Source organism: Musa acuminata, chromosome BXJ1-1, assembly GCF_036884655.1.
Source record: "Musa acuminata AAA Group cultivar baxijiao chromosome BXJ1-1, Cavendish_Baxijiao_AAA, whole genome shotgun sequence".
NCBI classification, from domain to species: Eukaryota; Viridiplantae; Streptophyta; class Magnoliopsida; order Zingiberales; family Musaceae; genus Musa; species Musa acuminata.
The window spans coordinates 40,240,001-40,352,044 of NC_088327.1; the positions used below are offsets into that span (position 1 = coordinate 40,240,001).

Below are 112,044 nucleotides of genomic sequence, written 5' to 3' on the forward strand. Positions count from 1 at the left end.
AAATCTATGGTACTAACACTCACAATCCTTTTTATCTTCGACGAACGATTTTGAATATAAACTCACTAATAAATAAATAAATATAATATAATATAATGTTGAAGAACTTGGGATGTTACTGGTCCTTTCCTGTGTCACCTTGAGGACCAGAAGAAGAAGAAGAAGATGGATCTGAATCATAATGCATGTTTTCTTTGGCTGCGTATCCGAGTTGTCATCACATGTATCATGCACGAGCATTCGATGGATCCGAAGCTTGTCCATCGATGGAAGCTGATGCTGCAAATTAATTCATTTGTCCCATTCAATAATGTTGCGACCCTTATGGAGGAAGCATTAAGCTCCAATAATTGCACTCACTATAATTCTCCACAGGTCAATTCTAATCATAAGTGTCAGGACAATTATATAAAATTAATAAATCTGAAATTAAATCACTGATAGATTATATTAATCCATAGAGGATTTTGGATAATAATAGTAATACATCAGTGATCCTTATGAAATCAATGAGGTATCCTTTAGCTCTTGAGCCGTAAAATAATATATAAAATCAGCCTTAATGAAAAAATAATTATTGGTTAACTATCAGAATATTTAATTGAATCAAAACCAAACTAAATCGAATGACATGGTAGAATTAAGAGGTGAAATTTTGAGGTTTAACTCTTGTAGAGTTATATTTTGAGGTTTTACACATGATTATTCTTCAGACAATTTTGTCTGTCTAGGAAAGTTAAAGTTTGAATCAGTCGTTTCAGCTCATATAATGTCAAAGGAAGGAGCTATTGCCAACTTGAAGCTCATGGGCAAATGCGGAGCAGCAGCCTTGCCAAAGACAAGCAGGAGGACCCACCCTTTTGAGAGTACAATTATTGAGGCAGCATCATGCATGGCAAAGCTCCAAGCCTCCCACCAACGATGAGGGCTTGAGATGAAGGCGAGAGATGGACACCATATGATTGCACCTGCGAAACAGTATGTCACGGTGGCTGCACATTGCTTGTTATCTAAAATGGAAGGGAGAGTTCCCAGCCAACAATGGGGGAGGGTCGATATGAATCCCTGTGTCTTTGGAGACACAGACTGATTCAAACCCAACACCTGAAACTTCGACCAATTGGAATGATTTAAACTCAGCGCCATCCAGTCCGTATATTTGATTATTGTCTTTTCGTCTTGAATCTGCGAATGGACGAGCAAGATCTATTAATTGACAATCATCCGATTTAGGAGAGTGTAATCAAACTACTGTTCTCAATTTTAATTGAATTATTGATTATCCACATTAATATATAAAATTATATATATAGTGTTTGGTCGATGAGCTTGAGGTAGCATAAGCTTCTTGGCTAATGGTTTAGGTCAAACGAAGTTGATAAACTAGTTAACCCATTAGACCCGAGTCATAACATTTGGTATTAGAGCTACCTTAGTATAGAAAATGACTATCCGTAGATGAAGTCAGAGACTCATCACATCGAGAAAGCCACTGTTGAGTTATGTCTCACGTGTCATAGTAGTTTAGGCCAAACAAAGTTAATAGGCCAAGCCAATTAGTCCATCAAACTTAGAGTTATGAGAATTGACGCATTGATAGAAAGTTTGTTGCATCCGAGAATAAAAGACAAAAGGCAGTAGGCATAGGAATAATAAGATTTAGTATGGATCTAAAGGTTGGACTCTTCATATTATTATTTTGGATAAAAAAATCACTTGAGGAGTGATTAGTTAACTAAGAGAAGGTGGAAAGGTAATTTTGACTGAATCTTTCGAACTACTTTTTTGAGTGTTTATGCTATGCGTGATGATTTTGTAATAGGTTTTATATTTTCAAGAAAAAAAGAGGTAAATTAAATAATTAAAGCAGATCAAACAAAAGCTTTAATTTGTGGGCCTACAAGTTCCATGTTCTCAGAAGAGTGTCCTTCAGTGGTTAGACGTCTGATGGAGCATGAATGAGAAGAAAGAGCATTCATTACTACACAAAAAGTCTGACTCCAATATCCAAAATGGCACTGAAATCTTATTGACAACATTAGAATGCATAAGCTATTCCATTGACATCATTCTAAACAACCAAATAGGTGAAGAAGAAGAAGAAGAAGAAGAAGGAACACAACACCCGTTGGCACATAAAAATCACATATTATCTTATTCCACTATCCAAACCTCAGAGAATCATCTTCACAACATCAGTGCGCACTTGATACGATCAGAGAGCAGACATCAGTTCTTCCTCGCCCATCAGAATCTCCATGAGCATGTCATTCCAGGTATCAACTATCCCAGGCAAGCACCAGTGAAGGCAGTCGTTCTGTGGATTCTTGCTGATGTCCGGGTGGAATCTCCTGTAGGGTCCTGGATGCCCATCTGGCCTCAGAGCAGAGAGATGGTAAGTGTCAAGCAGTCTCAGCCTCAGCCCACTCCTCACCCCTTCCTGGAACCCCTCCTCCTCCACATCCCTCATCACAACACCCACTGGGTCAGCAGTGTACTCACTCTCCTTGAAAGGCTTCGTTCTGTTGCAGATCCCCCCACTGTACCACATCCCGTGCTCGAAGTGGGAGGGAGTCCAGGTCCTGAGAACCACCAGGGGCTTGTGGTCTGAGCTGCTCACGAAGTCGAACACAGATCGGAGTGTTCTCCGATAAGAGTAGTCCATGCCGAGTTCCCTCAGGTTATTCCCGGCGCAGTAGTGGCAGCCGACGACTGTGTTGTTCTCCCAGAATATGGTTTCTTTGAGGAACCACTGTCCACCAGAAAGCATCACGTAGTCGTACTTGTGGTATTGGCTCGTCCAGGTATTGTCGAGGACGTCCAGATAAAGCTGGATGTGGTATTTGGAGATGGCTTGCGTAGATTTGATCAGGAAAGGAGCCCAAATCAGCCCCACTGTGACGTTGTGAGATGGCAGGTGCCATGTTTGAGTCTGAAATGTTTCGTCATGGGAGACCAGCACAGCTTCTTCCACCTGAGAAGGGAGCAGAGAATTTGAAGTCTCGAAAGCTAAAACTAAGGAGTAGCTACAGTAGGAGTACCTCGGAGAGAAGGCAAAGCAATGACTCCATCTGGTTGCGGAAGATCGAATCACCCACAAATCCCAAGGATTTGTTTCTCATACGATTCAAGAACTTGATTGCGTCGATTCGAGGCAACTCACAGCCATGTGGCTTCCACCTCCAGTGAAGATAGCCGGTATCAGGCCGGCCGTTCGTCAAGCAGTCTTGGAAAGGAGACATGAAGCTGCAGGTTGAGTTGCTGTAAGCTGGATCTCGAAAGTCAGGGATCCACTCTCCGGAAGAAAGATCACATTGTCCTGCATGCATCACCGTTTCAAGAATTGCATTCGACGACCTCGACGGACTTGATCTAACAAAAAAGCATTACTTCGCGAAATATGGTAGGTACCTGTCGAAGCGTTCATGGCCAGAATCTCAGCATTCTCGGAGGAGGAGGAGGAGGTGTCAGCTGTAGCTGAGTACAAGAACCGTTGGTAGGACAAAGCCATGATGAGCGAAGACCCCAAGAGAATAACCAGGAACTTGCACACACCATCACGGAAGCCAATGCATGGCTCTGCTTCAGGCTCGACTTCCTTCCCCATGGCTGGCTGTAGCGTTGTGTTCCAAGTACAGAGGAAGAGAGCAGGGATACGTAACTGAGGACTGGTTGGCTGGTATATATCAAAAGGGAGAGGGTGTTAGAAAATAAATAGATAAACAAGTTGTAGAAGAAGTTGATTGTTATTAACATATCCTCCTTCCTTTTATAGGAGAATTTTCCTCAAAGGATTTCCCTCAACAGAGTAGAGAGATTTCCTCAAACAGTTAGGGAAATCTCATCTACTTATCACCCGCAAGATGGTGCTCCGATCAAGGAGGCCAATCTTGGACTAATGTAATGCAAAAAGTTTACGAGCTAGAAGCTTCGTAAATGAGTCGGCCAATTGATCAGCCGTATGAACATGAGAAACACGAAGTTGACGGCGAACAACTTGATCGCGTACAAAGTGGAAATCGATAGCAATATGTTTCATGCGGGAATGGAATACCGGATTAGCGCACAGATAAGTAGCTCCAATGTTATCACAATATATTGTAGGGGTGGAATCGATGTTGAGTTCCTGGAGTAGATTCGTGATCCAATTGAGTTCTGCAGTGGTAGCGGCAATGGCACGGTATTCAGCTTCAGTTGTAGACCGAGCGATTGTCTTTTGCTTCTTAGAACTCCAGCTGATTGGATGAGCACCAAGGAAGATAATATACCCTGATGTGGATGTTCTATCATCAAGGTTACCTGCCCAATCAGCATCGGCAAAGGCATGAAGACAAAGTGGAGAGTGTTTATGAAAAAAGAGTCCATGATTTAGGGTCCCTTTAAGATATCGTAGAAGTCTCTTGACCGCAGACCAGTGTAGAGTAGATGGTTGATGCATAAACTGTGATAATTTGTTGACAGCAAATGAGATGTCTGGACGCGTGAGAGCCAAGTATTGTAAAGAGCCAACAACTTGGCGGTATTGAGTGGGTTCTGTAGCAGGACTTCCATCCGATAATTTGAGAGAACCACTAGTAGAGATGGGGGTTGTAACTGCATTTGCATCCTGCATGTTTGTCTTTAATAACAAATCTTGAATGTACTTACGTTGTGATAAAAGGAGACCGGAAGATGTGAAGGTAGCTTCGACGCCCAGAAAGTAGCTCAAGGGTCCGAGATCCTTAAGCGAGAATCGAGCTGCCAGCTGTTTGATGAACGCTTGGATGCTGATGGGATTGTTGCCTGTGACAATAATATCATCCACATATACCAGAATATACATTGTGTTTCCATGATAATGTCGTAGAAACAACGAAGTGTCAGATTTGGAGTTCAGAAAGCCGACAGAAGTCAAAAATGAGCTAAGTTCAGTGTACCAAGCTCTCGGAGCCTAACGAAGTCCATAAATGGCTTACCGAAGTTTGCAAACATGTTGTGGATACTGAGGATGAGTAAAACCGGGGGGTTGTTTCATAAAAACATCTTCGGATAGAGATCCCTATAGAAAGGCATTATTAACATCCAATTGTCGTAATTGCCAGCCTTTAGTGGTAGCCAGACTCAAGATGAGCTGGATTGTAGTGGGTTTAACAACAGGACTAAACGTCTCAGTGAAATCAACCCCAGGTCGTTGATGAAACCCTTTGGCAACCAGGCGTGCCTTATATCGGGCAACAGAGTCATCTGGGTTCCGCTTAATTCTAAAGACCCACTTACACCCGATGATGTTTTGTGAAGGATGGAAAGGAATGAGATCCCACGTTGAATTATGGAGGAGGGCATTATATTCCTCACTCATGGCAGTACGCCAATATGGAGATTTTTGGGCTTGAGTGAAGGTGGTGGGTTCAACGTTGGGGGATGAGGAATTTATGATATCTTGTAGGTTAAGTACCTGACGAGGTTTAAAAATACCATGCTTAGAGCGAGTGGTCATAGGATGATTAGAGACGATAGGATTGGGAGGTGATGTTGGGTGAGGATCTGTGGCATAAGTCGGGTCAAGTGGAGACACGGCAGGGGCACTTGGGCAAGAAGGAGGTAAAGAGGATGGTTGTGTTTCGGAACATATTGCCCCATCAATTGGGGAAGAGTGGAGTGGAGTAGGAACGGGCAAGTGTTGAACTGGAGTGATATAGTGCGGATCAGGAGGGGAGGAAGTAGACGAAGTCATGGGAGGCTCGTCCGATTGGACCGAAGGTATACCCTAGTGAGATAGTGAAGTGGTCTGTATGGCAGGATATGGAAGGGTTTGGAAAGGAAAGTTAGACTCAACAAAGACAACGTGACGTGATATGAAGATTTTGTGAGTGTGGAGATTATAGCAGCGGAAATCATTATGTTCAAGTGAGTAACCAATAAAGACACAAGGAGTAGATCGGGATGTTAACTTATGAGAGGCATAGGGACGTAACCAAGGATAACATAAACAACCGAACACTCGGAGTTTACGAAGGTTAGGGGGTTTGTGAAATAGTGTGTCAAAGGGGGACCGGTATTATAGAACTGGTGTAGGCATTCGATTAATTAGGTAGACAGCAATTTGAAAGGCTGCTGTCCAAAAAGTTGAAGGCATGGAAGCCTGATGTAGAAGTGTGAGTCCAGTTTCTACTATATGCCGATGTTTGCGTTCGGCAGAACCAACTAGTTGAGGAGTATGTGGGGGAGACTTGAGGTGTTGAATGCCACAAGCTGAGAGATGGGATGCCAGGGCTTGATATTCACCACCACCATCAGAGTAGACTGTTTTAATGGTAGACTGAAAATAGTTTTCGACCAACTTCTGGAAAGTGAAAAAAATGCGAGAAACGTCAAATTTATGGGAAAGAGGATATATCAATGTGTACTTAGAGAAGTGATCTACGAAAATAACATAAAATCGGAACTTATCAAAAGATAAGAGTGGAGCAGGACCCCAAACATCAGTATATATAATTTCAAAAGGTTTAGAAGAGGAAATAGAAGATGAGCCATCAATGTAACCTAGCAAGTCGTATCCAAATAAAAGATTAGAAAATTGAGCTCGCCAAGACGCATAGTTGCCACCCTTTGATAACTTAAAGGGTATCAGCGTGGCAGCATTGATGGAGATGAGCCCTGCAGTTTTTTTTTTTTAGAAGAGGTGGAGAATGAGGGAGGGGGCTGCTGCTATAGATTGCTGCAGCAGATTGGGCAATCTGCAACAGTGCCCAAAGTTGTCGGCAGCTGCTGTGGATTGCTGCTTGCTGCAGCAGATTGTAGAGGCTGCAGTTCGCCGAAAGATGCCGCGAAAACTGCAGCGATACTCAAGACTGTGGTTCGCTGCTGTGGATTGTAGAGGCTGCAGTTCGCCGGAAGATGGCTGCGAAAACTGCAGCGATACTCAAGACTGCGGTTCGCCGGGAAATGGCCGCGAAAATCTGCAGTGTTACTCAAGGAAACTGCAGTGAGAGAAATCTGCAGCAATTAGATGTAGACTGTGGTTCGCTGCTGTGGATTGCTGCTTGCTGCAGCGGATTGTAGAAGCTGCAGTTCGCCGGAAGATGGCTGCGAGAACTGCAACGGTACTCAAGACTGCGGTTCGTCGGGAAATGGCCGCGAAAATCTACAGTGTTACTCAAGGAAACTGCAGTGAGAGAAATCTGCAGCAATTAGATGTATAGAGAAAAGCGGCAGCGAAGGCTGCTGTGGTAGAGGAAGGAAGATGCAGCGGTTGCGGTTGCTGCTGGCTGGGAAGCGGCCGCGACAGCGAAGGAGGAAGACGCGGCAGCCGTCGTTAAGCAAGGAAGACTGAGCGAGGAAGACACCATTGTTCGCCGTTCGTAGCTATTGAGGAGGAGGACACTGCCGTTAAGGAGGCGCCGTTGTGTAGAGGGAAGCGGCAGCGAAAGCTGCTGCGGTAGAGGAAGATGCAGCAGTTGCGACTGCTGCTGGCCGGGAAGCGAAGAAGACACCGCTGTTCGCCGTTCACCGTTATTGAGGAGGCAGTGAGAGAATGTTTTCCTCCTTGCGTGACGATGACGGAGAGTGTCTGCTGTAGGCAGCAAATAGGAGAGGGAGCAAGGCCGGCGAAGAAAAGCAAGACCGGCGATGAAGAAAGAAAAGAAGTGGATGAGCATATCCAAGACGATGCTCGTTAGCACTGGCTCTGAATCCCTGTCTTGTGCTTCTTCTTGAGGCAGCGTGTTACCGTGGCCGCTTGGCTAACACACGGCGATACTGTTGTTGCCAAGGAGGAACTGCTCTGATACCATGTTAGAAACTAAATAGATAAACAAAAGTTGATTGTTATTAACATATCCTCCTTCCTTTTATACAGGTTAGAAGGGAGAATTTTCCTCAACATGTTAGAGGATTTCCCTCAACAGAGTAGAGAGATTTCCTCAAACAGTTAGGGAAATCTCAAGAAACAGGGGAGAATGCATGCGCAAAGCGTGAGCAATTTGCGTTCTATTTCTTACAGTTCGCCCAGGCGAGGCTATTACTTTCATGGCTGTAATGCTTTGTTCCGAGTGCAGAGGAAGGGAAGAATGCGTTAACAAAGGATTGGTTGGTTGGCATATAAAAATCTGCATGCGCAAAGCGTGAGGGCAAAATGTCTAAGAAACGGAGCCTGCCGCTGGAGGTGGTGAGATGACTGAAGTTACACATGCCACGGTTAAGCTGATGTTGGTGAGACGAACTTTAGCTTCATATGTAGTTAGTTCCCTTTGATTGAATGAGAAATAACTTTGGGAGATTAACATTGTCGAGAGGAACTTTAGCTTCATATGTACTTGCCTTTGAGTGAAAGAAATAACTTTGGGCGATAAGCATTGTCGAGAATCTCACTTTGATCATCATCCGTTAAGATTTCCCATGATATTCCCAACTGACGAAATATCGTTGCTCTGTTAAGGAAAATCCTCCGAATTATTGAAGAAGCTTTATTGAAGAAACATTGTTGAAGAGAGTAGAGAGAGTTCCTGTCAAGGATACCAATCTTGGATCGATGCTCTTGTCAAGGATACCAATCTTGGATCGATGCAAAGCAAACAGTTTACGAGCGAGAGGTTTTTGGGTAGGGCAAGAGCATATCGCTACTGCTACTGTTGCGACTGCGACAACGACGGCAACGGCGACAGCTGCAGCAAAGGAGAAAGCTATAGTAGAGGAAGAAGCCGCAACAGAGGAGGAAACTGCAGTGATGCTACAGTAGAGGAGGAAGTTGCATCGATGCTACAGTAGAGGAGAAAACTACAGTAGAGGAGATAGCTACAGCAGAGGATGTAGCTACAGTAGAGGAGGAAGCTGCAGTAGAGGTGCAGCAAAGGAGAAAGCTGCAGCAAAGGAGGAAGCTGTAGTAGAGGTGCAGTAGAGGAGAAAGCTACAGCGATGCTATAGTAGAGGAGAAAGCTGCAGCAGAGGTGCAACAAAGGAGAAAGCTATAGTAGAGGAGAAAGCTGCAACATAGATGCAGCAGAGGAGGTAGCTACAGTAGAGGAGAAAGCTACAATAGAGGAGAAAGTTGTGTTACAGTAGAGGAGAAAGCTCCAGTAGAGGAGGTAGCTACAATAGAGGAGAAAGCTACAATAGAGGAGAAAGCTGTGCTATAGTAGAGGAGAAAGCTACAGTAGAGGAGAAAGCTATAATAGAGGAGAAAGTTGCAACAGAGGTGCAACAAAGGAGGTAGTTGCAGTAGAGGAGAAAGCTACAGTAGAGGAGAAAGCTACAATAGAGGAGAAAGCTATGCTACAGTAGAGGAGGTAGCTACAATAGAGAAGAAAGCTACAATAGAAGAGAAAGCTGTGCTACAGTAGAGGTGCAGTAAAGGAGGTAGTTGTAGTAGAGGAGAGAAGCAGTGAAGGCGTCACGTGCCATACAGCGGATGGCCATATTAAACATAGATAGAGGGGAGTCCGATGAGAAAGCAAATCCGGCGGGAAAGAGTTCCCTCAAACTTCGCTCGTCTCACCCCCTGCTTGAAGAAGCTTGAATGCATTAACATGTTTCTCTAAAGGATTTTCCTCAACAGAATAGAGGATTTCCCTCAACAGAATAAAGAGATTTCCTCGTATAATTAGGAAAATCTTATCTGCTATCACTTACATGTCTAAATAGAGAGCACCATATTAAACATAGATAATATTCTTCGTTTCATTCTTAACAATAGTCTCTCTTTCGTTTCACCTTGAGCTCACAGTAACTTATCAGAAAATTCCAGTATCCCCTAATTTCTTCATAGATGATATCTATCGACATTGTCATAGATATATATATATATATCTCCAAACCTGTCTATCTTATCTCATCTCAGGTAATCTTCTCTGGGACAAATGACTTCTTACATGGATACGGCTCCCCACAAGTTCCCATGGTCAGTTAGCAAGGCTGGACTTTGTTTTGCATGCATAATGATGAGGTCAGGTACAATTATATTGGTAGTACAAGTTCCAGATAGAACAGTGATTAGAACATTGTGATAGGAAATACCATCAATTTCTGCAACTTGACATAAACATGGATACCCAACACAATATATATAGGAGCACCTTTGTTGTTTATTTGAATAGATCTGATGTTGCCCATTTTGCACCTTTGCTTCCGGAGAAGATGTTACAGTATTCGTCCCATTTCTTATGTTCTTAGTTATGGAATCTATAAATCGATATTTTCTTATTGCAGACCATAAGGAGATTGACAGGTACATGAAAAAGAGTAGCATCAAGGAAGATTTTTTTTTTGGAGAAAATCTTAAAAGTGATTTATAGAAGAATCTTAGATGTGAGAAGAGAATATTTTTCATTGCGTAAACTAAGCAGTAGATCCTCTTTATGTAGAACAGTTTTATCTGTAGCTACTCAGAAAAATGATAATCCAAATGGTTATGTGTAATCATAACCAATAAATCCAATTGAAATATCTAAATTACATTTAACAGAAGTAAATAAAAATTAGAAAGCAAAGGAATAAATAAATAAAATAAAAGATAAGTGCTTTTTTTTTTGTGGTTTCCATATTTTAAAGTAAATATCTAATAATCCCCACAATGCTCAAAAATTTTAATAAATTTATCAAAATTGTTCATATTGTGCAATAGGTAAAGTGTTTTAGATACTTCTACTTCTTCACACTTCCAAGTCTCGAAGAATATTGTCACACATATTATTGATATCTACGTTATGCTGTAACACATTAATTATTTATGAGAATTTCTAGAGACCGTTCAATTCTTTTGCCATGCTTTTATATGGACATTCTCTTATAAGAGAGCTCTTCTCACGAATTTAAATAGTCATATCTCATGGATCGTATTACTTCGAATCATCTATTCTTTTATCCTTCTACATATGAGTACTATTTATCACAAAGATGAGTTTATGGTGAAACTCCTTCTTACATTATTGTACTAATATGTCATCTGTGTTTCGTAACTAATCAATCAATTTGTTATTATTATATTGAATCTCACTCTTATCGCAAAGGTGGAGTTCCTACGATTGCAAAGTCCATAAAGGCCCTCTAGAATAAGAATAATAGTCATTTTGGTTTATGCCTTTACTAAAAGACAATTGATAATGAATAATCTTAATGCATATACTGATAAATATATATATCATGAACATTATCTTAATACGTATACTGATTAAAAAAAAACAAATATCATCGTTTTCATGTATTTACTCGATATTTCTGAGATTATAAAAGGCACACAGTATACTAATTATACATTTTAAGTTGCTTCCACGATAAGAAGCTTAAAGGTATAAATAAATGTCCAATGCACTGGGATTACATTTTCTGCTCTTTTCTTTGTCTTTACATTCATATTAAAATGTCTTTGCAAAGGAAGAGACAGTAATCATGCTGGAATTGACTACAAATAATGGAATGCACTCCCAATTTTATACTACTAATATATATATATATATATATATATATATATATATATATATATATATATATATATATATATATATATATATATATATATATATATATATATATATATATATATATATATATATATATATATATATATATATACACACATATATACATATATACCCCATAAGGTCAAAAATTGTGCTTAATATAGACATCATTTAAATGAATGCACCTTGGTTTTTGCTTCCTATTATGAAGCTTTTAATTGTCATTTGTTCTTAAAAGACTATCATAGAAATTAAGTTTTGAGTATCTGACTTAATGAAAACACCAACATAAGATCACCTACGTGAAGTTTGGGAGATATAACAATCAACAAATAATGTAAAACAATGAGATATACCCAATAAAGTTGTTAGTCCTTTAGATATCTCTAGCGTATTGTTACAAACGGTCGTCGCGCACCCGTAACAACTCCGTTCAACAAACCGTTCGTCGCTCACACCTGCATGTACAGCTACTTGACAGTATGTTTTCTCTTGGTTTTCGGTCACTTTACTTGTAAAAATGTAAGTTTGAACAAGCTGCAGTGTTATAAAGCGACCGCTCACCGAACCGAGCAAAACAACCCCAAAACAGCTCCATTTTCATGTGCCGCGGGATGTTTGCGGTAATCTACCTCCGCTCACCAAAACGTCAGCCATCTCAGCCCCTTTGAACCCTCGAGTGGCACAGGGCTGGATGGGGCTTCGGTTATATACCGGGCATTGAACTCTCTTTCGCAAGTTCGCACGTGGCCTTTACGGGAACTTGTTTTCGCGCCCGGGACTAGGTGAGCGGCTGTTTGTGGGCTTGTAGCTGTTCGTTCATCCTTCTTAAGCCTTGTTTTCTCCCTCTCCCTCTTTTCTCCTATGCACGCAAGGTGCTTGCTGAATTGCTTGTAAAGCTTCTCCTTTTCACGAGACTTCGGGACTTGTCCATTGCTCGTTCTTTCGAACTAACCAATTTTCTCTTTTACAGGTCCTTCGGGACCTGCGAGAGGTTACAAGTGGGCTGATCCTTGCGGAGCAATATCGCAAGGGCGAAGCGTGACTTAGGCAAAACAAGCTAAGTTCGCGTCTTTGCCGCAAGGGTGACTCGCGACTTAGGCAACGCAAGCTAAGTTCGTGTCTTTGGCTGCAAGGGTGCCTCACGCCTTAGGCAATTCCAGCTAAGGCCATGACATTATGGTATCAGAGCGGGCAAGCACTTCGAGCGAGCAGCGAACGAACTTTGCAACTTCGCCATAGCAAAGCATCATGGCGAATCAAGCAAGACGGGGCAAGCCAGACCCTTGCCCCAAGCAGCCGCAGGTGGGCTGCATGTGCACACTCGCTCTCATGCTGTTGGGGCCACTCAAGAGGATCGCGGCAGCAAACATGATGAGCGAGAAGTTGGCTACTCTCCACGAGCGGAGGAAGCGCAATCTAGAGCGCTAACTGGGAAAAAGAGTCACAAGGAGAGACTCACAACGGCGGAAACCCGCCTGGATGTTCTTGAAGCGAGCATGGAGGAACTCTACCATGGCCAACAAAGGCTTGTTGGGGTAGAGAGCTCGCAAGAGGAAGCGGAGTCCAGGATCGACAAGGTCGAGGCCCTAGTCGACCGACTGTCTGATGACACCAAAGACTCCGTGCAACACTTATAGGATGTTGTGGCAGAACTCACTGCAAAGGTGGCCATGCTCACAAGAACACTAAATGCAGGAGGAAGCAACACCCGTGTTGCACCACCACAAAATTTGAGGGCACCTGAGCCTCATGGATATGGAGGGGCCAGAGATGCCAAAGAGCTCGAGAACTTTTTGTTCGACATGGAACAATACTTCCGAGCTACGAGGCCCGATTCTAAAGATACCAAAGTTTCTATAGCAATAATGTATCTGAACGGAGATGCGAAACTTTGGTGGTGAACTCATTGGGAGGAGATCCAACAAGGTCGGTATCGAGTCGACACATGGGAGGACTTGAAGTGGGAGTTGAGAACTCAGTTCCTACCGGAGAACACAGAGTTCGTCGCAAGAAGGAAGTTGAGACAACTCCGCCAAAGTTCCACCATCTGAGACTATGTGAAACAATTTTCTGCACTAATGCTGGACATACAGGACATGTCTAAGAAGGACAAGTTGTTTAGCTTCCTCGATGGTTTGAAACCATGGGCTCAACAGGAGCTAAATCGAAGGAATGTTACCGATGTGGTCGGGGCAATTGCTACTACAGAAAGGCTCACCGACTTTGTTTCCTCTGAAGACCCAGCAAGAAGGAAACAATCTTCAGGCAATCGTCCTCCAAAACATTCTCGAGGGAAGGAGCTCAAGGGCGAACAAAAGAAGAAGAGCTCCCACAAAGGGCCGAACTCAAAAGGCAAGGCCTCAAAATCTGGAGGATGCTTCTTGTGCGGAGGACTGCACATGGTAAGGGAGTGCCCACAAAAATAGGCACTCAATGCTTTGACGGCTTCCATCCACCCCCCCGATCAGACAAGGGCAAAGCTGTTGCTCTTAGTTCGAGCAGTTCTTAATCCAACAGCGACGACGAGGAGTCGCAAGGACCCCGAATGGGAGCAATGCATTTGTTGAATGCTATGCGGGGTCAAGTAGGGGAGAACATGAAGACAAAGGTACAAAAAGCAGGAAGTAGTGAGCTGATGTATGTGGACATCAAGTTAAATGGCCAAACAACCCGTGCAATGGTGGACACGGGTGTTACCCACAACTTCATAGCCAATTGTGAAGCACAGCAACTTGGGTTGATCTTGGAGAAGAGCCCAAGCCGAATGAAGGCGGTAAACTCGGAGGCCAGGCGAATCTCCGAGTTGGCGAAGGGAGTTCCCATAAAAATCGGGACTTGGAGCGGAAACACCAACATGATGGCCGTGCCACTGGACGACTTCCAAGTGATTCTTGGAATGGAGTTTATGCACGCGGCGAAGTTGGTGCCGATGCCGTTCTTGAACTCCCTATGTATGATGGGAGGCGATGACCCCTGCGTGGTTCCCGTCTCTCAGAGAGGAACTAAGGAGCCCCAACATATTTCAGCATTACAACTGAAGAAAGAGGTGCGAAAAGGCGAATTGACATTCGTGGCTGCTATGAAGCTAGAGCCACTCAACGAGGAGGCCATTCAAGGACCTACTGTGATGGCGAACGTCCTAAAAGAGTTCAAAGATGTTATGCCACCCGAGTTGCCGAAGACTCTTCCACCACGCAGAGGCGTGGATTACAGCATCGAGCTGGAGCCAGGAGTGAAGCCTCCAGCGAGACCACCCTACCGCATGCCCCCTCCAGAGTTGGCAGAACTCAGGAAGCAGTTAGGTGAACTGCTAAGCGAGACCATCCGCAGCCCTAAAGCACCTTTCGGAGCTCTAATTCTCTTCCAGAAGAAACAAGATGGGAGCCTCCGATTATGCGTCGACTACGGAGCCCTCAACAAAGTAACAGTGAAGAACAAGTATCCCATCCTGCTCATTACGGACTTGTTTGACTAATTGGGCAAAGCTAAGTATTTCTCAAAACTCGACCTTCGGTCGGGGAATTGGCAGGTGCGTATTGCCGAAGGCGACGAAGCGAAGACTACTTGTGTGACCAGGTATGGAGCGTTTGAGTTCTTGGTGATGCCTTTTGGCTTAACCAACGCTCCGTCCACATTCTGCACTCTCATGAACCAGCTATTCAATGAGTATTTGGATAAGTTCGTGGTCGTTTACCTGGACGATATTGTCGTCTACAGTCAAACGCTCGAGGAGCACGTCAAGTACCTTCGGACGATTTTCAAGGTTCTCAGGGAGAACACTTTGTTCGTGAAAAAGGAGAAATGCTACTTTGCTCAAATTGAGATCTTATTCTTGGGGCATCGAATCGGTGATGGCTCCATTCGGATGGATAAGTCGAAGGTGCAAGCAGTTGCGGAATGGCGAACTCCAAAGAAGGTACCAGAGTTAAGATCCTTCCTTGGTTTCGTCAATTACTATCGATGCTTCATAGCGGGATATTCGAAGCGGGCAACCCCACTGACAGAGTTGCTGAAGAAGGAGCAGCCTTGGAAGTGGTTTGACAAATGTGAGATAGCATTCCAAGATATGAAGGCTGCTGTCCTGGAAGAACCGGTGCTTAAATTGCCGGACTATGGAGAGCCCTTTGAAGTCCATACAAACGCTTTGGACTTTGCTATCGGGGGAGTACTCATGCAGGAGGGTCATCCGGTGGCCTATGAGAGCCGCAAACTCAACGAGACCGAGCGGCGGTATCCAGTGCATGAGAAGGAGATGACAACAATGATCCACTGTCTACGAGTTTGGCGACACTACCTCCTCGGGTCGCGATTTATGTTGAGGACGGACAACATCGCCTTGAGCTATTTCCAAACTCATAAGAAGCTCTCCCCAAAGCAGGCGCGATGGTAGGACTTCCTGGCTGAATTTGATATGGAAATGGAGTACAAGCCCGGGAAAGCGAATGTCATGGCCGATGCGCTGAGTCAGAAAGTGGAATGCATGAATGTCGTACAACTAGAGGGCAGAGGCCAAGCAAGTCAGTTGCACTCCAATTTCCTTTCCTGAATCAGGGATGGACTGTATAGTGATCCCCAGGCAGTTATCCTGATGCAGCTCATTAAAGAAGGCAAGGCACGACGATTTTGGGTCCAAGAGGGACTTGTTTACACAAAAGGGAATAGAGTTTATATTCCCCGAGTGGACAATTTAAGGCATGAGCTCTTAAAAGAGTGTCACGATTCCCTTTGGGCTGGACACCCAAGCATTCACAGAACTTTGGCTCTCGTGGAGAGGGCCTTCTACTAGCTGAAGATGGGGACTGATGTGGAGGAATATGTTCGAACATGTCTTACTTGCCAATAAGACAAGGTGGAGCAGCGGAAGTCAGTGGGACTTTTGGAGCCATTGCTCGTACCAGAAAGGCCGTGGGAGAGTATTTCCTTGGATTTCATACCAAGCTTGCCACTTGTAAGGGGACTCGGATCGATACTCGTGGTGGTCGATCGGTTTTCAAAGTATGTAACTTTCATTGCTGCTCCCTTACACTGGTCAGCAGAGGAGGCGGCCAAGCTAATGATGAAGGATGTAGTGAAGTATTGGGGAGTCCCGCACAATATCATTAGCGATCGAGACGCTCGGTTCTTGGGACGATTCTGGACCGAGATATTCAAATTGTTGGGGTCAAAGTTATACTTCTCTACAAGCTTCCACCCCCAAACGGATGGCTAAACTGAAAGGATAAACTCGCTCTTGGAGCAATATCTCCGGCACTACGTGAGTGTCATTCAACGAGATTGGGTGAAATTGTTGGACATTGCCCAATTCTCCTACAACTTGCATCGGAGCTCTACATCCAACAAGAGCCCCTTCGAGATCATCACAGGACAACAACCGTCGACTCCGCACACCATGACAATTGGGTATACTGGGAGTAGTCCATCATCCTATCATTTCGCAAAGGAGTGGCATCGAAATGCAACTATTGCGCCGGCTTACTTGGAGAAGGCGGCAAAAAGAATGAAGAAGTGGGCAGACTTGGGAAGGTGACCGCAAGAGTTCAAAGTTGGCGACTTGGTGTTGGTAAAGCTCCAACCAGCATCGCTCCAATTCTTTAGGAACAAAGTCCACAAAGGATTGGTGCGCAAGTATGAAGGGCCCTTCCCAATTATCAGCAGGGTAGGCAACGTCTCTTACAAGTTGCAACTGCCGGCGTGGTTCAAAATTCACAACATTCTTCACGCCAGCAACCTAAAAGCCTACCACTCGGATCCGCAAAATGCTTCCCAAAGTGTTCCAACTCGGCTACCTCCCATCACAGCCTCCTACGAGAAGCGAGTGGAAACCATTCTGGCAGACCGCAAGAGAAAGCTACCCAACGGAGCTGAGCAGACAGAGTACTTGGTGAAGTGGTGAAAGCTTCCCCGAACTGAAGCCAGTTGGGAGCCTGAAGATGCCCTGCGATATGAAGAAGTCATCATCAACTACCAACAAGCGTCGACGAGGGCGCGACAGTTTAAGTGGGGGAGAATGTCACGAACGGTCGTCGCGCACCCGCAACAACTCCATTCAACGAACCGTTTGTCGCTCACACCTGCATGTACAGCTGCTTGACAGCATGTTTTCTCTTGGTTTTGGGTCATTTTGCTTGTAAAAATGTAAGTTCGAACAAGCTGCAGCGTTACAAAGCGACTGCTCACCGAACCGAGCAAAACAGCCCTAAAACAGCCCAAAACAGTTCTGTTTTCGTGTGCCGCGGGATGGTTGCAGTAATCTACCTCCGCTCACCAAAACGTCAGCCATCTCAGCCCCTTTGAACCCCCCGGGTGGCACAGGGCTGGATGGGGCTTCGGTTATATACCGGGCGTTGAACTCTCTTTCGCAAGTTCACATGTGGCCTTTACGGGAACTTGTTTTCGCGCCCGGGACCAGGTGAGCGGCTGTTTGTGGGCTTGCAGCTGTTCGTTCATCCTTCTAAAGCCTTGTTTTCTCCCTCTCCCTCTTTTCTCCTGTGCACGCAAGGTGCTTGCTGAATTGCTTGTAAAGCTTCCCCTTTTCGCGAGACTTCGGGACTTGTCTGTTGCTCGTTCTTTCGAACAAACCAACTTTCTCTTTTACAAGTCCTTCGGGACCTGCGAGAGGTTACAAGTGGGCTGATCCTTACGGAGCAATATCGCAAGGGCGAAACGCGACTTAGGCAATGCAAGCTAAGTTCGCGTCTTTGCCGCAAGGGTGACTCGCGACTTAGATAACGCAAGCTAAGTTCGCGTCTTTGGCCGCAAGGGTGCCTCACGCCTTAGGCAATTCCAGCTAAGGCCATGACAGTATGTCAGTCATAGCAGCATTAGAACCAACTCTGGGTGATATAATAGCGTCCGATAGAATAAGAAATGAATTTTTGAATTATCATAAGATCTCACCTTACCTGTGAGTGTTTTCTTAATCCTTTTATTTAGGGTCTCCAATATCTGAAACATCATCGTCCCATGCAAGCCATCAAAATGGGCAATGCATCTGCGATGTTCGTGCATCGAGTGCAACATTGTTTTTTCTTTCCACGTTCCGCAACAAATAAAAGTGATGATGGACACATGAGCCAGCTAACTAGTGAGGAACGAAGTACATATAGATAATTTGGAGCTAGCAATCTCAGCTTCCATGAATCTAATAGTGTATGCATGCTGCACGTACCATCCTTTTGGTAATGTAAAGGATGATTGTTGATTCATAGTTATCTAGATAGTTACAGAGTGATTTTAATAACTACCTTAATTATGATCTAGTAATTATAGGGTGATTTCAGTAACTACCACAATCATGATTTAGTAGTTATAGGGTGGTTACAACTAGGTCTTATAAATAGGACCATAGTTCATAAAGCAAGGAATATAGAGAGTGTGCACTTGAGAATATCTTGTAAGTGTTCTTGACAATCCTTCTGTTTTAAATACTACATTAGTTTTCTTGAATTGAAAGGATTCTTTTTACTCGTATCGTAGTATTCTATTTTTTCCTTGCTCCTCCATCCCCAACATTAGTGGTATCAGAGCCTAGTTTCAATCTGAACTGGGCATTATGGCTTTTAATGGCAATTCCATGTCTCAACCCCTTATTCCCATCTTCTTTGGAAAAAACTATGAATTTTGGAGTATCAAGATGAAGACTCTGTTCAAGTCTCAAGATCTTTGGGACTTAATAGAGAATGGTTATGTGGATCCGGATGACGAAATCAGGCTGAAAGAGAATAGAAAGGACTCAAAGGCATTGTTCTTCATTCAACAAGCTATACATGAGACAATCTTCTCAAGAATTGCAGCAGCGACAACCTCAAAGCAAGCTTGGTTGATACTTCAAAATGAATTTAAAGGCTCATCAAGAGTGATTATGGTAAAACTTTAAACCATCCGTCGTGAGTTTGAAATTTTGTTCATGAAAAACAATGAATCGGTGCAAGATTTTCTTTCTCGAGTGACTGAAATTGTTAGTCAAATGAAATCTTATGGTGAACATCTTTCTGATCATATAATTGTTGCAAAAGTTTTGAGAAGTTTAACTCCAAAATTTGATCATATTGTTGCCGCAATTGAGGAGTCAAAAGATTTATCTACATATTCATTTGATGAACTAAAGGATTCCTTGCAAGCACATGAAGCAAGGTTGAACAGGTCACTTGAAAAAAGTGAAGAAAAAGCATTTCAGGTTAAGGGGGAGTCTTCTACTTCAAAAGAAGATAAAAAATCAGCAGGAAGAGAACGAGGCAGAGGAGGATTTCGTGGTAGAGCAAATGGAAGGAAGAGGACACTTTGATGAGCATGATGAACAAGGGCAATCAAATTTTGATCAAAAAAATTACAAGAGTGGAATTCAATGTCATTATTGTAAAAAGTTTGGTCACAAGAAGGCAGATTGCTGGAAAAAAGAAAAGCAAACAAGCTATGTGGAGGAAAATGAAGAAAATAGTAAGTTGTTTATGACTCATTCACAAGTTCATGATATCTCAAATGATATTTGGTTTCTGGATAGTGGGTGTTCTAATCATATGTCAAGCATAAAATTAATATTTAGAGATATTGATGAAACTCACAAGTTAAAAGTTAGTTAGACTTAGAGATAGCAAGCAAATCCAAGTGGAAGGGAAAGGAACAATTGAGGTGAAGACAAATCAAGGGAAGGTAAAATACCTTGATAATATTTTCTTTGTTCCTACTTTATCACATAACTTGTTGAGTGTTGGACAATTGATAGATGATGGATATTCAGTAATATTTGATAATGGTTCATGCACTATTAAAAATAAAAAATCTGGTTTGATTATAGTAAATATTTGCATGACTCAAAACAAGATGTTTCCACTTGATGTGTCAAATATTGAAAGGCATGTGCTTGTCGCAACTCAAAAGAATGAGTCTAGTTTATAGCATTTAAGATATGGACACCTTAACATTAAGGGTTAAGGTTGTTAAGTCAAAAAGGAATGGTTTTCAGATTATCCAAGATTAATACACTTGATGTATGTGAAGGATGCATTTATGGCAAACAAAGTAAAAAATCATTTCCTATTGGAAAAACATGGAGAGTATCTAATTGTCTTGAATAAATTCATGCTGACTTATGTAGACCTATGAATACAAAATCATTTGGTGGAAGTCAATATTTTTTATTGTTTACGGATGATTATAATCGCATGAGTTGGGTATATTTTCTGAAACTGAAATCTGAAACATTTGATACTTTTTAAAAATTCAAGACACTTATAGAAAGGCAAAGTGGTAGACACATAAAGATACTTTGGACAGATAGAGGTGGTGAATTTTTATCTAATGAGTTTAATTCTTTTTTTGAAGAAAATGATATTCATAGAGAATTGATAGCACCATACACACCGGAGCAAAATGATATAGTTGAACGTAAAAATTAAACTGTCGTTGAAATGGCAAGAAGTTTGCTTAAAGGAAAACAAATTCCAAATCAGTTTTGGGCAAAAGCAGTTGCAACAGCAATTTATTTGTTGAATATTTCACCAACAAAAGCTGTTATGAATCGAACTCCTTTTGAGGCTTGGTATGGTATGAAACCAAGTGTTAGATATCTAAGAATTTTTTGTTGTATTGCTTATGCTTTGGTGAATTCACAAAATCATCACAAGCTTGATGAAAAATCTGAAAAATACATCTTAATTGGTTATTCCTTACAGTCGAAAGCATATCGATTATACAACCCTGTTAGTGGCAAAATTATTATTAACAGAAATGTTATGTTTGATAAAAGGGCAAGTTGGAATTGGGAGACCAATAAAGGTGAAACACAAATGCATATTCCAACAGAACTAGACACTCGGCAGAATCAAGTGACAGATCCTGCTCCAACAAGTTCATTGTCAACCTAACCCAATAGCACTTCAAATTCTGATTCCTCAAATGAAACCCCTCCAAGAAATTTCAGATCACTAACAGAAATTTATGACTCAACATTTGCTTTGTTTATTTCAGATCCAACAACTTTTAAGGAACCAGTTGAAAAAGAGGAATGGAGAAAAGCAATGAAGGAGGAAATCAAGTCAATCAAGTCAATTGAGAAGAATAAAACTTGGGAGCTAATGGATCTACCGAAAGAAAAGAAAGCTATTGGATTAAAATGGGTGTTCAAAACAAAGTTTAATGCAGATAGAAGTATCCAAAAGCATAAGACTCGGTTTGTAGCAAAAGGATATTAACAGCAACAAGGAGCTTTAGATGATAGAAAGAGTACTTCAGGTAATGTTTTTAGCCTCGGATCGGGAGTTATATCTTGGAGTTCTAAAAAGCAAGCAACAACTGCGTTGTCGACATCTGAAGCAGAATATGTAGCCGCAACATCAACAGCTTGTCAAGCAATATGGCTTAGAAGACTTCTTGAAGATCTTCATCAGAACAAAAAGAAGTAACGAAAATATTTTGTGACAAAAAAGCCACAATTGGAATGACGAAAAATCCAACATTTCATGGAAGAACAAAGCATATAGAGATATGCTATCATTTCATCCGAGATCTTGTAGCAAATGGAGCCATTATTGCAGAAAAAATGAATAAGTTGCGGATATCCTCACCAAATCGCTTCCAATTCAAAAGCATGTTTATTTCATGTCGCAAATCGGTGTATGCAACTATGAATCAAGGGAGAGCATTGAGATTTAATTCATAGTTATCTAGGTAGTTACAGAGTAGTTTCAATTACTACCTTAATCATGATCTAGTAGTTATAAGGTGATTTCAATAACTACCACAATCATGACCTAGTAGTTATAGGGTGGTTACAACTAGGTCCTATAAATAGGACCATAGTTCATGAAGCAAATAGAGAGTGTGTGCACTTGAGAATATCTTGTAAGTGTTCTTGACAATCCTCCTGTTTTAAATACTACATTAGTTTTCTTGAATCGAAAGGATTCTTTTTACTCGTATCATAGTATTCTGTTTTTTCCTTGCTCCTCCATCCCCAACAATGACAAGATGAAGAAAGTTCCAACGTATGTAGGTGACTCAACCGAATCATATAAATCAAGTTGATTAAAAGGGTTTGGAGTATAGCATACTTATAATTACTTTTCTTTTTCGAAACAGATAAATATCAAACAATAGAAAAGAAAAAGACATCAATCCCTTGTATAAAATATGGGCAAAGAATAAATGCATAGGATGTTGAGAATTTCAAATTTCATTAGAATCTCTCAAGATAGATGATCCACATATTACATTATGATTTCAATTATATTATTATCATTGTTATCATAATGATGTAAGCTAAATAAAATAACTTTATTAGTTATAAAGGAGAGATTACGTCAAAATATTTTAAATTACTTTCATAAATAATGAAAGCATTAAGGATAATACATTAAGTATTTCATGAATTACGATAAATTACGATCTCTTGTCTAGCCTATATGTAGGCCTATGGCTACCATCAAGATTTATACATCCTTGATAAGGCATAGACTAGAAAACACAAATTGTTCTTGAGTTATATGGCTACAAACTTGTTCTATGGCAGGAGCTAATTTTAATTTTTTATCATATATTTAATTTATAGATTATTTTTTCTAACATTAGTTATATCAAAGCCATGCTTTATCCATATTATTCAAATTATAAAGTCCAAATCTAAGAGATTATAAATTTTATTCTACTCGGTATGCTCTTGAAATTTTTTTCTTTTTATTTCATAATCGGTTTGCCATAATCATATTTTATAACCGTTATATCATATATTTATTGGTTTTGTCAATTTGAAATGACTATTGAATCTCGGATTTTGATGATGAAATTAATTGATAAATTATTGATATAATCCATATATTGAGATAAGTATTATATGTTTAACTTTGATAATGAATAAGACGTAAAGCAGATGTTGGGCCAGAGTCAAAGACTGAATGATATGACGAAGATTCGGATGATGTGTCAGAAGCTCATCGAGGGTTTGTCGAGAGCACGCCGAGAGTTCGTCGAGAGCTCACTGAAAAGTCATTGGGAGTTCACCAAGAATTTGTTAGGAGTTCGCCAAAAGCTTGTCGAGATTTCATCGGGAGCTCGCTAAGAGTTCGCCAAGAGTTCGTCGGGAGTTCGCTAAAAGCATGCTAAAAGTTCACCGAAAGTTCATTGAGAATTCACTAGAAGAACGATTGACATACCGGACAAAGATTGCTTAGTTAATGCCTTGATTATTATAGTTAGAACTTAGATTGAGTTAGGATTATAAGGTAATCTCACTAACTCAGTTAAGGATCAATTGGGCCCAAAATAGGGCTGAGTTGGGCCGGATGAAAGGCCCACTCGACCACTTGAAGCCTTGCCATGTGGTGGCCCCACCTAGGGTGGGTGATGGAACCACTTGAGGCTCAACCTCCTAGGTGGTTTGGGTGGTGGTACCGTCGATAGTTAATGCTACTAGGCGGTGGTATCACCCTGTCAGGTGGTGGTATCGCTAGAGCCCAATCTTCGAGGCTCTATCAAGCGGTAGTACCACTAGATTATGCAGTGGTACCACCCAGTGTTAGAGTGACAGGCGGTGGTACCACCCGGTACTGGTAGTGGTACCGCTAGTACCTCAAAAATCTGGGATGAGATACTTTTTGGCTCCAATTCTGAAACCTTTGGGGCCTATAAATACCCCACTCCTGCATGAAAGGGTAACAAAAAGAGCATAATAGTGTGAAAAAAATCTTTAAGAGTGATGTAAAAGTGCTAAGAGTCCTCCTCCTCTTTCTTTAATCATTAGAGAAGAGGTGTGAGGCTTGTAAGGGTTGTCTCCTAAACCCGTGAAAAGGAGAAAGCTTTATAAGAAGGTAGTTGGTCTTCGCCTATTGAAAGAAGACCATTAGTGGACGCCGATGAAGTCAATGGAGGAGGAATCAGAAGTGGACATAGGTCACAACGACTGAACCATTATAAATCCGGTGTATTCTTTCCTTACTACTTTCTTTCATTACTTAGCTACACTTTACACTTTATATTTACTCTAAGTCATTACTTCCATAAATTTCCGATACGGGCTTTGTCAAAATGATTTTATTGAACAAAATTTTTCCTCCCCCCTCTTAGTGTCATATTGATCTTAACAATTGGTATCAGAGCAAGGTTACTCTCGATTTATTTTAAAACCTAAGACATATGGCTTGTGCTAGCAATCATGAGGGTCATTCTATCACATGTCCTCTCATGTTCAATGAAACAGACTATACTTATTGGAAAACTAGAATGAGGATTTTTTTTTATTTATATGGATTTTGAGTTATGGAATATCGTTGAAAATGGATTTCAAAAGTCTTCTCTTCCAATGAACGATTGGAATGATTTAGAGAAGAAAACTTTCTCTTTAAACACCAAAGCTATGAATGCTTTATTTTATGCTTTGGATAAAAATGAATTTAATTGAGTTTCTATTTGTGAAATGGCTTATGACATTTGGCATACACTTGAAATCACACACAAAGGCACGAGTAAAGTAAAGGAGTCAAAAATCAATCTTTTAGTTCGTGGTTATGAATTATTTCGCATGAAACCAAACGAGATCATTGGAGACATGTACACCCGGTTTATGGATATCGTCAATGGTTTGAAAGCACTTGATAAAAGTTTTTTTAAATTTTAAACTTGTTAACAAAATATTAAGATCCTTTCTAAAGAGTTGGGATCCTAAAGTAACCGCAATTTAAGAAGCTAAGGACTCAAATAACTTTCCACTCCAAGAACTTATTGGGTCTTTGATGATCTATGAAATAACATGCAATGCACATGAAGAACTTAAGAATAACCTTCCAAAGAATAGGATGGATTTGACACTTAGAACTCAAGAAGACAACTTGAGAGAAAATTCAAGTGATGATGATGATGATGATGATGATTTGGCACCTCTAACAAGAAATTTTAAAAAATTCATAAAAAGGAACAAAACTAAATATGACATTAAATACAAAAATAAACCTAAAAATGACCAAATGATTTGCTATGAATGCAAGAAGCCGGGGCACTTCACAAGTGAATATCCCTAAGTGAATAAGAAGCAACCGAAGAAAAAGAAAGCGCTAAAAGCTACTTGAGACGATTCGAGCAAGATGATGAGCCAACCAACAAAGAAGTTGCTAACTACGCTTTAATAGCACTTGGTGATGAGGCAAGTAACTCAATCGAAGCCCACTTATGCTTTGATGAATTGTTCAATGCCTTTCATGATTTATTTGATTAATGTAAAATAGTTAATAAAAAGTATAAATTATTAAAAAAAGAAGCTTACTTCTCTGGTTAGTGAATTCAATAGATTAAATATTAAGCATGATAATAAAATATTGCCTCCTTATACAAAATGTGAAGAATTAGAGATGCTTAAAAAGAAAATTTTGCTATTACATGAAACCTTAAAAAATTTTGAAATAGGGAGCAAATCCTTAACCATGATCCTTACAAAAAGGGTTCATGTTCGTAGAAGAGATGGAATCGACTTTGTGAGTAACATTCACCAAAAGCCAACCATCTTTGTCAAAGGCCCAACTTTGCATGTTTCACCCCAAAACAAATGTAATTTTTACTGTAAATTTGGATATTTTGCTTATAAATGCCCATTTAAAAGCTATAGTCCACATAAGATCATTTGGATCCTTAAAAGAACCTTAAATAATTCAATGCAAAATGATAAGGCACCCAAAGTTAAATGGGTACCTAAAAGAAAACCCCCTTTTTTTGTAGATATGTTTACAATCATAAGCTAGAACCAAAAATGATATTTTGATAGTGGATGCTTCATAAAGCTCTCTAGCCAAAATAATAAAGAAAATATCATTAGAATTAGAACTATCGGTAACAAAATGATTTTAATTGAAGATGTTTTATATTCAATGAAATCATGCTTGATGATTTAATGATGTAATGATTAATTGAAGTCTTATGTTTTGGAATTATGTGTTACACATTTGATATTGATAAATCTTATTTTTCGGTTTTAAACGATGATGCATGTTTTTATTTGACATAAAAGATAAAGGCATGCTTGTATTAAATAAATCACAAACTCATAAAAAAAAAAAGGGGGACTGCATTATTCTAGAAATGTCTCTATCCCTAAAATCTTATCAAGTTTTCAATAAGAACTTAATGAATCTAACTATGTCACTTTGAATCTATTTTGATGATTTGATAATTTAAATTTAAATAAGATTTTATCCTAATCATGATCTAGCTTTCATAATATTTAAAACTTGAGAATTCTTATACATGAGTTCCTCTTTTATATTTTTTGAATTTCTTGACTTTTAAATTGAGTCTTCCTTTTTTAGATCGTTCACTTTTATTCCTTCTCTTTACAATTCACAAAAGAAGAGATCTGAATCATAGATAATTGGTATGTTTGATCTTTTATGAACTGATCATTTCTATAAGAATCCTTCCTCCTATTTATGAAAGTAGAACTTCGTTTGAGGAAATGAATATTTATGCAAATGAGTGCTTGTACCACATAATGATTGTGATCTTGCTTATCTCAAAAGAAAAGGAGGCAAGAGTACTTGCTTGCTGCATCTCAAAATAAAAGTAATAATGTTAAACAAAGAAAACAAACAGCGATAACTTGAGCAAAATAATGCACTAACGGTGGCACCGCTAGGCTGGCGGTAGCACCACCAGTATGCACTAGTTGTAGGTAGTAGCACGGGCTTAACTAATGATACCACCACCCGCAACCCTACCCTTTAAAAACTCAAGTTAGGGCCGACGATAGAACCACCCCCAACTCTCTCTACACCCCTCTAAACCTCTCCACACCCCCTCATTCCTTTTAGAAAACCCTTATCCTTTGCAAAATTAATGATCAATCTCAAACCACCCCTTTGATGATTACAAGAAGATTAAACTACAAAGGTAATTCCTAAACCCAATTGGTTCTCTCATTCTCCATTGATTACTTATTATTATTCTTTGTGATATATGTAGTCTCCATGACATCTAGAAGATCCTAAAGGGTCAAAGGAAAGAGGAGATTAGATGAAATATATGATATCATACTATTTGATTCCCCTCAACATGCCCTTAAATTCCCAACCTTTGAGTCTAGAAGTGTTCATAAAGAAAAATATGTAGATCTAAAAGAAATAAGTAATTTAGAACCAATTCAATGGTTTGCCAACTTAGATGTCCTTCTAATTCTTCAAATAAGTGAACTCATTTATCTTAGACTTACTTGTTTCTTTTATAAGAAATCTAGGCATTTGAAGAAGGATTGTATCAAATATCATGCTTGGCGTGCTAAAAAGGGTACGTTCCTTACCTTGGTTTATTCTGAAGTCAATTTAACTACAGTATCAAGAAACACTTGGTAGTTAGACTCTGATGCAACTACTAATATCAGTGTTTCAATGCAGGGTTATCTGAGCTACCGAAGGCCCAATAATGTTGAGAGATGCATTTATGTGGGGGACGAAAAATCAGTATATATGGAAGCTATAAGCACATATGATTATTATTGTGTATTAGATATTATTTAGATTTGAAAGATACTTTTGTTGTACTGTTATTTAGATAAAATTTAATTTTTTATTTCTTATTTGGACAAATCTAGTTATTCTTGTTCATTTGAAAATAATCAGTTTACTTTGTCTTTAAATTCAAATATGATTGGAACTGGTTCACTTATGGCTTATGACAATCTATATTTGTTTAATACTATAGCATCCTATCATGAATCCCTGAATGCAGAATTATGAGGTACTAAATGTAAAATTAAAAATTCGAGTGTATTCTACCACAAACGTTTGGGTCATATCTTTAGAAATATAGTTGAAAGACTTGTGTCAAAAGAGATTCTTGATCCCATTGGCTTAAAGTTTAGACGTTTGTGTTGAATGCATTAAAGGTAAATAAACTAAACCTAAGAGATCATGTACATATAGAGCTACGGACGTCTTAGAATTGATACATACGGATATTTGGGTCATTTCCTACACCTTCGTGAAATGGTCAATAATATTTTATATCATTCATAGACGATTACTCTAGATATGGATACCTATATCTAATATATAAAAAAATTTAATCTTTGGATATGTTCAAATAATTTAAAGCTGAAGTTGAAAATCAACTTAGCAAAAGGATAAAAAGCGTCGGATCTGACCTTGGAGGGGAATATTATGACAGAAATGATGACTCAAGTGAACAATGTCTAGGACCATTTGCTTTATACCTAGAGGAGTATGAAATTATCCCTTAGTATACAATGCCATGGTCACCTAGTATGAATGGTGTAGGCGAAAGACGAAACTGCACACTTAAAGACATGGTAAGAAGTGTGATTCCTTAATCTACTTTGCTAGAGTCACTCTGGGGAGAAGCAATAAAGACTACAGCTTACATTCTTAATAGAATACCAACTAAAGCAACTACAAAAATATCTTATGAGCTTTGGACTAGAAGAAAACCTAGTCTAAAACACTTTCGTGTATGGGATTGTCTAATTGAGGTAAGGCCTTATAGGCCTAATGAAAAGAAATTGAAACCCCGAACAATGAGTAGTTACTTTATTAGTTATTCTGAGCGATTTAAGGGGTATAAATTTTATGATCCCAAATCAAGAAATATTTTTAAGATGGGTATTGCTACATTCTTTGAGGATATTGAGTTTGGAGGGAGAAATAAGGTTAAAGACTTTACCTTTGAGGAAGAATTGGTTCAGTTTGATCCAATTCATACAGTTGCCACTAATGTGGCAAATTTAATACCTCAAAAAGATATAATCATTTTAACTCTCATACAATATGAGAAAATTATTCATGAGGAATAAACTAAATATCCTCAAGAACCCATGCCACTAGAGCCAGCACCTTTGCGATGATCCACTAGGGAAAATAGTGTCATTTCGGATGATTATATGGTATTTCTCCAAGAATATAAAGTAAATAGTGGTATAATGGAAGATGATCCAATCATCTTCCATCAAGTCATGGAGGATTCTAATTTGGATAAGTAGATTGAAGCAATGAATCAGGAGTATAAATTCATGCAAGACAATAAAGTTTAGGAACTTGTCCCGTTACTAGAAGGTGTGAAATCTATTGGTTGTAAATGGATTTTTAAACCAAAAGGTATTCTAATGGTAATGTGGAGATGTATAAAGCACGTCTTGTGGCAAAGGGCTATACTCAAAAGGAAGGGATTGACTTTAAAGAGACCTCTTATGTTTCAACAAATGACTCTTTTAGAACAATTATGGCTCTAGTCATACATTTTGATTTAGAGCTTCATCAGATAGATGTTAAAACAGTGTTTCTTAATAGAAACATTGAGGAAATAATTTATATGGTACAACCAAAATACTTTATGTCAGGAGACCCAAAGAAAATGGTTTGTAAATTGATAAAATATATTTATGGGCTAAAACAGGCATCCCGTCAATGGTATCACAAATTTCATCAAGTAATTATCTCATTAGGTTTTGAGGTGAATGTTGTTGATGATTACATATATCATAAATTCAGTGGAAGCAAATTCATTTTCTTGATATTGTATAGGATGATATTCTACTTACCACAAATGATATAGGCATATTATACGAAACCAAGAGATTTCTATCCAAAAATTTTGTGATGAAAGATCTTGGTGACGCCTCTTTTGTATTAGGAATCCAGATATACCGAGATAGATCTCATGGTATTTTAGGATTATCACAAAGGAGTTATATCGATAAGGTATTCAAAAGGTTTAACATGCAAGATTGCAAATCAAGAGACACCCCTATCGTAAAGGGAGATAAGTTCAGTCTCAATCACTGCCCTAAAGGAAATCTGGAAAGTCAAGAAATGTAGAAGACTCCCTATGCATCAACTGTAGGGAGTCTAATATATGCACAGGTTTGTATACATCCAGATATAGTGTACATTGTTAGAGTGTTAGGTAGATACTTAAGTAATCCTAGAATGGATCATTGGAATATAGCTAAAAGAGTCATGAGATATCTAAAGAGGATAAAAGATCATATGTTTACATATAGGAGATCAGATCATTTGAAAATCATTAGGTATTCTGACTTCGATTTTGATAGATGCCAAGACAGTAGGAAATCCACTTCGAACTACATTTATATGTTGGCTAGTAGGGCAATTTCTTGACGTAGTGCCAAGCAATCTCTTATTACTTCTTCCACCATGGCAACAAAATTTGTAGCATGTTTTGAGGCATCCAATCATGAAATTTAGCTAAGAAATTTTGTCACAGAGCTAAAAATAGTACAAGGGATTGAAAAACCACTAAAGATATACTGTGACAATAAATCAACTGTTTTATACTCCAACAATAATGGGAGCTCGACTAAGTCAAAGAACATTGACATCAAGTTCCTAGTTGTGAAAGAAAGGGTACAAAGTAAATAAATTTCTATAGAACATTTAGGAACAAACTTTATCCTCTCACAAAAGGTGTGTCACCCAAGGTCTTTCATGAGCATACTACTCATATGGATATATTAAAATTTGAGGAAACTTCAGTTTAATTGGAGTTTGTCATATGTTTGTTGTATGTTCTATATCAAATTCTATATTTGTATAGATATTTTCTGATCAGAAATAAAACTTCAGTTTATTATACTTTGTACGTTACGACAATTAAAGTTATTAATGATCTCATAAAAGTTTACTATACTTTGTACACTATTAAAGTTATTAATGATCTTATAAAGATAAAGTTGGACCAGTTAAAAATTGACATGTATAGATCACATTAATGTAATTTTTATGCTACATATTTCATAATTAATCTATGTCATTTGGTTATGTTAATATTAGTGATCATTGATGGGTTTAACTATGATTGATATAGCAAAGACCGCTTTGGTCCTATACTAATATGGCCAATGGACAAGATTGTTTTATATATCTTGTTTAATAATGACAACAGTTTTGAGCCCACAAAGTATAGCACATTTATAAGGATAGATATGTTGAGAGATTGTTAAAATTTTAAGGGTCACACATGTATAGTTAAATGTGTTAAGCTATTATTTTGATTAGTCAAAATTAAAATGATCTAATTAAAGTAAAGTTATTTGGCTAAGGGATATAATTATTATGAAAATTAATTGTGCGAATACCATCAGTTATATTCCTGACTTAATGACAAGATAAATTAGGAATATGAAACATCCTGACTTAATGATGAGATAAGTTGGGAATATAAAACTCCTAGAGCATTTCTATAAATAAGGTTATGGTCCCCGATTGTAATATCAATTTATCATATTTCTCTTCACCCATCAAAAGAGAAATAAAAGGTTCTTAGAGATACTCTGGGAAGGCTAATTCACCAAGATGAATTCATCGGGTACGCTTTTGTGTTAATATATTTCATAATTATTGTAGGATTTCATATATATTATTGTGGATCTAATAAGTTTTTATCGAAACGTTCTAAAATTCAGTTTTACTTCTATAAAATATTTTTGATCCATATTAAAGAACCAACATAAATATGATATCTGAAGTATAGAGTGGTTATATGCCCCTAGTTGTGTCATCTCAAAGTTTTTTCTATGGTCCTTATGCTCATGTTTCAGATGACAAAAAGAAATAAACTAATGATAATGTAGATATATATATATATATATATATATATATATATATATATATATAATTCAAACACATACAAGATTTATAATCCCATGACTGAAAAAATTATAATCATTGGATATGTTATTTTTGTTTAAAAAAATATTAAGTGAACCATGGATACAAATAAATTTATTCAAAGTGAAGTTGCAAATGAACAACCACCCAGGAATCAACTACATCAAGAGGATCTTCTTCCCTAGCTAAAGATTTTCCAAGTCCATCAATTTTAGAAGAATTTTCAATATCATCATCTACAGAAACTCCTATAAATAAAAAAAAAAATAGGAGACCAAGTTGGATGAAATTTTATATTACTAATTTTAATGATTTTGTATATCGATTTTGCATGTTCAGAAGAAGCTAAAAATAGGGTGCATTTTGTTTATATTATGGACTGACCTTTGGATCTCTCTCATTTTTTGTGTTGTGATCTCTAAAGCACAAGCTCTATCCATTTTCTGAATTAATATAGTATTTTTTATCTTTGATTAAAAAAGAATGAGACTTTGGAGTTGATTGATTTACCCCCTTGAACAAAATTCTATTACTATAAAGTAGATCTACATAACAAAAATGAGACAAAATGATGATACTATTGAAAATTATAAAGTCAAGTTAGTTGCAAAAGGTTAGACAATATTATGGCTCAAAATAATTAATTGGTAGACCAGTTAGATCTTAAATCAGTTTTTTTTATATTGAGTTACAAGAAAAAAAATTATGTTTCCCAACCTCTTGGATTTATACTAAATGGATTTGAAAATAAAGTCTATAAATTAAAAATGGCACCATATGATTTAAAGCAAACATATAGAACATGGTATAATCATATAGATGCATATTTTGAGATACATAAATTTAAAAAATATCCTTATGGACATAATTTATTTTCAAAATATGAAGAGGAGGAAGGAAGGATATTAATTATTTGATTATATATTGATGATATAATTTACACTTGTAATGATGCTGACATGATTCTAGAATTTCAATCCTTTATGAAAAAGGAATTTGACATGATTAACTTAGGTTTAATGAAATATTATCTTGTTTCTATAGTTTCTTATCTAAATAATGCAGGAGCAATATGTGCCTCCTAATCTATTTGATTCAAAAATATACTAAAATGATTACAAGACATACTAACCAAAATATTTTATGATAATTTTTTGACATTAAAATTATTCAAACATCCAACTAATTGTGAAAGAAACAAACACATCCATATGATATATCACTTTGAGACATCAAGTAAAAAAGGATATTTTTGCATCCTTAACATCCTCCCTTTTTTTTTTTTTTTTTTTTCGAACTCGAAGTTGCATATGTCTATTTTAAATGACTTCTCAGATTAATCGTAGCACTTACCATGACTTCAGGACAGAGAATTTAGATAAATATTAGAGTGGAAGCTCCTGATTTTTCAGTAATAATTGATGTAGATGTACAAAGTGTCTAATATATTGTAGGATAATTATATGATTTAAAGAACTATTTAGGGATTTATTCATTGCTATTTGATGCATCAAATTTAAAGAACAAAATTTGATGCATGATTATATTTTTCACTTATATTTGAATGATTGCCTTTCTTATTTTGATTCATCATAAAATGGATTGCTTGCATGATTATCAAAGTAATTATTTACATGATCACATTTCTTATATGTTGCATGATTGCTTTGGCAAAGACCATTAGTTGGTTGATCCTGTTACCACTACAGCATTAATAAGACCTAACACAAAGAAAGCATCACATAGAGCATGAGGGGGCATGAAAATGTTGATATCTTCAACATTGATCCTTAGATGAGGGGGCATGAAAATAATATCTGTGGAAGCTATTTCAAATATTTAGATGAGGGATGGCTCGGGAAAGATTTAATTCCCTAAAACATTCTGATACATAAAAGGAGATTAACCTGAGGTAGCTTAAACAACAACATCCAAATTCACATGCAACTTTCTTGATGAGGGCTCAGATTGCTAATTTTCAGACAGACACCAAGTGGAGCATGAGAAAGATAAGGTGATGAAGACCTTTATTTGTTTGAAGCCAATAATGACAACGCAGGACATTGATCTATTTTATTCCATTAATTAGATGACACTAGGCAATTCAACACAATGACTTTGTCCAAAATCCAAAAAAGAATTAATCTTAAAAGCATGAGTACAGAAGCTTTTCTATTGGCATCATTGTAATCCACCAATAAACCACAACACATGGGATCATGAGCTCTCCCCTGATCCAGCAAACTAGTTCATGGATGCCTTGGGCTCTTGGAAGAGGCACATTAGTTCATTTTTAGAAAGCAGATCTCAGTTCCGCCTCATTCATCAGAATCTCCATGAGCATCTCATTCCAGGTATCGATTGGCCCAGGCAAGCACCAATGAAGACAGTCATTCTGTAGTTTCTTACTGATATCGGGGTGGAATCTTCTGTAGGGTCCTGGATGACCATCAGGTCTCAGCAGTGAAAGATGATACGTATCGAGGAGTTTCACACGCAACCCATTGTTCGATCCTTCCTGGAAAGTCTCTAGCTCCACATTTCTCATTGTCGCATCCACTGGATCAGCAGTATATTCCCCTTCTTTGAAAGGTTCTGTTCTGTTGCAAATCCCCCCGGTGTTCCACTTCCCATGCTCAAAGTGGCTCGGAGTCCAGGTTTTCAAAACCACAAGTGGCTTGTGTTCTGAGGTGCTCATGAATTGGAAGACTAATCGAAGTGCTTTTTGGTAAGAGTAGTCCATTCCGAGTTCCCTTAGCTTCTTCCCCATGCAGTCGTGGCAGCCAATGATTGTGTTGTTCTCCCAAAATATGGTTTCTTTGAGGAACCATTGCCCACCAGACAACATTACATAGTCGTATTTGTGATATTGGCTTGTCCAAGCATAATCGAGCACATCAAGATAAAGCTGAATATTGTTCTTGGACCTTGCTTCAGTAGATTTGATTAGGAAAGGAGCCCAAATTAGTCCGAGTGTGATGTTGTGCGAAGGAAGGTACCATGTTTTGGATTGAAATTTTTCGTCATGATAGACCAAAATAGCTTCTTCGACCTGATGATCAGAAATCAGATTCATAAGAGATAGATTCCATGAAGTTGAACAAGATTATGCACAAAAGGCATTATTATGAAGAAAAAAAGATCCAAAGTGAAATTTTGATATTAGGTTCACAGGACTAAGACATCATTTTACATACAAATAATTAAGTTTTCATATTTCAGTAAAATCGGCATTTATTGCTTTATGAGATGGAGGCTTGTTTAAAGTACATGCATAAAGAAGCATATTGAATGATGTTTATGCCTTTTCTTTCATTAGAAATTGAAAGCAGTGATATTTGGCATTACTTGTTATAAACTAAGTATTACCATGAAAGGCCTCAAAAAAATTTAGCCACTATGCTATTTTATGATAAGATTGTTAGACACAAATGTTGAAAACAGTAATGTTTGGCACTAAGCAAGAAAAGCACCTTTGAGAGAAGACAAAGCAATGACTCCATCTGGTTGCGGAAGATCGAGTCACCGATAAATGCTAAAGATTTGCTTCTCATTTTATTCAAGAACTTGTTTGTATCCATCGGAGGTAATTCACAATCATATGGTTTCCATCTCCAATGAAGGTAGCCAGTATCAGGCCGACCATTCGTTAAGCAATTTTGAGGATTAGATATGAAACTGCAGCTTGAATTAGTGTATGGTGTATCAGAACTATCCTGGATCCATTTCCCAGAAAAAAGATCACATGCTTCTGCATCACCATTCATTTAATATAAGATTAGTTCATGTGTGCTATCAAAATACAAAACTATGGAAAGAGATAAAATAAGGGGGGATCCAATTCCCAGAAAAAAGATCACGTGCTTCTGCATCACCATCACCATTCATTTAATATAAAATTAGTTCAGAAGAGCTACCAAAACACAAAACTATGGAAAGGGACAAAAGAAGGGAACAGAACAATCAAGTTCAAATAGTGGATAAAGTTATTAGCGGCTGAGTGACTGAAACTAGTTAGAAAATTGATGTACTTTCTCTAAGTGACTGAAACTAATTGAATTCAAACCTTTGGATAAGGAAGCAATATTTCCTTTTATCAGAGAACATAGTTAAATTTAAATTTATCACTTTCGTTTGCAACCAAGCAAGATGCTCAAGAAGATACTAAGTTTTCCTAAAAAAAAAGGATATGCTTAAGTTTATGAATTCAAGACACAAAGAAGTGCTGCATTAAATACTAAAAAGGGCAACAATTTACTTAATCATTGAGAGTCTACAACCATATTAAGAAACCCAAGATGTGAAAAGGGTAGCAAGCAAACAGTATACCAAAATCTTGGAGTACAATCAGAAATACAGAAATAAATATGTATTCTGGGAATTACAAAGTTTGCAAAAAGCATAACCAGAAATAAAGACATAGGAAATAAGCAATTACGTAGCAAGAAATGAACAATCGGAAATAATCAGGGCACAAGAGTTGCACAATTAGGTTCCTATTGCTTTCATCAATTGCTTGGCAGGAGTAGAACGCCTAACCACAATCTAATCACTTCAAATAACTTTCTTTGCAATTGAACATAACGCATCGGTGAGAAGTAAAGGAATGGCTAAGAAACCACCATATCTTTCTTCGAGTTCCCAAAATTTCATTTCGAACTCACACCTTTCTTAGAAGGGGAGCTGTCAGAGGAGCCATAGGGGAAGAGGAGCTCATAGCAGAAAGCGAAGAGGAGGGACGACCCCAAGAGAACGAGGAGGAAGTTGTAAAGCCTCTTATTGGTGGGAACGCCTGGTTCTTCTTCTGACTCCGGCTCCTTCGCCTTGGCCATGGCGCTCTGGTCTGATGAGAGAGAGAGAGAGAGAGAGAGAGAGAGAGGAGGGACTTGTGGAGGAGGGTCGGTGGGCTGATGCCTAAAAAGGACGCGCGAGGGAAAGAAGCCAAAAGACTTCCTTTCACTTGTCAGCTCGTGTCTTTTTTTTTTCTTTTTTTCTTTTTTTTTTTTTTGTCATAAGTGAAGACTAAAATGACTGAAATACGAATTAATGATTTTATTTTGGGAAAATTCTAAAACAAATTTATGTAAGTTTAGGGTTTTTGCAGAGACCACAAAAATTCTAAAAAAAAATTTGTAGAATTTTTTTTTTCAGAAATGATCATTTTGCCCATATCGATCACTACCCTTCGTCTGCCTCTACCCCATCACCCATCGCTCACCCGTCGTGGTCGATCGTAACTCTCACCCATCGCTCCCCTTCCCTCCCTTAGCCTCTTGCGCCTTCGCACGTAGGCTGGCAGACAACATTAATCGCGTCTCCTTTCCCCTAATTGTTTGTCGTTCTACGCACGAGCTAGTAAGCAACGTCAATTGCCCCCCTAACCACCTACTCCTCTATGTGCAAGCTAGCAATATCGATCGCCCACCTCCCCTCCCCTCATTAGTTGCACCTCCTTGCATGGGCTAGCCTCACTAGCAAGCAATGCCGACCGACCCCTCCTTTAGGCGCCTACACGTCCGCACGTAGGATGGCAATGTTGATCACCCTCTCGCCTCCCCTAGTTGTCTGTGCCTCTGTACGAGGGTCGTGGCCAACCATAACGAAGGCCAACGAGCCGAGGAGCCAAGTGCGAGTGGAGACACGTTTAAGGCTAAGACAACAATAATTTTTAAAAAAAATTATGGGGTAAAATAATCTTTTTATACGGTCAGGATGCTCTACAAAAAGAAACCTAAGTTTTTTTTTTTCTAGAATTCATAATTTTAATTTTTTATCTATGTTATTATTTTATCATAAATTTTATTATTTTAAATATAAAATAAATAGTGCATCGGACTCGCTTACATAATATTAAAGATTTGAATTTTCACCCTAACAATTTTTGAAAGGTGTTAGAAAATTTAATCGGGAAAGAATTTGATTGTCGTTGTGAAAAATTGTGATCAAATTAGTTTTTAATCATGTTTTTATTTACCAAAAAATAAAAATAAAAAATCTTTTTTTCTAATATTTCCTCACATGGTTTGCAATTATTAATTTATTCATGTTCAAAAAATTTGAGTGCTGTACATTTCACTTATGACAGCTTACTAAAACATGTGGCCTATTATGTCTCTTTGGATTGACATCACTCCTCTTTCCTATTAATCTAATCACTCCTCAAACCATATGGATGCTTTCATTAATCCTGTTATCACTGCTGGTGCTCTATCAATCATCATAGCAAGCCGAAGACATGATCTACTTCTTAAGTAGAGTCCTCAGTGTCAGAGAGGTGTCGTACAAGGCATGAAAGAAAATAAACAAGATAGAGTTGGATGCTGCCGTGCTCTATCAATCATCAATAATGTTAATGACCGTGACATGGAATCTTAATGCCCAGTGGTTTCTGGCTCGCCTTTTGTTTTGGCACATCAATTTTACTGTTTGATGTCTTTCTTCTTGTTGTTATTGTATTATTTATTCTTTGAGTTGGACACCGTAAAGTGTTTTGTCCTATGCAAAGCTAAAGATGAGCAAGTTGATCTATCGATTGACACACTTATATCATCTCACAGTTTCTGGTGATCGACGCTTCTAATCTAATCTGCATTCCATATGATCTATTGATTGTATTTATTTATGGGACTCATCTGACAGGAACAGTTTCCACATGTTACATGCTGTTGTGGAAATGAATACTTTACATGCTGCATTCCAAAGCTGGGCTTCTGCCACAAATCTCATGTAAAGGATCAGCATGAACTCTGCCTAGTAGCCAAAGGAACATCAAATGTGAATGTTTATTGTTAGAAAAACTAGAAATAGTAAAACCTTAAAATTTCACCTCTAACACCTTCCATTAATCCCACGTGGATAATATTAAGATTGACTTATAAGGATCTAATAAATATATTATTATTAACTTCAGTTGATAGATCAATTAACCCATCAAGCTCGATTATGATATTAATTTTAACATATCATTTATGACATTAATTTTAACATGCCACCAAAAAAAAAAAAAAAAAAAAAAAAAAAAAAAAAAATCATGTAAAGGATCAGCATGTGAGTGCTTATTGTTAGAAACTATAAGTGTAAAACCTTAAAATTTCACCTCTTATTGATTTAGTCTCGTTTTGATTCAATTAAATATTCTGATAGTTAACAAGTTTTACTCAATATAACCATTTTTTTTCTCTATTAAGGCTGATTTTATATATTATTTTACGGCTAAAGAGCTAAAGGATACCTCATTAATTTCATAAGGATCACTGATGTATTTTTATATAATTTTCCTAACAGTTATGATTAGAATTGACCTGTGGAGAATTATAGTGAGTGCAATTATTGGAGCATAATGCTTCCTCCATAAGGGTCGCAACATTATTGAATGGGACAAATGAATTAATTTGCAGCATCAGCTTCCATCGATGGACAGGCTTCGGATCCATCGAATGCTTGTGCATGATACATGTGATGACAACTCGGATACGCAGCCAAAGAAAACATGCATTATGATTCAGATCCGTCTTCTTCTTCTTCTTCTTGTCCTCGCATCCCAAGTTCTTCAACATTATATTATATTATCTTATATTATATTTATTTATTAGTGAGTTTATATTCAAAATCGTTCGTCCAAGATAAAAAGAATTGTGAGTGTTAGTACCATAGATTTATATTATATCGAAGAGCACTAGGGGTGTGCCTAACACAAACTCCTCTAAAGCTTCGGTCTAAGGAAAAAGAAGACATGTAAGCATAGAGGGATCATTAAACCTCTTTTATGTCCATGTCTTAGAATAACTAAAGGATCCTTATAAAATGTTCAATTTGTCTTGATAAGGACTAATGCTATTTTAAATTTAATGATGATGTGTCAGTAGAGTGATTCTATAATAATGATGAGATAAGTCTCTTCAAACAGTATTTATCAGGCTAAAATAATAACTCTTAACTTTATATATGAATAAATATAAGTAGGTCATAACACGCAGTAGAATTAAACGAAATCACAATCAAATTAAACATCAAGATTTATGTGAAAGACCCCTCTAACGTAAAAGGCAAAAGCCATGAACAAACTAGAGAAAATCCACTGTAAGAATAATGAATATATAAATTTCAATTTCTTACCCAAAAATCTAAACGACAATCGCAAGAGAATAACTGAAATACAAAGATTACATTACTGTACATAATATCCAAAATTTCCTCAAATAATCATAGCAAGAGTTCACTATAAATCTGATCTAACCTAAGGTGATAACATTGCCTAGATGATTGAGAATAATCTTTGTGTTGTCCTTGTCTTCTTCCTTTTCCATTTTCTCTTATTTTTCTTATATTTACTTTTTTTTTTTCTAAGCCACGTTACTATAGGTTTTTAGCTTTATTCACAGCCACCGCTGTCCTCTTCGATCAGGGTTTAAGTTAAATGAGAAAAGAGGGTTATGACTAAGTGGACTGTGAGTTATTAAACTCGACTATGAGCTGAATTAATGGTCTGTTCTTATGACGACGAAGATGAATTTCTGGAATTAATTTATAGAACTAAATATATAGTTAGATAATAATTCCTTTTTCCTTGCATTATATGATTGTTTGTAAGAAATTCTTAGACGAATTCAAATTTTAGACTGAAACATGCAGAAGAATGTACAAACTCGGAATCCGGTCCTTTATAAAGCTAATTGGGCACAGCCCAAACTGGAAGACCCACTCTAAAGCCGGCGAAATGGATTCTATCCCATCCATCATCCTCATCTCCCACTAAAACATCTCAACTCTGATCTGGATTACTTGATCTTATAAAAGTATATAATATTATTAAATGTATCGATTATTTTTTTAATATAATATCGGAAATATATTTATAAGAAATTATCATAGCCATTTTCTTAGGCGCATGTGTTGTGTGGAGATCAGGTTGAGTCGGATCGAGTGGATGCGTCAAGATTTTAGATTGTAATTGTGATCCCTGTGCATGAGGAGCCGCCCACCAATTAATTTGGTGAGCACCGTTATGATTAATTTGTTAGTATAGATTAGTGTAAAGTATTAGTTTCGATCGACTTGAGATGGTCCAACACAATCACTATCTTACACAAGGGTCTCATATCGACTTGTACCGCTCCAATAGAGTATACACACTAGTTTAATCACATATCAAAAAAATAGATAAAATTTGAATTAACTTATAAAAACTTAATCTACCTATATCATTAACTTTCAAAGACAATTAATTCATCACCGTGATGGTTGACGTTGCACGCATCACAGCACACAAAAAACTATTGAAAAGTGCATAGAATATATATATATATATATATATATGTATATATATATATATATATATATATATGATAAATTCTTGAAAAAATCTCCTAATTTTGAATTTTTCTAGTAAAGCATTTTTCCGAAATAATAATTTTGCTCGTATCGGTCTCCACCACACCTTTGCCGATGACCACTCTACTTTTGGTAGTCCTACTCATCATGGTCTATCATGATCCTTGTTGATTGCTCCCCCTCTTCCTATAGTCGTCTATATCTACATGTGCGAGTTGACAGGCAACACTAGTCGCCCCGCTTCCCTCCCCTAGTCGCTACACCTCTATGTGCAAGCTGACAGGCTACACTCGTCACTCCCCTTGTCACCTGCACCTCAAACAGAACCAAATCGGAATAATGATTCGATTCAATTAAAATAAGATATTCCCAATCAAAATCATTTGGGATCTATCCAACTAAATCAGTTAATAATAATCAATTTAAAATATATATTTTTTAAATGATTCAATTTAACCAAAATTTTGATCCAATTGGACTAACATTCATAAAAAAAAATTATATCGCATATATTATTCTAAATATTCTCAAAAAAAACAAAAAGGAAGGAAAGAATCAATAATAAAACAACACAAAGACCAAACTCCTCCCAACAACAACTTTCAAGAAAGTTCTTCCATTATAACAGATTAGTCAATTACAATTTGCCGTCAGCATCATCAAGCTTCAAGAAGAATAAAAGCAATGGTGAACTCAGCTTATTGATCTGGATGCCCCAATCCACATAGATGTTTAGATATCTTAACAACACAATTAGAAAGATAAACTTATGAATTTAAAAAACTATTAGTTTTCAAACTTATTAACTGAACGAAAAGAAAAAGTATATTCTCAAACTAACATCATTTATAACCAGAGACGATAACATGCCTAGCGCGTAAGATTGCAAGTGACGATAACAGACCTTTAGCACGAGAGTCGTAAGCGAAGGAGGGTGACAAGCCATGGAGCGAAATGGGGGCGGACATGATTACAAGTGGCAAGAGGCCACCTACGTACTGATGAAAAGAATAGACGATAGAACAATTATTAAAGAAGCTTTATTAAAGAAGCTTTATTGAAGAAATAAAAATGCTTCAATACATTAATATATTTCCTTCTATCACATACGATGGTGCAAGGTTGAGATGATGACAAACCCTCGTGTGCGAAGGTTGCGTGCAACAGTACAAAACGAAGACGAAGATAATTCCCAAAAAAAAATAAAGATAATTTTAAAATTTATTAAAAATCAAAGAAAAATTTTGTTAGGATGCTGCTATATGAGAAATTATAAAACATAAAAAATATTTTTTTCGAAAATTAACCTCAAATTAATGCGTTCGGATGGGTCGATCGCGATTCTCATTAATTTTGGAGAATATTAAAGTAATCGAGTGGGTAGGACGACAAACATGTACTCCTCCCATTCCTACCCACAAAAGCCTTCGTCGAAGCCAGGGAGAGCCGCAGATCCCGTTCCAAGTGGCTTCTCGACAATGATGCCTACCTCTGCTTCTTTCCGCTTTCGGAAGTTTTAGGGTTCTCCCATCGGCCACTTGCTCCGCACTGATTCCTTCCTTTCCCTCGGTTCTCACGACCAACCACTTGCCCATCTCCTGCTACCCGGTCCTCTCCGTGGATTTCCGCCCTCGATCGACTCGTAGCCGGCGCGCCGCACCTCCTTTCTCTTTGGTTTGTTTGTTTTTACCTTTCCCTCTGTGATCCCCTTTTTCTCTTATTCTAATCGAGTTTCCTCGCGATTGGCTCCGTCAAGACCAATCTTTGCTTGCGTAATTGGTTATTAGGTGGAACTTTCGGTACTCAATCGTTTTTATCCCATTGGTTTCCGTTGGATCTTCTACAGAATGGTATTTTTTTCTCTTCTTATAGGGGAAAATTGGAATTTTTCGCTCCTGATTGAGCCCTAGAGTCGCCTTTTTGTGTCGATAGTCTCTACCGTACCTGATGGTTTGAAGGGATTTGCGATTTCTTTTCAATTCCGTTTTGATGGAGTTAGCACCGTTAGACTTACGATCTACCTGCATTACAAAAATTGATGCAGGGATTTCAGTGGAGCTCTGAGTTTTTGATACAGATGTGGATCTTTTGGCGGTAGTTATCAGATTGATCGGTTCACAAAATTTGCCTCGTCCCTGATGTTGAGGAACGCTTTCGCTAGTCATGGAAGGGCCAGCTGAAGTAAATGAGACATTTGAGAGCTCGGTCGATGCTCCTCATATTAAAAAAACAGAGAATGATCAACCACCGGAGCAGCCAAGCCCCAACAATGCCGCAGAAACACACGCGCCACTTGTCTCACAGGATGCAGAATGGGCCGAGCACTTCACCTGGCTGCAGACACCAGAGATGTTTCTTGAACGTATGGCTGGAGGGAGCTTAAATTGCGATCCACATGCACATTCTGGGCCTGAACCACATAGCTCAGACGCTCACTCTTTGAGCAACCAAGGAGAAATGGTGGAAGAGCTGACTCTGAATAACTATAAGAATCCTAATTTGTCTCTGGGCAGTAGCACAAGTAGTGGGGAGAAAACATCAGTCCGGATGGGCCTATGGCAGAATTTCACAAGACATGCAGGAAAATCGAGGGACACAGCAACCAGGAAGTCCTTGTCGATGGGTCATAATGATGATGTGGATAACAGGTTTCTGCCTCCGTCGGGCACACAGAGGCCTAGTCTAGCCACACAGTCAGAGCCAAAAGATTCTAGGTTCCCTGAGCATGTGTCTAAGATTGACAAGCATATCATCCCAAGTACTACTACAACAAAATCTCCTGCTGCAATCCGGACTAAGGTTCTCTCCGCATCTGGATTTCAACAATATTTGGTCAAGACTACATTGAAGGGTAAGGGAGTTGTATATAACCATCAAGAAAATCGTGATGAGCCTGGTGTTGTGATCTCTCGTCAAAATATTGAAAAGCCTAATGCCAATCTGAACGTGACTTTTAAATCTTCACATAGTCCTAGTTGTAAAGTGGATTCTATATCTTTCAAACATTTAGGAACTTCAAATCCCTATAGCGAAGGAATTACCTTGAGGGAATGGCTTAAACCTAAGCGCCACAAGATAAATAAGGCTGAGCGCATGCATATATTTGAGCAGATCCTGGATTTTGTTGACATCTGTCACTCCCAACTTCTTGTTTTGCAGTATTTACGGCCATCATACTTTATCAAGTATCCCTCCAATCAGGTTAAGTACATTGGGTCCTTTGTTCCTCAGAGCCAGATGGAGTTACCAGATTTAGTAATGCAAGATATTCACCATCTGGATCATCAGTCAAAAAGAAAGAGGTGTACAGACCAGGACAAGGAGACTCATGAAGTTACGGTTCTGAAGCTTCAGAAATTTCGTGATCATAATAGTGACAGTAATGAGCATCACACATATCCTTTTACGGGTGGTTCTGTAGGAGATGATCGAGGTGAAGAAAAGGAAGCTGATAGTTTTAGAGCAGGAACTACTGGCAGTGCTTTCAGGGCAGTGAAATTGGAGAAATGGCATAAAGGTCATAACGAGAATTGCAGTCCAGGTATATCTAGTTCTATCAGCCAGCAATCCATATCTGAGCTGGTGAAATTGGAGGAGAAGTGTTATACTAGCCCTGAGGAGATAAATGATTATATGTGCTCCTCCGCATCAAATATCTACAGTCTTGGGGTTTTTCTTTTTGAGGTGAGAGAAGACTATGTTAAAAAGTATTTAGTAATCATTTTTATCTAGTATGAGACTTTGCTACTGAATCAGGCTTTTTACCTATGTGGTGGCTCTTTGTTCCTTATATTATTATGTTGCTTCCACTGTGATCTGCAATTTACTACCTGAGATGTACATAGTTGTTTTCTATGCAACATATGATTACCACTCTTTGGTACCTTTGGTTTTCTTGTCTTCAAATATTTCTCTTGTTTGATTATCTGCTTCTTTTGACAAGTTTGCTTCATACGGCATAATGTTAGAGAAAAAGCCCTTAGCTTTTTTTTGCATTTTTTGGCCCACAGATTTCAAGTCTCAATCATTGGCATTCATAGAAGTATATTGAGCCACATACAGCAGTGATTTAAAAAGCGCTAGGCGCCAAAAGGTGCCAAGGTCCAAAAACGCCCGAGGCGCTAGGCGCTCGCCCGAGCGAAGCGAGGCGCTAAAATATAAAAATATATAATATAATTAATAAATATAATTAATTATATTTATAACTGATGGAGAAACGAGGAAGCAGCGGCGAGCGGCGACAGCGGGAAAGGGAAAGGGAGCGGAAGGCGCGAGCAGCGGAAGGCCTCGAGGGAGGCGCGAGCAGCGGGAAGGCTCGCGGGAGGGCTCGCGGGAGGCGCGTGCAGCGGGAGGGCTCGAGGGAGGCGCGAGCAGCGGGAAGGCTCGCGGGAGGGCTCGCGGGAGGCGCGAGCAGCGACAGCGGCAACGGGAGCAGCGGCAGCGAGCGACGAGATCGCGATCGGGATCGGGATCGAGAGCGGTGGCAGGTTAGTGTTGGGTTAGGGTTAGGGTTGGGGTTATATCGGTTTAGTCGGTTAGAGCGGCGACAGCGGGAAAGGGAAAGGGAGCGGAAGGCGCGAGCAGCGGAAGGCCTCGAGGGAGGCGCGAGCAGCGGGAAGGCTCGCGGGAGGGCTCGCGGGAGGCGCGTGCAGCGGGAGGGCTCGAGGGAGGCGCGAGCAGCGGGAAGGCTCGCGGGAGGGCTCGCGGGAGGCGCGAGCAGCGACAGCGGCGAGCAGCGGCAACGGGAGCAGCGGCAGCGAGCGACGAGATCGCGATCGGGATCGGGATCGAGAGCGGCGGCAGGTTAGTGTTGGGTTAGGGTTAGGGTTAGGGTTGGGGTTATATCGGTTTAGTTGGTTCGATTGAACCAACTAACAATCGAACTAGGACCGAACCAGACCTAAAATTCTGGTTCGGTCGCCTTGGTTTACCCAGGCGCTCGCCCGAAGCGCCTAGGCGGCGCCTGTTTGAAGCGCGCCGCCTGGGACATTAGCGAGGCGCTCGGGCCTCGCCTCGCCTCGCCCGAGCGCCTAGGCGAGCGCCCGAGCGCCTTTTGCAATCACTGACATACAGTAAGTGAGAAGCCAAAAGTTTTGAGATACATAAGAATATCAAAGTTTAGGAAGCTTTTCAAAAGAAAATTTTTAGAGGTACTTAATCCTGAGTTTATCATTCACAAAATTTCAATCTCAATAACAAAATTTTCTCTTTCTTTTTTCCTTGTGGTGGGGTGGTGGCAATCTAGAAAAAAAAAAAGAGCAAGAGGCTTCTCTCGAAGAATGTATGCCATTTCTCATAAAGAAGTTGTCACCTTTTCCAATGGGTCCCTTCCATCGTGGTAGTGTTTTAGCCGACCTGTCAAAAACTAATTTTGTTTCAGAAACCATGGGCCAGAAATCAACAGCCTCTTTAAAGAAAATGAGCTCTCTGATGCTGAATGTATTCTCAATAAGCTTTGGTCTGGTTCAGGTCAAGTTCAATCCTTCCAAAGACTTGAAAAAGATTTGTGATTCTGTAAATGATGATTTTGGTAAAATGATGATTGTTATTTGCATTCTTTGGTACCTAGTTTATTATTTTACCTATCAGTTATTTCCAAGTAGTTTGAAGCATGATACCTTAATGTCATCGAAGGAAGGCCATATACATGGGTGCTATTTGGAAGGCTGTGAAGTTTTTTCAGGCATGAGTACAATGATTTGATGAGATCGTTATTCATTTTCTTTAAAGCAACTTAAGTATATTCATGGAGGGTGAGCCTTTGCAACCTAGGAGACCAAAGTTCAAGTCATGAAAACAGCCTCTAAATCACATAGGAGATCATGGTTCGAGTCCTGAAAATAGCCCTCCCTATATTTAGAGGTAAGTCTGCATACATTAACCTTTCCGCACCCTGCATTGGAGAGAGCCTTGTGTTCTGGGTATGATCTTTTTTAACTTAAGTTTATGTGCATTGAATGGTTAGATACTTGCAATGTTAACCTTGAACAAACACAATTAAGCTTTTTGCCAAGGAATTAGAAAGACAAATCTACATTTGACTGCCTCCATCAAATATGAAAATTTGTCTGTGCTTCAAAAACGAAATGACTTTGGACATATTTTGACTCACAAAAGAAAAAGAAAAGAAAATGGGACTTGGTTTGGTGAGATTTGTCTGAAAGTCACCTGTGAGCCTGTATTGGTAGGAGCTTCTTGCATTGGGTTACCTTGGACTTAGAATGGTGAGATATCACCTGCATATCACAAAGACAGCTTTCAGCCGATATTTAGGATAATTGGAATATGATGTCTCTATTAAAAGTTAATGTATTTGGGAAGGAATGGGTTCACTATTGACTGCACAAAATTTGAACCATTCAATATATTAATCTCAAGACGTCCATCGTTGTCACTATCTTAGACTATTAACATGGTTTGATTTTGGACTTCTATTGATATCTATTTGAGTCAGAATTTGGTTGTGGTTGACACATCTGGGCAAGGTTTTGAATGTTGTAACATACCGGTATACCGATCAGCTGTCGGAATAGTACGTACCGAGCGTATCGACACATGATACACTAAGGTGTACCAATGTACCACTCATACCGATCCTCTATCGGACTAGTATGTATTGCCCATACCGATCCTTTATCGGACTAGTATGTACCGCCCGTACCGAGCGGTACGATACGGTATTACAAACCATGCATCTGGTATTAAAGGAGAGAATGTGATGTAGGAGTAAAGGAAGAACCCAGAGAGAGAGAGAGAGAGAGAGAGAGAGAGAGAGAGAGCGCTGGAGGAGATGAGAGATGAGGAGACAAGAAGGTTCGGATAGAAGGAAACAAGAAGAAATCTTCAAACTTTTTTCATCACTTGTTGCACATTAGAACCCTATGGTTAGTTGTTGCTTACTACCTATTATTGGTTGGTTAGTATTTTAGTGTCTAGGTTGTCCCTTGCAATAGGTCTTTAAATGGAGTGTGATAAAGAGAGGTGAAATGGAAAAATCTAGGCATGAAAAGAATTTTTTTGCTAAATAAGCTTTCTAAGATCCTAATTAGACTATCTTATTTAATAGTTAGATAAATTATTTTTACCCTTAATAATAACTCCATTCTTTTGGTTATTCACCAAATTCGGTTAGTCCATTGATTCTGATCTAACCAATCTACCTTAAAACAAATACGATGCCCCATCGTGAACCTGATTCCACCCTTGTAAACCTTGATCCATTGTGATGTCACCTCTCTTAGGCCATTTGCATCAAACAGTAGAGTGCATTAAGCTTTTTTACCATCAGTCATGAGCTCCATCACAAGGGGGTCAATGGGTTTTTATAAGTGGGAAACATATTGTCACGGACTTAGCTGGTTTTGCTTAGGTCGTGCGGCACCTTTGCGTGCCCGTTCGGAAAGGGTTAGCCTTCCCGAAACCTCTTACGATCCCTTGTGGATCTACAAGAAAGAAGACAGGTTAGGGAAAACGTTTAACTCGGAATCCCACAAATAGTCATTTCACTAAACACTTGAGAGGCAATGCAAATTATAAACATAGACTTTGTAAGTTCTGAATGGTCGGGCGACAAAAGATCCAAGGTGGTTCGTCGCGGCTAAAAGTTCCCACAAGTGCCCACATGACACTACTGCGAAACAAAACAGCGAACCAGCTAGCCTTAGACACTATCCCAGAGGTCCATCTAGTCATGTGCCACTTGGGTAGCTCTTGGGTATTGTGCTGGTTAACACTCTGCACCACTATGCGGAGATAGAAAACTCCCAAAATGGTTGTCTGGATGGTCTGTTTCTGGGCAGTTTTGCCTCTGCACGTGACTGCACATAACTTGCATTTACAAGCTTGAAACAGTCGCAGAAGCCAATCAAAATGAGGCTGCCAAGCCTTCTGCAAGCCCTTTACATGCTGTGCAAAGCATAAACAAAACTGAAAGACACGGACATGCACAAGCATTACATTGAACACCCTGTTTACTGTCATGTCTATGACAGTATGGTGTTTTAAACTTCATAAAATTTTAGAGTACAGCAATGAGGAAATTCTGCTGCAATTCTTTGCCATTAACCGAGCATGGTCTATCTGGTAGTTAGCATAACTGGTGTACATGTTGACAATCAAGCACAATGAGCCACTATGGGAGTTGTGAATACCATTTATTTGTTGAAGTACTACAGGGAACAAGTAGATCAGTGATCTGTAGACATACATATCTGTTGACGCTGATGATATCCATGTATGCAAATGTATGCATCTAAAAAAGTGATGCTATTATTTCAGGCTATATATGATTATTAAACAAGTGTTGCTTCTTTTATTTCAGCTATTATGCTGTTTTGAAACATGGGAAGTGCAATCTGCCGCAATGTTGGATTTACAGCATCGGATTCTTCCACGAACCTTTTTGTCAGAAAGTCCCAAGGAAGCTGGCTTCTGTCTTTGGTTGTTGCATCCTGACCCTTCTTCTCGGCCAATGTCAAGGTGAGGCCAGCCTTTGCTCTGTGGGAACATTTGAAGTCAACACTCACACACTTTGAGACATCTTGTTTCTGTTCTGTACTTTTTTATGAGATATCTTCTCCATTTTCTCTCATCTTATACTAACTCTGTCAATGTACATGCAAGTACACCTGCTGCATAAACAAAAGGGAAAATGCTTTTTTTTTCGCATAGGTTTGTGAGAAAGGTAGAAAATGCTTAACTGATTTTTTTCAGTAAAGGAAATCTCATATAGATTGTACAAAATGAAAAGAGGAAAAGAGACAGATATTCATATCATCAGGAAGGTCCTTCCTATTCCTGGCACTGAGATTTCCTGCCATTCAGACCCTCCTGCACTGATAATGAAAATTAAATCTCCATCACATTATTAGTTCAAAATGCTAAATTTGTTGTCCATTCACCTGATGAACAGTAGTTTGAGCAGTTTCTTCTTGAAGCCGGAGACTGATTGTTTCTGGTTGGCCTTGACCAAACTAACCCTCTTGTTCAAGATGGATATGTTTTGATTGAAACTTCAAATCTTAATCTAAATTTTGGATATCCTTTGCTGATAACATCTAACCATGGTATCTAAGTTGAGAAAGATGTGTTATTATGTCACATTGATACAAGGTCTCATATATTCTATACCTTATCATGAGTTCATGTGATCTAAGATAGTGCGGCTTTACCTGTTCAGGGATATTATTCAAAGTGACCTGTTAAGTGAACGTAGAAATTTTCCATCATTAGATAACTCATCGGCTTTGATTGAAGAGGAAGATGCAGAAGCAGATTTGTTATTACACTTTCTCTTATCTTTGAAAGAACAAAAAAAGATGCAGGCCTCAAAACTAGAAGCACAACTTAGTTATTTAAAGGCAGATATTGAGGAGGCTGAACGAAGGCTCATATCAAAAACACAGTTATTTTCTGATGACAGAGGTTTCCGATCAAAATTTATAGAATCATCCAGCACTTACTATAGTGAAAAATCTGTTGGTAATGCTGGAGCAATATCCACGCTATCCAAATCAAATAAGTATGAGGAGAGGTTAATGAGGAACATTGATCAGCTTGAAAGTGCATACTTTTCCAGGTGCTCGAGGATTGGAACACCTGAATTTATTGCTGCAATGCGTTCTGACTATGATGTTCTCAAGATCCGTGATAGATGCTCCCAGCTCCTGAATGATGCTGATGAAGCAACTGATCATCTAGGAACCTTTTTTGATGGTTTATGCAAGTTTGCTCAATACAGTAAATTTGAAGTTTGTGGAAGTCTGAAGAATTTAGACATCGTCAACTCTGCAAATGTCATTTGTTCTTTGAGTTTTGACCGTGATGAAGACTATTTTGCTGCAGCTGGAGTATCAAAAAAAATTAAGATTTTCGAGTTTGGTGCTCTTTTAAATGAGAGTGTTGATGTTCATTACCCACTGATTGAAATGACTAGTGGATCCAAGCTCAGCTGTGTATGTTGGAATGATTATATAAAGAATTATTTAGCTTCAACTGATTATGAAGGCATTGTTCAGGTCTGTTTCCTGATGAACTTGCAATTATTTACTGTTTTTGCTTATAAAGCTGTAGCAATTTCTATATTTCATTGTAATTATGATTGCAAGGTGTTGTCAGATCCTCGTATCCTACTGCATCATAATTACTATGGCTGCATTTGACTTAGCTAAATTGCTAGTTGGTGTTGCTTATGACCTCAAGTTAAAAAAGCTCACATCTATTGTAGTAATTCATTTGAGATCTTCCAAACTTTAAATGAAGGTTTTGAATACCGTACCATACCGATGTATCGAGCTTTGCTCAGTACGGTACTGCGTACCAAGTAATACACCTAAAATACATATCAAACCCTCCGAAATTACTTGAAAAATAGAAAAAAAAAAGTTAAGATAGGGTTTTTAAGTTAGAAATAAATATATATTTAGTATAGTTTTAGCAAAATTAAAAACCCTTGAGGAGGGCTCCAACGGTCAATTTGATCGTTGGAGCATTGTTACAGCTGGTAACGGTCGGTTTCGATCATTACCGCTCGGTACAGAACGATAACGATCGATTTCAACCATTACCGACCTGTACCGAGCGGTAATGGTCGAAACCGACTGTTACCGCTCTGTACAGCCCCGTATCATCCGATACAGGGCTATATCATTGATACCGCCCGTACCGGGTGGTACATTACAGTTTTAAAAACACTGCTTTGAAGTGCAAACTGCAAACTATTACATAAGTCATTTCTCGGTGTCAATTATATACAAGTAAAGTTACATATTACCAGATAACGTATGTCTTGTGATTTTTTTTATTTTATTTTTTAAGAACAATTCCAATTTCATGTGGTATTTTAAATTCTGTTCTTCATTGCCACCATCTTCTTCTGCTTTGATGATTAACCATGAAAACCATCCTGTTTAATTAGGTGTTGTTGCATATCATGCTAATTTGTGTAATAAAAAATAGAGGTCTATACTATTGTTTTAGGCCATGTGCTGCTCACTTGGAGCCTCAATATTTTTGGGCTAAATTTTGGTTTTGTTCAGAAATATAATGAAATTAATGAATTACTTACATATAGGAAGAAGCTTTGGAGGTGCATTATGTTTCTATCCTGTCGAGTGTTGTAATTGTGAAAATAATATGTTTTGTTTACTTTCTTTGGATGAATAATGCAGTTTAAAGGTATTTAAGCATATGGACTTCAAGTTCAATGTTCGCCGAATGTGTTTCTTTTTGCAGTGCTACTTGCTAGTCATCAGAAGGTTCACACTTGGAGATACATAGGTGTGGCAGTGGTTAGGTTGGTTCATATTGGTGGGATGATAAGAACAAATATGAATTACCTGAACCTAATCCTATCCATACAAGTTTTGAGTCAGGTTGTGTCAGGTTGATCTATTTGGTTCGAGTTAGCAAGTAGGCCATTATTTCTTTATATTCTGGGGAAAACATCCGGATCTGGTTCGATTGAATATTGCTATCATGAAATTTATGCTTGACCTGGACCATACCCTATGTGTTATTGGGTGGAGTTCTTGAAGACTGGACCCATAAATTAACCCATCAGCTTGTGCTGAGATTAAGGTTTGCTAAACCAACCGGTGGTCTGGTGTGTGTGTGTGTGTGTGTGTAGGTTAGGGTTTGGGATGCTTCGACTCCTTATGCCCGCCAGGAGGTTAGGGTTTGGGATGCCTCGACTCCTTACGCTCGCCAGGAGGTTGCACTGCCATTGTTTGCTGCTCGACGGCTCACTCTAGTATGCCTCCTCTACCTCCTCCCCCTCTTCTTCATTCTTCTTCTACCGCTTCCTTTTTCCTTTTCTTTATCTTCTTTTTCCTTTGCTTATTCTAATCATTTAATCGTTGGCTCATATCCTCTAGAAAGTTAATTTCACAAACAGGACTCTAGGAAGGTGGTCTAGGTCCCTTGGGCATTCTCAGAATAGCTTGAGGATTAATCAGTCATCATAAAACAAAATGACCATCTACAAATTCTTGCTTTCCTTGAATAGATAACAAATTTTTATATTGTCAGTAATTCCCCTATTTTCTGAATTTTCAAGTATTTGAGGTTCTTGGAGTGATTATTAATGATGATATTTCTCCATCCTGGGGTAGCCAGTGTTCAGAAGCACCTTCGGTGCTCAAGACTGAAGCCCTGCCTGACCTAGAAAATGGAAGTCATTCAAAGATGAATTTTACTTAGTCATGTAATATGCACTTTTAATTACTGCACCTTGGTCCATGAATCCACCCCAAAGGAAAATGGAGGTTGTCTATGCTCGGCGGAGGTCATGTCATCCATACCTAATGACCCTGTTAATAAGGTAACCACTAATAATTAGTTCTCATAACCAATACTCAAGGGTGGTGGAATTGAATATACATTAGCTCCAGATCTATTTCCTTCTACCCTCTAGAATTATTGAAAATTGTTTTTCCACCTTATAATATTTAAAACCTTTCAGTTTAATAGTCCATAAGCCCTCTCTGGGAATAAGAGCCACATCCTTTGCTCGATAATCTGAAATAATAAACACCCTCTTCCATTTCTGACACAAGGAATTCCTCCTGAGACTCCATACCTTACAAAGGACATCCATCAGTGAGACACATGCTGAAAGTAACAAAGATAACGAAGGCCCTTATGTTATTGGCTTCTCAAGGCCACAGGGATTGACATTGGTATGATCTACCATGTCTTCCCATAGTCTGAAATCATCTAGGATAAAACCTTGACTTTTGAAATTCCGATCATCTAAATACATGATGTGTGAGGCTATATGTCTTGCCTAACATGCAGAGTTGACAGCTTTCTGAGAAGGCAAGGAGTCCACAAAGAGGAGATGAGAGGAAGGAGAGGGTTGCCATCCTCTTTCAGGACACAGACACGGGAGAAAATATATAGGGAAGCCGAGCCACCAAAAGGGAGTGAAGACTTTGGTTAAGTTTTGCTCTTAGTAAAAGAATTTAAATAATGGTTCCATCGTTCCATCTTGGATTTTCTTTTCTTTTTCCATTTTGCTTACTGATTCTCTTATCCATGAATAATTACTACAGAAAAACGAATAGGTATCAATCAGGAAAATGACTAAGGTCTCATGCTTCCTCATTTCTGTTGGTAAAAGGTCTTCAAGGTTTAGGGTTCAAGGTTTCAAGTTCAGGAGGGTTCTGAGATTCAGATTTTGGAAATAGAGATTACAATTTAGAATTTAGGGCTTCAGGTTTCAGGGGCTTCTTGCTAAAATCTCTTTCCATTTCATTTCTTGTATCCTATAGTGATGTGATAAGCCATAATTTCAAAAGTCAATGCATTTTGAAATTTCTAGACATTAGTTTCCATGCTGATAAGCTATTATGTGGGCTTTAACCATGGACACAGCAAATATTATCAGTTTACTGATCTTTGATGTTAGGAAACTTAAACAACATTGAAGCTTAAGTTAATTTTGTTAGCTTTGTGAATCGATTAGTCTCGTTCTATTTTGTGTTAATCATCTTGCTCTCTGTCTTGAGCTTACTAGTGGTTCATGATCTGTTTATAATGGTTTTCTCTAAGTATGCAATGTTGGACATAATTTAGTATCAAAGAAAAAAATGGTTTATTAGTCAACAATGCAAAAATTCTAGTGGTTTGATTAAGCATCAATTCTATCAGGGCTGTTACGTATCATTTGTGCCCTTCCATGAAGTCTTTACTTGTTTAGCCAGAGTTCTGCTCCATGACTGTGCACTTAAATTGTACTTTACGAAACAGGTTTTACAATTTAGTGCTTTCATAATATTAAGGATCTTGTAGAGTGAGGATTTAACTGCCATAAGGTTCTGATAGCAAAAAAGAAGGAAAAGTGATGATTAATCAGTATATATTATTTCTTATGCTTCGACAAAGTCCCTTCTGCATCCCCTCATATTCTCTGGTCACCCCCCTTCTCATGTTTGTTCGAAACCCTAAAACTTTATGGAACTTAGACCCTCATGTTTTTTAGTTTAGTGCCTGGACCATTGGATTGGCGAGAGCCTTATGCACTGAGCAACCCTTTTTACTGAACCAGTCTGGTTTGGCATTTGAACTTTTAATCCATTCAGCCTATAACAATTCTAAGACCCTACATTTTATAATTTATGCACCAAAATTTGCTGAAACTCTATATGTTGTGTCTCAGTTTATACGTTCTTGTCCTTGTCAACACACAATTTTTGCAGATCAAAATTAAGCTATCATCATTTAGAAAACCTTAAAATGCTTTGTTTTTTGGCAGAAAAATTCTTTGTTTGTTACTAAGGTAGGTTATTGATGAATAAACTTGTCCTTGAAAATTCCAAGCTATTTGTATGTATGAAATTATTGATACTCACAGCATTTTTGGTCCTGTAGACAGACATGTACTCACTCTGTTTCTTGTTCTTTGTTTGTATCCTCTACTTCTATTATCATGGAATTTCCTTTCTGTCAAACTATACTTGCAATCCTTTCTAAGTTTTCTTCAAAGGCTATGTGATTTGATTGTGGCATTACATGCAGTTGTGGGATGCAAGCACCGGGCAAGGATTCACAAAGTTTGCTGAGCATAAAAGACGAGCATGGTCTGTCAATTTCTCGGTTTTGGATCCAACTATGTTGGCCAGTGGAAGTGATGACTGTACTGTGAAAATATGGAGTATCAATGAAGTAAGCTTTCTGAATAAATGTCTGAACCCAAGCATTAGGCATCTGAAAACTTAACTGAAAATATCAAGTATAGAAACAGATATCTGTAAGCACATAATATGTGATAATTACAAAAATGTGTTGTGTGTTTGTTTTACTCTAGCAGCGACTGATGTTATATTTGTATATGGCAGAAAGGTTCTATTGACACTATCAGGAATGTGGCCAATGTGTGTTGTGTCCAGCTTTCACACTCGTCTCATCTCTTGGCTTTTGGCTCTGCCGATTACAAAATTTACTGTTATGATCTAAGGAACACTAGAATTCCCTGGTGTACTCTGTCTGGACATGGAAAGGCCATCAGCTACGTGAAATTCTTAGACTCGGAAACAATTGTTTCGGCATCGACCGACAACACCCTTAAGCTTTGGGATCTCAAGAGAACAAACCCAAGTGGCTTATCCACCAATGCTTGCAGCCTAACTTTAAGTGGTCATACAAATGAGAAGGTATGCTTCATCATTATTTCCATCTTTAACTGCCTAAAACACTATGTACCAATGACGATCATAGTTGCAATTTGATATTTATCATGTTCTCTGCAGAACTTTGTTGGCTTGTCTGTTTGTGACGGGTATATATTGTGTGGTTCAGAGACAAATGAAGTAAGTTGCATTTTGGTTGCATTTTTCTTATGAAAAATTTCCCCTTATTGTTCTATATTATTAAGCAAGAAGAGAGAATATATAATTTTTTATTTCAGAAATATGAAGTTCCAAATCTCTATGCTTTGTGCATCCTGGAAAAGGGTTTTGGTTTAACTGTTGGAAGTTCATTATCCCATTCCCACATTCAAATGTGGTGATTACTTAATTATGATTTTTGTGCATCACAAAAAGGTTATTTGCTTATGATAGCTTGTTTTTTCTGGTTCAGCATATTGGACATGCTTTTATTTGACATGTTGTAATATATACTTATTACAGGTATGATTTAAATGTGTTATTAGGGTTTCACAAATAGTTGTCCAGCTATACATGAACTACTGTATATGAAGTTCATGAACTACTACTGTATATGAAGTTGTACATGTGATTTTGTATTCACTTATCTCCTATTTATGGATATTCCAACTGGAGGATGAATCTCGAGTGAAAGAGCCTAGCAAGAAATATCAACTAAAGCACCAAATTTGCTGACCCTGGTGCCCCTCTCAATTAGCCATTATAGTGATGTATGTTGATATTCTTCCCATAGGAGCTGTTTGATGTTAGGGAATTTAAATTTGTACCTAAAGGCAGAGACTTCTTAAAAGTAGGCTCTCAGTTCCTGAATCTTGTACATTTGTTAATTTAGATGGAAGTCACTTATGCCGAACTCAAGTTTTTTTACTTCCTCTGTTTATATGGCTTCACTTTCTTTTGATGCACTTCCTCCACTTCTTTCTTATCAAAACTTCTGCTGATTGTTTAACTGAAAGTAATTGGATTATTTTCCTCCCTGGAAGTGGAGGGCAACATTACCTCTTATTAGTAATTATAGGTGTAAAGGAAACATATAACAACAACAATAACAAAATCGTAAGTCCCAACTATTTGGGATCAGCAACATGGATCTATTTGGTGTTATATAAAAGAAAACATAAAGGTAAAATTATTTTTTAACTGGCAACACTTGTTAGTTCCTTGATTTTGACTTTGGCCTCTTAGGGTGATGTCTTTTTTGGGGAAATTGGCGGAATAGAGGGAATATACTTCTTAAGTCTTTCTCCTTAAGTAAATCAAACTGTGAAAATACTTTTGACTTTTCACTTAATGCAAACCAAACAGCCAGTTGGTGTAGATCGCAAGAACACAGCAAAATTTGGAGAAGAATATGTTTCTACGTTGATTCGTCCTGATCACATATTATGTGCTTCTCTTTCTTTACTAGTTGGCTGTCCAATGTCCTGTCTGTAATGTTGTTCAGGCTTCTGCTTACTATAAGACACTCTACTAATTGGCTGTCTAATTTCTTTTCTGTAATTTCCTCCAGGTTTATGCTTACTATAAGACATTTCCCATGCCAATGACTTCTCACAAGTTTGGATCCATTGATCCAAATACGGGACAAGAGACGAGCGATGATGATGGACAGTTTGTCTCAAGTGTCTGTTGGAGAGGGAAGTCAGATATGGTTATTGCTGCAAATTCCACAGGAAGAATAAAAGTGTTGCAGCTGGTTTAAGAAAAGTTGCAGGTAGCAATGAGCTGGCAGTCTCAAAACATTGGTGATGCTTATATGACAAATTATGTGTGGTTTCCTCACCTGGCGCCAATCTCAAAACTGAGATCAGGTACCAAAGCTTCAGATGAGAAATAAATTCTAAGCTGTGCGGACCCAGTACTCCTGAGATTTAGGTACCAATTACCCTTAAAGAACTTCCACAGTTGAGCTTTTACCCAAAATGTTTTGGTTTTAGAAGACAATTTGTTGCATGACCAGGAGATTGCAACTGTCATCATCAACCAAGCCCGGAGTTGGATCCTCGGTAATTTTTCTTTCCACTATAAGTTTCCTCCTAAGCGGATAATTCAAGATCAAGATTATTAGATGAATCAGATGATATACTTTTGATTTTATATATATATATATATATATATATATATATATATATATATATATATATATATATATAATTATAATTGTGGATGACAGGCACAATCAATTGATTGATGGACACAAAGTGGCCGCCATTAGAGTATTCCAAAGTTCGAATGCTCTGTAAGGCTGGCTGTCGATAGTAGGTTATTGCTTATGCTGGGAGAGGCACATTCCTTGCTCTTTTGAGTGGGAATGAGGGTTGTATAAGATTGTGTGTTTTCTGAGAATTTTGTACATTGTGTACTATAATTAACTGCTAGTGATTCTTTCTTACAGAATATAAGGTTAGATGAAAACGGGATATAGAAAACCCATTGTGCTGTATCTAATGGAACAGTTTTGATGTTCTACTATGTGGATGACATTGTAGGCAATATTCGAGTTCTGATTAAGAATCATGTTTACTGATGACAGTCTCTTGTTGTAGAAATATCTACAAAAAGCAGCACCTCATTTTTTTTTTGTTTTCGTGGAAAATGTAAAGGTCTGATATGGTGAGTCTGTTGGCATTTCATTTTTCAGATGAAGAAGATACATCAAATCCTATAATCTTGTTCTTGCCCAAAGCAAAATGATGTATGATCTACAGACTTTCTCTTACCTCTTTGGTACACCATTTTATTCTGAAAAGCTGCTAAATAAATTAGAATAGATTCATATGAATCTCAAGAACGGGCTAGAAAATTCAATGTGGATTCTGCTATCGCTGCCTTGCCATTTCTGATGTGTCCCATCATGCTTTGTTTCTTCTCTGATGTGCTTTCTGCTCCTACTTGTATTCCATGGTATTTTGGCCTTTTCTGATGTGTCCCATGCTACTTCATCTTTTCTCTGTTTTTGATCCCACTGTGTAAATAGATTGAAGTGCAATGAGCTTTTGGATTTGATTTGCATTATGCTTTTAAAAATTAAGATAAATAACATTACCTTCTACAAAACCTCGGGAACCAAATATCAAGCTAATGGAAGAGAGATATTACATGGTCCACATTAAAGGAACCAAATATCAAGCTACTGGAAGAGAGATATTACATGGTCCACATTAAAGCAGAAGGGAAGAGATATAGCAGCAAGTATACTTTGTAGAAGATAAAAAGTTCTCTTGGAGGAAATCTGTCATTAATTCTCGAGCTAGTAATTTACAATCTGGCAAATGGAGAAGTTGCACAGCTGATGCCACCGATGCAGTGCAGTCAAAGTAATAATCAAACACCAAGAACATAACACCTCAGTAAATGACATCTGCAAGTTTCACTTCCAGTCAAAATTCACTGGCTCGTAAAACAATGATTTGCTAAACGGTGCATTTCAAATCTGGACAGTTCACTACCATAAACAAAGCAGCTAGAAATTGGTAGGTTATTAGACGATCAATTGATGTTTTTGATCAGTGTAGCAGTATTACAATCCATCAGTACAACAATAATTGTTTGGGCTGGGATGACCAAACCAATTGATGTCTTGGATCAGTGTAGTAGTCTTACAATCCATCGGTACAACAATAATTGTTTGTGCTGCGATGACCAACCAGTCAAAATTTTCACATAAGTGTTTCAGTATAGTAAATGAGACTGATGCACAAAAATAAATCTGAAAAGATAAAAAGTATTTGCCTCTTGGTGTGCAACCTCCAACGGTTGTGTTCCATGCCAGATAACCGGACAGTGCTTATATTTTTGTGACAAAATTGGATGAACACTTGATGAAAGCAAAAGCACGATCCAATGGCAATTATTTGATATTGTGGTTGATATTTCTTCTAAACCTATCTATGTAAGGCCAAAAGCAACCATCATTGCAGCCCCACTTTGAATGCTGAAACAAAATGACTGACTTCAACACTTCCAACTGCATTAAGCCTTCATTGCTTCGTGTGCCGACAGTGTAGAACCACCATCCAAGATAAGATACAGAGAGGTGGTCTTCCATGTCTGACAACATTGCTTTTTCATGAACTGTTGTGCCTTTGATGTAAAATGTACTTCACAACTTCATAAAAGGAAACAACAATTCCAACAGAAGGGCCCGCTCGTCCAACTCGAGGACCTACACCTGTAAAGAGACCTTTGATACCTCCAGTCCTGCAATTTTTTTTAAAGAATGTCATAATTTGAGAGAAGCCAGTCATCCCATGTACATGTAAAGTGCACATGCAAGCCAGTCATCCCATGTCACTAAACATAAAAGTGGTCACTTTCTCAGCGGATGCTAAAGTTTTGAAGGACTCGAGAAATCTCACGACTAGCAATTTTGCCATGGATGCAAAAGAGGACCTTCCATGATGGTCTTCAATATGCATCATCTACATCACCATGTGGCACTATTTAATGAAACTAATCTTTACAAGAATGAGAGACATACCTCCAAACCTCTACCAGTGTCCGTCTTGTGGTCATATTTAGTGCTCTTGATGGGTCCTTCTGGAATGAACATCCAGATAAAAATGGTTAAGAATAAATCTTGAGAAAGGCTTTTAGTCTAATTAGTTAAGTTTGTCCATCGGTGTAAGAGGAAGAATATCCTATTTCAAAATGATCAAACAAAAATAGTCATGAGATCATACATTAAAAGGAACTTAACCTAGTTCTACTGAAGTGAGAAGAAAAGAGAAATAAGTATAGGAATTCCAATACCGAACCTCAATTTGTCTCCGTGTTTTTGCAACATCAAGAGGACATGTGGCTGCAGCAGCAATGCTCCCTGCAACAAAACCAGCTGAGAAGTTTGCCCCTAGTACACTGGCTGCATTGCCTTCCTCACCAAACAGCGACAGTAATCTTCGGCGAATCTGTAAGATAGGGTAAATCAATTATTTAACACAAGTACATGAAAAGATAGACAATTACGAAACAGTTAAACATTTGAATCTACAAGGACCTACAAAAAATGCAGCATCAATTTGTGATGTAGAAAGAAAATTACCGGCTCAAGAGTTGACCAACATATAGCAGAAAATGGAACATCACGAGCAAGTTGTGCTCCCACACCTGTCCATAGGATGCGATAGCCCTGCACTGTTTGCAAAAATACCAGCTATTTTTTAATCATAAATAGTTTAATCACAAAAGTCAACAGGACATGAAGATGGTACAAGATTATTTAAAAAACTGATGCACGGATACATGTGATTTCGATAGGACAACGTATAGATACATAGACAAGTCAAAACCTGAAAAAAAAAAAAGGATATGATAACTATTACTAATACAAATAAAATATATGAAAATCTTGATAATTGTTCCAGTTTCAGAGTATGTAGTTACATTCACTATAAATAAAGAAAAAAGTCAATCAAAAGAATAGGATATGAGACAGAAACTAATAAGACACTAAAAATATTACAGATACATAAAATTATATATGAAAAGCTTGAAAACTATGATAGTGTTAAATCATAAATTTACATATTATAATATAAAATAATATACAATTAACTAACATCAACATGAAAGAGATCATTTTAATTAGCATGGCAAATCAAAGCATTCAGAAAGAATAGTAGGAAATTATAATAAGGGATGGTCATTATACAAATTCATTAATGATAATCTGATGCTTTACAACATATGATAGTCTAACTAATTACATATAGATCATATCTACAATTAAAATTTAAAAGATTATCGTCAAGTAAAACAAAGTTCTACAAAGAAGTGTCAACAAGTATCATCCAAGTATTAAAAAGATATGTTCTTTTACTAATTAAAATTTCAAATCTTTTGAGAGAGTGTACTGTCACGGACTTAGTTGGAATTGCCTAAATCATGAGGCACCCTTGCGTTATCCGTCTGCAAAGGGTTAGCCTACTTGCAACCTCGCTCAGGTCCCGTAGGACCTATAAAAAAAGCAAATTGATTAGTTCGAAGCAAACAGCGGACAAGTCCCAACTTCTCGTGAAGAGGGCATCTTTATAAGCAATTCAACAAACACTCGTTGTGTAAGAGAGAAAAGAAAGGAAAGAGAAAACAAGGACTTTAGAATGCAAAACCAACAATCGCAAGTCTGCAAACGACTGCTCACCGGGTGTCGGACGCGATGGCAAGTTCCCATCAACTTAACGTACGAATTTGTGAAATCCAATCAACGCCCAACACTATACCCCAAAGCCCCGTCCATCCCTATGCCACCCAAGGGGTTCCAGGGTGCTAAGAACAGGATTTGCATAAGTCGTGAAGCACCCTTACACTAATGTCTCGGACTTAGCTGGGATTGCCTAAGTCATGAGGCACCCTTGCGTTATCCGTCTACAAAGGGTTAGCCTATTTGCAACCTCGCTCAGGTCCCGTAGGACCTATAAAAAAAGCAAATTGATTAGTTCGAAGCAAGCAACGGACAAGTCCCAACTTCTCGTGAAGAGGGCATCTTTATAAGCAATTCAACAAACACTCGTTGTGTAAAAGAGAAAATAAAGGAAAGAGAAAACAAGGACTTTAGAATGCAAAACCAACAATCGCAAGTCCGCAAACGACTGCTCACCAAGTGTCGGACGCGATGGCAAGTTCCCATCAACTTAACGTGCAAATTTGTGAAATCCAATCAACGCCCAACACTACCCCAAAGCCCCGTCCATCCCTATGCCACCCAAGGGGTTCCAGGGTGCTAAGATGGCTGACGTTTGGCACCGCACCGCAGCCTGCAGAAAACAAGCCGTGGCACGCAAAAACGAAATCATTTTAGGACAGTTTTGCTCGGCGTGATGAGCAGTCGCTCTGCAACGCTGCGATCTATTCTTGCTAGAAGTTTTAAAGCAAAAACACAAAATTAAGACAAAAGAAGCTGCCAAGCATCTGTACAAGCACGCAAAAGTGACGGACGGTTCGTCGACGAAGATGTTGCAGGTGAGCAATGACCATTCGTGACATTCTCCCCCACTTAAACTATCGATGCCCTCATCGATGCTTGTTGGTAGGTTTTGATGACTACTTTATGTCGTAGGGCGTCTTCAGGCTCCTAATTAGCTTATGTTCGGAGAAGTTTTTGCCACTTCACCAGGTATTCAGTTTGCTTTGCTTCGTTAGGTAGCATTGTCATGCGATCCGCTAAAAGAGTTCCGACTCACTTCTCATAGGAGGTTCTGGTGGGGGGTAGTCGAGTTGGAACACTTCAAGGAGCATCTTGCAAATCGGAGTAGTAGGCTTTCAAGTTGCTTGCGTGGAAGACATTGTGAATTTTAAGCTACGCCAGCAGCTGCAACTTGTAGGAAACATTACCTACCCTGCTGATAATTAGAAAGGGTCCTTCATACTTGCGCACCAATCCCTTGTGCACTTTATGCCTAAAGAACTGGAGTGATGTTGGTTGGAGCTTCACCAACACCAAGTCACCTACTTTAAACTCTTGTGGTCACCTTCCTAAGTCTGCTCACTTCATCTTTTTGGTCGTCTTCTTCAAGTAAACCCATGCAATATCTGCATTTCGATGTCATTCTTTTATAAAGTGATATGCTAATGGATTACTCCTAGTATAACCGATCGCCAAGGTGTGACGAGTCGACGACTGCTATCCCGTAATGATCTCGAAGAGGCTCTTATTGGATGTAGAGCTTCACTGTAAGTTGTAAGAGAATTGGGCTATGTCCAATAGCTTCACCCAATCCTGTTGGTTGGCACTCACGTAGTGCCAAAAATATTACTCAAGAAGTGAATTTATTCTTTCAGTTTGGCAATCCGTCTAGGGGTGGAGGCTTGTGGAGAAGTATAACTTAAACTCCAACAATTTAAATAACTCGGTCCAAAATTATCCCAAGAACCGTGCATCTGGATTACTGATGATATTGTGCAGAACTCCCCAATACTTCACCACATTCTTCATCATCGACTTGGCCGCCTCCTCTGCTGAACAGTGTAGGGGTGCAGCAATGAATGTTACATACTTTGAAAACCGATCGACCACCACGAGTATTGAATCGAGTGATATTGTGCAGGACTCCCTAATACTTCATCACATTCTTCATCATCGACTTGGCTACCTCCTCTACTGAACAGTGTAAGGGTGCATCAATGAATGTTACATACTTTAAAAACCGATCGACTACCACGAGTATCGAACCAAGTCCCAATAACATCCCCCATTTTTTTAAAATTTTGTAGATGCTTGTTTGTAAATATGAGGATTAGCTAATAATTCTTTTATATTAAATAATTTTATATTAGAAGTTTATGGCTAAGGACCTAAATATGAATCTTAGAAAATTGATATGATTTGTCAAAGATTCACATTAAGTTAAAAAAAAAAAATAGAGGACATGTGTCACTAACTAACCTAAGTATGGTGCCACCCATGTTGGTTCTATGGATGACACATAAGTCCCTTTCATGCATGCTTGCCACCTTGCAACTCTTGTATTAGCCAAACCTAAGTAATTAGATGAGAGATTAAAGGAAAACTTAACAAAGGAGAGATACTTCCTGCAGCCAACGTGGGGAAGAGGATTTGAAGAAGAAGAAGAAGAAGAAGAGGAAGAAGCTTTGCTTGAGGTTTTGCATTAATTTCCCCACATTTAGGAATCAAACTTTTCTAAGGCAAGTGTTCTAACCCCATCCCACAGTAATCCTAATCTCTGTTTTCATTTTAATTCTACATAATTCGAAAGATTTCAGCTTAGCACCAGACCTTTCTTTCGTTTTGATACAAAGCCATGAATATGTAATTTTTCAATAATCTGACCTCTATGCATTGTTTCGAACCTAAATTTTAGCACTAAACTCTGATTTAGGCAAAACCTAATCCATTTGAAAGTAGACTCAAATATCTTTATTTTGATGCATAGATTGAATGATTTGGAATTTAAATGCCTACTAAGACTTTTGTTTCAATTAACCCTACAAATTCTGGAAAACATGGATTGTAATTTCTGACATCTTGTTGCTTAACTGCGTATAACTTTCTGTTGGGAACTCAGATTCATGCAAAGTATGATTTATTGGAAACTAGACTCAAAATTCTTTCTGTGCTTACCTGATTTGAAATTTTTAAAGTACAATTGCAAACTGAAACATCCATTTTCATCGACCCTGTGGATTCAGTAAAACAGAGCTGATGTTTTCAAACCTTTCGCTACGAAATTATTTGTAGCTCCATGTTGTAAACTCCAATCCATGCAAAACTTGATTTACCTAAAACTAGATGTTTTAGATTGACACATCTTTCGAATAACACCTATTTTGTATAAATTGGAGCATAATTGGTTATCCAAATAATTCATAAAATGTGCATCTTAAATTCTGCCAGAATCGAGCTTTCGTCGATTTCGCCTCTTTTTGTTTCTTCTCTTTGGAAATCGATTTCAGCCAACATCCTTACTTCAGTTGAGCTTTACATTATTGCTTTAAATTCCTATATACTCTTGTCCTTCAATTATTTGTATACCTGTATCTATCATGTAAAGTTCAAGTTTGTATCGCAATGTTTCGTATAGGCACATGAATTCCGTTGTTTTGCATGTGTTTCCGATATGTGCCAACTTTATTGTTCACAATACCCCTTTTGTACTATGGTGTTTGTGGGATTATTTGGATCTTTGCCAGAAATGGTAAAAGGATTATCTGGACCTTTGCCAGAAATGGTAAAGGGTATATGCTTAGAGCCTGCGATGCTCTGTCGGCCCCCTCTGGGAGATTATGTTTGGGATCCCACTTCACCTTCTATCTGTTTGATGATATCCAGAGCTTTGATTATGTGCTTCTATATATGCTTTGGATAAAAATGAAATATATGCAATGTCAAATGCGACGTTTGAGCTTCTGTTTCGTATTTGTTCTTTGATATGTTCCAAAATACTATATGCTCCGAAATATTTCATTTGTTATTGATATGCTCCGAAATGCTTCATATGCTATTGATATACTCCGAAATGCTTCATATGTCATTGATATGTTCCGAAGCATTTCATCCGTCATTGATATGTTCCGACATGTTTCATCTGCCATTGTTATGCTCTTCTTTGATATGTTCCAAAATGCTATATGCTCCGAAATATTTCATTTGTTATTGATATGCTCCGAAATGCTTCATATGCTATTGATATACTCCGAAATGCTTCATATGTCATTGATATGTTCCGAAGCATTTCATCCGCCATTGATATGTTCCGAAATGTTTCATCTGTCATTGTTATGCTCCAATTAGCCCTTACTCCATTGTTATGAACAAAACATGTTTCAAACAATACGTCATTGTAATTATGCATACACCGAGTGGCTATCTTTGAATCTTGTATCTTTGCCTTGTATTTTGGTACCTTATTTGTTCGAAATTGTCCTCTTTCGTTATGTATATATTAGTGGCTTGCTAAACTCTATGTGCTCATTCCGTTGCTAATAATTTTTTTCAGGATAGCTTGTCGCTTGCTAAAATGTTTAAATTGGGCTAAGGTAGTGGAAAGTTAGAAGACTTTGGGCAAACCTTTATTGGACGATATGTTTTTGTTGTATAAGTATACTTGGTATCTAATGGAATGTTTATGGTAAATATGAACTGATGAGTTTTGTAAATGTTTGAAAAGTACCTCTGATATTAGGATTTTGGGAATATTAAGTTAAAATTGTGTAATGATATAAACCAGTGATTTAAAAAGGCGCTCGGGCGCTCGCCTAGGCGCTCGGGCGAGGCGAGGCAAGGCCCAAGCGCCTCGCTTCATTTGAAGCGCACCGCCTAGGCGCTCACCCGAGCCCAGGCACCGGGTGCTTCGGGCGAGCGCCTGGGTTAAACCAGGTGATCGAACCAGCGATTTAGGTCTGGTTCGGTCTCCGGTGCTTTAGTTGGTTCAATCGAACCAACTAAAGCACCGATATCAGAGCGACTTCCCCAACCCTAACCCCGCTCGTCGTTCACGCTGCTCACTGTCGCTGTCACCGCTCCCGCTGCTCATTGCTGCCGCTCGCAGCTCTTGCTGCTGCTGCCACTGTCGCCGCTCGTCGCTCCCGCAGCTGTCGCTGCCTCTGTCGCCGCTCACCGCTCCCGCTGCCACTGTTATCGCTCGCCGTTGCTGCTACCGCTCCCACTTTTCTCAACACCCTCGGTCTTCCCTTACGCTCTTCTCTTCTCTTTCGCTTCTCTTTCGAAATCGAAAGTATATTATTAACAATATACAGTATACTGTTAACTGTATACAATATACAGTATAACACTATTATTTTGATTTTAATACTATTAATTTTAATATTATTAATTTTTAGCGCCTCACTTCGCTCGAGCGAGCGCCTAGCGCTTTTTAAACCACTGATATAAACATGTGACACATGTTGGGTTTGTGATTGTATAGATTCCTACAACTATGGATTTATGATGTGGTTATGGTTTAGTTGAGTTAGCTTTGGATTTTATGAATCATTAAGTGATATGATGTATGATTATAAACTACACAGGTTTTGTGAATTGTAAAATTATGGATGTGAATTACTTGAATGTTTTCTTAGTATCCTCAAATGTGTGTTTGAATCCTGAATTGTTTGTTGAATTCTAATATTATCAGTTTTGAGTTAGGTTCACACCTTCTAAATGAGAATTAAATTTAGGGGGCGTGACAGTCCCCCTACTGCCGGCAAGCTTGATATGAAGTCCAAGGAAATGCTCTCCCACAGCCTTTCTGGTACGGGCAACGACTCCAAAAGTCTCACTGGCTTCTGCTATCCTACCTTATCTTATTGGCAAGTAAGGCACGTTCAAACATATTCCTCTACATCAGTCCCCATCTTTGACTAATAAAAGGCCATCTCCAAGAGAGCAAACGTTTGATAAATACCCAGATATCCAGACCAAAGGGAATCGTGACACTCTCTTAAGAGTTCATGCCTCCAATTGTCCGCTCGAGGAACATCAACTCTATTCCCTTTAGTGTAGACGAGTCCCTCCTAAACCCAAAATTATCGTGTCTTTCCCTCTTCGATTAGTTACATCAGGGTTACTGCCCGAGGATCACTGCACAGTCCATTCTTAATCCTAGAAAGAAAGTTGGAGTGCAACTGACTTGCTTAGCCTCCGCCTTCCAACTGCATGGCATTCACTAGCTCCACTTTCCGGCTCAATGCATCGACCACAATATTTGCTCCTTCAAGCTTATACTCTATTACCATATCAAACTCAGCTAGGAAGTCCTACCATCGTGCTTGCTTTAGGAAGAGTTTCTTTTAAGTTTGGAAGTAACTCAATGCGATATTATCCATCCTTAGCACAAATCGTGATCCGAGAACGTAATGCTGCCAAACGCTTAGACAATCGACCACCGCTGTCATCTCCTTCTCGTGCATCAGAAATCATCGCTCGATCTCGTTGAGCTTGCAGCTCTCATAGAGCCACCGGGTGACCCTCCTACATGAGTAATCCCCCAATAGCGAAGTCTGAAGCATTTATATAGACTTCGAAGGGCTTCCCATAGTCAAACAATTTGAGTACCGGTTCTTCCAACACAGTAGCCTTTAGGTCTTTGAATGTCGCTTCACATTGGTTTGGCCATCGCCAAGGCTATTCCTTCTTCAGCAACTCCGTCAGTGGAGTTGCGCGCTTCGAGTACCCAGCTATGAAGCGCCGATAATAATTGACAAAACAAAGGAAGGATCTCAGCTTCGGTACCTTCTTTGGTGTTTATCATTCTGCCACAGCTTGCACCTTTGATTTATCCATCCGAATGGGCGACGATTCGATGCCCCAAGAACAAAATCTCCATCTGAGCAAAGTAACACTTCTCCCTTTTCACGAACAAAGTGTTCTCCCTAAGAACCTTGAAAAATGTTCGAAGGTACTCGATATGCTCCTCAAGCATTTAGCTGTAAACGACGATGTCGTTTAGATAGACGACCAAAAACTTGTCTAAGTCCTCCTTGAATAGTTGGTTCATGAGAGTGCAAAATGTGGCCGGAGCGTTGGCTAAGCCGAAAGGCATCACCAAGAACTCGAACGCTCCATACCTGATCACACGATAGTCTTCACTTCATCGCCTTCAACAGTGCGGAACTGCTAGTAACCCGACCGAAGGCCCAAAGGCTTTGCCCAGTTGGTCGAATAAGTCTGCGATGAGCGGAATGTGATACTTGTTCTTCACCGCCACCTTGTTTAAGGCCCGATAGTCGATGCATAATCGAAGGCTCCTATCTTGTTTCTTTTTTATACTTGTTCTTCACCGTCACCTTGTTTAAGGCTCGATGGTCGATGCATAATCGAAGGCTCCTATCTTGTTTCTTTTGGAAAAGGATTAGAGCTCCAAATTGTACTTTAGAACTGCAGATGAGACCACTGCTTAGCATTCATCTAACTGCTTCATGAACTTTGCCAACTCTGGAGAAGCCATACAGTATAGTGGTTTCGCTAGAGGCTTCACTCCCGGCTCCAACTTGATATGATGATCCACGCCTATACATGACGATAGAGTTTTCAACAACTCGGGTGGCATGACGTCTGTGAACTCTTTCAAAACGTTCGCCACCACAGCAGGTTCATGAATGGCCTCCACGTCAAGTTGCTCTAGCTTTATAATGACCACAAAAGTAAATTCTCCTTTTTGTACCCCGTTTTTCAGTTGTAATATCAATATTTGTTGTGGGTCCTTGGTTCCTCCTTGAGAAACTAGAACCACGCTGGGGTCGTCACCTCTCATTAAGCATAGGGAGTTTAGGAACAACATTGGCACCAACTTCGTCATGTGCATGAACTCCATTCCGAGAATCACTTAGAAGTCATCCACTAGCATCACTATCATGTTTGTGCTTCCGCTCCATGTCCCGATCTTGATAGGTATTGCATTTACCAGCCCGGAGATCCACTCAGCCTATGAGTTCATTGCCTTAATCCGACTTGGGTTCTTCTCCAAGTTTAGCCCAAGTCACCTAGCTTCTCGATCAATAATGAAATTGTGGGTAACACTCGTGTCCGCCATCGCACAGGTTGTTCAGCCATTTAGCTTGATGTCCACGTACATCAGCTCGCTACTCCCTGCTTTCTGCAGCTTCATCTTCATGTTCTCCCCCACTTGACCCCACATCGCATTCAACAAACGTATTGATCCTATTCGGGGTCCTTGCGACTCCTCATCGTCGCTGTTGGATTCCGAACTACTCGAACTAAGGGCAATGGTCTTGCGTTTGTCCGATCTGGGGGGATGGATTGATGTTGTTAAGGCATTGAGTGCTTGTTTTTGTGGGCACTCCCTCACCATGTGTGGTCCTCTACACAAGAAGCATTCGTTAGGTTTTGAGACCTTGCCTTTTGAGCTTGATCGTTTGTGGAAACTCCTTTTCCTTTGCTCACCCCCAGACTCCTTCACTCAAGAATATTTGTGTGGGTAATTTCCCGAAGATTGTTTCTTCTTCCCCGAATCCTCTGAGAAAACAAAGTCAATGAGCCTTTCCGCGGCTGCAATTGCCCCGATAATATCGGTAACGTTCCTTCGATGCAATTCCTGTTGTGCCCACGGCTTCAAGCCATCGAGGAAGCTGAAAGCTTATCCTTCTCGGACGTATCCTATATGTCTAGTATCATTGTAGAAAATTGCTTTACATAGTCCTGAATGGAAGTACTTTGGCGGAGTTGTCTCAGCTTCCTTCTTGTGACAAACTCCGTGTTCTCAGGTAGGAATTGAGTTCTTAACTCTCGCTTCAAGTCCTCCCATGTGTCCACTCGACACTGACCCTATTGGATCTCTTCCTAACATGTTCGCCACCAAAGTTTTGCATCCTCATTCAGATACATGGTTGCTATCAAAGCTTTGGTATCTTCAGAATTAGGCCTTGTAGTTCGAAAGTACTGTTCCATGTCAAACAGGTAATTCTTGAGCTCCTTTGCATCCTTGGCACCCTCGTAGCAATGCGGCTCGGGTGCCCTTAAGTTCTGTGGCGGAACAACGCGGGTGTTGTTCCCTCCCGCATTAAGAGCCCTTGTGAGCAATGTCACCCTAGACATGAGTTCCGCCACGACTTCGTGCAAATATTGCACGGAGTCTTTGGTGTCTTACGTCAATCGATCGACTAGGGACTCGACCTTGTCGATCCGAGATTCAACTTCTTCTTGCAAGTTCTCTACCCCAAGAAGCCTTCATTGGCCTTGGTATAGTTCTTCCAAACTAGCGTCAAGAACGTCAAAGCGGGTTTCCGTAGCTGTAAGTCTCCTTGTAGCTTCTTTTCCTGGTTAGCACTCCAGATTACACCTCCTCTGCTCGTGGAGAATAGCCAACTTCTCGCTCGTCTTGTTCGTTGTCATGCTCCTCCTAAGCAGCTCTAACAGCTTGAGAGCGAGTTTGCACTTGCAGCCTATTTACGATTGCTTGGGGCAAAAGTCCGACTTGCCCCATCTTGCTCGATTCGCCATGATGCTTCGCCATGGCGAGATTGAGAAACCTTTTCGCTGTTTGCTCGAGTAGCTTGCCCACTCTGATACCACAATGTCACGAACTTAACTGGAATCGCCTAAGTCGTGAAGCACTTTTGCGGCAAAGTCATAGACTTAGCTAGAGTTGCCTAAGTCATGAAGCACCCTTGCACCAATGTCTCGGACTTAGCTGGGATTGCCTAAGTCATGAGGCACCCTTGCGTTATCCGTCCGCAAAGGGTCAGCCTATTTGCAACCTCGCTTAGATCCTGTAGGACTTGTAAAATGAGCAAATTGATTAATTTAAAAGCAAGTGGCGAACAAATCCCAATGTCTCGCGAAGAGGACAACTTTACAAGCAATTCGGCAAACACTCGGTGTGTAAGAAAGAAAAGAGAGGAAAGAGAAAACAAGGACTTTAGAAGGCAAAACGAGCAGTCGCAAGTCCACAAACGACTGCTCACCAGGTGTCAGGCACGATGACAAGTTCCCATCAACTTAACGTGCGAACTTGTGAAATCCAATCAACGCCCAACACTACCCCAAAGCCCCATCCACCCCTGTGCCACCCAAGGGGTTCCAGGGTGCTAAGATGGTTGACGTTTTGCACTGCACCGCAACCTACAGAAAATAAGTCGTGGCACACGAAAACGGAGCCATTTTAGGGCAATTTTGCCTGGCATGGTGAGCAATCGCTCTGCAACACTGCGATCTGTTCTTGCTTACAGTTTTCAAGCAAAAGCACACAAAACTAAGTCAAAACATGCTGCCAAACATCTGTACAAGCACGCAAAAACGACGAACGGTTCGTTGACGAAGATGTTGTGGGTGCGCAATGACCGTTCGTGATAGTACAATATGTTTTTAAATGTACCTCAAAAGCATTGTATCTATTACATATCCAAATACAAATACGACAAGAAATTTGAAGCATTCATCTTTTATGGTTTCCCACATCTGGCACAAGATGAAAGAAATGCTACATGATTCTGTAACCAAGTAGACATGATTTATGTAGGGAAATGTCATAAAGCAGGCTAGCTTATAGTATCAACCTCTTGGTAAGACTTAAACAGTAAAAGGAGTAGAAGAAGCTATCAACTAACACTTATGATGGTTGAGTAGGAAAATGTCATAAAGCAAGCTAGCTTACAGAATAGATCTCTTGAAAGGACTTCGACAATAAAAGGAGTAATAGAAGGTATCAACTTACAGTTATGATTGTTATTGGTACTCCTAAGAGATGACAGAACATCAAGTAATGTTTTCCACATTCCCGGGGGCTTTGCTCCGATTTGCAATTCTTTATATGCCTGTTATTGTCACTAATTAATTTTTCAATATAATATTTTTTAAGTTGAATTTGTAAAACAAAAGGAAACAGATCATGATGCTGATATATAGCTAACACACACAATTTTCAATAATAGGTTTCTGATTCCAGCTAAGAACATTGTACATAACAAGGTAGAGTCAATTTATTATTTGGACATGAATTATGATGGTTCGTATTTGGCTATCTTTTCTTATACTATATAAGAACCCACACAAAAGTGTCATCAAATATAGCTATAATAAACTATGCTAATCAACATGTGCCACTACTAAAGTATTCATTATATATTACTCGTTCAACAACAAGGTTGGAACCAATGGCATTGCAGACATGATTTTAGGGAATATTGGTATGTTGGTGAACCTGTATTCTTCAAATACAATAAGAAAGGATGGGGTGGGTCCTAGAAATGTGGGGTCTGGTGATAGTTAATATACACAGCCTTACCCATATGTGCAAAAGGTGTTTCGATAACTCAAACCTAGTCACCCCACTTTTTAAAAACCAACCTTATCATGATGCGAAGGACTGCACTCATGCCTTGGATACAATAGACCCGCAAAAACAAGCATTATCTCATTATTATTACAATCTTTGATTGTTGAATGAATGTGCTTCTGAAATGGAACTGGAAGATGACCTGAATCTCTAACGGAACGTGTTCCATGCTTACATCAAAATCTATTCATGGTATATCTTGTTCAAAGATATGTCTGCGCTATCTCTTACTAACCACAAAAATAACAATATAATTTTGGTTGGATATGTACCAACTTGAATCACACATTAAGCATCCTTTAACCTGCCTAATAGACATATTTTGCATGTCTCATAAGACCTTTTAACAGTTCTTATACATTTAATTGTTCACAATGAATCAGCTCACTAGATGCAATATTAATACATAATGCATAATGCAATATTTTAATGAGATCTATAACTTCTAGCATAGTTGTGTGTCTCTAGTGTCTTCATACTGTATTTTAGAAAAAAAAATGTTAGAAGTCTTTCTATTGCATAAACCTATTCTGGACTGAAGTACCAGATGAGTTCTTCAAATTGGAAGTCATCCGTAAAATACATGCCGGGAAAATAATAAATAAAGATATGTTAATAGGATAAAGGACCAAGATTTTAGATACAGGCTAAATAAATAAGTTACCAATAATAAGGTACATTTAATAAAATTCAAAAACTAACAAGCTGACATGGCCCATAAGAAATCATTAACAAGCAAATATAAGGCTACCTGCATACGTGTTCTTGCTAGCTCAATAGGTGAACAAGCAACACATGCCAATGAGCGTGCAAATGCGCCTGCAAATAGAGGGGCATAAGGTGTCAACGTTGGAGCATTGCAGGCTGTGAACTCCTCAATCCAATTGCGGAATATGTCATAACAAGGTAAGTATATTCCTACCTGCATGAAAAATTCTCAAAGGTATCAAAAAACCAGTTTCAAATAAAAAAGTTCCTGTTTGTAATCTGGGTTCATACCAATAGAATTTAATTAACGAAAATTTTCAAACATGGTGTCAGGTTTTGTCAGATTTCCTACTTAAACAATATTCCAATTTCACTGGGATAACCGGTAATGGATTACGATTATCCATAATAAGATAATTTCTTTTGTTCCCTGCATACTATCTTAATTCTACTTGATCCAAGTCCCCAACAAAAAGTACTATATAACCTTCCTACCTACTAATATATATTTTTTTGAAACAAATTTGAGTGCTTTTTAGGTCTTATTTTCGAGGACCAAAAGATAATAAACAAAAATACATCCTTGAATCATTCAGCACATCATCAGGAATTTAGGATTCTTTAATGGTAAAGCTAATTGGTGTGGAAGATAACAGAAAGTAGAAAAAACTAAATTGGCTCAATAGGCCTCGAGTCTAATCAAATCCAAAACTCAAATTGGATTCAGTTTCACCTGACCTATCCTATTTTGAAATTTGAAAGATATCATTCTTGACGTATATACTAGGAATTCAATACCAATACTACACCCTATGTTGGTCATTCTGTCACGAACTTAGCTGGTTTTGCCTAAGTCGTGCGGCACCCTTACGTGTCCGTCCGCAAAGGTCAGCCTCCCCCGAAGCCTCTCATGGTCCCTTATGACCTATAAAAGAGAAAACAGGTTAGAGAAAACGCCTCACTCGGGATCCACATGCAAACATTTCCGAAAACACTTCATAGACAATGCAAATTACAAACAGACTTTACAAGCTCTGAACAGTTGCACAACAAAGGGTCAAAATGGTCCACTACAGACCGAAAATCTCTCACAAGTGTCCACATGATACAACCTTTATTTACAAGCCTAAAGCGACCACCAAACCCAACTAAAATGGGACTATTAAGCCTTCGGTCGATCCCTCTACATGCTGTGCAAAGCATGAACATACCAAAAGACACGGACATACATAAGCATTACATCAAACATCATGTTTAGAAGTTTATCCGTGACATTCTCCCCCACTTATTCCTTCGACGTCCTCGTCAAAGCCTTTGCCGACACTGCAACTCCTCGCCTTTGCTGAGTTTTCAATCTTCTGCTCCAGCTGCAATGCACCTCTGGGCTCCCAGCTGCTCTCCGTTGCTGTTTTTGAGTAGTCGAACCTTTAATCCGCCATGCTGCTTCAACTCGCCAATGACTCTGACTCTAGTGTGGGGTTGGTTGAGTTATGTTGATCCCTATTGGTTCCTGCAGATCCTCCAGATGAAGGAAAAGGCCATCCTTACTATACGCCAATCTCTCAAATGCCTCATGCTGCTTGAACTGGGTGGATGCTTGTTGGAGCTTTAACAAGCATCGCCTCGCAAACTTCTGAAGTTTTAGGTCCTTCATCCACAAAATTTGCCCATTGCCTCTTCTTTCACTTAGTTGTCACTTCCAAGTAGATTCGCATCACTTCTGCTTTCGATTGGCATTCTATTGGGAAATGAAGCGGATAATCTACTCTCAGTAGCATTGATCACCATTGGTAAGAATTTGACAACTATTATCTTCTAAAATCTTCGAAGGGTCTTTGAACCTGTGCAGAGCTCCTCTGCTGGATAGATAAGAGAATTATGGTACTCGGTTTCGCCCGTTCTCTTAAGAGTTGAGAAGGCAATGGTTACTTGACTTCGTCTGCCTCCTCAAGGGTTGTACTCCATGCATCGAACTGGTTACTGGCCTTCGCCTGCTCTTTGCTCACACTTCTGAAGTACTCGAAGTGTTTGCACTCCTTACGTTGAGTTAGCTACTGTGATTCACCTTCTCAATGCCATCAAACTTCTGGAATGCAGGAAGTTTTTACCCCAACTTGAAGTAAGTCTCTAATAGTTTTGATCGCCTCTGGGATTATACCGTCTTCTCCATCAACCCGACCGCCTACTCCACTGAGTAGCAAAGGTACAGCACCGCGTACTGCCTGCTTCGTTCCTTGGTCGTGCACTCTTGCATGACCTGAAGTCCTTCACTTTCGGCTATCTTGATGAGAAGCTCGTTAACATCGATCTTACGAAGTTCCTTGGCCTCTGCCCTTCAGCCATGTCTCGGTACTTGGAGTTTGCCTCTGCATGCTCCACCTCCTCGGCCCCTTTCACGACCAAACGCTCTCCCTCCATGAGAGCAAGGGATCAATGACTTTCACGGAAGTCCTGCCTCTGCGGTACCATGGCACTACCATGCCCATGGCCCTACTATCCATCGCCTCGCATCTGCATCCATTTTCTTCACGATCAGTATATATGTCTTTATGGCACTCCTTTGAGTCCACCTTCATTCTAACTAATGCTTAATTTTGGGTAGCTAAGTCCCTCTGGACTCGTCGTCGCTTCCTCGCCCCTTTCGACCCCCTGCTTCAACACCTCTGTGTTCTCCAAGCAACTCCCTTTGGTCCGATTCTGTTCTCCTTAGCTTCCTTGGTAGCAACGTTCGCTTACTCGACCTTGTCCTCTGACTTGCCGAGCTCCCTTAAGCGAAGATGGGCTCTAGAGCAATCCAACTCTCCAGCTACTTCGATCATACCTCTGCATGATCAAGTCCCTCCCATGGGACTCACTGGTACTTGCATTCGAGCTTTTCCCTTGGTGGAACACAACCCCCATATGCTGATGACCAAGGCTTTCATCCGATGCAAAATTCGATGCATGCACGGAAGACCCGCCTCTGTGGTACCATGACCTTCACTCCTTGAATCCATTGCCTTTCTTGTTGTCGTATTGTTCACCGAAGTGGAGCTTCCAGTAGCTCCCGATCATACCTCCGTATGATCTAGTCCCTCACAGGACTATGTCGTGTGTATCGCATTACCACGAACTATTCCATCACGATCTGCTGCACCATGTCGCCTCCTGGTGACATCTCTATTGCATTCTGATCCTTGTGGGATGAACTCGAATTGTGATCCCTCCATGTGTGGCCTCTGCCAATACATCACAGGGTCTCTTTCACCTTCGATTTTGTTTGCTCCTTTGGCAATCGACCTTCATCCACCCGCTCTTGGGTCACACCTAGATAAAGCACCGCTCTAGGACAGTCCGTCACCTAGTAGCTCCCGAAGTCCATCGACTTCGCTGAAAGTGGTGCACCATTGTCTGGATCCTGGGACTTTGCCTCGACCAGCACAATCTCCGCTGCACACCGCTTCCTTTATGGCAACTTGAATGGCAACACTGTGGCATATTCTTCAAGAGTACCCACCTCTGCGTCCTCTTACCATGTGTCAAGGCCTTCTGAACCCAACTTTATCTCCGCAAGTTGAGTCGCCTTAGTTCCTCCATCAAATGCTTCTCCGAGATAAGGTGCATGTGCCCAGAAGCTCCCTTCATCTTTGGCACCATGCAAGATGAGTCTGCTCCGTTATAATGAAGGACCCATGGAACAACATAATCCTGCTCTTGCCTCTGCAAGAGTTCATATCCTTGACCTCTATCCAAGGAAAGCACTGTGCCTCCGCTCCATGTTCCATCTTCTATGCTGGCTCCCTTCATGCGGCTTGGTTACTTCGCCAAGTTACACCCAAGTTGCTCCGCTCCTCGTTTTTACATTAAGTTGATGGTGGCCCTCATGCCCGCCATTCCACAGGTCAGCCCTCCCTTAAGTCCGATCTCCATAACGACTCTAAGTGTGCATTCATTTGTGTTGCTTTGGGTCGCTCCCCCACTTGATCTCATAATGCATCCACCAATGCATTCTCTTAAGCGAGATTATGCGACGATTCCTTGCCACTTGCTCGGTCCATTGGGCTTCGTAGAGTTGTTGTTTGTTGAGGTACTCCTCCTCAGCATGTGCGGTATGTTGCACATGATTCTCCCTCTAGAGAAACCGGGATTTATCCCTCCTGGATAACTGTCCCGTTGGAACAACATCTCTCTTCGTTTCGGAGACCACCATCCCCTTGGACTACTCTGATTTGCTGAACAAACTGCGCATTGTTCTGCCTCCTGCAAACGCACTTACTAGATTGCGACTCCACGTCAATACAGCCACCACTGCACCACTCAAGGCCTAGTAACATGCTGAACTCGCTGCACACTTTAGCCTCCTACGGATGTATCCTTCACATGCCGAAGAGAAAGTTTTAATGCTCCATGGCACCGAGTTTCGGTCGCTTTGGGATGGCCGCGAACATTCCATCGTCCGCATACAAGCCCATGCAAAAGTACCAAATTTTTCAAGTTAGCAATTCCCCTCACCTCTGTGAGCTTTGCACAACTCTTTCGATCGCTAAGCAACTAATTCCACCTTGCATTATCTCATCCTTTACCAAGCGCCTCGCTTGCTTTGAGCATCATCAAGAATAGTTGTCAACGTTGAGCCGTAGCTAAAACTCAACCATCCCAACCTTTGTGCGCTCCGCATTCTTCCAAGCTTACCTGTTCTTGTGGTACCTCTTGCGCGAAGGGTTGGTCATTCCTCTTAATGCCAATCTCAGATGTCCGCTCCTCCGAGCGACTCCTTTTTCCTACATCTCCATGCCTGTTTTCCCCTAAACGATCGCGCGTGAGCTGACTGCCCTCAACGCAGCCCCACTAGGTCCCCCACGTTTGCATGCTAAGTATTTCTATGAGTCCTTGTCCCGCTTTGATACCACCTGTCACGGACTTAGCTAGTTTTGCCTAAGTCGTGTGGCACCCTTGTGTGTCCGTCCGCAAAGGTCAGCCTCCCACGAAGCCTCCCATGGTCCCTTAGGACCTATAAAAGAGAAAACGGGTTAGAGAAAACACCTCACTCGGGATCCACAAGAAAACATTTACGAAAACAGTTCATAGACAATGCAAATTACAAACAGACTTTACAAGCTCTGAACAATTGCACAACAAAGGGTCAAAATGGTCCACTGTAGACCGAAAATCTCTCACAAGTGTCCACATGACACAACCTTTATTTACAAGCCTAAAGCGGCCACCAAACTCAACTAAAATTGGACTATTGAGCCTTCGGTCGTCCCTATACATGATATGCAAAGCATGAACATACCAAAAGACACGGACATACATAAGCATTACATCAAACATCCTGTTTAGAAGTTTGTCCATGACAGTTCGTTGAATTTATATAGTGCATCAGGCAGTATACTAGCCATAACTGATATAAGAAAAAAGGAACAAGAGGAAAAAGGTGGAAAAAGAAAAAGAAAAAAGACAAAAGAGGATAAGGAAGGAATGAGCAAGCACACCACTTCCCTCTTCTTATTTTGGCACAGCCATTTTAGATAAGCTTTTTAAAAAGGATGGGAATGATCACTTCTAAACTCTGACTCCTTTTATCAAAGTCCAGCTCAACATAAATGAATTGCTGCACAGAATTCTAGTTTCTCAATTCAATGGACCAGCAAAAAGTATGGGTATTTTTAGCTAAATCCAATATCCATGGTAATAAAACCCTATTTGGGATGCTCCTACTCAACCTTGAACCAGTACATATCATGGGACTTTACTCCTTGGTACCTTAAATGACAATTCAAACATACAATTTATTAGGTCTAAACTATTTGTGTTTTCCATGTGTGAAACCTCCCTAACAAACCAATAGACAAGTTCACCCACAAGTGACAGATTGAAAACCAACCGGAACTCGACAAGCTTTAAACCAATGTTTGACGTTTCGCTTGGACCGGTATGAGAAGCTTGGTACGTACCGAACCGTGAACTGATACGCGGACCCCTCTTGTCTCGGGCAGTCTAGTTCCCATCTTTTTTAAAAAATATATTATACATGCTTTAGGGCTTGCAAACACAAGCCCTCTTCACTCCGAACATGAGTACTTTCCATTTCGCCTCGTGCAGCTGCCCGTTGTTGCCCGCTGTGCGTCACCGATTGGTATGCTTCCTCCTCTTCCTCCACCGCCTCTTCTCTTTCCTCTTCCTCCTTCTTACTCCTTTTTCTCCACTGCCTCCTCTTCTTCCTTTCTCTTCCTCCTCCTTCCTCTTCTCCCTTTGCTTCCTCCTACTGTTCCTCCTCTTCCTCCACCGCCTCCTCTTCTTCTTTCCTCTTCCTTCCTCTCTTCTCCTCTTCCTTCCTCCTTCCTCCTCTTCCTTCACCGCCCCTTCCTCTTCTCATTTTTCTTCCTCTTCGAGTCATCAGTATGTACTAGTCTACCATGTATCGGCACACTGGTACAAACCAGTACATACTAGTCTGACCAAGTCAGCGATATGGATCCAGTAAGCGAAACAGCAATCTTGTCCAAAACTATAATATTTTTTTTTCAATTTCTCTAGGTTAACCTAGGTGGATATGAATCAATTACAATTGAAATGTGAAGCCTCAATGATGGAGCAATAAGTGCTCCACGGTCTTCCAAAAAGAGTCCTTGTAGTAATCTTTAGAAAGTTTTCTAGAATGAGAATATCATGAAAGTAAGACACCTATATGAATTTTGGTCTAGCCTAGTCACTTTAGATGGATCAGAAACTTGTTTGAAATGGATTAGTCAACCAATAATGAGGAGATATAATATCAACATTTGGAAAATAGTAAACTCTTTTACAATTATCCTTATTGATTATAGTTGATTCACAAACATACCTACAGAAAGATACAAAATCTTAAATACCAAGTTATTGTTTTATAATCAATTCCAAGAAAAACACAAAACTATTGCATATAAGGACCACAAATCTTAGAAGGCAAAACAATACCAAAATCAGAAAAGAATGGTAAACTTCAAAGCTAGGTAAATTAGCAACCTTTTCGCCTATCAGCCAATGGAATGGTAAAGAATGCTCGATGGAATATAAAAGATAAAGAAATTCCAAAGTTTGTAGATGTGGTATCACAAAGTTGTGTGCTTACTAGACAATATGCATGAAATGGTACCTCAGTATCTTTGGCCATTGCAAGAATATATAAGAGGAATTTGTCGGGACTAATCTAATGTTAGAATCTCTACATTGTACATCCACATTAAAGAAAAAACACTGGAAAAAATTTGCTTGTAGTTTATAACATTATTACATATACAGATCAACTTTGCAAATAAACCATATTTACTATATAAAAACGCTGTAGGTAGGCCATGTGATAAACAAGTTCTCAGATAAAAGCAAAAGAAGAATCACAACAACATCAAGAATAAATATGCTGCCATGGGAAGTGGAAGTGACAACTAACAGTTGGTACAGCCAATGCTAATCCTGCATTTGTACCCCTCCACAATCTAACAAAGCCTTCCTGCAGATTTTCAACATTAAGATAGAGATATTCAAAGTTGGATCATTGCAGCAATTAAAACAGTTATCATTTATATCCATTAAGCTAGAATACTTACTTGTCTAACAACTTTATATATAACATCTACTGTTCCCTTGTAGTGAAAACATTCAGGAGGGCAAACTGGTTCAGTACCAAAAACTGCAGCACGAGTGCATGATGGGGAGCATCTGAAATCCGAAATCATCTGGGAGAATTATCAACATCATATCAGCCACAAAATATAAGGTGAAAAGGAGAACACATAAATCAACAATAAAAGAAGGTCAGACAGTCTGAAGACAATCTTTTCTAGGAAAAAGTTAAATGAGAATCTATAATATAATTTAGCAATTACAATCTCAACTCTAAAAAAATTTTGTAGGATCCTTCATGACAAAAATACTATTTAGGCTCTCTAGAAATAGCATGTCCAAATGATTTTTATTTTCTCAAAAACCAACTAAAGGTCAATGCTATTCTTGTAAAAAAAATTCATAAAACATTTTTTGAATACTATTTAGGTCAACCGATATAGATAGAGATACATAAATACTCCACGGCAGCATTTATGTTGTCAATTCATGTAACAAAGATGTCCACAAGAAAACAGCAAATGAACCACATCAAATCATCAATATAACATCAAATTAGTATTCAAATCCTAGAAGAAGTATCTGATGCTAGTTCTAACTTTCAATACATTTAATATGAACAGAGTTAAGCCATGATATGTGATAGCCAATTCTTATTAAAAGTTTGCTAAATATTGACTAAAAACATAACATGTATAATACATCAGGCAACCAAATTGTCTCAAACAAGATCCTAAACTAAGAGAAATCTCTAGCAGTTGCCAACTACAGTCATCAACCCTACAATAAAAGAACCATTAAGAAGTGAAAGGTCTGCTATGAAGTTCAAGCCAATAAGTAATGATATTCTTCCAATATCAACACTCTTCACTTATGACCAAGATAAGGTGTCCGGCATCTTCCCACAAGACTCGAATTTCAGTGCATTCTGAAGTTGTTAAACTTCTCTTTGATTAAGAATGAGAATGAGCAGCTCTAGTCGTATGCAAGCAGCAAAATTAATTGATCGAGTTGAAGGCAATGCTACTAGTCACCTTCCAAATATCAGTCTATCCTAGATAGACATATTCAAGAATGAAAGTGCCTACCACTGAACGATCATCTCCTGTTAACAGTAGCCTTGGAAAATAGGTAATACCGTACCGTGCTTGGGCCAAGGGACGCCATTTGTCTTCCATATGGATGCTGCAAAGGATAGTATGCAACTCCAGCTGCCTGCGCCTGCAACCTTGTCTGCGATTATGAGGTACGACAGTTTCAGGATCCAGAAAAAACCAGAAGGAAAGAACCTTTTTTTTTTGCACTAGAAACTCGATTTCAAATGATCCAGAAATAAAAGATGTGACATGCAATTGCAGTGAGGAAAAAGAAACGACGTCAAATGCTAGTCGACACAGGATAACAAAGAACATGGCAAACAAAAAAAAAAGCCAAGAGTCACCTTTGCGACGTCGAGGGGATTCACGAGGACGGCGGAGAGCACGGCGGCCCCCGCCGCGGACAGCGCCCTCTCCCCGAAGCCCGTGGAGGGGTCGGGAGAAGAGGATCTGAGCTGAGGGGATGAAGAAGACGACGACGACCGCAACGAGGAGGAAGAGGCATCGGACTTGGGAGAACCAGGGGAGGAGGAGGCCCCGTCGAGGTCTACTCTGGTGGCGGCCGCGATCCACTTAGGCAAGCCATGCCTCGAGCAACCCACCATTTCCAACTTCACACCTCTCTCTCTCTCTCGGTGAGATCCACTTACAACCCTAAAAAAGAGGAAATGGGAGGCCAAAAAAAGGATCAAAGAACTGAAAAAAACGAAGACCCAAAACTCTATAAATATCGTTTTAAATTAAGTTTAGTATAATAATCCTTTAAAACTAAAAACTAAAATTATTATCCTAAAATAATATTAATAGAAACTTTTGCTTGTATTAATATTTTAAATATATTCTAAGTATTTTGTTTTTAAATATATATATATTAAATTCAAGTAAATAAATTTTATCACATTAAAATAAGTAATCTGGTTTTGTTAAAGGTTATTAAAAGAAATAGGAAAGGTTATCTACGTTATACTAACATTTTAAGATCTTAAATATTAAAACTTTCATATATGTCACTCTTGTTTAAACTCAAGAAAACTAATATTAATCATTATTATCATATTTTTTTAGAAATAAAACATAAAGTGTTGTTTGACCCTTTATATATCCTTTTGAAATGGTTATCAGTATGTATAATGATCAACTACTTGTTACTTTTCCAACTTTGTAGGAATAATTATATATGTAATATACGTAATTTTTCCAATTTATTGTGATATAAAATATATTTATATTATATATATATATATATATATATATATATATATATAAACTGTCAAGGAAGGAGGCGGAGGACCGGCCAAGTCAGCCGGCTTCTAGAATGTGCGCTCAGGCCGATCGAGTGGCTCGGCAGGGGCGTCGGCTCAGACGGAGACCAGCACATCCAATCATCAGTTGCCACGTCAACAAGGAAAAAAGGAACTCCGTCCAATGACTTCGACCTCTCTTTTCACCGCTTATTTGCGTTAGGTGCCAAAAAAACAAATCACAAAATCAATTTTGTGATTCAAGAAATAAAATCGTAAAAATCATTTTTTTTTGCCTGAAAGAATACTGCTTCCATAGATAACTATCGCATGTATATAATATATTCATTCTAAATGCAAAAAAAATAAATATCATGAACTATTTTTAAGCAATTTTTTTATATCCAATCATTCAATAAGAACGTTCACTAACACATTTGGCGTCCCTCAAATGAACGACCATTACAAACTTTTAGATGGAATCAAGTCTATGCTAGAAAAAGAAACGTGGTTGCTAAATCCGAAGCCCTCTTGTTTTCTATCCAACCACAAATGCATAAAACTCAGGTATAAATCAACAAACGATATAGTGTGCTGAAGAACAGCTCAAGTTTCATTACACTATCATCACAGTTTCACGCCCAGAATCACTTGGTACAGATTAAATTTTCCAAGTATGCATACATCTGAAAAGCTTGATTTACATCTTGATCCCATTCAAATAACCAGAGATGTATCTGCAGCAAATAAATGTTCATTTAAGCCTGAAAAGGTAAAACGTATACCATAAAGAAAGCAAGGATGATCACAATAAGAATCAGAGTTCCAGCACCGTATGGAAACAATTAACAGGTGGCTTGGAAAACAGTGTCCCAATTAGACAGAAAATTTTACTCCATCATCATCTGCTGAAGTCCCTTTGAATATTGTAGCTTTACCTTTCTGCTCCAGTAATCTCAGAACACGCAGAAGCAAACCCCGATCTATCCCAGCAAGCTCTTGAATGATAGAAAAAGTGGCATGCAAAGTGTCAGCTTATCAGCAAAAGATGTGATGTTAGAATGACAAAGTAATATGGTTGAATAGGATGTCAATTAGGTGGACAGAAAAGCCAAGTGATCAGGAGAAACAGTGAAATGAGCTAATTATCATCAACACGTGTCGAATTAACAGTAAGCACCATAGTAATCATAAAGACACTTTCCTGTGGACAAAGCGACATGAAATGTTTCACTCTTTTGTTTAATGAACTAGAAAATATTGCCCGCGAACCTGAGGGTTGATTAGCACATTGAGGAAGTTATGTTGACATTACCAGTACCGTGTGTTTCAGTTCCTGATCGCATTTCTTCAATGGTCATGACACCATCCTGCAATCCATTGTCTTTCACCTGAACAATGCAGGAGAAAACAACAATAATTAAACATGAATACTCTTCCCTCTTTGCTACTCATGTCTTCCTCTTGTACTCACAAAGTTTAAAATATAATCAGCCCACTCCTGGAGTCTTAACCAAAGCATCAGACATTTCCTATGATCTTTATCCATCCATTCGGCATGACCTGGGAGGAACAGGGTTATCAAAAAGAAGTGTACCGTATATGGAAGTTGTTTGCTGTATGATATGTTTGATTTTATTCACACTGCTTAACAAAGTGAATGAAAAATATCTGGAGACGAACCTTCACTTATCAGAGCAGAAAGAAATACCTCCCTTGCCTCATGGCTTAAAGATCCTAAAAGCCCATCGCAAAGTTTTTCGTTAAAAGTATTTCTCAAAATCTAGCAATGAGTAGACATGAGAAACTCAAATAACAAGCATCTTTGCAACAGCTCAATTTCAATTTGCAATGGTGAAGGAAAAAACATTAAAATGAATTAGGTGAGCAATTTGAATGCTCCAAGAGAAAAACAAAATTATATATCCCACTATGCAAATATAGACCTCAATCTTAATTCCATCACTTGATAATGACCGTGTAATCATATAAAAGGTCGACTAACTTTCAATGACTGGATTAGAAAACAGAGGGAAATCTTCTTCCAATCCTATCACAAAAATCTTTTGACTTCTGCAGTAATCAAGTAGCAGCTGCTTCCATACTTGCACTTGCTTCTCACGTGTTTCCTTCACTGGCTGCAAACTAAAAGCAAAAGAGAGTGAGATTGATGTTTTGACCTCGTTCTGCATAAAGAAGAGTAAAGCTCCATTTATGCACACCGTAAAGCTCCATTTTTGCATACAAAAGTGTGAGTGCAAAAAAACTTTGTAATTCATAACCTAATATAAACTATATGATTTGTTCCTGGGCATTCGCAAAAAAACTTTGTGAGTGCAAAAAAACTTTGTAATGCAAAAAAACTTTGTAATTCATAACCTAAGATAGAATTATTTTTATATAGCTGAGAAAGCGGAGACAAAGCCACGATATCAAATTGCAATTTTTACAATGCATCAAAACTCAAAAGTAAAAGAGCCATACTAAAGCACAAACATGAAATAATTAAGTAATATCTGGCAAATTAGAAAGATAGATTGCAACTGAAGAACTACAAAAATGATACATCACATGATCCTGACAGTCAGACAGGAAATCAACACAAGCATAGTAATTTTATGTACAACTCATCCAGCGAATGGTTCGTGGAGGGTATCTTTCGAAGAAAACATTACAGCTAGGATCCAGGAGTGCTAGTTCATGACAAGGCGAACACTGAGATACACAAGATGCTTCAGGTATAAGCAGGTAGTGAATTTGTGCGATGAGAAACTCCTTGCTCCACAATATCCAAAGCAAAAAAAAAAAAAAGAATGCAACAGGTATTCTTTTTCCTACCAACTGGAGTTATTTCAGAAAGACTTGTCATGGTATGTAATGCTAGGAACAAGCACAATTGAGGAGGAGAGCAATTAAGTGGTAAGTCAGTAATATGATTTATTTGGGAAGGAAGGTTTGCTCCCAATTACGACAAGTCCCATTATGAATTTTAGACCAACAAATATAAAAAAACAATATGCTTGAATTGAAAGTTGCTATTGAGAACCTGAATCCCTTTGAACGACATCAACATGTTCAATCATGGACAAAGAAACGATGGAACAAAGCATCTCAGTCAACAAGTATTAGCTTGCAATTAGGTGGAGATTACGCCTCTTCAGGACACCAAATGATCCAACTAAAAAGTTGAGACTATTAAAAGTGAAGTCATTCCTCTAAACATGTGTGCAAATGATTCTCCCCAGGCGAAATGAAATTTTCTTAAATGATAACACTTCGTTTTCTAGGCAGCAACCAAGCCATAGAAATGGAAATTCTACTATTCTCATTATATTACTCTCCAACTTATATAAATCAAAAGAAACCACATGATTACATAAGAAGAACAGAGAACAACCCATCCATTTAGCGATGCTAATTGTTCTCCTGCTACCAAAAACAATAAGTCGAAAAGGGAATCTAATTGCAAGCAGTCATTTAGTGGATTACGTGAAGAAAGGTGGGAAATTGAAGAACTGAGGCAGCTTAAAGTTCCCTAGTCTCTGCATCTGAGCGCGCGCTCCCCCCAAAACAAGTATATCCTTCTCCTCTTTGTTGCAACCCTGCAGTCAGATCATTCAAACGTCAAATTCCTCCGCAGAAACCAAATCTTGACAATGACATGATACAGATTATAATTATGAATGCGCTCTTGCTACCAATTAGATTCGATATCCGCCGTGGAAGCTGGAATTACTATCCTTCAACAATCGAAGAGAAAGAAGCCCTAAGGGCAAAATAAAGTGGTCGACACCGGTCCGGTTCTTTTAACTCGAATCGCCCGGTTTTCTGATCGAATTTTTGGACCGGATTTGTACTATAAATTGGCTTTTCCCCTCATCTCAATCTTCGTCTTCGGCGCTCCCATAAGCGCCATGGATCGCTTCAAGAACTTGACGAAGCTCCAAGTGGAGGTGGAGGAGGAGAACGGAGATGGAGGATACGACGGAAAGAAGGCGTTGGAGGCACAAAATGAAGAGGCGGAGGCAAAGGAAGTCGCTGAAGAGATGGGACAATTCACGGGATTGAAGGTCCGGAGGAGGGCCGCGCTCTTCGGCGAGTGCAAGGGGGACTACGTCGGCGTCCCATCCGATCCCTTCCTCCACAGGATCTTGACCAAGCAAGGTTAACTTTACTGTCCGGTTGAATTTTTCCATCTGTTACTTATTTTGTTGCAATATGAATCCCATCGTTCGCCAATTTTTTGGCTTTGTTTATTTCCTGGTGGAGGTTCGTTTTCTTCTGTTGCTCAATCGATTGAATGGTCTACATTGGTGACGAATTTTGGGTCTTTCTGAAGAGATTTGGCATAGATGTAGGGTAATTCGCCGCATGAACATGTCAAAATATTGAAACCACTAGGGTTCTTGATTTGGCTTTGGCCTCCTTGTATTTCAGAGTATATGTATTTGGCCTAGTAAATTGATTGTAAAAGAAGTCTTGCCATTTAGGATTTGTTAAAATTATGTTCGATAATTCAACTTCTAATTCAGGAAAATATCATGAAGGTTATTGCATTTTTTGTATCATGAAAAAAATAAAATCCCTAAAGTCCGATGGATTCTGGTAGATTATATAATCATCATCAACTTTAAGATTTAGAAATATTAATTTTAGTTGGCAATCATTTAATTATTCATGTATCTTTTCTCTTTTTTGCTGCTATAACTCTAGTATGCTAAAGCTCTTGTTTCTGATACTAATACACCGTTGAATATTCTTTGGGTTTGATACTCCACTGTTACAATATATGCCCAGCATAACTTTTACTAGATTTGGCACCGATTTCTGCTCTGAGAAAATTCAACTGGAACTAGGTGGTTGATGGATCTGCAAAAGAAGTTGCTCTCTCTCTATCTATACATACATACATACATACATATCCTTGCATTGATTCAGGTAGAACTAGATTTGGGTTCCAAGTAGAACTAGATGCAAAGACAGTTAGTTCTATGCATTGATTTAGGTTTATTTTTTTTCCTGTTCATTTGTATGTGCCTGAACATACATACAGATCCTTGCATTGATTCAGGTAGAACTAGATTTGGGTTCTAAGTAGAACTAGATGCAAAGACAGTTAGTTCTATGCATTGATTCAGGTTTATTTGATTTCCCGTTCATTTATATGTGCCTGAATTTCTTGGAGATTAGTCAACAGATCCTTTCTCAATGCTAACAACTGCATGAAATTCTAACATGTTTTTTTGTTTTTAATATCTTGAACCCATTTTTTTCAGGATGAACATTTGAGACCTATGTTGAGAAAGGCTAGAATAGTCTGCTGAAATTGACAGAGTTTCATGAAATGATTAAAACTGTTCATTATCTCTGCAGGTGACATTACAGTTCTTTTTGCTGACAAGGTGGTTAAGTTCACTGGATCTGGGAAGATGAAGAAGCATATTTTGCTAATTACAGATTTTGCTATCTATCTTGTTGATCCTGATGCTGATGTCTTGAAAAGGCGAATAGCACTTGCAGCTGTTGAAAAGATATGCTTGAGCAAATTCGATGATAATTTTTTTGCACTCATCGTTCCTACCGAGTATGATTGTCTTATGGCGAGCACAAGAAAAATAGAGATTGCAAATGTGCTAATGGAAGCCACTAAGGGTGCATCTGAGGAAATTGAGGTGGTTTTCTCTGACAGGTATTTGTTCCAAATAGCTTCTTATATTGTTTTTTGATGATGAGTCCATGTGTCATGATAAGGTTGCTCCTTTCGCTACTTGAATATTGAGAGTTTGTCTTGGGAACAACCTCTTGTGCTCCCATGCATTGTGCCAAGGTTCGTCATACTGGTCTAAACTGATATATCGACTGATCGATAGTATGGTATAAATTGCTTTGTACATACTGTGTGTCGATACGGTCAGGCATGCCTACAACACGGAAAACTAGCCAAAAATAGCTCCAAAAATTACTAGAAAAAATGTTAGATTAAGGTTTTTAAGTTAAAAATAAATATAAATTTAGTATAAATTTAGCAAAAATAATCTGAATAAGGAAAGAATAATTGCATATATCTTTTTCGGGCTTCAAGGAGTAGCTTTGTGGTAAGTCTCGGACCGTCCTTCCGTTGATATTAAACTATCTGTAAAGAAATGATTTGAATTGTTAGATTATTTGTTAAATAATTTAAACTTTAAGATTCAAATGAATCAAGTTATCAATTGATAGATATATTTGGTTCTACCATAAAAAAAAATGACGGGACTCCATGGGTGAGGGATTAGGGTCCTTGATCCTACGTATCTGTATATCAATTTGATATGTTTGTCAGATCCAATCTTGAAATTGATTCCATGGTGTAGTATACCGATACATTGTATGCTATTGTTGCATCAATGTAGTAATGGTCGTAGTTTGATCATAGTGAACCATATATGTTTGAGGCGGCTCTTGAGGCAAGTACAATTCTGGTATGTATTGGTGCGAAGGATAGAGAATATCAAAACTTTTACTTTCACCATTAATCTGTTACTCTGTATCATAAGATCGATTATCGTACTTGCTTAAAAGAGAATGACCAACTATCATCATACTGTTGTTGGCCATAAGATTATCTATAATATGATGGTTGTGAATACAATGAGCTCTACTCTGTGTCTACGTTATGTAAGCTTTATCGTATCTGCTCAAAATCATTCATTGCCTTCCTCTTATCCTTTCGTGTATAAACTTAATCAGTATCTCATCGAGCTCCATGATCTGAATCTTGGATGATATGCGTAAAATACTTCTTCTTGGTCCATACTGTCACGGACTTAGTCGGAATTGCCTAAGTCATGTGGCACCCTTGCGGCAAAGACGCGAACTTAGCTTGCGTTGCTTAAGTCGCGCTTCGCTTTGCGATTTGCGTCCACAAAGATCAGCCCACTTGCAACCTCTTGCAGGTCCCGAAAGACCTGTAAAAGAGAAAGTTGATTAGTTCGAAGAACGAGCAACGGACAAGTCCCGACGTCTCGCGAAAAGGGGAAGCTTTACAAGCAATTCAGCGAGCACCTTGCTTGCACAAGAGAAAAGAGAGAGAGGAGGAAAACAAGGACTTTAGAGGGTTGAACGAACAACTGCAAGTCCACAAACAGCTGCTCACCGGGTGTTGGGCGCGACAACAAGTTCCCGTCAAGGTAACGTGCGAACTTGCGAAAGGTTGTTCAACGCCCGATACTATACCGAAGCCTCATCCCCCATGGTGCCACCCGAGTGGTTCCAGGGTGCTGAGATGGCTGACGTTTCGCGTGTAGTAGTGGGCTGAAGAAAACAGCCCGTGGCACTCGAAAACGAAGCTGTTTTGGGGTTGTTTTGCTCGGTTCGGTGAGCGGCCGCACTGTAACGCTGCAACTTGTTTGAACTTACATTTTTACAAGCAAAAGGACTTAAAACCAAGCCAAAACATGCTGCCAAGCAGTTGTACATGTAGGTAAGAGCGAGGAACAGTTCGTTGAACGGAGTTGTTGCGGGTATGCGATGACCATTCGTGACATTCTCCCCTACTTCAACTGTTGACGCCCTCGTCGATGCTTGTTGGTAGTTGTTGATAATTGTTTCTTCATGTCGCAGGGCATCTTCAAGCTCCCAACTAGCTTCAGTTCGGGGAAGGTTTCGCCACTTCACCAAGTACTCGGTCTGCTCAGCTCCATTGGGTAGCTTTATCTTGCGATCCGCTAAAATGGTTTCAACTCGCTTTTCGTAGGAGACTCTGGTGGGGGTAGCCGAGTTGGAACACTTCGGGAAGCATCTTGCGGATCCGAGTGGTAGGCTTTTAGATTGCTGGCGTGAAAAACATTGTGAATTTTGAACCACGCCGACAGCTGCAACTTGTAGGAGACATTGCCCACCCTGCTGATGATTGGGAAGGGCCCTTCATACTTGTGCATCAATCCTTTGTGTACTTTGTTCCTAAAGAATTAGAGTGGTGCTGGTTTGAGCTTTACCAACACCAAATCGCCGACCTTGAACTCTTGCAGTCGCCTTCCCAAGTCTGCCCACTTCTTCATCCTTTTTACCGCCTTCTTCAAGTAAGCCCACACAATATCTGCATTTCAGTGCCACTCCTTTGTGAAGTGGTAGGCTGACGGACTACTCCCAGTATACCCGATTGCCATGGTGTGAGGAGTTGACATTTGTTGTCCTGTAATGATCTCGAAGGGGCTCTTGTTGGACGCAGAGCTCCGCTGCAAGTTGTAGGAGAATTGGGCAATGTCCAACAACTTCACCAATCTCATTGGTTGCCACTCACGTAGTGCCGAAGATATTGCTCTAGGTGCGAGTTTATCCTTTCGGTTTGGCCATCCGTCTAGGGGTGGAGGCTTGTGGAGAAGTATTACTTGGACCCCAATAATTTGAATAGCTCGGTCCAGAATCGTCCCAGGAACCGAGCGTCTCGATCACTGATGATATTGTGCGAGACTCCCCGATACTTCACCATATCCTTCATCATTAACTTGGTCGCCTCCTTTGCTGAATAGTGTAGGGGAGCAGCAATGAAAGTTGCATACTTTGAAAACCGATCGACCACCACGAGTATCGATTCGAGTCTCCCTACTGCAAGCAAGCTTAATATGAAGTCCAAGGAAATGCTCTCCCACGACCTTTCTAGTACGGGCAACGGCTCCAAAAGTCCCACCGGCTTTTGTTGCTCCACCTTGTCTTGTTGGCAAATGAGGCACGTTCGAACATATTCCTTCACATCAGTCCCCCATCTTTGGTCAATAGAAGGCTCTCGTGGCTCTCTCCACGAGAGCCAAGGTTCTATGAATTCCTGGGTGTCCGGCCCAAAGGGAATCGTGACACTCTCTTAAGAGTTCACATCTCAGATTGTCCACTCGAGGAACATAAACCCTATTCGCTTTAGTGTAAACAAGTCCCTCCTGGAACCAGAACCGTCGTGCCTTGTCTTCTTTAATGAGTTGTATCAGGGCTTCTGCTTGGGGATTACTGTACGGTCCATCCCTGATCCTGGAAAGGAAGTTGGAGTGCAACTGACTTGCTTGGCCTCTGCCCTCCAATTGTACGGCATTCACACGCTCCACTTTCTGACTCAATGCATCGGCCACGACATTCGCCTTTCCGGGCTTGTACTCCATTGCCATATCAAACTCAGCCAGGAAGTCCTACCATCGTGCTTGGTTTGGGGAGAGTTTCCTCTGAGTTTGGAAATAGCTCAAAGCGATATTGTCTGTCCTTAGTACAAATCACGATCCAAGAAGGTAGTGTCGCCAAACTTGGAGACAGTGGATCACCGCTGTCATCTCCTTCTCGTGCACTGGATACCGCCGCTCGGTCTCGTTGAGTTTACGGCTCTCATAGGCCACCGAATGACCCTCCTGCATGAGTACTCCCCCAATAGCGAAGTCTGAAGCATCTGTATGGACTTTGAAGGGCTCCCCATAGAGTCACGGACAAAGTTCTAAACAGGATGTTTGATGTAATACTTGTGTATGTCCGTGTCTCTCTGTTTGTTTATGCTTTGCACAGCATGTAGAGGAATGGTTGAAGGCATAACAGCCCTATTTTAGTTAGATTTGGTGGCATTCTTAGGCTTGTAAATAAATGTTGTGTCATGTGGACACTTGTGAGAGATATTCAGTCTATAGTGGATCATTTTGACCCTTTGTTGTGCAACTGTTCAGAGCTTCTAAAGTCTGTTTGTAATTTGTATTGTCTATGAAGTGTTTTCGGAAATGTTTGCTTATGGATCCCGAGTGAGGCGTTTTCTCTAACCCGTTTTTTCTTTTGTGGATCCTAATGGGACCATGGGAGGCTGACCTTTGCAGACGAACACGCAAGGGTGCCACATAACTTAGGCAAACCAGCTAAGTCCGTGACAGAAGGTATCAGAGCGGGACAAGCACTCATATAAACACTTGGCATGCAAACGTGGGGGACCTAGCGGGGCTGAGTTGAGGGCAGCCAGCACACACGCGACCGTTTGGGGGAAAACGGGCATGGAGATATAGGGAAAAGGAATCACTCGGAGGAGTGGATATCTGAGATTGGCATTCAGAGGAATTGCCAACCCTTCGCACAAGAGGCACCACGAGAACAAACAAGCTTGGAAGAATGCGGAGCGCACAAAGGTTAGGATGGCTGAGCTCGAGCTACAGCTCGGCGTTGACAACTATACTTAGATGGTGCTCAAGGCAAGCGAGGTGCTTGGTAAAGGATGAGACCATGCAAGGTGGAATGAGTTGCTCAGTAACCGAAAGAGTTATGCAAAGCTCACAGAGGTGAGGAGAATTGCTAACTCGAAGAATTCGGTACTCATGCATGGACTTGTATGCGGATGATGGAATGTTCGCGGCCATCCCAAGGCGATCGAAACTCGGCGCCATGGAGCATTGAAACTTTCTCTTCGGCATGTGAAGGATACGTCCGTAGGAGGCTGAAGTGTGCAGCGAGTTCGAAGAACGAGCGATGGACAAGTCCCGACGTCTCGCGAAAAGGGAAAGCTTTACAAGCAATTCAGCAAGCACCTTACGTGCACAAGAGAAAAGAGGGAGAGGTGGAAAACAAGGACTTTAGAGGGTTGAACGAAGAGCTGCAAGTCCACAAACAGCTGCTCACGGGGTGTCGGGCGCGACAACAAGTTCCCGTCAAGGTAACGTGCGAACGTACGAAAGGTTGTTCAACGCCCGACACTATACCGAAGCCCCATCCCCCATGGTGCCACCCGGGTGGTTCTAGGGTGTTGAGATGGCTGACGTTTCGCGTGCAGTAGCGAGCTGCAGAAAACAGCTCGTGGCACGCGAAAACGAAGCTGTTTTGGACTGTTTTATGGTTGTTTTGCTCGGTTCGGTGAGCGGTCGCACTGTAGCACTGCAACTTGTTCGAACTTACATTTTTACAAACAAAAGGACTTAAAACCAAGTCGAAACATGCTGCCAAGCAACTGTACATGTAGGTGAGAGCGACGAACGGTTCGTTGAACAGAGTTGTTGCGGGTGTGCGACGACCGTTCGTGACAATACACCACCCTCAAACTATGTAGATGGGACCATTGACCCCCCAATGTCGTCGTCATTATCAGTCGAGTTACTACTGTTCACGTCACTACCAGGTCTCTAGACCAAACGGGTTACTGAATGTGATTGAGAATGTGTCACATTGCCCAACTTGATTCTTTCCAATGGTGTGACTGATGCTATTCCCTTTGTCTTTGCCTTTGTATGTTGGGCATCTTTAGTTCCTTGAGTAGTCTGTCTCGATGTTGTCCTGCTCCTTCTGTCACGTTCTGACATAGGGGATCTTCCTCCTGTTGGGGATAATATGCTTCCTTTTTTTCTATTGTCTCGATGATAAAACTTGAAGGACGTGAAGGATCTCTCGCCTCACCAAGTAAAGGATCCTCTTAGTTCTTCACTGCTTCAACCAACTCTAACATTGGCTGTGAATCTTCGTTGTAGTATTGGAAGTAAATAGGATCAATATGTGGTTCATTTGGCTCCTTGTCCAACTCGGCACACCGTAACTTTAGCCGCATATTGTAGTAGAGATATACCAGTTTCTCTAACCATCTATACGATAGTCTATCGGGGACCTTCATATGAATCAATACAAACGTTAACCATTTACGTTCGTAATGTCTCAATGTTGTCGTCTGCGAAAGTATACGGACAACAACCTTCGTTAAATTTAGTGTGTTCTCTCCAAATTGTATCCACTACTAGACTGCAAAAAGATATAAATATGATTTTATTAACATAACAAATAATTGATGTTAAATATAGTTTATAATGAACATATGTGTAATTTTCCCTACTATGATCTATATTATAACAACACGTTACAACTATAATATCGAAGAATGAACCAATTGTTTTCTGGAATAATCGTCCCTCCATAATAGCATCGGTTGTATCGATAGTGTTTGGCAAGAGTTGATATATAACACTTCTTAGTGTTGATAGTAAATATGATCGTGTTCCAAGGCAATATCAAATTTGAATGCTTTAATTTAGATAATACGTTGCAAAACAAATAATTTTGTTAGTAATAATTTTTCAAATATTAAAAAATTATGAATTAAATTATGTTGAATAGGAATTTACCTGTACCATAGATGTCTTGGTCCATATGAACTTCGGTCCACCGATCAATAATATGTAATTATTGCTCGACCTTAAAATCATCTGTGATTGTTTACTTGATCTCCTCTCTTGTTGTAATTAGCATACGTCTAAGATAAGACATTTGAGGATGCTTATCCATATCGATCTTACAAAGGATAACATAAAGTGGTTTCACTCCTATTATATTTTCATTCACAGTATCTCAAAATCTAGAAGAAAAAAATAGTCTTTTCACATTTTTTCCATCGCTCGATCTCGAATACTATAATCGGACCACTCCTGTGAAGTGACCATTGCCTTGAGACCCTGCCTCTTTTGTTGTATTGACTTTAAAGCAAAGAAATTTGTGACAAGCCAAGTGAGTCGGGTTAGAGTATCTCACCATTTGTATAGTTTTGCATCAAATACTGAACCTAATAATGATTATATAAAAACTTTATAATGGACTATGCTCAAGCTACACTATTGCTAACTTATGGTAATTCATTAATATCCTTCAACATTAGATCTATGCAATGAGCTGCACATGGAGCCAAAAACAATGTTTTTCTTTTTTCTATCAATTGTAAATCGATCTTTTTGAAATTAGCTCCATTGCCGATGACTATCTGGACAATGTATTATGGTTCAATCTCCTCTATCATTGTGTCCATTAGGTTTTTAATATAGTTTGCATCTTGAATCTTATCGGAAGCATTAACTAACTTATAAAAAACCATCTATCTATTGCAATACACAAGAAAATTGATAATACTCATTCTTATTGACCCTGTCCAATACATAAGTGTCACCTCATATTTGTCCCATTCCATCTTGAAGGATTTAATTCAATCCTTCAGTTCTACCACCTTATCTAAATATACGTCATGGATCTCTTTCAATGTTGGAGGTTAGATCCTCATGTCAGCCTTTTGAATAGAAGAGACCATGCTTTGATAATATAGATCTTGGACTGTGTTTGCAGGAAATCTGTGGAAGTTGAGCCATTTAGCTATTGCCTTCCCAACATCCTGTTTCTTTCTTTTGTATATGTATCATCAATTCGTGTCTACTTCGTTGTTTGTAGAGGATATGCTTACGGATCAATATCAATAATATCTAGTGTTGACATACTGCCAAGTCATCTGATAAAACCATGGATTCTACCCTGCTTCATGCTACTAATCCGGCTCAATTTAGGAGGAGGGGCAATTGGTTGCCTCATGCTAGTCGACCTTTGGAATTCCTATGGCGTAGACCCACTACCATCGTCATGTTCCCATTGAGTTAGGTTGTCGATGACTCATTACTTCCTCATACATGTACTTATGCTCCAATGATGCACGAATACCAACTTTGAGATTCGGGTCGATATCATCGTCGTGACCCTCATATTCATCATAAATTGGTTCTTACATAGCCCTGTAGTATTCTTCCTCAGCTCTTACATAGATCTCCATCGATACCTTCTTGTATTTTGCAACATTAAGATACTCACCGGTTAAATATATCTTTGTCCAGTTAATTCCTCCAACCTTACAGATATAGTCACAATAAATGCATTGTCAATAATGATGGTTTTCATCTATATTTCGAGCATGGTCTCAAGCATCATCATGTGTCTGTTCCTTTGGTACCATATTCCTACCAAAGTTGAATCAAATAAACAAATTGCCATTAGAACTAATTTGAAATAACAAGGTACGATTATATATAATATATTCTATTTTGCCACTATAAACATCTCATTCAACCTATTCGGCATTAAATACATAAAATTTACTCAATATAGGTCAAATTATGATGAATTCATAATTAAATACACTAATAATAATATTAAAAACATTAATTACTCTTTAATTAGCCCTCTCTTACCATATTAAACATGTTAAATACTCTAATAATTATTAAATACATAAAATTGACCCAATAAAGGGTCAAATAACGATAAATTTATCATCAAATACACTAATTACATTAGTAAAAAAATAATTAAACCCTAATTAGCCCTATTTTACCACTATAAGTATATCAAACATCATAAGAGGCATTAAATACATAAATTTTAGGCCAAATTACGATGAAATCATCATTAAATATTGTAATCACAGCTTTAACATAGTTAATTACTACCTAATTATTCAATTTCACTACTATAAACATGTTAAACACTCGAATAGGCATTAAAGACATTTAATTGACCCAATATAATTTGAATTTCAATTAAATCAATATTAAATACACTAATCACATCATTAACATAGTTAATTGATCCTTAATTAGTCTTCTTTGCCACTTGATTCTTAATTAGTCCTCTTTGCCACTATAAACATGTCAAACACCTAATATGTATTAAATACATTGAACTGACCCAATGAGTTAAATTTCAATTAAATCATCATTAAAATTACTAATCACAGCATTAAAAATTTAATTAAAACCTAATTAAATCTATTATACCATCACAAACATGTAAATCAACTTAATATGCATGAAATACAAATATTTGACCCATTAAGTGTCTAATTTCAAAACAATCAGCATTAAACACACTAATCACAACATTAAAACCCTTAATTACTCATTAATTAATACTATTCTACAATCATAATGACCTCGAATAACATATTAGACATTGAGAACATAGAATAGGCTTAATCATCTTATAAATCATCAAAAATCGAGAAAAAATGACATACTTTTGATTAGAGAGTTTGTCCTCTAACTTAAGTGTTAATCCTCCCTAATTAGCCTTATTAGCTTGATCCAAACCACAAATCTCAGCTTTGTGAAGTCTTAAGAAATGCAAATGTGAGACTGAGAGAAAGAAATGAGTAAGAAGGAGATTGAGAGAGTATGAGAGTTTGAGAGAGTGAAAGAGGGTGAAAGAGGTGAGGAAAGAGTTTAAAAACCTTTTTAAATGGATTTGACCATTGGAATTGGTCAGATCCGAGTCGTCCGTTGGTAATGGTTGAAATATGACCATTACCGATCGGTACAGGTTGATGACGATCGAATTTCGATCGTTCCAACTGGTACAGTCCTCGTATCAGGTAATTCGAAGTCATTCAGCATATATCACCTAGTACAAAGTGGTTTGCGTATTGGTCCCTTGTCAGACCAGTATGTATCGTTAGTACTGGGCGATATACCATGGTACGATAAACTCTGCATTGTGCCATCCTTTTTAACCTGACATTCCTTTTCCATTTTTTTACATGCGACCACAGTTAGAATATTTAGTTTGTCCTTTGGCATGTAAACTGTACTGTAGAAGGAGAAAATTTATTGTTGGCATGTGTTTTTAAGCACCTAAAAGTGCTTTACTATCTTGTAGGAGTATTGAGTAACTTATTCTCATATATGAAGCATATTTACTCAGATTGCTTACTGAACTAAGACCTTTTCCCTGCATGTTATCTTGCCTAGAAGCTTCTAATAAATAAGAAAGAAAGGGGAAACAGAAGGAAAAAGAAAAAAGAAAAGACAGAAACGAAAAGAAATTTTTGCTTATTAAAACTTTTCTAGAGAGATGAGTACAAGAAATATGTTAATTTGCAAATGTATGTTAGAAGTTATCTAGTGTTAGCTGACAAGGTGAAGCTTGTCTTTTTTTCTTTGCAAAGAAACACCTATGTTCAGCTAAAATTGATTTTGCAGGAGATACGAGTTCAATGGGATTGCAAACTTGTCATACCTTATGAAATTGCTCAGAAAAAATTTTGAGATAGACATCAAATTTTGGTGCATTTGGAATGAAAATTAAGACAATTTGTATATCAGTGAATTAACTGAGAGCTTAGTTAGTCTGTCTTTTGCTGTAAAAATTTCAAGTCGTATACTCTAGAGAAATCAAAAGAGCAACTATTGCAGATTTAACAGATAGATAGGTGCTCTATTTATTTTTTGCAATAAGAACTTTTTGTGGAAATATTTTCAAGAATTTTTGCGGCTCATGCACATTAATTGCTATATGAATATGCAGGTTTGAGTATCATGCTGCTGACGACATGGTGAAAGAAGTTGAATTTGAGGAAGTAAATGGTCCGTGGAACTTTTCCCAAACTTTTGTTATCAGACTGTTCATATTATGGTGGCTAGATCAGGACTTGTACCTCACAGAGTTGGTGTTAGGTTTACCTAAAATCCTTAGATGATGAGCAGTTGTACCTTGTTGGGTCTGGAATGGAAGTTGGAAGACATTCTGCCATATTAGGATTTCATTGACATTTTTCCCTTGTAGCACATGTTTATCTCACCATCATCTATCATATATGATGAATGTTTGAGATGAACTAAAGTCCTACCTAGAGTGTGACCAAAAGTTGGCCCTATGTCGAATCTCTGCATTAGGGCATTTTCATCCTTCAACTTGCTGATGTGCTGCACGTGGACATGGACACGCGTGCACACGCACACTTTAAACTTGCATAGAGTATCACTTTATATTTCTCAAAGAGCACTAATATTGTTATTTTTTGTCTGCAGGGGGCATTAAAACGAGGATCACAAAGAAGGAAATCCAGTGATCACAAAGAAGGAAATCCCACCTGGATTTCTGAAGCACCCAATGTATAGGCTCCATTTTCCTTTTAACATTGGAACATCCTTGCCACCACCGGCTTCCATATAATTTTGTTCTCTTGAAGAATCAGCACATTTGGCTCCCAAATTCACATTTGTTATATCCCTAACCATTATAGCAACTTTCTGAAGCTGGAGTTTGTTCTTTGTGCATCCGTTAGGATATTGTTGTTTGGGCTGTGTCCATTTATTTGGTAAGTCCTTGAGAGTCAATTTGTTTCAACTTTTGCCTTTGATGATGCCAAAGAGTTTCAATATCTTATTGATATGTTACAGCAAAATGGCTTTTGCTAAAAGTTTCTTTCATTTTGTTTGTTTTATGAAATTATTAGACGATAAGAAGCACTTATTGCTCAACACAGTGTATTGCCAGAAAAAAGGATGGATAACCTCTTGTTAGTTATTTTGTATCGTATGATGGACACATGGATATTAATATTTATGAATATATATATATATATATATATATATATAATATTTATGAAATTAATCTTAAAATTGCATTTAAAATATTATAAAAATAAAGAACTAATAAATAAAGAGTATTATTGAATATAAAGTAGAATATGATATTATAATATTTTTATTTTTATATATTTTAAATATATAAAAATAAAATTTAAAAATCTTATGTTTTCATATGACATTGGAAATGACTTTCAAAGGATTAGCTAAATAAACACTATTTTAATTTTTAAGCCTTAAAATGTGTCCATTTACTGATTTCAACACTTCAAATATTGAATTTATGCCATTTAAATATAGAAATCAGTAAAAAAAATCTATTTTAAAGGTTTAAAAATTAAAAAAAGATCATTGAGACTTTTGCAACTCATTTCCAAGGTTTTTGAATATTTTAAATTTTTTAACAAATGTGAGAGGTGGGTTATATCGTTTTCGATTATGACATTAAAAATTATTTCACTCGAGTAAAAATAATGTAACTTAAGGCCCAAAAAACATTTTTTTCCCAAAATTTTAGATTTTTTAATAAAATTCAAGTGATTTTTTATCCTGCACTTGGAAGAAGAATTAGGAAAAGTAAAAAAAAAATAGTGATAGTTTTATTCTTTGTCATCATAAATAAGAATATTAAAAATAAAAATTAAAAAAAAATATGATGGGCGAACAAGAATTGAACCCGCGCATTTTGTCTTCTTTTTTTTTTTATGCATCCCATTTTGTCTTCTTCTTTTTTTCCAACCTAACAAATTGTCTTTATGTAATTGTGATTTCAGATGATGTACATGAAATATATCTTTTTTATTTAGATGCATAAGATGATGTTTTGTTTTTTTTGGGGATGTTATAGATTTTGTGATTGTTTCAACTCTAATAATAATTTTTGGACAAAATGAACATTGTAATTTGAAGCTTCGAATATCAATTTCTCTATTTTTTTTTATATATTGATTGTTAGAAATTTTAGTAAAATTTGGTATTATTAAAAATTGATAGGTTGTCAAGAAATTAGTGACCGACCGAATTTGACATTTAGTGATAGAAATTTCTCTTTTCATTTAATCATAAATTATTTACAAACCTAAGTTGTCACTAAAATTTATTTTATTAATTTATTTGTTTTTAGTGATGGAATTTAAATGTATTGGCCATAAAAGCAAGTCAACATTAAAAATCATAATTTAGTAAGTATATATATATATATATAATTTGTTTTTAGTGACAGAATTTAAATATATTGGCCATAAAAGCAAGTCAACATTAAAAATCATAATTTAGTAAGTATATATATATATATATATATATATATATATATATATATATATATATATATATAAAATTTGTTTTTAGTGACAGAATTTAAATATATTGGCCATAAAAGCAAGTCAACATTAAAAATCATAATTTAGTAAGTATATATATATATATATATATATATATATATATATATTGTTTTTAGTGACAGAATTTAAATATATTGGCCATAAAAGCAAGCCATCACTAAAAATCATAATTTAGTAAGTGTATATGTATATATATTATTTTATTTGTTTTTAGTGACAGAATTTAAATGTATTGAGGCCATAAAAGCAAGTTATCACTAAAATTCATAATTTAGTAAGTGTATATATATATTTTTATTTTATTTGTTTTTAGTGACATAATTTAAATGTATTGGGGTCATAAAAGCAAGCCATCACTAAAATTCATAATTTAGTAAGTGAAAGCTGATAACAACTCATTTCATCACTAATTATTTTAGTGACGACTTTTATAGTTTTGGTGACGACATTTGTTCGTGACTAATGGTCATTTTTCTTGTAGATATATTTATTCATTAGAAAATTAATATACATATTTTATCAAATAAATATTTTAATAAATATTTTTTCACATCCTTTCAAACTAATAATATTCACATTTTTTTTCCAATCCTTTCCAAATATAATTTTGAACAAATATTTTCATATAAATTAGATAACATAAATCAATAAATGCTTGTAACATAATATTTTTTTTTATAATTATTTTAAATAAAAAATAACTTTAATTAAAATTATATGTATTTATAAAATTTAAATATACGCATTAATATTTAAAAAAAAAATAGACTAGATGAAGTCATTGAATACTTACTTTAATTACATATCCTCGATATAATCATACAAATATGAAGTTTCCTTTTCTTTTCTTTTCTTTTTCAGTATAATCATTTTTTTTTCATAATATAAATATCAAATATTCTAAGAACATCTATATTAATTAATCCTGTATACTAATTTGATTAGTATGAATATAATGGAATTTAAAAACATACCTAATGCAATTTTTCTAGACTTGTCTGAATTTTCATTTACTATCAAACCAAATCCTTCATATATATTTTTTATTATTTTCTTTCTTTTTCCTTTCTCTCTCTCTCTCTCTCTCTCTTTCTCTTTCTACCTTTTTCTTCTTCTCTTCTGTTTAATGGAATTCATAATATTTCATTCCAAATAATATATATTCAAAATAATCTCAATATACAATAATGCCTAAAACTCTTAATGATTCTTCAATCCGAAACACAAATAAGCTACTCCTCATGTTTGAAATAAAAAATAAAAAATAATCATGCAAGCAAACACAATAAATAATTTTTTAAACACAAATATTTATGTATTTAATATATGCTTTTGAAATATATATATGTATATATATATAGACATCAAATACTTTCCTCATACTTATAAAGTTTACAAATATTTAACATTTACATATATACTTTAAATTACATAACATACATTTATATGCATATCATAATATCAAATCATAAATCATTTTAGTGTAAAAGACTATCATTAGATATTAACAGATAACCATAAATATAGCAAAGAGGTCATAAATATAAGTACAATTATGGTATATATATCTAAGAAAAAAAAGTCATAATATTATCAATAGCTTTAATCATGTTTATTCTCTCCATAATTATGTTTAATCCCTATGATATAGGTAATACATCTCCTTATGTTATGATATAGAAAAAAAATTAATTTTTAAAATATATTCTAATATATGACCCAATATAGCAATGTTCACTAGATAATTATCGTGTCATAAAAAACTAAAATATTAATTTTTTTTCCGCTTATCATTGATGCAATCATATATCATTTGAAACTAAAAGTATTCAAACGATTTTTTATAATCTTTATAAAATATAATATGATTGATGTTTTCATATTAATTTAGTTAGGATAACTTAAAAACACATAAAATAATAGATAATTATTCAAACCATATATTTATTTGAACTATCAAGATCTAAATTATTTTATAGCATTTTAAAAATAATAAAGTTTTTTAATACTATGTAAATCATATATGTTTACCAATATTAATCTGATGCATTAATACTTTCACAAACAAACAAACTAGATGAGGTTATCGGATTTCCATACACATGCTTCTTTTTATTTTCTTACTCTTTCTGTTATAAATTGTTCAAATTAAAAAGAAAAAAAGAATTTTTTTTCAAAATATTTATTTGAAAATGTGTTTTCTTTTATAATTATTTTGATAGTTATTTTTCAAAAGTTGTGTCTTTTGATAAAATATCTATAAATAGATATTTGAGGGTAAATTATTAAATTATCTTTTTTTATTTTTTTTCTTTACTCTCCGAGTGATTGAATTAGATATTTTCTAATTCCTCTTTAAAGATTCTTTATTGTTTGCTCAATACAAATCTTCTAAGGGCTTGTCATATCCACTAAAACTATTTGCATCAAACCCATAGCAATCTTATTGAGAAGAGGGTGCAAATATCGTTTTTAAAAAAGTGTTTATACACGTTTCGATCCTAAATATCTTTCCTAAAGTATTCTTGATCTTGTGTTTGTGTTTGTGTTTGTTATTTGTTTCCATAGTGTTTTTCTCCTTTTTTTGTCGTATTTTTTTCAACAATCTAAAAACGATATTTGTGAGTTTATATAAATTCACTATGGAGGCCACAAATATCATCAAATTATTGAATCAAGATTTTGTTCGTTTGGATCATTTTGATGGAACGAATTTTACCCGTTGGCAAGACAAGATGAAATTCATGTTGACTGCTTTGAATATCTTCTATGTGCTTGATCCAAATCTTCAACCAATTCCTGATCCAACCGATGATGACACTGATGAAGTCAAGGCTGAACAAAAGAAATGAATCGAAGATGAAGTCATGTGTAAAGGACACATTCTCAATGCTCTTTCGGATCGGCTTTATGATCTTTATACGGTGGAACCATCTGCAAAAGCAATTTGGAATGCTTTGGAATTCAAGTATCGTGCCGAGGAGGAAGGTATAAAGAAATTTTTGATTTCTAGATATTTTTATTACAAGTTTATGGATGACAAGCCAATCTTGGCACAAGTGCATGAGTTGCATATCATTGTTAATCAATTGAATGCTGAAAAAATCGAACTTCCTAAACCTTTTCAAGTATGGGCTATAATAGCCAAGTTGCCTTCATCTTGGAAAGGCTATAGGAAGAAAATTTTGCATGACTCAAAGGATATCACTTTAGAGCAAATTCAAAAATATCTTCGAATCGAGGATGAGAGAAAATAGTGAGAACTCTTTTGGCAATATAAAAGCAAATATTGTGAATCAACCTAAGAATTCTAACAAAGGCAAACAAAACAAGGAAAATCATTTTGGCCCCAAAAGGGATCAAAGAAAATTTAAGAAGCCAAAGAGTAGAGGCTGTTTTGTTTGTAGAAAACATGGTCATTTTGCTAGGGATTGTAGATTTAAAAAGGGTCAGAAATCAGAAGTCAACTCCGTTGAGGGAGATGATAATATAATCACTATGGTGAGTGAATGAAATGTCATATTTGGTAAGGTTTTTGATTGGTGGTACGATACTTATGCTACCGTCCATGTTTGCTATGATAAGATACTCTTCAAAACTTACAAAGAAGTCACAGAAGGGCAAGAGATTCAAATGAGAAATTAAGTTCGTTATAAGATGATTGGTAAGGGAAATATGGAACTTACTTTCACTTCGGGTATGAAATTTAGTAAGTGGGAATCTCCTTAGCAAACCTGAAATTAAATATGTATTTGAATCCGGGAAGTTAATTATATCCCGTAATGAATCTTTTGTTGGAAAAGACTATTCCGCTGAGAGAATGGTCAAATTATCTATTGTTAACAATGATTCTAAATTTAATAAAGATGTTGCTTCTATTTATATTGTTGATTCTTATTCATTATGGTATGATACATTAGCATATATTGGAACTAGCACCATTAGAAGAATGGTTAAGTGTGGTTTAATAAATTATCATTTTGATGATCTTAATAAATGTGAAATTTATGTTAAATCAAATATGATGAATAAACCATTCAAAAGTGTTGAAAGATATACTAATTTGTTAGACTTAATAAATTATGATATATATGAATTAAATGACATATTAACGAGAGGAGATAATAGATATTTCATTACTTTTATAAATGATATGTCTAGATTCACATATGTGTATTTATTGAAACATAAAAATGATGCTTTTAATGCTTTTAATGCTTTTAAGGCATATAAAACATAAGTTAAAAATTAATTGGGGAAGAAAATTAAATCTTTAAGAAGTGATAAGGAGGATAATACTTTCCTAATGAATTTAACTTGTTTTGTGAACAACATGACATAATTCATGAATGTTCAATACCTATAACACCCGAGCAAAATGGATTAGTAAAAAGAAAGAATATAACTTATCTAGAGATGATTAATGCTATATTGTTACATGCTAAATTATCTTATAATTTATAGGGAGAAGCTTTATTGGATGCATGTCATATTTTAAAAAGAATAAGATCTCTCCGTACGAGTTATGGAAAGGAAGACAACATAACATTGATTATTTTAAAGTGTGAGGGTCTCTTGCATATTATAAGAATAATGATCCTTAAAGGACAAAATTGGGACCTAGAGGAATCAAATATATATTTATAGGCTATGCCTCAAATAGCAAAGCATGTAGACTTCTTAATTTGGAGTCTAATATCATAATAGAATCTCGATATGTGGAGTTTTTTGAACATTTATTGACTTCAAGTAATAATGTTCATGTCATTAGTAGAGACATCTCAAAAGGTTGGTGAGCAACCTAATATTCTTTTGATTGTACATCAATCAAGTTCATAAGAGGTTGGAGAGCAATCTCATAAATTAAGGAGAAGCACCGGTGTACGAAAAGCAAAAACAATTCCTCTTGTTTTACAAGTGGAAGATGATCCATTCACCAAACCTCTTACGAAAGAAGTTGTAAGATCAACATCAAAATTGATGGGGCTAAAACTTCTTGAATAAAAGATCCGATAGCAACCCTACTCAACATTATGAAATAAGTAATGAAGATTTCAAAGGGTAATAACAAGTCTTGACATGTGGAGTGGTTCAGCACTTTGAAATATTTTACGAGTCCCATCTAAAGATGTTAAAGTGCTAGTTGTCATCGAATGAGGGTTAAGTTAATTATACTCTTAATGAAGTTCGGTCAAATTAGGACAAGTATCTCAAAGAGTAACAAAGATATTATAAGAATTTCACCTATATGAACTTAAAAGTGGTGCCACTTGGATTGAGAGTTGGAGTTTTCTCTCATAAAAGTTTATAAACTTGGATGAACCCAAGACCATATTAGGGCTGAGCGAGATTTTATGACGAATACAAGAATATTGTATTTATGTGTGTGGTATCACCGGTGTTGTCATTAGGAATAACAAATTCAAAGCTTTTATCCTATTTGGGATTTCGACTTCACTTTGTGATGCTTACACTAAGGTAATATTCAAATCGAAAGATATATTACTTTATTCATAAATACTATTTAATCACTTGGAGAAAATTTTAAATTTGAACAAGCGGGGGATTGTTATAAATTGTTCAAATTAAAAAGAAAAAAGATTTTATTTTCAAAAGATTTATTTGAAAAGGTGTTTTCTTTTATAGTTATTTTGGTAATTATTTTTCAAAAATTATCTTTTGAGAAAATATCTATAAATAGATATTTGAGGGTAAATTATTAAATTATCTTTTTCATATTCTTCTTCTTTACTCTCCAAGTGATTGAATTATATATTCTCTAATTCATCTTTGAAGATTCTTTATTGTTTGCTCAATACTGATATTCTAAAAGCTTGTCATATCTACTAAAACTATTTGCATCAAACCCATAACAATCTTATTAAGAAAATGATACAAATACCGTAAACACGTTTCAAGCCTAAATATCCTTCCTAAAGTATTTTTGATCTTGTGTTTATTATTTGTTTCTATAGTATTTTTATCATCTTCTTTATCATATTTTCCCAACACTTTCCACGATAGCTATTTTTAAAAATCTTTTTCATAATAGAAATATCAAATTAACTAAGATCATTAGTGAAATCTTGGATCACAATCAACCTCAGATCGATCGATGGCTTCATCTTATCATGATTCAATTCCAAAGTGATTTATGATAAAAGATCATTTGATCAATCGTATCGATACATGGTTTGTAGATTTATAAGAAATTATTCTTGATTCTCGTATTCCTTAATTTTATAGATTTATAAGAAATTATTCTTGATTCTCGTATTCCTTAATCAACGTCAGACTAAATTAAGTGAGTCTTATTCAACTCGTGAATCACCACGCAAGCAGAGCAGAGCTCCCCTTCACGTCCGAAGACGTGGCGTGTATGAAGTTGGCAGAACGTAATCGTTAAATCGATTTTAGCGTCATTCAACGAAGCATTCGCTTCGTTTCGTGAACGCCGAGTTCCAGTCCGCATACAATCCTCTCTAAGGAGAACGTAGCCTCCCGTAGCAGCGCGCGAAAAATATCCGCCCAAAAGGCGGGAAAATTGTAACTCTTTTACGCACTCCCCGCCCCGTTCTCAAGTCAGTCTCATCGTTGCCCTCCGCTCTTCCTCTCTCCTTCGCCGCTCTCTTCGACCGCCCCATCATTCTCTCCATTCTCTCCCCTTTCCAACACTTATATTCCATCTCAAGATTCCTTGATCCGACCAGCCGAAACCCTAACTCGCGATCCAGTCGCGAAAGGCAAGAGAGGCATGGACACGGAAGGGCTCTCCATCATCTGCGCGGGGATCGGGTACGCCGATGAGGACGAGAATGGCGCCATAATTGGTTACGCCAAGGGCGAATATTGTCTAGGTAGAATTTCTAGCTTTAAATCTCTTTTTTGAATAGGTTCTTGTACTCTTCTTGCGGACACGAATCCTTCGCGACATCAACGAGATTGGTGTTTTTTTTTTTTTTTCCAGATAATTTGAAGGATCTGCAGAGATTTTTGAGGCGGGATGATCCACGGCAGCGAGGCGTGTTCAAACAGATTTGCAAATGGAACACGGTATCACGAAATTTGGTTCCTCTTATAGAATATTACCAGAGCGATCGGAATTTGGTAATCAATGCTGGTAAATCCCCATGTCATCGCGGTTTTCTTCTTGTAGGCTGAGTTGCGATTGTTATTATATTTTTCTCTTGTTCCTCTTGTGTGCAGTCAAGATTTTGGTGTTCCTCACAATGCCAATAGACCCTTCGTCTGATGGTATTGCACAGCAGATAGAGTATCTGTGGGATTTAAAGGCTGCATTGACACGTCCTGTCACAATAGCCGTAATAGTATGCCTTCTTGAAGATCCATTGGACCATTTAGAATGGTGATCTTACAACTTCCATCTTTTAAGTTTTTTTTTTTTCTTCTTATAATATCTATGCTAATACTTCTTAGATTTAGTTTGGTGCTTTTCATGTGAAGTTGGCAACACTACAAAGCGAGGTTGAATTTTCTTTTGTTCTGCTTGTGCATCAGAGAAAATGAAATCATTGTACGATGCAAACATTTTGTAGCGATGACAAGAAGAGTATTGATTAAGATCAGCTGACCTTTACTACAATTCATTATTTTATTTGTCCTATATAGGCACAGTGGGACTTGTAATTTTCCTGAATTTGGACTTTCATCTCTTGCTCATTACAACAGCTGAACCAGAGTGTCTATCAAATGCAACATCCTTCAATTCCTGTTGCAGTTAATAATTGTCTTATAGTAATTATTTCTCTCTCGTGCATACCTGATCTATTAGTTTGTCTCATTAGTAATTCATCATCTGATTATGAGATCCATGAGTTGCATCAGGTATTACTTTCTGCATGCTATATCTTATGTTACATGTCTCCAGAACTACTTTGCGCAAAAGCCTGGGCATATGTGTTGCTATCTGGGATGACTTTGCTGGTTCGTTATGTGGTATATCTAAGATGTTTTGATAACCATTACATTTGCTGCAGCAAGTCCTACTGTCTATTCCATCAAGGTGAATTGATGGAATGCTATATACCTGAGTCTACCATTGGGTTGTGGACTGGATCAAGTAAAACATGTCATTTCAAATCTTGTTACAAATCTGACCGAAGCATATGGCTATAAACATCTTACAACATAATGCTTATATTCAACAACATTTCAACAACATCTTACAACATAATGACCTAATTTGTAAGACAAAAGTGAAAGGAGAGAAAGAAGAGAGAGGATAGTAAGGGAGGAAAGATAGAAGATAAATAATGAGAGACTAAGATGAAAGAAAAGAGGAAACTGAAGCTTCTCTTCTCCTTCCATTTTACACCATCATTACTAGAGACCACAGCTGCATCGTCCTCGGGCACTTCCACCTAGTGTCTCCCATTTCTACCACCAATGCACCACTATAGCTACCTCTTTTGGCTTCACCACTGGTGTCGAATTTTTGGGTTACCCTTTGTCATGAGTTCACTTGTGATGTTGGTATCAATCCTGGGGATGTTTCCGTCAAGGAAGAGAAGAATAAGACAGGTTCGTTTGGGTCAAGGCTAATAAACAAAGAAGAGGAGAATCGGTGACAGGTTATTTGGTTGAAGGCTGATGACCAAAGAAGTGAATTGGCAAAAAGTTATTGACATGTTTAGCTGGTGACCGTATCCACACTTCAGCGCTCCATTAATCTTCCTTGATGGAGTCCGGTGGTAATACTCGAGAGCAAATTTGCTGCAAGTAGGATAGTTTGATAACTTTATTGCTGCAAATCAAGTTTGAGAACCAAGATGAAATCACTCCTTATCAATTGCTGCAAATTATTTAGAAGTGATATGATATTGGATTTGCTTTCCCACAATCCCTTGTGCTATTTTGGCTGATAGCATTATATCATATAATGATCCTTAGTCCTCTTCTTATTTCTACCATATTTGCATTCAATGGCAATAGTTGCTGACCAAGTGTTTCTGTTTAACATTATATTCAAACACAGTAAAACATTCACGGATGATGATTGGAAATTGGTTCAGCTGGTGCTTACATTGTTCCGAAATGTCCTAGCCATCCAAGATATTACACTGCAACAGAAGTCATCTGGATCTTCCACTCAGTTTTTCTGTTTGACCGATAGATTTTTG

General features: G+C 38.2%; 7 protein-coding genes across 14 annotated transcripts in view; 3 read left to right on the forward strand and 4 right to left on the reverse strand.

Moving 5' to 3' along the window:
- Nucleotides 1-2,008: 2,008 nt before the first annotated feature.
- On the reverse strand, nt 2,009-3,708 carry LOC135587717 (protein trichome birefringence-like 26). The gene is made up of 3 exons (XM_065079421.1): nt 3,412-3,708; nt 3,042-3,319; nt 2,009-2,974 (listed from the first exon to the last, which is right to left on the reverse strand). Exons 1-3 carry the CDS (start codon nt 3,605-3,607, stop codon nt 2,216-2,218), a joined length of 1,233 nt encoding a protein of 410 aa, XP_064935493.1. The 5' UTR covers nt 3,608-3,708; the 3' UTR covers nt 2,009-2,215.
- Nucleotides 3,709-34,095: 30,387 nt separating this feature from the next.
- LOC104000697 (protein trichome birefringence-like 26) lies at nt 34,096-36,936 on the reverse strand. The gene is made up of 3 exons (XM_009422809.3): nt 36,714-36,936; nt 35,521-35,798; nt 34,096-35,099 (listed from the first exon to the last, which is right to left on the reverse strand). The coding sequence occupies exons 1-3, from the start codon at nt 36,877-36,879 to the stop codon at nt 34,341-34,343; spliced, it is 1,203 nt and encodes a 400-aa protein (XP_009421084.2). The 5' UTR covers nt 36,880-36,936; the 3' UTR covers nt 34,096-34,340.
- A 5,832-nt stretch (nt 36,937-42,768) lies between these two features.
- LOC135678920 (protein SPA1-RELATED 4-like) lies at nt 42,769-59,076 on the forward strand. 4 transcript variants are annotated; one of them, XM_065192180.1, is made up of 11 exons: nt 42,771-43,051; nt 43,422-45,061; nt 49,698-49,855; nt 50,556-51,393; nt 53,004-53,126; nt 55,895-56,041; nt 56,215-56,529; nt 56,626-56,685; nt 58,055-58,419; nt 58,505-58,550; nt 58,718-59,076. In XM_065192180.1, the coding sequence occupies exons 2-9, from the start codon at nt 43,541-43,543 to the stop codon at nt 58,244-58,246; spliced, it is 3,354 nt and encodes a 1,117-aa protein (XP_065048252.1). In that variant the 5' UTR covers nt 42,771-43,051; nt 43,422-43,540; the 3' UTR covers nt 58,247-58,419; nt 58,505-58,550; nt 58,718-59,076. The 4 variants fall into 4 exon arrangements, with proteins under 4 accessions (XP_065048267.1, XP_065048252.1, XP_065048247.1 ...); XM_065192175.1 differs by having other exon boundaries at nt 58,055-58,550; XM_065192186.1 differs by lacking the exon at nt 53,004-53,126 and having other exon boundaries at nt 58,055-58,550.
- A 932-nt stretch (nt 59,077-60,008) lies between these two features.
- On the reverse strand, nt 60,009-83,872 carry LOC104000680 (mitochondrial carrier protein MTM1). The gene is made up of 10 exons (XM_009422785.3): nt 83,527-83,872; nt 83,229-83,318; nt 82,070-82,198; nt 81,913-81,972; nt 74,545-74,715; nt 73,173-73,272; nt 61,586-61,677; nt 61,302-61,451; nt 61,025-61,083; nt 60,009-60,744 (listed from the first exon to the last, which is right to left on the reverse strand). The coding sequence occupies exons 1-10, from the start codon at nt 83,785-83,787 to the stop codon at nt 60,612-60,614; spliced, it is 1,245 nt and encodes a 414-aa protein (XP_009421060.2). The 5' UTR covers nt 83,788-83,872; the 3' UTR covers nt 60,009-60,611.
- A 921-nt stretch (nt 83,873-84,793) lies between these two features.
- Nucleotides 84,794-88,261, reverse strand: LOC104000663 (vacuolar protein sorting-associated protein 25). 5 transcript variants are annotated; one of them, XM_018827830.2, is made up of 8 exons: nt 88,122-88,261; nt 87,913-88,025; nt 86,429-86,568; nt 86,107-86,160; nt 85,898-85,986; nt 85,745-85,814; nt 85,362-85,421; nt 84,794-85,160 (listed from the first exon to the last, which is right to left on the reverse strand). In XM_018827830.2, the coding sequence occupies exons 2-8, from the start codon at nt 87,969-87,971 to the stop codon at nt 85,141-85,143; spliced, it is 492 nt and encodes a 163-aa protein (XP_018683375.2). In that variant the 5' UTR covers nt 87,972-88,025; nt 88,122-88,261; the 3' UTR covers nt 84,794-85,140. The 5 variants fall into 5 exon arrangements, with proteins under 5 accessions (XP_018683375.2, XP_018683374.2, XP_065048304.1 ...); XM_018827829.2 differs by having other exon boundaries at nt 85,739-85,814; XM_065192232.1 differs by having other exon boundaries at nt 85,256-85,421; nt 85,739-85,814.
- Nucleotides 88,262-88,337: 76 nt separating this feature from the next.
- On the forward strand, nt 88,338-101,405 carry LOC135678944 (uncharacterized). Its single transcript, XM_065192216.1, has 4 exons — nt 88,338-88,587; nt 89,797-90,112; nt 100,501-100,559; nt 101,004-101,405. The coding sequence occupies exons 1-4, from the start codon at nt 88,338-88,340 to the stop codon at nt 101,042-101,044; spliced, it is 666 nt and encodes a 221-aa protein (XP_065048288.1). The 3' UTR covers nt 101,045-101,405.
- Nucleotides 101,406-109,480: 8,075 nt separating this feature from the next.
- Nucleotides 109,481-112,044, forward strand: part of LOC103974877 (uncharacterized) — a 13,121-nt gene continuing 10,557 nt past the window's right edge. Inside the window, exons 1-4 of the mRNA XM_009389777.3 lie at nt 109,481-109,761; nt 109,872-110,024; nt 110,111-110,270; nt 111,900-112,044. The exon at nt 111,900-112,044 is cut by the window's right edge and continues 174 nt beyond it. Coding sequence (XP_009388052.2) covers nt 109,659-109,761; nt 109,872-110,024; nt 110,111-110,270; nt 111,900-112,044 — 561 coding nt within the window. The 5' untranslated portion in view covers nt 109,481-109,658. The remainder of the gene's footprint in view (nt 109,762-109,871; nt 110,025-110,110; nt 110,271-111,899) is intronic.

What these genes read in the sequence shown, in the direction of transcription:
- LOC135678944 (XM_065192216.1), top strand. Translation starts at nt 88,338, where the DNA reads ATGGATCGCTTCAAGAACTTGACGAAGCTCCAAGTGGAGGTGGAGGAG. An exon ending in GAGGTGGTTTTCTCTGACAG is followed by an intron (nt 90,113 to 100,500) that starts GTATTTGTTCCA and finishes ATGAATATGCAG; the next exon opens with GTTTGAGTATCATGCTGCTG. An exon ending in TGAATTTGAGGAAGTAAATG is followed by an intron (nt 100,560 to 101,003) that starts GTCCGTGGAACT and finishes TTTTGTCTGCAG; the next exon opens with GGGGCATTAAAACGAGGATC.
- LOC135678920 (XM_065192175.1), top strand. Translation starts at nt 43,541, where the DNA reads ATGGAAGGGCCAGCTGAAGTAAATGAGACATTTGAGAGCTCGGTCGAT. An exon ending in TCTTCTCGGCCAATGTCAAG is followed by an intron (nt 49,856 to 50,555) that starts GTGAGGCCAGCC and finishes TTACCTGTTCAG; the next exon opens with GGATATTATTCAAAGTGACC. An exon ending in ATTATGAAGGCATTGTTCAG is followed by an intron (nt 51,394 to 53,003) that starts GTCTGTTTCCTG and finishes GTGTGTGTGTAG; the next exon opens with GTTAGGGTTTGGGATGCTTC.
- LOC104000697 (XM_009422809.3), bottom strand. Translation starts at nt 36,879, where the DNA reads ATGGCCAAGGCGAAGGAGCCGGAGTCAGAAGAAGAACCAGGCGTTCCC. An exon ending in CAGCTCCCCTTCTAAGAAAG is followed by an intron (nt 35,799 to 36,713) that starts GTGTGAGTTCGA and finishes ATGGTGATGCAG; the next exon opens with AAGCATGTGATCTTTTTTCT. An exon ending in TGCTTTGTCTTCTCTCAAAG is followed by an intron (nt 35,100 to 35,520) that starts GTGCTTTTCTTG and finishes TCTGATCATCAG; the next exon opens with GTCGAAGAAGCTATTTTGGT.
- LOC135587717 (XM_065079421.1), bottom strand. Translation starts at nt 3,607, where the DNA reads ATGGGGAAGGAAGTCGAGCCTGAAGCAGAGCCATGCATTGGCTTCCGT. An exon ending in GGCCATGAACGCTTCGACAG is followed by an intron (nt 3,320 to 3,411) that starts GTACCTACCATA and finishes TGATGCATGCAG; the next exon opens with GACAATGTGATCTTTCTTCC. An exon ending in TGCTTTGCCTTCTCTCCGAG is followed by an intron (nt 2,975 to 3,041) that starts GTACTCCTACTG and finishes CTCCCTTCTCAG; the next exon opens with GTGGAAGAAGCTGTGCTGGT.
- LOC104000663 (XM_065192232.1), bottom strand. Translation starts at nt 87,971, where the DNA reads ATGCAGAGACTAGGGAACTTTAAGCTGCCTCAGTTCTTCAATTTCCCA. An exon ending in TTCTGCTCTGATAAGTGAAG is followed by an intron (nt 85,987 to 86,106) that starts GTTCGTCTCCAG and finishes TGTTCCTCCCAG; the next exon opens with GTCATGCCGAATGGATGGAT. An exon ending in AACTGAAACACACGGTACTG is followed by an intron (nt 85,422 to 85,738) that starts GTAATGTCAACA and finishes CTATCATTCAAG; the next exon opens with AGCTTGCTGGGATAGATCGG.
- LOC104000680 (XM_009422785.3), bottom strand. Translation starts at nt 83,787, where the DNA reads ATGGTGGGTTGCTCGAGGCATGGCTTGCCTAAGTGGATCGCGGCCGCC. An exon ending in ATCCCCTCGACGTCGCAAAG is followed by an intron (nt 83,319 to 83,526) that starts GTGACTCTTGGC and finishes TCATAATCGCAG; the next exon opens with ACAAGGTTGCAGGCGCAGGC. An exon ending in ACACTGGTAGAGGTTTGGAG is followed by an intron (nt 60,745 to 61,024) that starts GTATGTCTCTCA and finishes AAAAAATTGCAG; the next exon opens with GACTGGAGGTATCAAAGGTC.